At 37.2% G+C, this 121,995-nt stretch overlaps 2 protein-coding genes across 4 annotated transcripts; one reads left to right on the top strand and one right to left on the bottom strand.

The window, feature by feature from the left end:
- Positions 1–857: 857 nt before the first annotated feature.
- LOC309586445 (UPF0669 protein C6orf120 homolog) lies at positions 858–3,484 on the bottom strand (the record flags this gene model as incomplete). 3 transcript variants are annotated; one of them, XM_082303327.1, is made up of 3 exons in its annotated part: positions 3,153–3,484; positions 1,880–1,987; positions 858–1,459 (listed from the first exon to the last, which is right to left on the bottom strand). In XM_082303327.1, exon 3 carries the CDS (start codon positions 1,413–1,415, stop codon positions 858–860), a length of 558 nt encoding a protein of 185 aa, XP_082159453.1. In that variant the 5' UTR covers positions 1,416–1,459; positions 1,880–1,987; positions 3,153–3,484. The 3 variants fall into 3 exon arrangements, with proteins under 3 accessions (XP_082159453.1, XP_082159452.1, XP_082159451.1); XM_082303326.1 differs by lacking the exon at positions 1,880–1,987; XM_082303325.1 differs by lacking the exons at positions 1,880–1,987; positions 3,153–3,484 and adding an exon at positions 2,637–3,136.
- A 4,244-nt stretch (positions 3,485–7,728) lies between these two features.
- On the top strand, positions 7,729–100,920 carry WDR27 (WD repeat domain 27; the record flags this gene model as incomplete). The annotated part of the gene is made up of 24 exons (XM_082276738.1): positions 7,729–7,911; positions 8,758–8,899; positions 11,152–11,276; positions 11,725–11,838; positions 12,560–12,611; positions 13,104–13,174; positions 14,092–14,206; positions 15,526–15,661; positions 18,675–18,778; positions 19,215–19,282; positions 20,206–20,339; positions 21,742–21,818; positions 23,404–23,482; positions 24,010–24,081; positions 25,250–25,353; positions 26,472–26,561; positions 29,430–29,551; positions 30,136–30,269; positions 34,149–34,246; positions 34,547–34,668; positions 38,589–38,686; positions 47,865–47,967; positions 59,926–60,024; positions 100,618–100,920. The coding sequence occupies 24 exons, from the start codon at positions 7,729–7,731 to the stop codon at positions 100,663–100,665; spliced, it is 2,490 nt and encodes an 829-aa protein (XP_082132864.1). The 3' UTR covers positions 100,666–100,920.
- Positions 100,921–121,995: the final 21,075 nt, after the last annotated feature.

The raw sequence follows: 121,995 nt of genomic DNA, 5'->3' as shown, positions 1-121,995 counted from the left end.
GCAAATCCCTTTCAGCAGAAATTTTCCTTGCAAGCTAATGACTTATTCATAAATATGTGCTTGAAAAAAAATATCAATCACAAAAAGCTATCAAGGGAAGTGTAAGAAAGCCCCTCTCAAGTTCGAGATACCTATATGCTGTGTTGTTTTTAATCAGAGATGAAAATGTCATACTGACAAGTACCAACAGCTGAAGGCTCCCTCTCCCTGCAGTAATAGCAAAGCAGCAACATGCACTTGATTCAGGTCATGGATTTGTAGTGATTATGAGTGACTGGACCAACCTGTTTGACAGATGGCTGATGTGATGTAGAGCACATGCAGTCAAAATACAGACCATCTATTCCCTTAGTTGATTGATTGTTTTCTCCTTCCTTCACCCTAAGCTCCTCAACTTCATGAATACACTCAAACACGTTGCTAATCAGTTTTACTGGAGATACTTGCTCAGAAAAGAAGCAGGTTTTATTTTTAAATATGATCTAAATTGAGAGGGGGACTGAAGTGCAGTAGTTTATTAATTTTTCTTTATAAAATACAATAGAAAATACTGAATTGGAATTGATTCTCCTAAGCACCTATTTTAAATGAATTTAACAAGATCCCAACTATACATTCATTTTTAAGCCCTGATCTCTGAAGAGCACTGCAAATACTGTGCTGGCTGCTCATTTTACCTATTGGGGAGGATTTACAATATAAAATTAAGTATGGCTTTTTCTCCCCAATTCCTTTCTGGTTTAGGAAATGTAACCTGATTATCTCTTCAGGAAACATAATGAGTATTAAATATTACAGCAAGTCATTCATACCAATTCCACAGGATGAAGTGTGACTTAAGTCCAGTGTGTATCAATTTAAAAAAGAATTTCAAGTATTAATTTCAAGATTCCAATAAGTATAGTCCAGAAAACAGACTCCTCATCCTGAGGTTCATCTTCTGTAGACTGTGAGTATTTCTGGTTTGCCTCCATCTCCTCAGGGTTATAAGAAGCCTCGCCAAATGGGTACTGTACAACTGTTCGATCGTAGTACACCTTCATTTCAAACTCGCTCTCCAGGTGAGAGGGATGGCCATAAATCCCTATTCCCACAGGGCGGCGGAAGTGTGCAGGCACATAGACGATGTCTTGGCCACAAGTTACAGACTGTAACTCGTACTCGTCAAAGCTGGGGTGAAGTGTCACATCAGATACGTACAAGTCTGCGTCACCTTTTAAACTCCGCATCTGCAGAACTATCTTTCCCTCGTGATTTAGTCTCAAATAGCTGTAGTTTCCTGCTCCAATCTGACCTTGGACAACATGAAGAAGAATCCATTCCTCCGGTATGTCCTCTTCCTCAAAGGCATTTACCACCAATAGTACTTGAGCCGTCACAAATACTGTCAGGAGTCTTCTCCAGTGTGTTGCCATGGTCTTAAGCTGTATTTGGATTCTTCCTGTGTCCCGTGTGCTACCTTGTGAATACAAAACACAATTCAGATTTTAATATATTCCCTTCTTGGAAGTAATCTATTACTTTTTTTTAAATTTGGTAATTTTTATAAATCCTCTCTAACCCATACAAAGTTAACTTCAATTAGGTGTGTTACATTAACTTGTATTTTTTAATAGTCACAGAAACCAGTGCTAAGATTCAGAACTTTGTCAGAATAAAATGGCTTAAGTTTCCAAAAGTTAAACAGAAATTAATCTAGCCAGTGTTCTTGCAACAGAACTGACATAGAGACTCTAGTTTCATTCTACCCGCATGCATGCCAGACTTGACAGATACCCAGAAGGGATGAAACCTAATAATGATTTTAGCTTCAGTTTAACAAACAAACAAAACAACAGTTAAGGAAAGGAAGGCTTTTGCATGCTTGAAGATGCTTAACTTTATATGAGGTACTCTAGGGCATCCTATTTGTTCTCCCATCCTCTCAACTTCAAAAGACAATAAAGGTGCAGATCTGGATGTGGATTTGAAGCAGTAGGCATTCCAGCTTGCATGGAGATGGAGTTAGAAATAAAAATAAATTATCTAATGAGGTAATACATTAATTTATGACCCTGATGTGTGGCTTGTTTCTAGGACCAAATCTGGCATATTTTCCCTGAAAAAAAATGCATACTTTCAAGAAGATTTTGTTAAAAATGCTCAGCTCTTTACAGCATTTGCATACAAAAGATAAGGCTGGAGGTATCAGGACAAGGGGAAGATGGAAAGGACTGCTGCAAGATCAAGGTTCTTACAGCCTATTCCCTCCTTGCTGCACACTCCCAGTCAAGACAGCCTGAGTGTGCCTGCCACACTCCAGCACTCTAAACAGCTGCACTAAGTCTCTGTGCAAAGCAGCAGCTTCTAAACCTTGATGAAGGCTTCCAAAGTATACCGCTGACTGAATTTGACATGCAAATCACAGAAGCCACAAGCCTGAACACCTTCATGTTTAAGAGGAAGATTTTCATCCCCTCATTCCTTCCAGAAGGACACTGCAATTATGTGAAACCAGAAAGCTGCCTGTAAGTCGTTTTGTACCCTGCTAGCATCAAAACAAACTGCATTACTTCCACTGAGATGTCACTTAAGCATTAGAAGTTCTACAATTGAATGGATCCAGGGGAGAAAAAAAACAGAAAAAAATGCCCAACTGTTTCTGTAGTTCGACGTTTTCTGCTCCAGATGCCTCTCTACTGCAGGGCCACAATTCTGCAAAGACAGCATAAAAGAACAAGGTGCAGCATTCGCTGAACCTGCCAGACTGACAAAACTCCCTCAACGGCTACAGGAAAAAACAGTCTTTTGTTTCCGCCGCATCAGGGAGGTGACTCTCTGTCACTTGTACATCGAAGTAGTGACGAAAAAGCCGAGCGGAGGCACAGGAGGATCTCCACATCTGACCAGAAAATAATTAAAGTTATCTAGCAAAGAACGAAAGCATGCTGGCGCTGGCGCAGCGCTCGGGAGGAGAAGCGATTCCAAGAAACCTTGGACAGAGCCACGAACGAGCAGCTCTGCCCGCCCCGGCTCGCCCCCGCCTCCCCGCGGGCGGGACGGCAGCTCCGGGGGACGCGGGCGGCTCCGCGCCGCTCCCGCCGGGCGGCCCCGACAGGCCCGGCGTAGGGCCCGGCGTTACCCCGCCGGCCGGGGGCTGGGGCACGGCTCACCTCCGACCTGCCGCGGGGCTCCGGCTCCGGCGAGGCCGCAGCCACGGCGAGGAAGAGCAGCGGCGACTCCGCGGACGTGCGGCAGCGCAGCGCGGCCGGGGCCCCGCGGGAAAGCCCCTCCCCGGGGCGGGCCCCGGGACAGCGCGGCGGCCGAGAGGAGGCCGGCGCTGAGGAGCCGACGGGGAGGGCCGGACACCGCTCTCCCTGCGTGCCCCGCGAGCCGCTCCGGTGCCTGGCCGAGCCCGGCCCGCAGCGGCGCGGGCGGGGTCGCTTGGGGGCGGTGGAGCCGCCGCACCCTCCCCGAACGCCGCCAGTGCCGCCGGGCGCTCCCGCCCCGCCCCGGGCATGGCCGCGCCCCCGGTATCGCGAGAGCGTGCGGCGGGGGCGGGGCGCGCGGCGGGGGCGGGCGGCGGGCGGGGCGCGGGCGGACGGCTGAGGGGCGGGCCTGGAGAGGCAGCGGGGCACGGATCGGGGACGCTTTGGTGCGCCGGGTGAAGTGTTCTTCACCGCGGAAGCCTAAAGTTAGAGAAGCCTTCCTTCAGCTGCACTGAAATTGGATGTAAGATGTTTGCTGGAGGATAGGCGTCCCTCCCTTAGTTAGCGGCAGTTTATCTGAATGTCGGCATAAGCCTGATCTGAGGTCACAGATCAGAAAAATAGTGTGACAGCAACAAAACCCCCAACACTGCTTTTGAATATCCATTGATTTCAACAATTACCTGGGTTTGGCTGAGCTGCTTAAAATCATAAACAAGAGTGAAAGATTGAAATGGAAAAAAAAAGTCTTTATGGAGTGCATTGTGTTCTAAGAGATTTAAGAGAGCCTGTGTACATACCCCAAGGGCCCTGTATTAACTGAGCTAATGTTCTATCTTCCAAGCCTTCTGGTTTCATAATGCTCATGTAACTTGTTCTCTTCATTCCTAGCTCAAACTAACTGGCTACATAAAACTGCCAAATGCAGAGTCTGATAAATTTTAGCTTTTTTGAAATCAGTTTTGTTCCTATAAAGACTGTTATTCTGCTTAAACCATAGAAATATTAAAATTGCTAGACCTCATTTTTAAAGTTCTTCTTATGACTGAGTATTGAGACCACTAGAAATATACTGTTGGACACAAAAGCATGATACGGTAAGGCACTGTTGTTTTCAGCAGTCTTTCATGTTCCACGTGGATGTCAGTTTCACTGGAGGTGCTGCAGTGGGTCCAGAGAAGGGCAATGAAGCTGGTGAAGGGTCTGGAGCACGTCCCATAGGGGGCAGCTGAGGGAGTTGGGGGTGTTTACCCTGGAGAAGAGGAGGCTCAGGGGAGACCTTATCACTCTCTACAACCATCTGAAAGGAGGCTGTAGCCAGGTGGGGGTTGGTCCCAGGCAACAAATGGGCAGACAAGAGGAAATGGCTTTAAGATGTGCCATGGGAGGTTTAGGTTGGACACTAGGAAAAATTCTTCACAGAAAGGGTGATTAGACACTGGAACGGGCTGCCCAGGAAGGTGGTGGAGTCACTGTCCCTTGAGGTGTGTAAGGAAAGGCTGGATGTGGCACTTAATGCCATGGTCTATTGGACATGGTGGTGTTCAGTCATAGGCTGGACTCAATAATTTCAAAGTCTTTTCCAACATAATTGGTTCTCTGATTCTGTGATTTGTCATAGGTGGGTACCCAAGGTGAGGGAGTGTGTGAAGCCAAGGTCTTTTAGCATTGTGTTGCATAGAAACAGAGGTGTTTCATAGGGGTGTGATGAGGTAAAAAATTCTCCCTGCACACGTACACGTCACTAATACACTATACAGTCAAGAAATCAGTTCAAGATCTGTGATACTTCCTTGGATTGCTGCTAGTTCCCTAGTTGTTATGGACAGTAAGTTGTTGAAAGTATTGAAGGTACAAACATTGAAAGATGAAAATAAAGCAAGGTGAAAATTTTAAATAGGGGTATTGCTTAACTGCCTAGAAGCTGATACAGAGACACAACATGTTTCAGAACAAGTTCTTTAAGACTCCCAGGAGTCGTTTGCCTGTCAGAACAACTCCTTTTTGGCTGTGTCAGCGTTTATTTTTCTTTACCGATGACAAAACTGTCGTAACATATTCATGACTGTATCGCTCATGAAAATTGTCATCAGCATATTAACAACAAAATTTTCCCAGCCATGAGTCACAGTTCAGAAAAACAGTGTCATGTGCAGAGCACTGGATTGCCTCTGTGCAGCTAGTGCTCAATACAGTGGCTTTATCCACATTCACATACACACACAAAAGAGAATTTTGACTGGTGCTTTCTCCAGGCAAAACTAACATAGACAGGGAGACTATGTTGTCAGTGATAACATATATCAGATGCTTATATAAAGAAAAAATGCTTGTAGTGTTAATTACAGATGGACACAATAAAGACATTCCAATAGAAAATACCTGTTTGAAATGCAGTTGAGGTTGGTATTGACTGATCTGCATCAAAATGGTTTAAGTTGGTACAGACCAAAAACTTGATCATAAAACCATAAACTGGGTTGAAAGGGACTTCCAGACTCCCCCAATACACCTTCCTGTTCAAAACAGTTCTAATTAAATTAGGTTGCTCAGGGCCATGTCCATTTGACTCCTGGACAACACCAGATATAGAGATCTACAACCTCTCTTCAGAAACTTGTTCTGATATTCAACTACTGTCATGATATTTTAAAAAAATTAAATACTAATTGGATGTAACTGTAATTGGGTTTTCCCAGGTTCCAGCTTATCACTGAGTGCCTCTGAGAAAAGTATCTCTGTCTTTCTTGTATCCTCTAATTATGTTGTTGTAGGCAACAATAAAGTCTCAGCTGTCTCATCTCCAGGCTGAAGAGGCACAGTTCTCTCAGACTCTCTGTGTACATCATTTTCTCCAGCTCCCTGACCATTTTTCTTGCTCTCTACTAGAATTGCTCCAGTACTTCAGGATCTTTCTTGTACCAAAAACATACATACATAGCACTGCAGGTGTGGCCTTACAGGTGCCAAATAGAGAGGAAGGATAATTCCCACAATTTGCTGGCTACTCTCTATTACAGACACAGCCCAAGATGCAGTTGGCTGCCTCTGCTGCAAGGGCACTGTGGTGGCTCATATTCATCTTGTCCAGCAGGATGTATGGATCCTTTTCTGGGGAGCCCCTTCCCAGAGAGCCACCCTTCAGCATTTCATCTTGCATGGAGTTACTCTGTGTCAGATGTGGGATTCCACTTATTCTTACAGGACTCCACGCAATTCTCATCAGCTTGTTTCTGACTGCTCCCCCCCCAGTTTGGCATCATCCACCAACTTGGGGAAAGTAGAAGATTTGTTTTCCTTGTTGGCGATGCTGCTTCATGTGCTGTCTGTGCTGTGTTCTCTGCATCACAAAACCACAGATGGTTTGGGTTGGGAAGTACATTTAACAATCACTTAGTCCAACCCCCCCTGCTGGGGGCAGAGGCACCTCCATCCTGGCCTTTAACGCTTCCAGTGGCAGGGGATCTACAGCTTCTCTGGGCACCCTGTTCCAGTGCCTCACCACCTGCATTGTAAAAAATATGCTCCCTCTGTCCAATCCAAGTCAACTCCCTCTTAGTTTAATGTCTTTGCCCCTTGTCCTGACACTAAAGACCTCTGTAAAAAGTTTCTCTCTGTCTTTCTTATATGCTTGCTTTATATATTCACAGGGTACTATAGGGTGTCCCTGGAGCCTTCTCTTTTCCAGGCTGAAAAAGTTCCACCTGCGTATGAGGAAGAACCGTGGAGGTGACCATCCACTGGAACAGATTGCCCAGAGAAGTTGTAGAGTCTCTCTCAAGAGAGGGGTATGGGGATATTGAAGAACTGTCTAGGTGCAATCCTGTGCCATGTGCTTTAGGATGACCCTGCTTGAGCAGGGAGGTTGACATAGATGACCCACCATGGTCTGTTCCAACATGACCCATTCTGGCTGAATGGTCCGGCCAGACCAAATCTCTTTGCCTGTCTTTACAGGCGATCTGTTCACGTCTGTCCTTAAGGTCCCGTTCCAATAGGTCTCTGCTTGTGTCGTGCTGGGTCCCCAGCGCTGGGTGCAGTGCTCCAGCTGGCGTCCCACGAGTGGGACACGAGTGGGGCAGACGTCTTCCTGGGCCGTCTGGCCGTGCTGCTTTCTGTGCAGCCCAGGACGCCGCTATGGAGCGGCAGGAAGCGGCCCCGGGCGGCTGTCGCCGGCCGCGGGGCCCGTTGCCGGGGTGAGGGACAGCGGCTGCTGCCGCGGGCCCGCCGCGCTCCGCGGGCGAGCGAGGGCTGTGCTGTGCTGTGCCGCCCGGCCTCCCGTCAGCCGCGGCGCTGCCCTGGTTACGGCCCGGGCTGGGCGCGCCGGGGCCGGGGCTCTCCGCGGGCCGGGGCCGGGGCTCTCCGCGGGCCGGGGCCGGGGGCTCTCCGCGGGCCGGGGCCGGGGCCCTCCGCCTCCCAGCGGGAGGGAGCTCCGAGCGGGGCTGTGACAGCCCTCGAGCCCCCGCGGTCAGCACGCAGCCGGCGGTGGAGGGCGGCCCCAGTGGTCCGGCTCTGCCGCGGGGCCGTTCGCAGCCGCAGGATGGAGAGCGCCGGGGCCCGCCGTGCCTCTGGAGGAAGCCGCAATCCTGACGTTGTCTGCGAAAAACACTTGTTTAAAGGCAAACTGCCAGAGCCCCTCTTTCAGCTGGCATGCAGTCACCACCTCTGTGCTTTCCCTGTGAATCTCAATGAATTATGCGTCTGGAACGCAGCCACTGCTCAGGTAAAGCTAGAATAGAGCCTTTTGTAGGCTGCTACTTTAAACTAAGCCATAAATAAAATATTTGAGATAGAAATGTTAGGTTTCACTTTAATGCTGGAAAGATACTAGCATTTGTTATGGACTTTGTTATTGTGATAAGAATAAAATAAGCTGTTGTGGTGGGTTGGCCCTGGCTGGCATCTAAAGCCTCACTCAGTCTCCTGCTCACTCCTTCCCAGCAGGGTAGGGGAGAACATAGGATGCACAAAAGTGAGAAGTCACAGGTAGAGACAAAGGTAGTTTAATGAGTGATGGGAAGAAAAAGAAAAAAGCTATATGAAGGCAGTCACCACCTCCTACTAGCAGACCAATCCCAGTACAGGCTTTGAGCAACAGCCGCCTTAGAATCAATCTCCCAGGCCCTCAACACCTTCTTGCATGCAATACCCCAGTTTTATTGCTGGGCACAATATCACATGGTAGGGAATGTCCCTTTGCCAGTTCAGCAAATTGAAAAATTAGTTCTAGCTGTGTCCCCTCCCATCCTCTTGTGGATCTTCAGCCTATTATTGGGATGGGGAAACTGAGAAAAAGTAGGAAAAAAGAGAAGTGCCTTGATGCTGTGCAAAGAGTAGTTGGCAACAGCCAAAACATTGCTGTGTTATCATCACTATTTTTGTCACAAAATCCAAAGCACTGTGCCATGCAGCCAAACCCATCCCAGCCAAACCCAGTACAGCTACATTGTAAATAAAAATTAGTTATCATTGTGTTGATTTCATGTACATTATCCATTTTTAGTTTTGTATTAGTCATAATCTTTGTTTGAAGTGATTCATTTAACTCTTCTTTATCTACATTTGTCAGCCATTATATTTGTCGGGGCATCATTACTCAATTTCTGCAGTGTCATTTGGAAGTAAAATCGATCCACTTCTTGTCTGCTCTGCCTCACATGAACGTGTGATAGTGTGGAATCTTGATGAATGTACACAGAAAGTGCAAGAAGGTACAGTATTGTTTATATAATTTATATATCATGTATATAAACAAAGAAGTGATTCAAAAGCAATCATTCACCACCACTGACTCAGACCAATGTCCAGCCAGTTTCTGAGCAGCAGCCACCTTGGAAGGCCACCCCCAACACCTCCTTTTCTCCCATTGCTCCTTCTATAACAAGATCGTTATTTCTGAGAAGCACACCTCAGCCACTCAGATTCAGCAGCACGAACAGCCACATTAATGCTTTATTTCTCTGTCGCTCTTCTTCGGCAATGCCGACTTGAACCAGGCCGGTAGCGCAGCCTGTCCTGTCATTGTACCTTCTTTGGAGATGCTGCGTTCAGCGGCGATGCTGAGCTGCGTCGGGAGCTGGCCGAGGTGCTGTGCGGGAGCGAGCGCCTGCTGGCAACCTCGGGGCAAACACAGAGAAACAGTGCAGAGGCAGTGACGTTCTGCCATTGTGGAGTAAAATGGACAGAAGAAAAGTTAGTCATAGCAGTACTGCATAATTAAATATGCAACGCCAAAATACTACCTTTTCTGGAATACTTGTGGAACCAGTATTTTGCATCTTGGTTTGCCTCTCCTTCTGTCTCTGGAACACTGTTTTCATGTGTGTGTGAGAGAGAGACCAATGCAAGTATCTGATTTGGGAGAAGAGTGCATGAGTGAAAGCATTGTGGTGACATAACACACAGAGAACAGGAGTTTTAGTATCCTGACCACCGTCTTGGTTTGGAGCTTCAACCAATGAAATTAGATTCTAGGGAGCAGTGCTAACCTCTCTGCAAACTTAAATTAATTGATTCATTGGAAAGTAGAAGAACGATGAAAGGAAAAAAAAAAAAAGGGCAAAATCCCCAGAATCATGATTCACTGGATTCCCAGTGGCAGTCTGTCCCCCTTTGGTGTCAACATTTAAAGTTGCATGGTATTGCCCCACACTACTAAAAGTTTCCTCCTTGTTACCTATAGTTAGAGATTTGCTGATGACTTAATGTGAGGGAGTTTGCTTGTACTCTGTTCCACTTTGAATTTACATATATATATATACATATATATAAATATATATACTATGAAAACTAATGTTGTAAAGAAAAGTTTAACAAAATCAGTGATTTTTATAAAAAAAGGTCAGTATTAAATTTTAATCTGTGTAAGAGTAACATAGAGAATCAAAGGATGCTTCAGGAACTGGGAATAAAATAGGACTATGAATTTGGAGGAAATAAAACTGGAAAATAGGAATAGAAAGTAGCAGACAGAAAAAGAGTATGTGTAGTTTTGATACAAAGACATCTGACATCCAGATTGTCTGCTGCTGGATTTTTTCATTTTCTCTCCATCTACAGGCTCTTCAGCAGATGCTGTAAAGTCTTTGTCTCCCCAGACTGTCCTCTGCACGTTCTTGGCATGTTTTCTCGTACTATTTCTTATAAACTGTGTCAAAGTAGTTAAGGAATTCTTTGTCGGATCTTGACCTGTTAATCAATTGTAAAAAGACTCCGCATCATCTAAGATGAAAGCCTGAAAGGACACCTGTTATTGTGTTTGTATTCTAGCTAATTTGTTCTCTATGAAACCCTAGAATATCCAAACTGTCATCACATTAAAGGCAGCATTATAAAATAGGGATCTGCAGAAACCAGTCTGCTTGAACCAGTGAGATGACCAGAATGAAATAATGAAGATAGGAGTGAAACATGACCTATTCTCAGAGCTAGTCTTATCTGACTCTGTAATGATATTTAGTCTTGTACTTCCTCTTTCAGTTTTTTCCCACAGAAAAATTAAAACCAGAGGAGGAAAATTCTCCTTACTTGTTGGCTGAGTGGCTGGCATATTCTCCCAGAAGAAGTATTTTTCAAAGCCCTGTTATGCTGTGCTTCAGTTAGGATTTCTTTCCTCCAAAGTGAATATGGCACTAGTGGGCACATCACCCTACTCCAAAAACCCTTTCCCTGGCAATCTTCAATGGAAGCATGAAAACATGATTTAATGGCAATTATTAATATCTCAAAGAGCACCAGATCATGTCTAGGTGACAGGGCAGATGGAGGAATTCTGGTGCTGCTTAGTTCTATACTTTTCTTTCTAATACCCTGGTGTAATTAAACAGTGTGTTTGTCTGTACATCTTCCTAACAGAAACTGGGACAGCTCTGTGGTTAGTAACTGCTATGCAAAACTTCTAAGGATCTCACTGCACCAGATTTTTGTATTTCATTGAGTCTCATTAACAATACAATTGCTGCAGGGTTTACACCTCGAGGAATTGTTATAGGAACTCTTTTGGGAATGGTGCTTCATGTAAGATTTAGCCCAGATGATCAACAAGTGGCAGTATGTGCTGGAAATCAGATCTACGTGTTAAGTGCAAAGGTGAGATACCATACTTTGTAGCCATGGTACTGATAATTCTTTTACTTATTTGCTTTCAAATAAAATCATGATACAGAAATGTTAGTCAAATGAAGCAAAAACATTCATTTTGTGTCATAAAATAAGTAGAATTGATTCTTGATAATGCATCATATATCAGATAGAAGACTAGGTTTAAGGAATTGAAATGAAATAGTACCTCAATAACTTAGAAGTAGAAAATATTCTTAGGTCATTGAAAATTATTCCTATATCATTCAGTCTGAAGAAGCAAATGTAATGTGTAGTGGCTTTGCCAGCAGGATGTATACAGGGCTTCAGTTTCAATCAGAAAAATCTTACTGAATTTTACTTTGAAAACAAATCTGACAATGATTAGCAACAGTTGTTGATTATTAAAACACTTATTAGTCAATTTTATGTTGAAGTCTATTCTGTTTAATCACAGAATGAAGCTATACTAGCTGAATTGGACGCCCACTTGGCTCCGGTAACTGCTGCTGAATTTTGCACATGGGAGAAAAATATGCTCGTATCAGTGTCAGAAGACAGAACCTTTAAGGCAAGGAAACTGTAGAGATGAACTTAAAAAAGAATAGTGAATATGTGAAGTAGTCTTATTTATTCCCCATTAAATATGTTTTGAAGATTAAATAAAGAACATCTTTGACTTTACGGAGATAAGGACATTGTTCTTAGAATTTCTTGGGAAATTGTAGTAAAAATTAATAACTCTTTTTTAAAAGAACAATGCAGGTTTTGTATATTCAAATCTTTCCATGGTTAAGTATTAATTTCAGTGATTATTATCATCTGGAAAATAGAAATAAAATATTTTGATCAGTTTGGCTGCAACTGAAGTGTTTCAGATATGCTGAACTGAAGGAAAACATTTCCCTTTGAGTCTGCTGACATTGATCTGAATTTTACCTTTTGGGAATATTGGATTGGGTTATTGTATGCAATGCACCCCTCCCCTCTTTTCTTTTCCATGTATACCTTTTCATAAATTTAGCTAAAATCACTGAGAGGTCAACCTAAGCAAAGATGATACTTTGTGTATCCATATCATGTGACTTCCACCCTTTTCACCAGGGATGCTTATCATAGCTGGAAACAGGTGCTGAAAAAAATTCTTTCCTAAGAACATCCCTTTCAGTGGCTGCATTTCTCTGTTTTCACCACGTGATGGCTGTTAAAAGTTGTATTTTCTGTAGGCATCTAAGTAGGTACCTATCTTTATATTTTCTTTATATCTTTTTTTTTTTTTTTTTAATCTAAAGGTGTGGGACTATTCTACCAGCCAGTTAATATATCAGTCAGGAATAATAACAGGTAAGTTTTCTATTTTTAAATGTATTTTTTCACAGCAAAAACCTCCTATCTCTAAACAATAATCTATGATTATTATAGAAGTTTTAGGTTGATTTAGTGAAAATAATTCTAGTGGACTAGGTAGCAGTAAACATATTATCCTTTAAAGCCAACAGTAAATATTTTTTCCTTAAAGTCTGCTTCTCAGTGGATAGTTTTAGTGTACTTTCATAAACAAGTCTGAAAACCATGCCACAGCAGCTTGGGTGACAGGTGCAGGAAAGCCCTGCCATGGCAGCTTGGGTGACAGGAAGCTCAGAGACCTGCAAACAGAAAGCCCTCAGCAGCACAAAGGCCAAGGCACACAAAGCACTGTGCAGCCAATAGAGTGCAGTAAGGGCTTTACCCGCCTGTCTTTATGAATAGGAAGATGCAATTTTTAATCATATATTTTAATTAAGTATCTGATTTGTGTCTACTCTAGAAATGCTTTTATCTTTCTTTTTTGAGCAGCATTTCCTTTGCTAAGTCTGCTAATTGATGAAGAAAGCAAACAGATTATCACTGGATGTGCTGAGGGACAGGTAAGGATTGTCCATTAAACTCAGTCTCTGTGTCAAGAGTCAACTATTATTAATGTTTCTGTCTATAAAGAAGGTTCACAAACTACCTAAGTGTTTTGAACTGCTAAAAGAGTTATTTTAGTAAGCACAATTCAGTGTTTTGAGTGCAAACCATAAATGGTACATAAGACCTCTATTACAAAACAGAAACTTTTTCCTGAAAACCAGGAAAATTTTTAAGAGCACAATCAGTGATTATGTAAGAAGAGTACACTGAGAGGCGATAAATATATCTGTTAAAAAAAACCAAAATAGGTGAAAAACAGGATTCTCCTATTTTGGTCAAAAAAAAAAAAAAAAAAAAAAAAGAAATGCATGACAATAAATGGAAGAGGCTATGATTTCAGCATTTTGGAATTCTAATTAAAATGTGGTAAATGTGAATATCCATTTCACCTCTTCCTTAATAGTAAGAATATATTTACGTGATATTTTCCAGCTGTTTTTCTTCAGTGTTACTATTTAGTAATTCTGAAGAAAATTAAAGCTTTAACTATAGTGGTGTCTAAAATGAGAAAAGTATAAATGAAATCCATGTACATGACCCAGTGAGCAATTACATGCATGTTACCTGTGATTTTTAATTGTGGCAAATAGTCTATAAGGAGCTTTTTTCAAACACATAACCTGTGGGAATTAGTTGTGCAGTTCAAACTGATCATTGCTGCTTTTGCTGCTTTTGAATACATTTCCTTTAATTATCTTTAATAATCTTAGAAATACATATAATTGAAGTTCTTGTCCAAGGTGAGATGCCATACAGTAAAGTTCACTAATTACCTCCACGGTTTTAAATGTTAGATCTTTAGTTTGTATTCATGTAAGCTTTATATTTAGTGTCAAAATGTTATTGCAATTGCTTTTTCTTTTTCTTGCAGCTTTGGATCTTCAGTTTAATCAGTGATCATAATTACCGTTGCATAGCACATATCGACTTAAAGAAAGAACAAGAGAAATTCTGTAATAAAATGTGGAAATCTGGCAAAGAAATAGGTAGCACAGTGTTCCTAGAATGCTGTTGATGGTATAGTGTAGTTGTTACTGGCTACTGAGTGTGTGCTTTTTATACCATGATAATTTATTGTAAGTGATAGACTTATGAGTCTTAGACTGTGGCATGGAATTCTTTCTGAAGCTGATACGTAGTTGGGTATTGGTGTATCTGGAAGGAGTTACTCACCTATGTATATAATAAATTCTTGGCCAATGCATTTGTTCATAAGACATTGCATCATGTGCACTATTATGTTTTTTATTGAATTAACTGTCCAAGGCTTCAGAGACAACAGAATCACTGCCTAAAAATTAGTCTAAATGGAGTACCATTTCTCAGTTACCTTTGAAGTTTCTAGGAATCTCTTTATTTTTTTGTTTTTTCTTAGATATTTTTTAATCCATACCAGTGCCTTCATGAAACGATATTTTTATGACTGTGATATTTCTAGTGGTATAACATGGAGTACATATGAGTTTTTAAAGACTGCCCTGGTAACCCCAGCAGGGTGATTCTCTGATACCACACTGGTTTGATAGTTCTCTTGTTCTGCCTCGGGATCACCATGAGCAGGTGACAGCCTTGGTACAACAGGAGGTCACCCTCTCCCTGGTGTGGTGCCATGTAAATGTCCATCCCCTCAGCACTGCTGTGGCTTTCTTAGGGAAAGGGAAATCTCATTTGCCTCGCTTCCTCTGTTTCTGGATCAATGACTGTTGTGTTCTTTCCTGCCTAGTGGTCCTGCTTCCATAATCCTAAAGCCCTAACCTAAGGAGAAAGACTGCTACATTTCTTGTTATTATTTAAAATCTGTGGATCTCACTTTCATGTTTGAAAGAGAGTGATGTAATGTCTGTGCCTAATGCTGAATTTAATGCTAATAATTCTTAAGTGTGAATTACACATGCAGAATGGATTGGAGACTCCTTGGGAACAGGGAATTGAGGTGGATTTTCATCTTGCTTTTGGATTATGTTGTAACTTTAGTGTCCAGGGAATTTTCAGGCTAGTGGAAAGATACCCATCATGTTTAAGGATTGTTGGAATATGGCTTTCGGTGTCACTTCTTGAGGTGAAAACCCCTAAAATCTGCAAACTCCTTTTCAGTCCATAAGTAGACTCTTTGGATTTTGTCTCTAGGTATTTGAAAAAACCCACATAATAACAAGGAAAGCTGGCTCTTAGGATTTATCTGTCTTTTGAAATAGAAGTTTCTTGAGTGTGGTCTTAGTTTTTCATCACTGCTACAAATTCTCTCTTGAATCCTATTTCCCTTGTTTCTTAGTTTTTTGATAGCTGGTATTGTTGACTTTCTTAGGTGATGGGCAAAATAATTCCAAGCTTTGCAAAACAGACAATAAAACGAGACCAGAAGGATCAGTGGAAACATCATTGCCTATCCTCTTAATTGAACATTGTGACTTTTTTGTATGTTTCCATAATGAAGAAAACACGTAAGTCCTTTTAAATACCACCTAGTATTTAGCTTGAATTTATTTCTAGGAGCTCCTATTGGTTCTTGAATTATTTTCACTGCAACTTACTATTTTTTGAAAAATGCAATAGAAAAATCAAATAATGTTTTTAGTGATCTGCAAGTTTTGGTGGCCCACACTTGGGAGGATAATGTACACAAGCTGATACAAAGTTAAAACTGGTTTTTATTCTGAAAAAATAATTTTATGAAAATGTCATTGAGAATATACTTTAGCATCTACTGAAACCAGATGATGAGGGAAGATGAGTTAAAATGTAATTAATAAATCAAACTTATTTTGAGTTTTCTGTCCTAAAAATGTTTGCTGCAGCCACTGTGTGACTGTGTCAGTATGCCTTCCAAATTTAAATAATTTCTGAACTACATAACCTGCTCCAGTCAAACTTCTGTCACGACTCTTTCAGAACATGATGCTTTTACCCCTTCCCATGGAATTGGTTAGCCAGGTAGAATTACCCTTATATTGCATTTCTTTCCTGAAGAAAAGTTGAAACATATTATCAGGTACCTGGAGATCTGTTCAGCATACTCCCACAGGAAGTCTCAAAGAACAACCTGTTTGTGTTGTAATTTATGACTGTCACTTGGATAAATTTCTCAGCCACACCATGTTTTAGAAAACTTGTCCAAACTTTTGCTCTGTGGGGGGTTATTCAGACAGAACTGATTAATCTCTGGTTAGATATACAAACAACTTTTGATAAACAAAGAAGAAAAATATCCAGCAGTGTTGGATGATTTTGATTGTCTCTACGTCAAATTTAAGTACTCATTAATGGTTATTTTCATGATGCCTGCATATTTAGAAGTACCACCATTGAGAGGAAGGAAGTGGTGATTTTTAAGATGCACATCTCATACTTTAATGCAGTGACAGCACTTGAAGGCCAGATGATGAATTATTACAGTCTGTCTTATTGCTTGTGTAATATCACTCTCAAATTTTCATAACTTTGTCTTCATCACAACTATAGGTTTGATTTGAACTTTTAAAGATGACACGTTTTCTGCTGATAAAGAACCCGCCCTGTCCCTAGTGAGGTTGCTCTAGGAACTGACTCATTCAATTTTACTTCTAGTCTGAATTACTCTCTTTTCATATACAGGCTTTTAGTATGTTTTTTACTCTGATAGTCCAGTGCTAGCCACTATCAAGTTCTCTCCTTGGACAGCAAATTACAGCTCATTAACAAGTTACCTCTGCACTTCTGGATAAAACAGTTTGCCCCTTGTATAAGGCATGTTTTGTGTAATGTTTTTAGCATTTGCTCTTGAAATTTTCTGAGACTCAATGTCATTTATTTTTCAGTCCCCTTTTGGGACATGGTTGCCTGAAATGGATACACAGTAATACATTATTTGAAATAATTTTCTGAATTGAGATAACATCACTTTCCCATACCCACATGTTACTGCTTCACATTGTACATCTAAGGTCTATTTGTTCTTTCAGCTCTCACATTGCAGTTGAAGGTTTTGTTCTGCTTATAAACAACCATGGCCATTAAATTCTTACTATTAATTCAGTTCCGTTATCTTTTGGGTTGACAGTTTTGTATTTAAAAATATTTTTTTCTATTTATTTTTTAAATAGAGTGTGTTGGTTTCAGCAGCTGGTTCAGATTTGCCTGAACAATTGAGAAATCCCTGATATACTGCTTTTCCTGCCTGCAGTGAAAAGCAACAATGAAACATTTTTGGAACACTGATGTCCAAAATTGGGCATCTCACACTTTCCTAAGCTTTTTGACATTGAGCAATCTCATCACAACGGGTTTTATTATTGTAAAGTGGGAGTGAGGTAAACTTCCTGGATATATCACTTTATGTTGTTCATAATAACTTGATAGTGACACTTCTTTATGAATAATTCAAAGAATTTGCAAATTAAATCAGTCTGTTACAGCCGTAATGAATGTAGTGCAAGCCACAAATAAAACTATTCGTATCAAGTAAAAGTATCAAAAACCAAAACTGAAACTTGTCTATTCCAGTCTGCTTCTTAACATATTTGACTGTATATATTTGGAGAGGTTTTTCTGGTTGGCTTTTTTTGTTTGTTTGTTTTGTTTTGTTTTTAATAAAAATAGTACTAAGCCACTGTGGTGAGTTTTTTCATACCAAGTTACAGCTTCCTATTTTTCCATATCCTTACTTCAACTCCTGTGGTCTGGTTTTACAAATAAAACTGATAAGTCTACTGACTCCTATTTGGAAAATTTATTAAAATGTTGATGTCAATTTTTATTTATTGGGGCATCAAAACAGTTTTAGTTTTTTGAGAATGACAACTGTTATTTTGTTGCAATTATCTTATGCTTGATAATATATTTCTTCTGTTAGGGTGTTGACTGAAATTGTAACCAGTTGGTTTACTTTGTGGTGCTTGCAGAAGCTGGATTTCATTACCTGACTGCAATAGTGCTGCCAGTAAACACAGGCTGAGACACACATTCCAGACTTGCCTGGGGGTTTTCCCCCTTAGTTTGTGCTGGCTTTTCTCTTGTACTTTATGTAAAAACATACATTGAATTTCACTGCTTTTTGCGTGTTCATATAAGAGTGGCAAAAGTAAACTATGAGTGGATTTGCCTCTTGGTTTGAATTTTCTCTTTGTATGTGCAGTGCTTTTACAGGATCTCCCATCTCTTACAAACCACAGTGATTTTTGAAGAAAAGTATTTCCTGTGCAGTTTTAGATGTGCTACGAAGCACATACATGAAATCAAGGATTGCATTCTGCTCTTAGTTTTAAAAATTTCACCAGTTTTGCTTGAAACTTTGAACTACAGATTTGAAAAAAAAAAAAGTTTTAAATTTAATGTATTTTTTTTGTGTGTGTCTGCTTTATTATTGTTGTACTGGGACTGGGTAACGAGTATTAAAAAACCCAATTGCTGTTTGTTGTATGGTAACAAGAAAAGCTTCTTCATCCTACTAAGAGGTATTTTTTCTCCTTGTTTTAATAGATATTCTTCCCTGAATACTAGCTATTTTTGGATAGGAACCTCTACTGGCTTGTTAATAATTAATTTGGCAAACTTTGAATTAGAAGCTTTTTTATCTTACAGAGGTATGTTTATAAGCTAGCTGATTACACCATAGCGTGATTGCTTTTGTTATTTGACATAAATAGTGTAAGAATTAGGTTGTGAAATAGCATAATACAATAGAAATCAAATTTTTCCTAATAGTTTTTTTCCTAATAGTTTTTGTATGTTTTCCTGGACCTAGTGACTTTTCTCAGAAGACATATTGGCACTAGATCTGTGCAGTGGCTAGCAATGAATTTTTATTCAATTTTGCACGTCATGAATATTAAATACAAGGAATGTTACTGTACTCCATTATAATTTGAGGGTAAGCTAGAAGTATGTACTTTGAAGAGAGTGGATTAGGGTCATGTCAAATTAGTATGAGTAATTTTTTTGTGTGTGTCTTAGAGATGATAGGTTTTTTCTTTGGAAATGCAGATATTATTTTATAGCACGATGTTCTTGTTGGTAAAGATTACAGTGACCTCAGCATTCGGATTGCCCGATCATGTGCCTTAACAAGGAAGGCAGCTAATCAAAAGGTGAGTATGCAATAAACATTGCTTTAATAATTTTACCAGCTCCAGTTATTTTCAATAAATATTAATTAGACATTTTGCTGACAGATTAATGTACAGATTTGCTTTATTTAATGTGAATTACACAGAAATGTCTTTGAAGAGGGCTGATTCTTCATTATGGAATCTGCTAGTTTGAAGCTCTCACAGCTCATATACAGTCTAAAGTGATTAATAAGAAAAAGGTGAATTTTTACAGTGTTCAGGGTGTACCTTGAATGTCTAGAATGACCATTGGAGAAGCAGAGGAAATCTTTTAGGGAAAAAAAAGATATAAATATTGTTATACCTTGTTTCTCAAACAAATGTTAGGGTGCATTAGTTCTGAATTCTTCTAAAGGATCTGTCAAAACTATATGGGTTTTGAGAAAATTTCTGTTGAAAGTCCCTAAAAATTATATTAATAAAATGGACAGTATTCTTGTCTGTATACTCCACTTTTGATGTTGTAGTTTTCCTACAGATGTAAGCTCAATCTAGGCTAGATATTTAACATTGAAGTCCTAGGCTTTAGAGAACAATTTTGTTTAAATTCCGTACTTAGCATGTTCTTATCATGTTGCTGAAGCCAATCTTTCTTCCATGTGTATTTCTTTTCTCTCAACTCTTTCTGCAAAACTGTCTCTAGTGTTGGAGGTGTTGGAATTTCTGTCACTGTTATGTATGTAAGTTTTTTAAAACACGTTTAAGCAACATAGGTGTATTTTTGAAGGATAGCTTTAATCATTTTTACAACTTAATGCTCCTCAGGACTAAATCCATGGATATTTTTGACTAATTTTTACAAATTTCAGAAATTGATTTCATTATTCATTATAAATGTGTTATTGTTTTGTACTTAAATTATGAAGTAAATGGAGTGTTAATTTATGGTATAATTGCTGCAGGTTTTGTGTTTGATCACCTCGATGTTTGAAGATATGATTGCTGTGTTGGAAGTTAACCTTGCTGCATTGGTGAGAACTCAGCACAGTGATTTTGTCCCATGTGGAAATGAGAAAAGTCTGTCAGTTTTTGCCAGGTACAGAATTAAATTTTTTCCTCCATGTTGGATTATGGATTTGTTTATCTGGCACTAAAGTGTGTCATATGGTTTTCTGCAGTACTATTTGTTGACGTGGTTTGATTTTACTTCTTTTCCTATCCTGCTTTAGTTGTATAGAGAGGGAGCAATCACAGAATCACAGAATGGTTGAGTTTGGAAGGACCTCTTCAGGTCATCCATCTTGTCCAACCACCCTGCTCAAGCAGAGCCACTTGGAGTTGTTTGCCCACCACAATGTCCAAACAACTTTTGAATATCTCCATGAAGGGAGAAGCCACAACCTCTCTGGGCAGCCTGTGCCAATGCTCAGTAGAACGTGTTTGCTAGTGTTCAGAGAGAACCTCCTGTGTTTCAGGTTATGTGCATGGCCTCTTGTCCTGGCACTGGGCACTGGGCACAGAGCCTGGCTCTGGAGTCTGCCTTACAGCCTATGCTGCTGCATAGGCTTGTTCCTCCTCTGCTGCAGGACTTTGCTTTCACCTTGTTGAACTTCTCAAGGTTGCTGTCTGCCCGTTTATCCAGACAGTAAATGTCTCCCTGGATGACAACACAACCTTCTGCTCTTTAAGACACTCCTCTCAGTTTTGAGTCATCAGCAAACATGGTGAGGGTACACTCTGCTCCCTCATCCAGTTTATTAATGCAAATGTTTAATGAAATTATAGTCATGGAATTATGTGGAATGGTGTTATAATCTCTGGGTTACTCCACTAGCTCCTGCTTTCCAACTAGACTTTGAGCCACTGATCATCACAGTCTGGGCCTGGTTTTTCATCTGGTTTCCAATCCACCTCACTGTGTGCTCATCCAGACCATAGTTCGTCAGCTTCTCTGTGAGGTTCTTATGGGAGACAGTGTGGAAAGTCATAGTGAGATCCAAGTAGACAATATCCACTGCTCTTCTCTCATCTGCCAAACCACTCATTTTATCACAGAAGTTTATCAAATTGATCAAGCATGACTTCCCCATGGTGAATCCCTTCTGGTTATTACTTTCTTGTCCTTTATGTCCCTATAAATGATTTATGAGAAAATGCTGGCATCTTGAAGATGACAAAACCCCTGCAATATACCCTGAAGTGCAGATTTCAGTGCTTATAATAAAATCATCAGTTAATATGCACAAAACTGGGATCTAACATATAAAAGCTATGGTCTGTGAATCGAGTCAGGGCCAAGGCTTGTCTGTGCTGATGAGTATCTGAGCTGATAACTAATCCACTATGCCTAACTTGTTTTCATTAAAATCTCATTGCTACTGCACATGTATACACACATATGCAGACAAATAACTAAAAAGGAGTTTTGGCACCTTTTCTAATCTGACATTTTTGTCCATTGCGTTGGTCAATTTTTTGTGCTTGGTTTTATAACTTAGGTGTACTTTATTGGCAAATTCTCCATTGTGTAAAGGTTTAAAGAAAAACATGAAAGGACCTTCTAGTAAAATACCTGGTAAGTATAAACCAATCCTGAAATAAATTAATAAAGTTATATTTTGAATAACAGTAACAGACTTCCAGCTGTCTTGTGCCTAATACAATCCGTGCGTTAATTTTTTAAAAAATATGTATTGCATTATATTTTTACTTCAATAGGAAGAATTTTACATTTCTATTAGTATTTCATATCATACATGTTATCATTCATGTAATTCATATCATGTATGATAATTTCATATCATACATGTACATAATTCATGTAATTGTAGTTGAAAATTATGGTTATAAGTAGTTTTCTTCTTTTAAAACCCACTGTCTGAGAACTTTCTGTGGATTTTAAAAGTGTTAGAGTGTAGAATTCACATTTTCATAAGTCATTCTTTTTCCATAGCATGTTGTAAATTTTTGTGTATAATTTGTCATTTCTTTCTTAACTTTGGTTATTAAATATACCAAAGAGATGTTCTGATATATTTTATTGTTCTGAATAATCTTTTGCCAATTCTGGATGTTTAGGAAGTTAATTTTTGCCTCAATATTCTACTTCTTAAAAAAAGAGAAGATCTGACTTCCAATTGCCATTGAAGTGCTTGTAGCTTTTTTTGGTTAGAAAAAATAAAGTCCAAAAAATATTAAAAAAAATGTTTTCATCATCACCAATTGCACTTATTGTGCCCATTAGAATGTCAAAGGTTATATCTCCAGGGGTTTATGGTATCTTCAGAACACATCTACATCATTTTAGCTAGAATTCCAGGCTGCCTTGGACACCCATCACTCACAACTGTGCTGCCTTTGTTGACATCTCATGATCAGATCGAAAAGTGCTGTAATGAAATCCTTTGGTCCCTGAAGGCATGTGGTACTGGGAGCTTCTCAGGAAGGACCTTTTTGTGCCTCATTGCTGCATAGAGAAAGGATAGTTAGTGACATTTGAAGGGACTTCTACCCTCAGCATAGGTAAATGTGTCCCAATGCATCTGAGTTTTTTCCCTGGGAATATCAACCAGATACAACATTTATTTGTAGACGCTTCCAATGTCTATTTGTTTAGTTTGTTTCTGCTGATATGAAATACTCGTATTCAGTTTGGAGCTGAGGGGTGCCCCCCGGGTTTCCTAGTACAGCACTGGGCGTGCAGACATTACCCATGACTTGAGCTGTGTAGGAACACAGATACGTATAAGTTCCCACCAGTCAGCTTGTTAGTGATCTTTAGATGCATTCCTTATTTCCTTATTCCAAATATAGGGTGTGAATACATTATGACTAATGCATACAAAGTCTAAGCAGAGGCAGTTAGAAAACACATTTGTGAACGAATGGTGAAAAAGTGATTCAGAACAGTATTCTTGCTACTTCAAAGTTTAAAGAGGTTCCTCCTCATTCATATTATTGGAGGAAGGTTGTAATACAATGTAACAGTTCATATTTCTTTCCTTTTCTCACAAATCGTAATTTTAGAGTGATTGGTCATAAACGTGTTTTATAATATAAGGAAGCATCAAATATTTATATTGTGCAAGCCTGTCTACCTTAACTGTAAAAATATAATATCAAAAAACCATTTTAATGTAAATTAAATTATTTTGCTACAGGAGTGAAGGGCACAATGAAAGATAAACCAGTGGTTTTCCATAATAAAATTAAGTCATCAGGATATACAGCAGCACCACGGTGAGTAGAAATATTACTATTTTCCCTTCTTTATTGATGTGTGATATTTTTTCACATAACATAACTATGTGGTCTCATGACTTTGAAATTAACCACCTGTGAAAAACAGTTATGATGTTATCAAAGAAAAGAATTAAAAAAAAATATTGTAAACCAAAATTTTCACAGCTTCTGGTTATTGGTCAACTTCTTTTTGAAATCCATATTAAGTGTCCTGATTCTTTCATCTGAATAGACTCTTGTTTCTTCAGCTTGCAGAAAGAATTGTCTGGGAACTTTATTTTTATGGATTCTGACCTTCAGAATGCACTTTTCAACAAATGACTCATAGAAATGAAGGTGCAAACTCAGGCATAAGAATATTAGACATTTATATTGTCATCAAAGTCTACATTCTGTTGTCTACTGACATTACCCATAGATGTAAATAGTAAGAAAGAAGTAGGATTGCTTTTGTTTGAAACGATCTGTTTCTCCCATGCAATGTGTAATGTTTCATATAAGAGAGTCTGTTTTCTCTCTCATAGAATGACCATGTTTTCTCCAAATACTAACCTGAAAAAAAAAGAGGTATCAAAGTGGAAGACCAGTTGTAAATGGTAGGTAATCTAACAACTCCGTTAGAGGAGGAACAAATTAAAACAAGGGTTATTACAGTTCTATTGAAAATATGGTTTGTCTCTGCTTCTCTCATTGGAACTTTTTAGTAAGGGTTGTCAACAGAACTAAAAGGCTTTGTAAATTTGATATAAAATTTATCACTGCAGCAAGTGATTTGGTTTATCAGACTTTGAATTAAATTGGAGTGCTTCATATAAAAGAAAATATGCATATCTATTTTCCTAGATTTTTGTTGGTAGGAAGAAAGGTGCTAAATATGGTTGGAAGCTAAGCCCCAACACATTCTTAAGCTGCAGTTCTAGTCAAAAAAATAACTGGATGTGGCACAGGGAGAAGTGATTTCAGATCATGTCCCTCATTCACCCCTAAAATATTGTTACTTTAAGTTGATGCAAACTTACTCCAATGGATTTAAACAGAGTATGTGTAATAGTACAAGTTGACCAGTGCAATCTTTATCACTGGTCACAAAGAGCAAATGTTTTTCTAAAGCTGGCATATTCATGTTAATTTGTGTGGAATGTTAAATGGGGATATTGCACACATTTTTTCTCTTCACTATTATTAAAGTATTTGCTTTATGTAATACAAACATGAAGGTAAAGAATGATTGATGCCATCATTTCTCTCATTTTAAAAGAGCTGTTAAAGTGTTAAGAAACCCACTTAATAGCTCAAGACTAAGTTTTTGTAAACCTTGCACCCATAGGAACCCTTACATGAGTACTTCAGATAATTTCAACTTTGGTTTAGCACTGTTTTATATCAGTTAAGCTACTTAGTATTTTAAGTTTTGTGGGGGTTTTTTAGTTAAATTGTTTTTTCTAGTTAATATTGAATTTTTTCACAAGGTCTTTGTAAACAAGGTAGAGTTTACATTCTTTAAATACTTTTGTTAGCTATGTGACTTAAGAAACTTAATTTTTTTGCAAGACTGTTAATTTTTGATCTCATGAATTCACAACTCTCAGTGATAGGAGTAGTTTAAATATGACAATTTAAAATTAATTTGGCTCTTACCTTGGATTTGATCTATTTTTTCCAGCAAATATTTATATAAAGATGTTTAGAATAGTTCCTAAAGCACATTTATTTCATAACTGAAATGAAGATGTACTGGTTTCTTTCCTTTTTCCTTCTTTGAAGTAAAAATAAAGAATATCCATTGGAAAGTTATCCTCCAATCAAATATGAGAAAGAGATATCTCTTACTTGTAAACCGACCCCAGTTTTTTGTATTCAATATTCTGGTAAGTACAGGCTTTATAAAAAATGCAGTTGTGTCAGTGTGCAGAAACAAATCCAAATTTGTGTGGCATAGTTTCTAAAAATTGTGGATTTAATGTGGATAAATTCACAGAAAACTTTCTGGTAATATCACATACTGTTTTGTCACAATTTTTTCTTGCAAAACCATGCAAGCTGTTACTACATATGCAAAAGGATTCTATTTCTGACTTTATGTCTTATTTCCTTTTGAGTTTAACTTTCCCACTACTACTTGAAAATTAAGAGTTCTTTCACTAAGGAATTTATTTTCTGGCGTATTTACTTAGAGTCATTAGGGTGTATTAAAAACTGACGTTTTGTTTCAAAATACTCAGAATACTCCTATTTCTTACATAAATATTATTCAATTTTTATAAATTAAAATATTAAAAAGGAAATTTTTCTGTGTGATCCAAAGAGAGGCATTTTTCTTAACTGCTTTGGATAAATGACTCTTGCGATTGGTTTAGTCAGTTCCTATGTAAATATGATTAAGCAGAAAGCACTTCCTAGATTAGCAATCAAGCATTCTACCTGGTATATAATTATGTCAATGTACACCCTGCAAGCCAAAATATTTTCAAAATATTTTAAAAATTAAATCTTTGTAAGTATTTTGAGGACAAGAACAACTTTCACTGTCAGGAAATAAAAGCAATTAGATGCAATCAGTAACTTTGTTAAAATATATTCCAGCCATCTCTCTGTTCTGCTAGTACATTTTAAGTATAAACTGTTTTTCAGTTTGAGGAAGAAACATCTTTCTCTCTTTTTCTCTTTGTCTCTTGCACATCCATGCATGCACACACAGGCTTAAATAATCACAGTTTAGCAAAAATTTCAGAGGGTTCTTTGTTTGAGTTAAAAAATGTTGTTATTTAGAGAATATGTCAGGACAAGAAATGAATTGCCTACAAAATCATAACAAATTCTGCAACACTAATTTGTGATGTTCATACAAAATCTGTGTTAAACATAGTATATGAATATCTGGTTTTTGTTCTGTTTTAGTGACATACGTGTTTTTTATGATTAAAGAAGCAGCATATTGGCTTCTTTTTGCTTTCAAATGTAAATCATTAGATGCTCTTCTTTATAGGGGATGGAGAGCTGCTGGCTTGTGGCCTGGCTGACAAAACTGTGCTGATATTCAATTCCAATCTCACTGATGTGCATAATGTTTTTTCAGGTAAATTTATGAGTTATATTATTGAAGATATAGCATATGATTGAATTTGATCTAAATTGGCACAGATTCCACTCACATCACCTTGAGAACAAGAGAGAGGGAGTACTGATGATTCAAGATGTAAAATTTATTTTTCTGATTGCTTAATTTTGTCCTAGAATTAAACAGACTACCAGGTGTTCCCATTTCTCAATTTTTTGTGAGGTAAGAAGCAATCTATGATGATATATATTGAAATCTTCATCATGATTTATATTACAATATTAAAGAGAAACAATAAAGGCAATATATTGCAATAATAAGGCATGTATATATTGTAGTAGTATATTCTTATAGTTTATTAGCCAGAAATTGGTTGTGATGACTTGGCAAAAGATGTGTTTGCTTTGCAACTCCAGACTTCTAAAGAATAACCATCTAAAAAAAAAGGGACTGTTCCTATGAAGAAATCCACAACTACAAAAGTGTATGTATGTGTAAACATGTAGACTTTTAAATGAATCTTAAACACCAGATTATGTCTAAATTTCTATAGGAACAATCTGTTAAATTTTTAATAACAGTAAATGTTATGACTTTAAATCAGTCCTGCTAAATGAATTTTCTGTGAGAGCTCATAATGGAAAATGAATGGTTTTTACTAGCTGACCGTAACAAGTATTAAAACCGGACTACTTACAGATATTTTAGAGAATTATTTCTAAGTAAATAACTCTGACAACTGATTTGTGAAAACAGTTTTCTTTTTGAGTAATTTTCATTATATTTAGTGGAAGAAGCTCTGACATTAAGGAGGCAACATTACTGATATTCTCCTTCTTGTGTGAGGAAATTGATGCAAATATGCCATGTGGACAGAGTAGTGGCGTCTTTTTCTTCTACAATAGCAAGTTCTTAAGTTTTTCACTGATTTATTTGATTGATACCTTTAATCCTTTGTGTCTTTTTTTTAATGATGCACAAGTCTGAAAAATAATGTAAACCACATTCTATTGTGCATGTAGTTCTTTGCAAAAGCAACATAAATGTTGAACTGCCAGATAAAGTAGTGCAAGGGAGTAGGAACTGCAAACCATTAGTTGCCTGCTTGTTTCATTCACATTGTTTTTCTGTGCAGTTCAGATTACCACGTAATCACCTGCTTACCTTCTACTTTTGACGCTCGTGTTTTAGATGTGTCATAATATATGTGTTTTCATGAAAAACCATGATGCATTATTATTACTCAGAGCTGCAATCAATGGCAATGTAAAATTTTCTCTTCTTCAAGAAATGAAAATTGTATCTATTCCGCTAAAAAATTTCAATTTCAAGGCAGCATTAGCATCTGAATATTGCTGGTTATCAAAAGTCATGGTTTTATAAGGCAGCATCAGAGGAGTGGTATAACAACAGTTTTGCTGTAAGCCTAATTTATTCAGTCTTGTTTCCTGAAGGGTTCAGTTACAGTTTTAAGTAGTTCTGCATTCTTCTTCAGTGGTGGCTCTTCAGGTGTCTGTGTCCTGTAGTGAAGTGCAGGTAATGTTGAACAGCTGTAAAGAGTTACAGCCAGCATGGCCTTTTTGAAGAAGTCTTTTCACAAAACCAGCTGCTATTCTCAATTTGCTCCAGGACTGGGGAACCCTGAGTAATTCCTGTTTTGAATCTTACTGGGCTCTTTCAAGCCAGCTGGCATCTCCTTCAGTGTGCTTTGGGACTGAGGGGCCTGGAGTGCAGAGATTCTTAAGCTTTTTGTGTGGCTCTTCCAATTTTCCAAACCTCAGATTTTCCTAAAGTTTCTCAGGTTCCTTACTACTTTGGAAAACTGTTTTGTATATTCTGTTGTGGTTTTCTTTTTTTTGGTTTGTTTATTTGATTGGTTTTGTGGTTTGGTTTTTAGAAAATCGAAGCCTTTAAATAAAGCTTTGTGTTGTGAACAAAACAAGAATAATACTCACATGTGTATTTATGCAGTACCTGTGCAGTTTTCTGGTGAAAATTTTGCAGCTGTTTGGTAACTGGGAATGAAAATATCTCATTTATAAGAGTTTTTGTAGACATATGTCTACCAAATGAAATATCTCAATTGCTGAGATAAATTTAATAGCCCTCCTGTAATTTAAAGCAAACTATTTTTTAATATAAAACTTCAGTTGACTAAAGATAAAATGTGCACAAGAGGGCAGCATAAGAACTTTGAATGTTTTAAGGCTAGATGAAATTTGTCAGACTTTATCTCACAAATTGCAATAACATGCATCAAAGTTTTTAAAATTTGATTGACGTTATTTTTTGATCTTTTTGATCAGCTTCAATATAATGTTATATCACATTAATATTTTAGCTTTTGAATATTGTTTCTGGCTTTTAAAGTTCTTTCTTTGTAAGTTTACATTCTTGTTTTTAACAAGCCATTGAAGTGGCATACTCATTTTTTTTTGACAAAAATAGCTAGCTCACTAATAAAAGGTTAATAAATAAAATAAAGTATTTCAACTATTTTCAATCTCTTAAGGGATTTCCAGATCATGTTTGATATAAAATTTCATTATAATATAATACTCAAAATCTTTTTTCAATACTGAATCTTTGCTTAAGTTTAATTTCAAGCATATTTCTTGAAAGTGCTCTTCCAATAACTTTGAAAAGTTAAAGTTGGAATTATCTTTGTCTGTTTATTAATGAGAGATATTTTTCTGTGTTTTTTGGTGGAAGAAAATTTCAATAGCTGGTTTACTGTTACCAGTTGTAATCCAACCATTTGAAACCTGTACTTAGAATGTATTTTAATATTGTGCATAATTGTATTAAAACAATACAATTAACTCCAGAGAAATTAATGAATGCAAGAAATAAGCTTTATGATATTTCCATTAATATTTTTATTAGGTCATGATGGTGCAGTTAACTCTGTTGGCTGGAGTCATGACAAGAAGTGGTTAGTTTCTGCATCAGAAGACCGAACTTTAAGGGTCTGGTCAGTCTGCAATAAGGAGCCTGCCCTAATTCTGGTAATTGGAAGCTTCCATTGGTTTGGACACAGAGAACACTGTTTTGCACTTTCATCTACTTCCATTTTAAAAGCTCTGTAGAAAGAACCAATTTCTAGAACTACTGAATGGTGACTCCAGCTGATATAACAATCTGGGTGATCTCCATCGAATTCAAATTAGGTTTTCCTCATGATAATTTAGGAAAAGAAAAAATCAAGCTTGTTAAGTAAAACCTAGTGGGCATGTCTGGAAATTTTGGTTTTATTGGCTGGTCTGTACATTTTATTTTCATTGGCTCAGCTCTGCTTGGCTTTAGTTTACTCCCCAATTCAAAAAGAAGTTCTAAGTATGAAGATAGATTGTACCAGATTCAATTGACTACAGATACAATTAAATTTACTTCCAGCTAATTTAAGCAGAATGAAATCTTTATTTTGAGAGTAATAGATGTCAAAAATAGGAAGGGCCACTACATAGTAGTTTAACCTCCTGGCCTATGATCAGCATTACATGAGGGAGGCTCTGCTTTAACACCAGGAATCTCAGAGCAAAAATATTTGTTATGTTTGAATCCATTCTTAATAGATTCCTTTATTTTTCAGGGTAAAGAGAACTTCCATAAGAATGTACGCTTTGCACAGTTTTACTTTATGGATACATTTATATTGCTGTGTTGTGGAGCTGAATTTCATCTATTAAGTTTCCATCTAGACACAACCAAGGATGACCTAAAACGGTGAGTTCATTTCTCATTAACAGACCAGTGAAAGTACTCGTACAGTTTGATCTGGGATATTGTCAGTGGTGAGGTGAGCTGAGGGGGCAAAAATATTACAGAAGATAAGAAACTGAACAAATGGTAAAAGCTACTTGCAAAATATCTTTGAGTGGAAGGACAAAAAGAATTAGGGCTACAACACTGAAGTCTTAGTTGATATTGTGAATGGAATGTCCTGTCTGCTGACAATATTAAAACAGTACTGAGCTGCATCCTTAGATGGGAAAAACTGGTCTATTTCCTTGGTAGTTTTGCTGCTGCACAGAAAAACATACTAAGTACAAGCTTAAATATGTTTAGGAATAGGAGTGCTTTCCTGAATTGAGGCATGGCCCTGGTATGTGGAACTTCACTGAAACGCTAAATGGTCAGACAGAATTATGTAATAGCTTTCTTCCATAATCTGATTACATACCTTCTGTTTTACTCATTAATTCTTAGTTTATGGAGATAGTCATAAAATAAAAAGAGAACCCAAATTGCTACATAAACTTCAATTTCTAACAGATAAGAACGAATGTACAATGTCCAGCTCAGTGTGTCCACAATGGCTGCCTGAATTTTAAATGACTTGCACTTTGAATTGAACATGTATAGGACGTGTAGCAAATGCACTGTGTCAAAAAAAAAAAAAAATCTTAAATATACTAAATTTCCTCTTTTTTAAAAATAATGGGTACTCTTCTATTTTCCCTCCTCTGTTGTTTTCCTTCCTCCTCAGTTTTCTCATAACTTATATTTGATGAATCCCAGTTTACTCTTGGTTGATTTGCTTTCTATGTGAAATTCTACCTGGGCAATGCCCTGTGAGGTATTTGTGTAGCAGTCTGCAGTGTAGAAACAAGGTACTTCAGCTAACTCAAACAATTGTTCTTGCATTTGGGAGCAACTTAGCTGTTTCAATCAGCCTCTCTTAGCAGGGTAAATTGGACCAAAAGAAGCTTCATACCGCCTTCATTAGATTGTACCTATTATCTCAGTCAGCTTATTTAAAGTTAGCTTGGGTAGGTTTACCCAAAAATAGAGATAAATCATTTGCTCTTTGTTGTGGGTTTGATGCTGGCTAAAAGCACCAGGCGCCCACAAGAATTGTAACAAAGGGTTCATGAGTTGAGATAAGGATTAAGGGAAAAAAACACTCTAAGGCAAAGCAGGTTCAAAACTTAAACAGTTTTGAAAAAGATGAGAATTTATTATTAAGAGAATTAAAAGTAAAAGGGTAATGAGAATGAAAATAAACCTTTAGAACACTTATTTTCTTCCCAGCCCCTCCCTCTTTCCCACCGACCACGCAAGGAGACATAGCGTGGGATTTTGGTCAGTCTTTCACTTTCTAAAAATATTTCTTCAGTATGCTTAGGGAAAGGAGTTTCTTTCTTCTTCTGTGCCATGGGATCCTTCCCACAGGAGATAGTTTTCTGTGAATTTCTTAGCATGGTCTTAATTTTCATGAAGAGTTGTCCCGCCCGACCTGCTGTAATGGGAGTTCCTCCCACAGGTGTAGCAGTCTTCCCAAAACTGCATAGCATGGGTCAGTTTAGTTCATGGGGTTTAGTCTTTTAAGGAGAAGCTGTTCTAGTTCAGAAGCAAGGGCTCTCTGTCTCTGGAGGCAAGGGTCTTCTCTCTTTGTTCAAGTTTCTCACTAGATTACAGCTTTTCAGCATCCACACACTCCAGTATGAGCACTTTTCCTCATGGGCTGTGAGTGGATCTCGGAATCTCCCCATGCACTTAATGAATTACAGGGAAACTGTTGTATTATAGTCTTCACCATGGCTTGTAGAAAAAATTTCAGCTCCAACGCCCCAGGCACCTCCTCCCTCTCCTTCTTTTCGCTGACCTCAGTGCTGCCATGTTGGTTCTCGTCATGTGTCTTCACTTTTTTTTCTTCTCTGACTTGGAAGAAAATTGTTGTCCGTAGGTATTATTGTTCTCGGGGTCTATCAACTGAAAAGTTCTTACAGAGCTTTGCAGCGCTGAAAAGGTTGATCTCGTCTGTGCTCCGTGTCGGGGAATTGTTTGCCATGTTTTCGTCACTGGCCATGTGGTCCCTGCTGGCATCACACAGGAGGTCCTGGCATGCCAGGCCTGGGGCTTCTTGGAGTCGGGTTCCCAAAGCGAGTGGTAAACTCCATCTAAGGCTAAATACTGGCACGAGACCAATAGCAAACAAGTACCGTAAGGGAAAGTTGGAAAGAACTTTGAAGAGAGAGTTCAAGCCTTGTGATTGAGGCAGCAGCCCTCGGATGGTGTGAGGCCAGTAGTGGCCCCCACCCTGCCAGGATGGGCCCGGGTGTCCGCCTCATCACCCCTTGGAAGAAAAAACCCTGCGTATTTTTCCCTTCAATATGTCATCACAGAGGTGCTACGAACTTCTCTAATTGGGCCAGCAACCTGCCTATCCTCAGTGCCTTCAGTGATTGGCTCTGTGCCGGACATAGTATAAACTTTGAGTAGTTTCATCTCTCAGAAGCTGCCCCTGTCGCTTCCTCTGCCCATTAAGAAAACTAGACTGTTTTAAACTAACACACTCTTGAAGTCTAGTGCAGTTTATTTTTTCATTTATTTGAATAAAGTACTTGTGGAAACTACAAAATATTCTTGGATTAAATTGCAAAACACTGTATACGTCTGCTGCTAAAGTAGCTCTGATGTCTATCTGAAAAGATCAGCAGACCATTGTTTGAGAATGACAACTAAAGGAAAAAGCAAATCATTAAACATTTTTCTTTTGAACAGATCTGGCTGATAATCATGTTGCTCTTGTCAAATGATCTCAGTTTTGCAAACTTTTAGCATTGTTGGAAAGAAACAGTGATGATTCCTACAAGCATGTCATGCATGGACTTTCGTACTTCCATTAGACAGACGTGCTAAAAAGCAAGTATAATATTGGCTGTTACACAGGAACTATTTTAACACTGTGCAGACAGTGTCCAGCAATGGCTAAAATCCTGGTGTGTTATCAAGGCGGTTTTGATCACGTCTGAAACACAGCATCGTACAAGCCACTATGAAGAAAATTAGCTCCACCCCGACCAGACCCAGTACAGTTGTTAACTCTCTATTCCTTAGGTGACTTCTCTGAAAATCACCTTCTTCTTGCCTCACATATCCGTATCCATATCCATATCCATATCCATATCCATATCCATATCCATATCCATATCCATGGAGTTATGTTTTCTGTTTAAGAACAGATCCATGTTGCCTATGTGGATATATTTCAGTAAAGAGAGAGTTCTAATCAGATTGAATAGCAACACAGTCTTGTGTAATATAAAAAAGTCTGAAGCCATTTTAGAGGTTTTGGCATGTTTTCCACATCTGCATGGAGCTGACAGGTAACCCACGGGACCTTAAAGGGTTTTGTGTATGTTGGGTAACAAAATTTCTTTGGTAGTGTGTGATCAGCCCCTTATTCCCCTAAGTGGAAATTATTCTTTCCTCACTATTTTCTCTTCATTTTCTTCCTGATTGCCCTATCATCAGCACATTAAATGGTACACTGAAACCAGCGACATATCTGCTTTTTCGAACATAGGTACATTACAGACTTCTTTTCAACATTTTCAATATACATACAGGATTATTTTAGTGTTTCATGTTGATGGAAGATCAGTCTTCTGTATATGAATATCATGTTTGCTTTCATCCAAATGAGTTTTGTTACCAAGTTCTTTAATAGAGTTCAGCAATAAGCCAAAAAATCTGTGGCTTTAATTTTTCATAATGAAAGCATTTTGATTTGCTTTGTGATTCCAATGGGAGTTTACTGGTGACTACAAATCATAACTTATTTCATTAACACTAGCATTCATTTGATATTGTTTGCAGATACAAACAGAGGAGTGTTTGCAAATTGGTACAGAAATTTCCCATGACATCAACAATGGAGATTACCAGCCTTTCAGCAATAAATGAGTTCTATTCTTGTATCCTTTGTATGTATTTTCTTTGCAGTTCTTTGGGCTTAATGACATGGACATCAGTTAAAGTAAGTAGCATTTGATTATTTACAACTCCTTTTCTATTAGAGTAAAACACTTGTAATTTTTTTGATGTTGAACTTCATCCTTAGATATAAATTTTTAGTGCTGTAAGATTTTTGGTGTTGCTCATAGAGGATTAACTACAACAGAGTTAATATATATATTTATTTATCTGTATTTTTATCTGTCTGTATATTTTTGTTCCTTTAGATAAGTTTAACTTTAACCCAGAGAACTGTACAGATATTGTACTTACAGCTGGCAGCAACAGAGCATTGGAAGTTTTTGACCTCAATGCAGGCTGCAGCACAGCAGTGATACCGGAAGCTCATGTTAGATCAGTCCATCAGATCTGCCAAAATAAGGTATATACTTTAGTGAATTTTATTTGTAGTACCACTACAACACCATCAACAAAGAAATCGGAGGCTAAAAATAGAATTGCTAGCAATCAATAAGTTTTTATGTATTGGGGAGGATGGGCAAGAACATGAGTCTCTGTGATAGAGTCATACAGATTTCATTTGTTCTCTAGTGTAAAGGAGGGAGTAGTGAGACTGACCGAATGATCTTGCTATTAGAGAAGTGTTTATTACCCTTTGCCTTACTTGCACTAGACTTTAATACTGTAGTTCAGCAGGAATTTTTCCTTATGTAATTGTTCTCTTCTGAAGCTCAATCTGACACTGTGTGATTTTTTCTGAAACTTTGGAAACAGCAACCAAAAAGAAATTTCTCAGTACTGCAATAGAATAGATGACCCCTCATCTTTTGCTCTTTTTTTTCCCTTGAAGACTGATTTGAGTGTTTGTAGTTTTTATGGTACCATATGTTCTGGAATGCCTGCTGTGTTAGGTCTGGTTGAATGTGGTGCTTCATTCCCAGTTGGAAAGTCCTTGCTTCTGTGGGTTTAAAACAGTTCCTTATTATTACTGTTGTAGATCTCTTTGTGGGTTTTCCTTATAGATGTGATCTGGTAAAACACTTAAAATTGTGCTAACTGTTTCAGTACTGTTTGTAACACATATAGGCTTAAAGTTCTGGCTTTTCTTTTTGCTGGGTCAGCTTAGTGCCTTCAGGTTATTTAATCAAGAAAAACTTTAAAGATGTGGGCAAGTATTCACTTGGGAAAAAAACCTGGAGGTATGTGGTATAGCAAGGAAAACTGACCATTTTGGGGGAAAATGATACATCAAGGTTCTCTGCTTTTTTCAGTTATATAAAATTAATACTTTAGATAAGTCAATAGGAAAATTACACATCGACTATTTTTATTACATTGGGTAGTTTAAAGTTATTAGAGAAAATATAACTGCTTTTTCTTTAAGATGATATGCTAAAATATTTTATAGACTTACAAAAATTTGCAGAATGCTGTGTGCAAAGTACGTCCTGTTTTAAGTATAGAACACCTTGGAATCTGAGGTTAGCTAGTGCTAAGACATGATTCAATGGAAGCAAATCTGTGGAGTGAAACAGTTGATGCTGAAGATCCAGTGCCTACACCTCAAAATTTAGGAAGGCTTTCCTTTGGACTATTCCTAGTCACATTGTGTACACTGAATACTCATTTGTGATTGCAGTATGTATATATTCTTGAAGTGCATTTTCTACTTTAGATTCGTGAAAATCAGTTCTCATGTTCCAAGACTGTTTTGTGATTCTACCTGGACAGTAGTAAGTGGGCATAATCATAAAATTTACTCTTTAAATGAATAAAAAAGAAAATAATTTTTGTAGGTCTTGTGGGACAATAGGGAAAGTATGTTCCAATTAAATGTGGGAGAAACCTGTTAGCAAATTATTAAATACATAGGATATCCTACAAACCTAGATGATCAGCATGACATTCTCTTATTTTTGGTTTTAGACAGAAGCAGCTGTAAGCAAATATATATAATTTGCCATGTAATGACTTTGATTTTAAATTGTTCTTTTGATCTGTTCTAGAGATTGTTTGCAATTGCCAGTGCATGAAATTCATCTCAGCCTGCAGTGTGTTGATTCAGCTTATTACAACAGTCCATTGCTTTTTATATGCACTTTTAAGAGACATAGTAAAATGAATTGATTGAAATATCAAAATCATGTTCCTGTTATAGAGTTTAGGAACATCTGAGATACTGAAATAGATGGCAATTTGAGATCAGACCACAAAGATTGAGAGCTTTAGTATTAATAATATGTTTTTTCTGCTGCAAAACATATTCTTTGAACAGGAATCTGTCATTTTGAGCCACAAATATTTGGATGGTATATGTTCTGCTAGCACAGTTAGGGAGTACACTCATTTTCACAGAAACAGCAAAGTTTTCAGTTTTCTTTTCAGACCTTTTTGTTTCAAAATTCATTGGTTCATTAGTTAGGAAGTCTACTTGCTGTGAAGACTGAAAAATGTAGTAGGTAACTCCAAACTTTCAGTCAGTTAACTTTTCCCTAAGCATAGTTTCAATGTTGGTGAAAGTATAAGATCACCTGGAGATATGGAGTGCTTTCTGATATGTCTATTGATCAATGCCTTTAGCATAAGCCAGCTGCACTGTTTGGATGACATAAATGGTGCTCGCATGGAATTAGTGAAAGAAAGGGAGATTCTGTAGAACCATGACTTCCCTGAGGCCAAATTTTATGTGAAGGTTGCAATGTAGTTTGTCTAGAGAGAGGCTGAGGAGGGATTACAGTGGTGGATGAAGAGGTGCATGGGGCAGAGGGAAGAGATTTGTCTATCAGAATGCAGGGATAGTTTCAAGAGTGTGTGGGACTGTGCTACTTTTTGCATTAGATTCTCATAAATAATAGATTATCATAAATTGCTGGACTATAAAAACACAAAGTGATAAATAAAATTCAGCTTGCACATTACCCCAACTAGTATGTATTTTCTTGTCTTCCGTATCAATATTCAGTAGCAAATGTAGTTTGAAGATACAAGTATATGTATTAATAAAGTATATTGCTGACAAAATTTCAGGGCAGACAAGGAACAAATAGATTGCACTTCTTCCTTAGTTTATTAGTTAGTGTATGCTGTGCGTTCTATAATAAAGAGTAATGCACAAGGTAAATGTGTATGTGTCTGTATAACCTTTTATTCTGGACTCTGTGACCAGTGCTGACTGAAGCAAGGGATGGTGAGCAAACATTTCAAAGGCACAAAAAAGGGTGCTCTGTAACTTTTAATGAATACTGCCCTTTGGACTGCAACTGTCTTTGTCTTTTGCATTACTCTTTTTTTTATATAGTTGTACACAGCTAATGTGAGAATGTGTAGACTTTTCTGGGAAATCTGTTGCACAGTGCATTTTAATTCATCTCTTAGGGCAAGCTTTCATAATGAATAGAAGATTCCTGGCAATCAAATACTGATTGCAGGAAATTACCTTGAGGTTTCTGTGATGTATTCAGCCAAATCAAGAAAGTGAATGGTAAGGAAAGAAAATGTTTTAACTGTTTCAGTTTGGTTTCCTGGAGAAAGAAATTTGTAGCCAGCAAAAAGGCCAATGTGGATGTTAAAAAATCAGAGGTTTTAAACTGGATTTAATTATTTAAAGGTATGAAGCCAAAATTAGTCTTGTTATGAATGAATGCAGTTGCTACTGGAGTCAATGGAAATTGTACACTTAGCCTGGGGCTAAACATGTCTTATAATTCATCATTGAACTAATCTTTGCTCCCTCCCTTTCACTGCCCTTATTTTCTTCCCTGAACATCTCGTAATGTCTTGTGCAATTACAAAAAGATCCTCCTCTGCTTCACATGATGGATCCATGCCCTGGTATTTAGTATTCCCCATCTGTCTGTGAGATGACCCAGATAGCCTGTCTCACTGACCATCCTGGTGTGTCACCCCTGGACCAAAGGGCTCATGGCTGTCCTGGGACAGCACTGAGAGGAGTTGAGGCCATGCTCAGTTTCTCTGAATGGGTTATGGGACTTCTTCTGCATGCCAGCTTTCCTCTTCACTCCTTTGTGTGTGGCAGACAAGCTTTTTTTCACATAACCTAGCAAATATTTACTGTTTATTTCTTAGATGGACTAAAGTCTCCCCTGAGAAGGTGGTTGGTCACTGGACCAGATTCCCCAGGGAAGTGGTCCCAGCACCAAGTTTGTCAGAGCTCAAGGAGTGTCTGAACGATGCTCTTAATCATATGGCATAATTCTGCAAGGAGCAGGGAGTTGGACTCAATGATCCCTATGGATATGTTACATCTCAAGATATTCTATGATTCTATAAATAATTAATACCATGAGAATTGTTACTTGAAACTGATTTACTGTTTTACAGGGATCGTCCTTCAGCACTCAGCAACCTGAAGCTTACAACCTTTTCATGACCACAGCTGCAGGTGATGGCATCAAACTGTGGGATTTAAGAACACTGAGGTATGAATGAATTAGGTACCTTGGAATAAAAAGACATGCTTTATTCAGAATTGTCATGCTTGCTCTCATATATCAGTAGAAATTTAGATGTGGAATCTGAACTACAGGCTAATTGAAGTTTACTAGTTTTTATAGATCAAAAAATGCTCATTCCTCAATTATAGTCAGGTATGTGGAAGCCATTAAATATTTAAGATTTATCACCCGTGTTCACCCACCTTTGTAGATCTAATTGTACATATGTAATAGTGTACTGAACAGAATGCTAATGGTATTTCTTAAACAGCATGCCATTACTGCAAAATAAATAAAATCTATGATCTATCTTTTAAAATATAAGCCAATTACAACAACATTTTTATAAACCATGTATGTAGTGCTATAAATTTGCATAATACATTACCATAAACTCAGAATTAAATGCTACACTGTTTCTAAACACCTTTCAGTGTTATACTTGGGTAAACCTCAGGACAAAGGAATAGCATATCAAGGAGGGAACATTGATCAGGAGAATTAATACCTGGGGCAAGCTCTGTTGTGCAGGCCAAAAGAATTATGTTTGAAATAAAAGCGGTTTGGGCAGGAGGATGTTTAAGCTTTAAAGAATAATTTCCTATTTGCTTTCTGTGTATGTAAACATATCTATGGAAAGATGTAATATAATTTTTCTAGTACTGAATTTTCTATTTGGGCAGTGCTTAATGAGCCTTTCATTTATTTCCATCTTTCTGTGGTAAGAATACATTAAATCTATAGGGGGCATGTATGTTCTTCCCAAAATCATTGCTGTATAACCTTCACTCAATGCCAGAAAGTAATGAAACTGGAGCCTGCTGGGGTTGGAATATGTTACCTTCTTATGTTTTTCTAATAAGCTGCTCAAACTGTGTTGCTGAAGAGTAATGAAAAAGTAGAAAGCTTTTCACAGATCACTTATCTGTCTCTTTGTTTCTAAATACTAACATAGGTAAAGTCGATGAATGGTAAAATAGTTAAAGAGTAAAATCTGGGCAGTCAATTAAATAAACGTGTCTTGAGAAGAAGGGACTAATTTATGTATGTTCTTGCTGTATATTTAATTTGGCTAGGTCAGTGTATTCTAGTGTCCACTGAGTTCTATTAGCCAAGCTTCAAAAAAGTAATTCAGGTCCTTAATGACAGATATTTTAAGGGCGCTTGTGAGGTACTATGCATATGTGTGTGTTTGTTGCACATTACACAGTGATCAATGGTATTAACTCTTGTGGAGAAGAAACATAAAAAAATAAATCATTGTTTTTCACTTGCTAGCAATTTTCAAGGAAAAAAGAAAAACAAACCAAATTTTTTAAAATGAAATTTTCTGCCATTGCTCAGTCCAGAGACCAAATCTGTTCTTGAGTTCTCAAAAGGAGTAAAACTGTTCAATTTTTCCTATGTGTTCACCAGGTGTTTTTCACATAAATAAATTTAAAATGTCTGAGTTTGGAAAGCTCTGCTTGAACTTGGAACAAGTCTCTGCTGAAGTGTTAGGTCTACTATAGTTACACAGACTGTACACTTTTGCTTATTTTTTTGTTCATAGGTCTTGTCCAATCAAATCCAGTCCATTCCTTGCACTGTTGAGTACTTACAGGAGAGATTAGTTCCTAAACAATATTATGGTGGGCCAGTACTTTTAATCCCTTAAAGCTGTTAATTTGCAAAGTTGGTGCATGAGCAACTGTTTCCAATCCCTCTGGACTGATCTCTCTTTGTTTCTGCTTTGGGTTTGCCAGAATAGGGTTTGTTTAGTGAAATCTTTGTCCAGTGTTCTTGAAATATAGCAAAGGTAAGTCTGCCTTCTCATTTATACTCTTTGCAGTGTTGTGGATAGTAACACTAACTGCAAGATCTCCACTTTACTGTTTGTTGATTTTGTTCTAAGTATATTCCCTAGACATCCACAGCGAAAATTGTTTTGCTTTTCTTTAATCTAGTTGTTGCCCTTGAGAATCTATCCATTGTTACTTTATTTAAAAATACTTAAAGTACAAAATTTTGATTAAATAAGGGAAAAAAATCCCTCCAGCACAGTGCTCTTCAAAGCTGCTGTTGAAAGCACGGGAAATAATTTACAGAATAACTCTGCACAATTTCCTTAGGACTCTTATGGGTTTTTTTATTCAGTTTCTTTGATGATGGTTCCTTTTCTTATGACATGCATTTCTTTTCTCACAATTGACTGAGGAATCATAGCAGGATTCTTTTCTCAGGTTCTTTTTTGATCTGCTTAGATTAAATCTTCAAACAGGTTAACCTGGCCTACAGCTTTATAAGTTTTGAATATATTGATATTTTTGCTCTGAGTTCTATAAGAATTTTGCTATCCAACATGTGTTATCAAACTACATTTTTTTTCCCCAGTGAAAATTCATTTAACTTTTCTTATGTTCTTGAATTCAGTGAAAGTATTTTGCAACTTCAGTTTTCATCATCTTTTCTGGGTAAAGCTGTGAGTTTGTCTGTCTCTTTGACTATTGATGATCGGGAGGCATTCCAGGATTTCTTCAGAGAGTGCCAGAAAGTCTCATGGGTTCCTCTGAAGGTGGTACAAGAAAAGACACTTTAACTTTCTGATGTTGTCAGCCAACCTCACACAGCCAGGTCATCTTGCCAATAAATGAGGGAATCTTGGACACTGCTAGTGGTTTTTGGATTTACTCAGACTCCTGCTTCATTTGCTTTGAAATGCATGGATTTGTAAAGTTTCATCTGAAGATTTTGAATATTTTTATACTTTTCCTGCATTCTCCTCATTTATAACTAAAGCTAAGAAAAGCTCTAGACTATCTACAAAACAGACTTAGGAATAAAGAAGCAAGGAAAATAGTTTTTCTTGGAAGAAGAAAACTATGCTTGCTTTTCTTCCAGATTAGGATAACGAACTATGAGACCTTATGAATACATGCTTTAGAGTAAGATAATGACTTTTGACCAGCTTCCAAGACATTTTGAAGAACAATTTAAGTCTACATTGTCTAAAAGAATGACTACTTGGAGAACAAGTAAAATTGCTTTCTCTTGTGTCCAAGGTGAAAGCAGTGAACACAGGGGTTAGGCTGTGGAAATCTGAATGAGAAGACCATTATTGTCACCAGCTTCAGGATACCCAAAAAAGACTCAGAAAAAACATTTAATGATCAGGAGGTAGAAAAAGTTAATGCATTCTTACATTTTTGAAGGAGTTTAAGTGTTTTTTGTGATGAAACCTTGTAGACTCTCATTTGTCCGTAAGACATAAGAAACTTTACCATTCTTTCTCATACTGCTGTGTGTATTGAATGCATTTTGGAGACATTGCTACTCTTTCTGAAGTCAGGAATCTAGCATTTATTCATACTCACCTGTATCTGTTCTCTCCACCATTTAAATTTAATATCTCAGAAAAGTCTGAATTGGAATACCACAAGTTGCTTTAGACTACAAAGGCTAGATATATCAGAAAATTCCAGTACACTAAGCCTCCTTGTCTGCCAGTCCTGCCTGTGTTTAGTGGCTATGCTCATGAGCAGTGAGATGTACTTTGGCATCCCAGTGCTGTAAAACCAATGCATAGAAAGAATGTAGAAACTTAGGAATTAATGGACATTCCGTTCCCTTACACAGTAAACACATAACAATACAAAGTATCAGACTAGACTAAATACCAGCTGCTTTAATACGTTCATTTATCACTTAAACTTCATATGACAGTTTTAAATTCTGCTTTACCAGTCTAGATCCTTTCAATTTCTCACTTCCTCCCACTTGTAGATTAGATAATTCTGTGCTTTAAATGTCCAGAGGAAAGATTTCTTTTCATTCATTCTGTTAGGAGGAACACTATGAATTCATAGTGTTGCCCTCTTCACTTTGTTTAATGCATTTAGAATATTGAATAAACACTTAGTAGCACCAGCTCACATTCACTAGCAAAGTTACATGAATACAGATATCTTCATGACTGGCTGATAATGAGAAATATTGTGTGTCCTGTTTTCTGCAGCTTCCCTAGGATGGTTAGTTCCAGGGAGTCCGTTTCCTAAAGAGAGGTTTTAGAATGTGAAGTAGTGTAACTTTTCTTCTCCAAGGCAGATTTCAGACCTCTTGTAGCGCTTTTAGGCACTGATGTGGACCTTCCTTTCTCATCAATAAATTATGGCTAAACCCATAATACAATAAAGTTTCATTCTTCTTTGTGTCAGTAATTGTGGCCTGGCTTGACCTCAGATTTTCAGGTGTACCTTTACTCAATTTATGAGCTGTGCTGTGAGGATGCTCTCTGTGCTACTGGGCCTTAATTGCCCTGACCCTGCTCTGCTCCTTGCTCCAGGCTGTAGAAGTCTGTAGAAATGAACAAACAGAAGCCTTCATCAAGGGGGAGTGCAAGTCTACTTGGCACCAAATGCAACCCCCAGGCACCAATATATGCTGAGGGGGGCAACTAGATGGAAAATAGCTTTGCAGAAAAGGACACCAAGAAGAACATGAGCCAGAAATGTGCCCTTGAGGCAAAGAAGGCTTATGATGTCCTGGGCTGTATCAGGAAGAGAGTTGCCAGCAGGTTGTGGGAGGTGATACCTCCCCTCTGTTTAGCATTGGTGAAGCCACCCTGGCTCTATGTAAGCAGTGAGTTTGGATAAAATGGCCTCCAGAGCTGCCTAACAATCTCAACTACCATGTCACTTTGTGATTCTATGAAAATAACATTTGTTCTTAACTTGCCACAGAAATGGGAAGGGTATGGGAAGCTGGGGGAGCTGATGTAATATTGACTAAGAGAGCAAGATGTACAGTAACAGCTGAAATTGAAAATTAATTTAGAAGGCAGGAAAGGGAGAGTTGTGCTATGCTGTCAGACGTGCTGTGCTTATTATCTACCCAGAGATGAGGAGAGCGGGGAAGAGTTAGTACAGCCCAATTTGGAACTCAGGGATGCTACTGTGGTAGTGTGAAGAGGTAGATGTGGTAGGTGCTAGATTACTGTTGCAGGTAATAAGAATAGCAGGACAAGGTGTTAGGAAGACCTCCTAACACCAAACACCTATGGTGGCAGGAGCTGCCTGCCTCTGACTCACACTCTGATCTGTTGAGAAATGGAAGTTCAGCTGTTGAACTATGCTGTTTGCTGCTGAAATAGCCATTTTTCATCTCCTTCTGAAAAAACAAAAAATGCGCTGGGCGCTTATCAGACCACAGTGAAGACTTGAGGAATACTGAGCTACTTGCACATAATGAATTGCTTCAGCAAAATACTCAGCTGCATGATAATGCTTTGATGTATGATCCCAGAGAAAATCAGTTTCACCTTCTTTCAGTCTCTGAAAGAATTTTCCAATTATATGAAGATAGTATTAGACATTAGGGCAAAGTCTCCAACTAGTGCTATGATGCTGTGCAGCTAGATCATAAACTCCTCTGGCAACATATTTTAGCAGAATTCCGGCAGCCACAGGGAACTCATTCATTTTCTGACAACTGCACTTTGAGACCTTAGGGTCAGACATGCAGTTTGAATTTTGAGATACTTTTCAGTTTGCATCTCCACTGTGACCTAGCTGCTTGACATCATCCTAAGCAAGATACAAATATACACATACTCAGAATTTGATTGCTTCTTGGTTTCTTCAGAACATGAGGATCCCATGATTTGTCTTTTTTTTTTTTTTTTTTTTCCTCCTTGGAGCTTTTGAGTCTCGTTATTCAGATTCTGAGAGATAAAAGACTGGTTGGAGTTCCTCCAAGTTTGGGACTGGAGATGCATGGAAGTATAGAGGATGAGGAACACAGGGATGTGGTCCCTGCTGAATGCTGTGGTGAAAACATGCTGAGCTCCTGTGTGAAGGGTTTGGTGTTTCAATGAAATGAGACCCATGTGTACAGTACATCTAAGGTAGCTACTACTACTGTCAAATTATACTTGCATTTTGCAGAGCCTCAATAGATCTGCTGGTACTGAAGAGTCTCTGAATAAATATCAGAGCACTGGCACAAAGTAAAAGAATACAAATGAAAGTGGTTTAAAAAAAAGAAAAGAAAATTTTTGTTTGCAGTTAATTTTTTTTAATGCATCAAGTATAATGAAATAGACTCCTTCATGAGAATATTGTCTTACTTATAAAGACACACATTCCAGTATCTTTCTCTTCCAAAGACAGAAAACACGGTACACTTTTTTCTAATATTCTTCAAGTTTTTTTCCAACATAAAAAGATACATATTTTGGAATGTAGACTAAAAGATGTACAATAGAGAACATAAGCTGTTTTCTGTCCCATGCAATTACCAGATGTTTGTCATGGTAACCCCCAAAAAGCTCTGACCAGAAAAGCATTCTTAGGAGGCTGGAGAGCATGCCAGCTGGCCACGTAAAGCCTGCAATATCCAAAATAATTTGGATCACCACCTGTTGCTACTTAAAAAAAATAGAATAAAAAAAACAAAGCCTGAAAGAAGACAATCCCTAAAATAAGCTAAAATCATGCACATAGTATCTACTATTAATTATTGGATTTTTTGCCCACTTTTTTTTCCATTGCTGTGATACCTGTGGGTATCTGGAGTTAATAGACTGCATAACAAAATTTCTACTTAAGTCTGTGGAAAGTTTAATTGGAATCAGTTTGGTTTTTTTAAAACGTGTTTTTCGAGCAGGATTTTGAGGGGTTGGGGAAGTAGTTAAACTTGTAATGGAACATATATCCTGATATAATGGAAAAGTTGAACAAGAAAACAATTATGAAAATAGTATCCAGGATGCTGGTTATTACTGTGGCTGTACTAGCACAAGGAAAAGGACACTGTCCTATGACTGGGACATTGCTTTATATTGCTGTGGTGTAGCAGAGAAAAGATCAGTCGAAGCCTTGGGACCCTTTTAGTTCTTATGTATCTATTTATATGTGAAGTATTCGAGTTATTGGTCACAAATACAGAGGAGTCAAATTCTTTGGAAAGGAAGTTTTTTGCATTATTTTATTAAGAGACTCATCTGTGAAGAAGACCCCATTGAGGAAATTATCTTTTACAGGCTCTGATAATGAGATCTTAAACACTTAGAAGTAGTCCTGATGACCAGTGCTCTACTTAAGGAAGAATGGTGAACCTGAAGATACCTTCAGGAGGGACAATGGTTATGAATGTTATTTATTTTTCTCATGACGAAATTTCTTTCATGTGATGCTGATGAATCTTACAAGTATAAGATTAAAAAGAAATTTTTTCCTCAAATTCTCTATCAAAAGGCACTCAGAAGGGAAAAAAAATCTCCCTGAAATTTGCAAAGAGTGCAACTGGGACTCGAGGCTAAATTGTGGGAGAAGTTTACGCTACACAATGAATAATGTTTGGTGGAAGCCTAACTGAGGAGGAAAATACTGTGGAGACTGAGGTATTCTTCTTTGCTGTCAATAGGAAGCTCTAACAGAGGCAGGTTATTCAATAGGCCAAATGTGGCTATTGGTTACTAAAAGTCTCTGAAGATTCATGCAAAAAACCTGAAGTTGAAAAATATTTTTACATCTTAGTCACAATAATTGGCTCTCTTCATATGTTGCTTCTCTTGAACTGTAGTGTTCCCTTAAATTGGGTTATTTTAGCAGTTTTAGGATAGAACTCATCTGAGGTGAAGTGTCTGGTTACTGTATCCCCAAAATGTCTGTTAATATCAGTAGTTTTGTTATACAGAATACAGTAAAGTTCAGAGTTAGGCTCTATAAAATGATGTATTTTCATGCATTCAAAAGTGTCTCTTTTATGCTTTAATAAGTGATAGCAATTAGATCAGTCATGAAGCCATGTTTTTGTTTAAGTATGTCTGTTTCACCTGGGTGAATGAAACCAGCTTGGCATTTAGTGCATTCTTACACATACATGCGTATCTGCAACAGAACATGGTATAAAAATTTAAAGCTTTCTGCACATGGGTTCAGTCGATTGCATTTAAATAGCTCCTGTGATTTCACTGGCCAGGAAAAAGTGTATATCACAGGAGTTGGCAGGAGATTTTACTATTTCAAATTTGTTCCTGGACCTAGCATACATTAAAAAAAAAAAAAAAAAAAAAAGAGAAAAAGAAAAAGAGTATATGACAGCTGCGTTATGGTGAAGTATGTGAATTTGTTTTGTAAGAAGGGTAGGTTGACAGCATTCATAATAAAGGCAAAAGAAGAATATAGGTTATTATAAGTCTGTTTTACAATAATACCTCAAAGGTATAAATATAAACTTCTGAAATGAGGCATGCGTATGTAAATGACAGCTCTGAATGGTGTTGAAACTTGTATTAAAATGTCTTTTAATACTGAGGAAACTCTAAATGATATTTTTTTAACATTAGTTTTGTGGTGACTGCAAACATATCATGGTTCTTTACAACCATGTGGTGCTTTTTAGGTGGATATTAATCTCCATCTCATTAAAAACATTATTATTTTTAAATGGCCCAAGTGTGCTCAGCTATTTAAAACTTACTCTACAATGCTTCTTGCAATATTAACATGAAAAGTAGGAAATTAATTCCTTGCATTAATTTTAAATCCATTCCTTCCTTTAGACTGTATTAACACAGATAGGTAAGAAATTATCAACAGCTATAGGACAGAGAGACAGAGATTTCTCACCTTGGATGTTGTTTGGATATTGTCTTTCTTGGTTTACCATATACAATAAATTAGTGTATGGAGTAGAAATGTAAATAGGCAACAGGGTTTAAGTATTCAGATTTGGGTGTGAGAAAAGCAAGCAATAATTATTAATGTTATGATTCCACATACTGCATCTTGATTTGATATAAATAACTTGAGGAAGATTTATAAATCTTCATGGAGCAGAGTTTCACACCACCTTCCCCTTAGATGCCAGGCATCACAGCTCCTCATTCCTAATTATTAATGATGTTTCTATCCCTGTAAACTAAACAAGGCCAAAGCATGGGTTTGGTCACTGTCCTGGGGCAGTTTTTTCTGCTCATTTTATTTTTAGTCATTAATTTTCAAAATTTTCAGTTTTGACAAAATCGTAGTTGTAGAGATATTTAAAACTTAGTTTGTGGATTTGCCTTAGTGAATTTGCAGACTAAGAGAAACAGATGAGACTTCAGCAGGATTTCATGAAAATGGCAGTAAAAGAGATAGTTTTTAGTTGGTAGTAATAGCATTGAAATTCCTCTGTGTAGGTGTGAGCGTCGTTTTGAAGGGCACAGTAGCCGCTGCCATCCATGTGGAATTGCAGTGTCTCCCTGTGGACGCTTCATAGCCAGTGGATCAGATGACAAATATGTAAGTAATGTTTTTGCTTATTTTCTTCCTAAACTATAGGAACTACTCATATTGTACAAAAAAGAGTCTTTGCAAGCATGTTTCTAGGATTCATCTTAATGTGCATTATTTGGGTCTATAATACTTTCATATAGTTCATTCACATGTAGCAGTTACATATGATTCATGATTATTCTGTCTGAAAAATCCCAGAGCAGCTAAATTTTAGTGCTTAAAGTAATTGTTAAAAGCTTGTTTCTATGGGTTTCTATAATATTTGACTCTGAATTGTCATGTGCCATCAAAGATGAGGAGAATAGTGTTCCTTGTAGCACAGCTTTATGTGTTATGTACATATCTGACCATGAGGAACTCTGTAGCAAATACACATTAATTTACTTAAGCTCCCAAATACAGGATGATGAACCTTTCATTTTGGCTCTCTTATGAACCAATCAGCTGAATAAAATGACTGGAATGACTGGAATCAGAACTTTCCACACCCTTTGTGTGTGTGTTTTCTCCCCAGACAGGTTCTCTTCTGTATCAATGTCAACCATATTTAAATTATTTAGAAATTAATCCTTAGTACACGTGTATTGCTACCTTTTTGAGTTTCCACCTAAATTTAATTCAGTAATGTCTGCATTGTTGGCAGATGTTTTTCTTGCTGTTTGTGAAGAGATGGATGATTGCTAACTTGTACTATAGGCCTTTGAATCTGGACTGGGTTTGGGTTTATTGCAAACACATCCTTTCAAAACAGCTGGGTAGGAAAGCTGTTTAAATTTATTTTAGGTATTTCTAGGTTAATCATCAGAACATGACACAGAGTTTCTGGTCAGCTTCAAATTCAGAACAAGAGGAATTTACTCTTGTGGCTAGTTTTGAAATACTGGCTCAAAACATGTGAAGGTTAGAGATTTTATTGGCAAATTGCTGGAGGTTTGGCAATAGGTATTGTGTTCTTGACATTTTCAGGTTAAACATATTTTTCAAGTTTCTGGTAAATAGCATTTCAAAATGTAGATTGCAATACACAAGAAGGGCTTTTTGGTTTATCTGTGAAAAAATGCATCTAATATTCATCTCAGGTCATGATTTATATGATATACTAATATATTTATTTGAGGTTACTGATTAAAGTTGCTCTTGAGTTGTATAAAAAGAGGTGCAATCACAAGACCGTTTATCTTCTCTTTTGCATTAAAGTATTTGTTTGTAATTAGTGCTGATACAAGAAAAGAAAGACAGCATGATTTTGTCCTTAATCCAAATTCTTGGCACATGGTGGGTCATCAGAGGAAGCTGAATAGCTGGCATGCATCCTGCTCCAGTTGGCATGTGGTCCCTGGTGGGCACAGTGCCAGTCAATACTTTTTAGTGTGGCTCTTAGGTTGGAATTTTGCATAATTTGTGTCCTATGTCTGTAGAGAACTTTCATTGTTCTTCTTGTCCCCTCAGGAAAACTGAGTCAAATTTTGGACTCTTGCTTATACTGTACTGTTAGGACAAAGTGCAGTTTTGGGGCATTTTTTAGGAACCTTCCCTTTGAAATGTTGAGACTGGATATAATTTTGTGCTTCCTTTTTAAACAGGAAATTGAACGTGGTACTGAATAGTCCATTCATATTTTTCAACTAATAACATCCTGACAGATGGCTTAATGTGCACCTGGGACAGTTTTTATAGTACCAAGAAGTCACATATTTCTGAAGATTGTATGAATGAATGTCTACTGGAATAAGCTGCATAAAATCAGTAGTGTAGATACAATGCATTATCTTCAAAAAGAGCATTCTGGGAATAAATTATGAAACTTTCAACTGAGAAGCAACTGCATCTTCAGTCATCTTGGAGTTTACTTTATCAAGTGCAATTCTTGCACTATGTGGTTGACAAATGTGATTGATTTTAAAGCCAAAAGAGGCATAATTGGAATATATTTGAGAGGTGTTGACCTTAAACTGCCTTTTGTATTTCACAATATCTGAAGTATTTGACAGAGAGGAATATATTGTCTACACTGATTAGCAGCAAAATCACATTCCTACAGGGCATAGAAACAGCAAACCAAAATATGTTATTGTAAAAAAAAGAGATGAAAATTCTGTCTGCTTTTTTCTCTACTTAGAGGGTATATGACCTGTTTTGTATAAACCTGTTTTTATAAAAAAAAGAGCTAATTTTCTTTCTGTGACATGTAGTTCTATTTAGCTGTTTTAATTTATGTCTAATTAGGCACTTAACTTTTGTCTTTGGAGACCTCAGGGCTCTCTCAATAAATTTCAAGTTTCCAGAAATGAAGTAGGGAATGCAGAAATAAATAATTGTCTCTGTAATTGTTTTCAGATTCATTCTTGCTGGCTCTCTTTGAACTGTAGACTCTAAGAGGCACATTTTGACCCTAGTGCTGAAATTGGATTTTCTAACATAAAACTCTCTGTCTATGCCAAATCTCAAAGCCTGTGTTTGTAGTTCACATGGATTGACCCATATCACAAACCCAGAAGTTTTTCAGCATAGCAGGTTGCTACATGAATAACAAAAATACATGGGTAGTGTACGACATTCTCTTCCCTTTTATTTACACTTTTCAATGAAATCTAGGATTTTGCTCACAACAGTGACTTTGAAACACATTCTAAATCCAAGATTAAATTTATGCCTTCCAACTGTGAAGGCACCAAATCTTGAGAGAGTAGTCCAGAGGGCAGCATCATCGAAAGGAGTAGAAGGAGACAAGATAAAGCAATTTGATGCTTATAGGTAACATCAGTCTAATAACCAGTTGTGAATCCCTGAATATTAACCTTCATGCAAAATTGGTTTCAGAGTAAATTCTCATTTTGCAAGTGATGCTGGAAAGTGATGCTGGTCAGGGGACATGTCCAAAGAGTTCTGCGAATCTGTGAGGGGTGGCTGGATGCAAACCCAGACCTGATATTGTTTGCATACTCAGTTACTTTCAAATGCAAGATTCTGCATCAGGCATAATACAAACTGTAGAATTTGTTTATAGTTGACACCTTAATTTTAAGTAGCTAAAGAGATTGATATTCCAAATAAATATCAGTGCTGCTGAGCAATATACTCTGATGTTTTACTACCAGAAAAGTACATTTCGAGGTTGGGCTGCCACCACTCTTTTGTTCTGTACATCGGCTCCTCTTGCACTGCACTGCTTCCTAATGTAATCATTGCCATAGAAGATTATGATATATTTCTCGACCCCCATAAATATATTATTAGTCACATTAGTCTTGCTATGGCTCAGTTCTGATTTATAAAGTGGCGATTAGCAATGGTATCTTTCTTCTCTCCTCTTGTCTTTAAAAGAAGAGTTTAGATGAGACCTATCTCAGTTTGTTATTGTTGTGATCAGATGTTCCGATCTTATTTACATGAAATACTTCCATCCTCGTGTGTCTGTGGTGTGATAAACTTTAAAATTGCATCTGATTAGGTTTAAAACTTGCATAAAATGATCTAGAGATCAAAGAAGAAACACCCCAGGAAACCCCAAATGTGAATGATAAATATGTGGTTGATTGGTCTCCCTAAGACCCCAGTTCACTAGAACATTTTGGTACTAATAATGGTAGGTAAAAGACTACAAATGAGGGAGTTAGCGAAGATATTAAGATATAGGTGTGTGTAAACGGAAGAGATAGGACTAGTTAATAGTTTAGAATGCTTTGTTTCATATCTCTTGGGAGTGTATCTTGGAGGCATCACTGAGGTTTAAATTAGCTATCTTTGATATATGATAAAGTATGCTTTAATACTTTATTTGGAGAAAATAGAAGGCTATTTTCTTTACTGGAAAATTACTTTTAGAAATGTATGATATATATATATACTGTTGTATAATATTTGTTGTCTTGGTCTACACTTCATTCCAGAGGGCTTGCAGAACAGAATGTATTATATGAAGTAGTGGTAGCAGCTATCTGAAGTATTTTAGTTTTCAGTGTGATTGGTATTCCAACTATATATTGCTCAGGCTTTATCTTATGTGTCCATACTGTTTAACTAAGATAGACTTTAACAGGAAACATCTGGAGAAAACAGCTTTAGTAATGTTTACTGGGGAAAAGGCAGAACTGACATTGCTTGGCAGAACAAAATCCATAGCAGAGAATGAATGACAGGCTCTGACAGCCTCTCTGCCAGCTATTGATGGAGAAAATGTATCCCTTTCCAAAGAAAAACACAGTTTGGTTTTACTCTCGAACCTGAGTTTCTTGGATTCCTTGGTAGCATGGTTGGCTGTTAGGCCGCTTATCCTAGCAATGAACAGATAAATGTTGCCTTCTTAATCATACAGTCATGACTTTGAGTATGCTGTTGCTTCCCTGTCTCTTTGGGTATATCTTTGCAGATGACTGAAAATCTTGGCCTTGGTAGATTATTTTATGAACCATGGAGTTATAGGAGTATGAGCACATTAATTGTTCTCGTGTGCTTTTTGGTCAGTTCAGGCTGTTGCTTATCTAGGCCACTACACTTCAGATCTGACCACCACAAAACCAGATTGGCAGGTGAGAGAGGTGGAGGATTTTCTGCTGGGTATAGATGTATTGTTAATTAATTACTACAGAACACTTTTTTTAAAATCAAACTGAATTTTATGAGTCTGTAATTTGTTACTGTGTTAACACTGAATTTTGGTAATGTTTTTGAGAGATAGGTGGAAGCGTGAGAAATTAGCCTTTTTGCTAAAGAAAGCTAATCTTATAAAAAATACCCTGTGTTCAACTGTAGGCAAAAAGGGAAGTCGAAGTAGATATGAATACCCAATATTCATTTTGGAATGCATACAGTGGAATCATACTTTTAACAGTGAGGTGATAAAAGTGGATATATATAGTTTTATATCCACAGGGCTTGTGTTTTCTATATGTGTAGCTCTTGGGTTCAATTCTTGACAGTAGCTGAATTTTGGGTATCATTGGTACATCTGGTACAAAAATCTGATTAAAGGTCCTTTGCAGCATCTGCATCTTTCAGTTTTTCAGTCAAACAGTCAACACCACCACACAAAAAGGAAATGTAATTATTTGTATAGTTGATACAGAGGAGAATCTTAGCAGCAGTCAGCAAAGAGCCAAAGTGGGTGTGATACAACCATGCTGCTTCATAGTGAGAGATGAGGAAAATTTTCTTAGAATAAAATCTTCAACTAATAATTCTGTACTCTGACAACACTACGTGTGTTATAAAGGCAACCTAAATTCAGTCGTGTGTGCTGCTACATAAATTTCATATGAAGACAACTGAAAACAATCACATACATGAGGCCTTGAAATTAGGTAATGAAATAGAAAGTGAATTGGCAAAAACTACAATTTGGAAGCTTCATAGAAACGTGGTTTAGAGAGGGAAATCTGAGATATGGTTTATGTAAACTTTTTTAGTGAGGAAAATTCATATGTGTTAGCTGTAACTGCCAGAAGACTGATACATTTGAAAAATACCCCCTGCATCTTGAAAGAATTCTGATTTGTATAATATTAACTATTTTAATAATAATAACTAGTTTAATAATAACTAATTTAATAACTAATTTAATAATAAAATATTTTAATAATAAAGAACATTATAAACATTCACTGTCACTCATTTTTTAGTTATGTCAAAGGAAATCATATGGAGACTGGGATCTTAGAGTAGTGGGAAGTTTCCTGTGACTACGAGAAAGACAGCCTCTATAAGTGTCACTAAAAGGGAAAGGGACTCTCAGAGGGTGTACTGTACTCAACATTTTGGTGCCAGGCTTGATTAGACTTTCCATGCTACCATGTGGTAAGTGTATAAGATATCTTGGGACTGAAGAGCATTAATCAGTGCTTAGGATACTTGTGAAATCTGTTTTATTATGTGTGGATTTGGCACTGATACCTATAGTTAAGGTAGTCTAACACTTTCCACTATAATTCTGTTTTCAGTTGCTTGTAAGTGAGAACATTTTGGGCTGGAACTTTCCATGCTCAGTGTCTGCTTCAGGTTAATTGTTATTTTTCTTTAGCATAAGTAGTTCAGGAGCTTTTTCAGCTTGAGATTGAGGAAAGAATACATGGTACTATGGGATATGTGTCTCAGTATAAATAGGGAGTGATGGAGTGCAGGTCAAACACTTATATCATGTACTGTGGGATTATGCATCAAGTTTGATGGCACTGATGCGTTATTAATAACTGGAGATATCGTTTATAAAAACATGTTAGATTTTTTATTTATTTTTCTATCAGGGGGCTTTAACATTTCTATCTTCTGTAGCTCATTTGACTTATTAGGAAAAATAGTCACAGAAAAGTGATGACATTGGCTAATCCATGCAAAACATGTGAAGAAAACATCTCTATTTGTGTAAGACCAAATTAGGTATCTTAGATATCAATGTCTTTTTGTTTGTTTGTTAGTTGTGTTCTTTTCCTGTGATCTGTTTGTAAAATGCACACTTCCGCTTAAAGCCACAGCAGCAACAAAATCAGTTTCCTTGAAACTGGTGTTGCTTTTCTGATCTCTGTGCAAAAGCTGATAACAAGGAGAATCTGTCTGGTACTCTTCAAGTGTTTATGATTTGCTTCCCCCTCTTTCCTATCCCAAGAGGAGTGTAAGGAGTTTGACACAAATCTATATGGCCATGGGTTAGACTAGGAGGCAATGGGAACAGATGAGAACAAGTTTCCTTTGAAGTTAGAGTGTGAGAAAGCAGAGGAAAGAATTTACAGTGAAACTCTGCAGATAAAGTGTCAATTTAGCTAGCACACTCTGTCTACCAATTCAGTAGAATTAAATAATTTTCCGTTTGGATACAAATTCCTCCACTCAAGGAAGGGCCTTCACCCTTATTCCCTGTCTCTTGGTACAAATCTAGAGAAGAAAGCAGAAGCTTATGTATACTTGTAAGGTGCTACACTGTCACACTCTGGTTTACTGAAACCTGACTACTCTAAATTTTCTTCAAATATCAAGTGAAAGGAAATTCTAGTAAGTATGTGGTTATGGGTCCAGGAAACTTCTTTGGAAGCTATTGGTACAGGTAAATTATTTTTACTTTTGGCTGACCCTCAGCAAGAAATGGTAAGGAAATACCAATATCTACTGGATCAGTATTTTTATTAGACAAAATTAGTCTTAATATAAAAAAGGGGGATTGACTTTGGCTAAAGTCTAAGACATTATATGCACATATGCATTTTGGGCATTGCTGAGTGCTTCCTAGACTGTTTTGTTTTCTTTTTCATGACATTTGTTTTGCTGAAAATCTGTTCTTCCTCTGTCATTGATTTCAAAGTTTCAAGCTTTTTTTAAATTCTTCTGTGGCTAGTGTTATGGTATCATTTACAATTCAGTTACTGTTCTTTTATTTTTTTTCTAAAATGATCTAGTAAGTATAGAATAGAAAAACCATTTGGATGACATCAGAAAATACAGCAAAACTAAAATGATGGCTGACTATAGTGGAAGAATGTTTATACTGGAGTTATTCCTCTTCTTATGAGTGTTAGTTCTGTTAAAATACAATTCTCTTTGGGGTTTATGTTTTGTTTTGAAACTTTTGAAGTTAAAAATAAATGTACTTTCAATATTTAACTTTTATTCTCAGAATTTAGACTTTCACTGGCTAGTTTAAATATCTGTGGCTAGAGCTACTGAAACAGAAGCTGGTTTTATACACTTTTATATGATGATGTTTTTCTTTTAATCAGATTTTATTGTGTTAAATGTCAAAATTACTCAAAAAATTACTATTAGTTTTCCTTAAATCAGTTATTGGAAGTGAAGCTGCCACAATGTAGTAAACTATGTAGCTGGAGTCTCTGCCCATTTTTCTGTTGAAGTTGAACCATAATACCTAAATATTTCAGATTTATGGGACTAGAAATACAAATTCAGAAAGATGTTTAGCAGTGGTTCCACTAGGATAGATTTTTTAGAGTGGAGTGCAATGGGCAGGTTGTGTTCCCAGCAACATTCTGTGTGTTTTGTCTAGCAGCTGTTCAATATGAGCATACTCTTTGTAGGAAAGGTCAGAGGAAAGGGCTTTCCCATGTCTGGTCTTTCCCATGTCTTCCAGTGCTTCAGTGGTTAGCTACAGGTGGGCTTCTACCAGTAGCTGCTTGTCATTACTTCCTCTGATCCACTGAATCTTGTTATATAGTGTGACAATTTGGTAAAGTGCTGCATCCCAGCCCAATCTCTAGCTCAGGTCTAAGAATCATTTCTTGAAAGGTGGGGGGTAAGGGTTTGAATACTTTTTAGGCTGAGAAGTGTGACTACAGCACCAAATACACACTTGCTAGATTATAATGAAGCTGCATGACTGCTTCACAGCATTTTTTTGAAAGAACGGTATGAGATAAATGGTCGATTTAGAAACTGTGTGAAGAGCATAAATTACTAAAATACCTGGGTTTAACAAACCTTGGATTCTTGTTCAAAAAAAAAAAATGAACTATTATCACATCTATTTTACAGAGTGGAACGGGGACATAAAGATTAAGCCAAAAATGAACATAGTCCTTCCCAAATTAAACTGAGAACCTGGAATGGAAAGTTAATTTTTATTGGATAATTTTGGCAAAGTGCTGTAAGCCATAGATTCTGATGGAAAAATTTCAGCTTCACTAACCATGTCTCTCTGTGATATATTCTCTTGGTTAAAAAATGGAGCATGTTTCTTTGTGAATCAGAACATTTTGTGCTTTTGATTCTTGCTGTCATTGACTTTGCCTCTTTTTTGTTCCTCCTTCCATTAAAGAGAAGGAGAGTAGGCTTGGAGAAGTGAGAGGAAAGCAACCTGTTTTATTAGATCCTCATGTGTCAGTTAAGCAGAGTCCAGATTGTGTGTATCAAACACATGCATTTTGATTTCATTATCTACAGTAGAGTTCTATTCTGTTTAAGTTCTTATTTCTAACAAAGTTCTGTAGTATATTAAAAACCACAACATATTTGTCCTGTTTTGGTCATTCCCACAGTTCCAAAGGGGATAGATATTTTTCAATAGCTATGAGTAATAGGATTTGATTTTATGATGCAAATACTTTAAACTGTCATGACATTACTGAATATTTTGATACTGTTGAACCATTTTGACAAGATGTCCTTGGGATTTAAGAGGGCCCTTTGGTAAGAATGACTTCTCCCTGTTTTCACTTATACTCTTTCTTTAGTTAGATGTGTAGGAGCATCCTGTTCTGGAAAGGGCAGTGCAGCTTGTAATGCTTTGTGCTCACCTCTCACTCAGTGTACTCCTTTCCTTTCTGGAGTTTCCCTGGAATATGGACTTCTACAGCATTTTATCTCTAATTTTCTTGGGACTTGCATGTTCCAATTAATTGTGTGAGCACAACTGCTGTAGTTTGTTCTGGAACTGTGGTTGTGGTGCTGAAGTACAACCTGACTGCAGTCTCTACACCTGATCCTTGCTGAAGTACAAAGGTAATTTCCAGCACTCTGTTCATGGAAGGAAGACCTGTTGAAAGTCTGGACAGTAGGATTGTGCAATATAGAGTGTGACAAAGCTTGGTATGAAGGAGAGAGCACAATATTACAGGTACTGAGATATCACATAAATGTGAGCATCTGATAATTTTGGTACTAGTTTGGTTGGGGTATGATAGCATCAGAATTAAAAATGGAAAGCCACTGCAGAGGGAGGAGAATGGATGAATGTGGATGTGGTTACACCCTGTAAAATAAGGGAAGGATACTATTGCGTTAGAACTCTGACACCTTCTCTGTTTAAGCCTAATAGCTTGGCAATATTGTAATCTGTTTAGGATGTGAGGTAAGTAACCAATAGTGCCTCTTAATTCTTTTATGTCGATAAAACAACTAGAGGTATTTACAAGGAGCTTTTTTCCCTTTCCTGTATGATAACAGCAAAAAACTTGAGCTGTCCTGTGTATAGACTGATTTTACTAATACATGGTCTTGTATTTTTCTTTAGAGGAAATAATTTCATGTCTACAGATGCATCAGAATGCTTTCCTTTGCGTCATATCACTTTTATCTTGTTTGGGCTCCACTTACTGTTCTTTTCTGTTGTGAGATGATCGTGTCCCAAGTGGTGAAAGTCACAGTAGCGATGTTATGGCCATATATTTTAAAACAAGCAAATGAAAATTGCTGCTTTTAAAGCACTAGCAATGACTACTCATTATTATTACAGGTTTCCTAAATTATTTTAGAATAAGGTTTCCTGAGATATTTTAGAATAGGGAGAAAGGTCTTACTTTTTAAAGAAGGATTTTTAATTAACAAGCATTTGCTTTTAGGAAGGAGACAATGATTTTAGCACATTGCCAAAGACTCTGCTACTTTCTCAGTATGCCAGTATCTGTGTGTAATGCTACAAAAATCCAGAGTTTAAAAATGGATACCTACATTTCTGTCTGTTTTCAGGTACTCCATTTACACCAGTAGATGGTTTCAATTCCATATCTAGGACTGCGTCTGGGTTATGAGAGGTTTATAAACTTGCTCCAATTAAGTAGATTTACATTTAGCTTCTTTTTTTGACTCCCAGTGGATATGGCCATGAATGGAATATTTGACACTGAGAATAATCCAATGATTTTTCAGTGCTGGTTAGGACTAGACAATCTTTGGTGTTGCATGCTAAGATTTGTTTTCTGAGTGGAGCATTAAACTTTTTTCAGGACTGGAATTGGTCCATGAATATTTTCATAAATTGGGAAGACTGTCAGTTGAGTCCACACATTTTTGGGACACATATCTTGTAGCTATTCGCTGTCTGATCGGGGAAGTTCAGCTGTCTTGAGTCTGAATGACTAAACTTATTTTAGGGCACTATCAGCAAAAAACTTAAGTCACAGTGTAATACACTTCTGTAATAGAGTCTCTACACAGTTTGGTTTGGTTCAGTTTATGTCAGATTGTGTTCTAAATTCCATGTTCATTAATGTCAGAGATTTAGTAAAGATGGCAGAACTTTAATTTTTTTATTGAAACTTTAGAGTTTGGATTATCATCTTTGACTATTTTTTGCATGCTTTACAATCTGTTCTATCTTTTGAGATACAAATTTTATTTATAATATACCAAATAAGACTACATACTATGTGTCTGTTTTAATATGCCTTGCATATGCATAGTCTATCCTACAAATAGTTATGATTTTACTATATAAAGAATAGTCTAAAACAATCCTGTGTGTCTGCACGTGACTGTCACAAGTGTTTATTGTGTGGAAAATCTATAATACAGGATTTATTTCAAAACCTTTTTTTTTTTAATGTAAAATAATGCTGATTTAATATCACAGTAATTCCATTTTCATAGTATCAGTATGCCTATGACTTTCACTGAATTTTGGGATGGTTTCCTGATGCAGTTTTTTTGTTATTTGAGGCTGTACCAGTAAAATTTTAATTTTCTCCTTGGAAAACACTTTTCCCTTTTTCTTTTGAGAAAAAAAGTCAGGCAATATACTTTTTCTCATTGATGATACCTGCAGCACTTGTAATATTATTGAATTGTTGTTGAATTCTATGCTGTTCAATTAAAAATTGCAAAGAACTGTGTAGAAACTGAAAAAATTTACCTTAACATTGGAGTGATCAAATTTAGAAAGGTATTAGATTCCACTTAAAAGAAAGGATTTAAATTCCAAAGAAAACAATTTAAAATATATTTTAAAAGGGTAATTTTTTTACCTGCTTCTTGAAGTACACCTAATGTTTAGTTATTTATGGGGAAAAGAGTGCATTACTCTTTCTAAATACTTTAAAAAAAAATTGAGTTAATTTAAGCATTTGCTAAATTATCCCAAATGATAGAAATCAATTCTAAGACATTGATGACTTTTATATTTGTTTAGCTATGATTAAAATTTTCTAACTTCTCTGTAGGCTGAATATTTAATGTTCTATACTATATCTTAATGCTTCTAGAATGTGATTATTTTTCTTATAGTGAAAATATCAACTCACTGTTTTTTAGGCTTACATATATGAAATGCGTTCAAGCACTTTTTTACATAAACTGAGGAGACACACAGAATCTGTCATCAATGTCAGTTTTAGTCCCTCATCTCCACAGGTAAGCCATTGCTTTTTTCCTCTTTATAATTAAAACCTGTAAAATAACTATAATTTTATCATTTTAAAGCTACAAAATTACAAAAAAGCACCCTCTCTGTGGTCTTGCTCTTTATTCTGTAGTCTGCTCTTTTATTTACATGTGCCAATGTGCTGTGCATCTGTAGGGCTATTCATCTACTTCCCACTGTAGTGAGGTTATTGTGCCAATTACAAACTCATGCAAAATTCCACATGCTACAGTGACAAATGCCCTGATTAAGGGCCTGCAAAGAAGAATTCTGGCCTGGGAACTCTTATGAACCTGTACATGTTGAATGTTGGGAAAAGGAACATACATGTCTAATTACCAGAATAGACTGCTAATTCAGGGTATGTAAGGGAGAAATAAGTAGGGGCAGGGAAATGACAAGGGCCTCAGGCTTGCTGTCATTATTCAAAGGCCTGAAAGATTTAAAAAGCAACATTATTTTAAGTTTGCTGTCTCAGAATAAATATTGAAATATCTTTATCACAATATTTTGAAAAACTTACTGTTGTGCTTTGAGTGTTTTTGATATCTATAGGTAAAAAGTACTCCCAAGAAGTTAGGCATTATGCAGTTACAGTTTCTATTATTTTAGTGAACATTATACTATGCTAACAGCATTCTATTTCAATGTAATGGTTTAATTATAGTGCAGCAATATATACGAAGAAGTTTGTTTTCTAAGTTTTATTTTGACACCCAAGCTTCCCTGCAGCTATTTTATCACGTGAGTTCTTTGTATACTGGTTTTATTCCTAAAGATGTACCTTCTTTGTTTTCATGTTGAATTTGCACTGAAGCCTTACACTTTCCACTTTTTTCCTTACTCTAAAGACACAACAATGGTCACTATATATATTTAAGTAAGAGTGCACAGTAGCTTCTGTTCACTTCACTACCTCCTCACCACTGGCTATACTTGTTACTATTAATATTTATGGAGTAAATAGAATTCTTTTACTTGTAGGAGTATTGGACCGTTTACATATCTCCTTCCATTTGTAAATAAAGATGCTAGCACTTCTGTGATTTTAGAATTTCTGGAAGTTTTATTCCTTATGTGTATATTTCTTGAACTGAGAAATAGTTGATTGCTGTCTTATGGTGAATATTATGTGTTTCTGGTCTTTGGATTCAGCAATGTTATATTCAACCAAATGGTATGGTTTCTTAAATGTTGCAGCCAAATTAAGAGCAATGCAAGGTTTAGCACTGAACACACTTCTGCAAAAAAGATATTATATACCATAGGAATGGAGCTGACTATAATCTTGCAGCATCCTGATCTATGGTCCAGCTGTTGGAATGCATTTTGGTGGAAAATGTCTGATTAGGAGTTTAACTGTTGAAAGTCTAGAAGTTCAATTGTAGTAATACTATGAATCAAGACTTGGAAAGAACCAAGTTCAGGAAAATCAGTTATTGATCAAGGGGGCAGAATCTATAAATGGTGTAAAATAAATTTTGGCTGTGGCTCCGAGCCAGACGGGTATGAGAGAGACTGTGCCTTGGGGCACAAACCCTTCAATAGTGAATTTTATGAAACATCACACAGTCAATTAAGTATTATGGTTAAGAGCCTAATCTGAAGCTCAAGAGCCAGAAACCCTTTTCTTGAAGAGCTCTTTCCTGAGAAGCAAAGCCTGTGGACTTGAACCAGCTGATGAATCTCCCCACAGATATGGTTCTGGGGAAAGATTTTGATGTTATCAGGAACACATTAAAAAGCAAGGAATGTGTAAAACTGCTGCTTTGAAGGATTACAAATGAAATGCAAATTTAATTAACCAAGTAATTCTGCATAATAAGCACTTCAAAATGCTTTCTAAGTAAGTATTTTTGGGGGAGTTAGAGAACCACAAAAACCAAATCAAACCAAAAAAACCTACCTGGGCTTTCCAACACAGAGTTTAGCAAGACGTTACATTCCAAGGCACTAGGAGAAGCTGCTGAGCAATGCAATGATAAGCTTGTAGAGTAGAAAAGAAGAAAACCACAAATTAATCAGAAAAAGAATAATCTCATACCTTGAAAGAAAGACTTTGTATTAGGCAGTCAGAGTTTCCAGTACTGGAAGATTTTTGTACCTATTGTTACCACTGGGTTAGGGATTTAAAATTGGCTCTATTCTTGTTTCATCCGATGTTTGAATGAATATAATTGAGATTTATTTTGGGTTCTGAACAGCCACTGAACAGCATAAAGCCCCATTGCATTCAATGGAAAACACTGGCAGGGGAAAGAGAAATGGGTGAAAAAAGAAAGTGGCTGATGAGTGAAATTCAGACATTATAGCTAAGCTTTCTGCTGTGGAAACATCCAGCCAAAAGTGAGGTGTTCTGTCAGTGCTGCAGTTCAGTTGTTGCTTGCCCAGCACCTGTCCATGAGGTGGCTTATTCCAACCATTCTTATAACTCTCCTTTGCATAAGTGTTCTTCCAGAAAAGAGGGGAAAACCCTGGGTGGATATAATATTATTATAGGGGGCATTGTTGCTTTTATCATATGGTAATCTGCAATGATTTATAAAATGATTGATATGAAGGCTGGAGAAGGAGAATAAGTTAGAGCCTTTGCAGTCATCTTAATTTTCAAGATGATTTCTCAGTTTTAGCTCCTTATTGTCACTTCCTGGTTTTCACTCATTGTTCAAAACTTATATAGGGATAAATATTTATCTTACCAAAATCGTTAATAACATTTCAATCTATTTTAGGGAATATACATTAAGGGTTATTATACTGTTTAACTATAACTGCAGTTACTAACTATAACACATTTGAGTCAGTCTAAGTTAAAAAAGGTGAGAGTCTTCCAAATATGGGAACAATAGATAATTTCTGAAATGTTTTTGAAGCAGGATAAAAGCAAATGGGGACACTATTGTCATCTTCTGTTTTTTGTGAAGTTGAGTATTGGTATATGCTGTGATGGAAGTTATTTTTTCCTGGCAGAATCATGACTTTGAAATCGGTGTGCGTTGCTACCACCCTATTGATACACTGAGAGGTAGTTTCATGCTTTTGGTGAGCTCAGGCTGCACTTGAAGTTGGTCAGCTGGCCTGGCTGAGAACCTTCTGATGCAGACTATGATTAAAATTGAGTGACAAATCAGAGATGATCAAGAACGAGAGAGACTATTTAATTTTTTTCCGATTTAATGAGAAGCCAGCATGTTCTCGTGTGTCTTGATATTAGTTCTTAAACTCTTTGCTCATTTCACAAACCTGTTCTCTTTCCTTAAATATTCCTTGTACAGTTTAAGAGCAATGCAGTCTTTGTATGAAGATTGTCTTTGCCGAAGATTGTCTTTGCCAAATATTGTACTGCAGTTTATGTCTGGTAAGAAGATATTTCCTTTACCAACATCCAGCCAAAAGAGGCAGCTGCATTAAAAAAAAAAAAAAAGCCTCCTGCTGACCTCATCTACAAGATTTCTGAGGTTGAATGTATTTCTGTCTTTGTCTTCTTGAACTTTTAGCTAAATCTGTGTACTCACATTTGGTTAATCTCAGTGAGTTGAATGAGAATATAGAGTGGAAATTTCCTAAATTTAATGAACATACCGGTTTAATTTTTCTACCCAAATTACTGAAATATCAGTCTGATTAAATTTTATTAATATTTTATTTTTATTCACCATCATGTTCAATATCCTTCTCTTTTTCATCCTCAAATGTACAGATTTATTATGATGGTATTAATAAAAAAAAGAAGGCATGGCAGTTAATGCAATTTGTCCTAATCTTTCATGGGTTGTTCCAGATCAACTTGTAAATGTTACCAAAACATTCATGCAAAGCAGTCCAAGGCAGCTGCATCTGCCCTTTCTTATTCTGAGAGACTCTAAGACATATGAGGGGGAGAAATTGGGGTAAAAAGATCTCTTCAAAAGGTAACAGCACCTGGAGTACTGTTGAGCAAACAAATCACTGTGACATGAATTAAACTTTGGGTTTTTTTATGTAAAACGGTGCTTTTATAAAAAGTCGTTAGCAGTCATTGACTGATACAACTGTGTAGCATGCAAGCCTGCAATGTTAAAAGTCTTGATAGTCTTCAGGTTTGGAGAACTGCATAACTGTTCAGCTTTCAAACTTCCAACAGTTAAATGGATTTAGAAATCGAGCTGAAGCAGGGAAGTGCTAGTCAAAGTAACTCAAGGGAAAAGAGGATCTTCAAGTCTATCCACCTCTGGAAATCCTCAAAGTGGTCTTGGCTTCCTACAGTGCCTTGTTTGGCTGCTGTCTTTAAGCCACTGGTTATGTTTGCAGATCTTGGCCCTTGCTGCCTTAAAAACTGCCTTGACAGAAAAGAATGTAGAGCTTTGGGCTGTCCCACACTCCTGCTACAAGGGTAGTTGAACCTGTGGAGAACCTACTAGAGTGACACAGCAGATAGTCCTACTGAGTTTATTCCAATCCCTGAGAATCCAGAATTAAGAATTCATCACTGAACATGTGTCTCTGTTTATAGCAGAAAGATAATTTCTTTTGCAGTTTCTAACAAACTCCAATAATATTGTGTATGAATATAGCAAAATATGAATTGATGTTGTTTAGTGCAAAAAATCGTTTGTACCAAAAAATTCTTGCGAGTACATTTGAAAACACATGAAGAAAGATGGCAGATTTTAAAAGAGAAAGAAAGATCCTTCTATAAGCTAGAAAGAACAATATAATTCAGTTTAATCATTGAATACTCCATCCATTTTAAGTGTGTTGCCAGCAAACAGCAGCTGTACACCACATGATTTTAAATATGCTTGCAGAGGTAAGCTTCTCAATTCATAGCACATTTGTCATATAATCTTTATGGTACTTCTTACAAGGGTAGATACTTTATTGAATGGCACTGTGAAGTTGAAAGGGCTGGTATGAAACAAGTGGTTACTCAGCTGTTCAATGTGAATTTTGTTTACCAAGTACCTAGACAAGGCTCCCTGTGGACTGGAAAGAAAGAGAATTGGCTGGGAGTGGGAAGGAAAGGCACTAAGTGTAGCCATAGAGATAATGTGGAGAACAGACAGCTTCTTGGAAACTGTCAGATAGACAGTGAAGAGAGAATGGTGGAGACTAAAAACTGGCGGGAAAGAACATATATATGGAGTGAAGTGATGATGTTGGAGAGATAAAGAGAGTGTCTAGAGGGAGGGAACGAAAGCCCTGAGTAAGAGGTGGTAGCTGCAAGGTTAAGATTTATATTTTCTGCACTTCTAGTTAAGCCTTCTTTTTGAAAAAGATAGGAAGAGTGAGATGCCTGTCATTTGGTTTTCAGAGATGCTGAGAACCAGAGGTTGCTCTTTACTTAACAGTTCTGAAAATTGGTGTGTTCAATGCCTAAGAAAAACCCAAGCTTTTCAAAGGACATAAAGGGAAGCTTCCAGATGAGATAAACCTCACTTGCTCCCTTCACACACTACACAACTGTCTTGTAGGAGCCAATAATACAGTATTGAAAGGGATAAGCAAGTGAGAATCTGCTTTTCATGCTCCATGAAGGGGCATGTAGAAAAGTATTTTGTGAAGTGTACTTTGAATACAGTCTCCTCCTCTGTCCAGAGGAGGTGAAGTAAGGAAGTTTTGCCAAACAGGAGGAATTAAAGGACTAATGATTAGGAGTTTGTTCAGCTAAAATTTTTATAGAGAAGTAGGAATTACAATTTAATTATCTTATGTAGCACTTAAGGAAGCTGTCAAGGTACCTTATTTCTCTTTCTTGAAAAGTGTTGCATTTAACTCGCTCAACAGATAGTATTCATAGAATGCAGTTAAACATTTGCTGATACACTAGAAACCATTCTGGAGGAAGCTCCAGTTCTAAAATTTCTGGGCTTTTCATGTAGAACATGAAAAAATTTCTGGGCTTTTCATGTAGAACATGAAAAAATTTCTGGGCTTTTCATGTAGCTTCGTCCTCCATTTCAATTAAAATTCAAGCATTTGCATTCCAAGAAGATTCTCCCTTCCTGGGAGAAGAGTCTTTGAGAAATTTAAAGCCAATTTAATTGGCAGTCATGATACAAATGTATAGTGAATGTACAACAAATCAGAGCTCAGCCATTAAAAATATATTTATATGAAATACAAGCAAAATGAAGTGTGGAATAAGCTGCATTCTAAATGAGCTTTTGGAAAAGGGAAAGCTAAGTCTTAGCTAACAGATTAAATATGAAAAGAAAAACAGACTCAACTTCTGTCTTAAATTAAAATAGCAACATAAAATGATTCCAGCTGACTGATGGAGTATGATATAGCCACACCAAACATCTTGGCCCAGCTCCTGGCTGTATCTGAACTGTGTTCAGCATAAAGGGGAAAGGCGGGAAGCAGAAATTCTTTAAAGTTGCCTTTTGTGCGTCTTTTCTTCCAGTCCACTGCGTAAAGTACAGCAGTCTCAGAAGGGATTGATTCTGCACTCCCTAACAAGTTTTCCTTGTGAGCTGATCTGGCAACTGAGGGGACTTTTGCTTTGCCTTCTTGCTTTCAGGGCTGTGATGTGTGCTGGAGTAGGCAGGGAAAAGTACACGCTGATAAGGGGATCCTGTGCCCTTTTTTCCTATCTTATAGAAATATTCAACATCTGCAATCACCACTGTTCCTTGCTGCTGTGCTTCTGAAGACTGGTGTTTGAAATGTTTAAAAATTATGGTAATACATGCATTAAAATGCTGATATTGACACCTGAAGGGACTGGTTAATCTATGCTTTTTCATAAATCATTCAGAATGTATCTGTCTGGAATATTGTAGTTGCTGAGACACTGTGACATGTTTCTTTTACAAAACTATAGCTGTATTTTATCCAGCTAGTTATTAACTCATGTAAGAAAATTTCTTGAAAGAAATAGATAACTTCTCTGCTGATATATCCTGCCATGTCATGCCATACCATATCGTACCACACCAGAAACAAACACAAATATGGGACTTATTCCAGCATTTAATACCTTCATTTCTGCTCCTCTGCTAACATCTGGAGAGAATCACACTGCCACTGCCTTTTTCTTTGGTAACCAGGTAATGAGTGACCAACACTGTTCATTGCAGAGAGAAGCTAGATTGGGAGAAAGAAGAATGGCAATTATGAAGGCTCTTTTAAAATGTCAACGTGATATGTGTGTCGTTCTTAAACCTGAATCATAGAATGTCTTGGGGTGGAAGGGACATTAAATACAATCTATTTCAAATCACTCTGCCATGGACAGAGTTGCCACCCATTACACCTGGTTGCTCAGGGCCCCATCCAACTTGGTCTTTAACTCTTCCAGGGATGGGGCATCCACAACCTTCCTGGGCAATCTGTGCCACTGCTTCACTACTCTCTGAGTAAAGTATTTTTTCCAAACATCTAATCTAAATCTCTCTTTTAATTTAAAAACATTTCCCTATGTGCTATAGCTATCTGCCTGTGCAAAGGGTCGCTCTCCTTTTCTGTAAAACACTTTTAAGTACTGAAAGTCCACAGTAAGATATTCCTGGAGCTGCCTCTTCTCCAGGATGAACAACTCTATCTCTCCCAGCTTGTCTTAGGAGATGTGCTCCACTCCTCTGATCATTTTGTGGACATACTCCAACAGGTCCACATCTTTCTTGTGTTGAGGACCCCAGAGCTGGACACATTATCTCAGGTTAGGTCTCCTTGAGAGCGCAGTGAAGGTGGAGAATCATATCCCTTGACCTGGTGGCCATGGTTCTTAAGCATAGCCCAGGATGTGGCTGGCCTTCTGGGCTGTGAGTGCACATTCTTGCCTCATGTTCAGCTGAAGATCCACATGAACCCTCAAGTCCTCCTCTGCAGGGCTGCTCTCAATTAGTTCTCGCAGTCTCATGGCTGGGATTGCTCTGACCCAGGTGCAGCACCTTGCACTTGGAACTTACTGAACCTCATGAGGTTCTCACAGGCCCACTTCTCAAGTTTGTCCAGGTCCCCCTGGATGGCATCCCTTCCTTCTGTTGTGTTAATGGCACCACTCAGCTTCAGGTCATCTTACAGACTTGCTGAGGGTGCAGTCAATCCCACTGTCTTTTGAATGACAAAGATATTAGAGACCACCAGTCCCAAGATGGAGCCCTGAGGGACAGCTGTCATTACTGCCCACCACCATAGACCTACAAGAGTCTGGCTGTGCCCATCCAGCCAGTTCCTTATCCAACCTTCAAATCCACCCTTCAAATCCATGTCTCTGTAGTTGGGAGATAAGGATGTCATGTGGGCCCTTGTCAAAGGCCTTCACACAAGTCTAGGTAGATGACAACAGTCAGTTTTCCCTTGTGGACCATTGTAGTCACTCCATCATAGCAGGCCTTCAAATCATTTGAGGAGCAGCTAAGGACCTTGAGCTTGTCTAGTTTGGAGAAAAGAGGCTGAGCAGTGACCTCATTGTTCTCTACAGCTTCATGAGGAAGCAACATGAAAAGTGCTGACCTCTTTTCCCTAGTGTCCAGTGACAGGCCATGTGGGAATGGCTCAAAGATACGTCCATTAGAGGAGGTTTAGAGTTGATGTGATGAAACATTATTTTACAGAGAGGATGGTGAAACATCATGTGGAACAGGCTTCCTGGTCAATGTACCATGCTTTAATACCATGCTTTAATTTTTGGTCAGCCCTGAAATGATCAGGGAGTTGGATTAGATGATCCTTGTAGGCCTCTTCCAGTTGAATTCTATCCCATTCTATTTAATTGTAATTCTAATTCAATTTATAATCCAAATTCAAATCTGAATTTTGTTCTTTCTATCTCCTCCTTTCCCTAGCAGTACGTGTTGAGGAAATCTCTCAGATTTCTTCCCAGCCCCGCATTAGTAGAAGGGACTGAATGACTAATCATGTTCCAGCCTAGGTGTTGGCTGTGCCCCTTTGTGGGAAGAAGGCATGTACCTTCTGATGGGTGTGAGAGTTGTGGACCATCTTATGATGATTTGAATAACTGAACAAATTTTCAAAAAGCATGTGTGAAGTGTTTTTTCTTAAAGTCTGCGTTCATCAAGTTCAGCTGGGTTTCCAAAGGATGTCAAACTCCTTCATCTCTGACACTCGCAAGGCTCAGAGTGCTCAGTCTGAAGCAGGGTGTGCTCCTGAACTAAATGGTTGCAAATGTTTTTGCTGTGAGCAATACCTGTTCATTTCCCTGTGGATTTTTTTTTCTCCTTGTAAACAATTTTGGAAATGCCTGACCTGTTTTCTGTGGAAAAAAATGCTAAAACAAGAGAGCTTGAGAACAGCAGTGCTCATCAGAGCAAAGGTCCATTGGCCCAATACTCTTCTTCAAAGTGGTCACCCATCGTTGTCTAAAGGAAAGCTTATGAGTTGTGCAGGTCTGCTCCTGCCAGGGTCCTGGGAGTGCAGGCCTTTTATGGCTGGGACCAGCATTCCCTGGAGCCTCAAACCACATGGTCTCCTGCCAAGGACCCAGGGGATGTGTCTCAGCTCAGCCTGGGACCTTCAGTCCCATCTGAGCTGTGTCCACTTCTGACCTGGTTTTCTTAGTGGGCCTGGGACCTGCGCACTGCAGACAGCTGCTCTATGTACCCCTCAAACTAGGTCATAACTTCTTAGGCATAATGCCAGGCATAATGTAGCATAATTATTCTATTTTATTCTATTTCCTGTGATCACCATGAGTTGAATAAAGATGAGACTGTCATTTGCCTGAAATGCCAGGGGTTTTCAGCTCCAAAACCACTTTCAAGGACAGGTCACAAAGATTACAAGTGGAAACAGGATTTTTATTTCTTTCCTTTTGTCTTTCTAAATCTGTTTCAGAGCCAATGCTCACAAGAATTAAAACTGTCTCACAGTCTTCAGATTATTCAAGCTTATTTACAGCTAATGCAGACATGTCAAATCTTATCATTTAGTGGTCTTTTCTGAATCACAATAATGTGTTGAAATCTATTTTTTCATTATGTATTACTGAGTACAAATTTATTTAAGATAAAAATTATTTTACAAGCCAGTTTTTCTCTTGGCATGACTCTATAGACTGCTCTCATGAGGCCCCTATCATGGCTTTCTAAAGTGAAGGGATTTTTTTTGTATCAAAAATGCTTAAAGAAGAAAGGGCTATGTTTTTATCTAGAATTTTTTTGGACAAAGTGAAGCCTTTTGCTTATTAACAAGTTGGAACTCTAGTGTCCATTTAGAAAATTACTGAACTTGCTCAAGGGATGTACAATTGCTGTGATGCAGAGACTTTGAGAAACAAGGATAGCTAAATCCTAAAGAAATATCTGGAATTGTTCTCTACCCATATTTGTCTGAATAGGTGCATATATTTATCATCTATGTGTACCATATCCATTATCCCTAGACACATTAAAAATGCACTTAAAACTAATGAAAGAAGCACTTTGCTGATAAAATGTGAAAGCTGTGAAATTCTACATTGAATTGATAGTGCCAGAAAAACTTTTTTAAAAAAATTGGCTTTTTTACTTCTACAGATATTTGATTGGAGAGAACAGTTTTTTATTAATACATTTATAATATGTTGTTTACTTTCAAATTTAACAATTTAATTAAATATGAAATTTTGAAACAAGTGGAAAATATAATTACTTTGTTGTGCAACTTTTACTAACACAGGTCTTAAAAATTGACTAGTGAAATATGAATCTTGTTTCTCACTGTTATGCCAAGATAAATTTCTGGGAAAGGCTTTTTATTAGTGTATCCAAAAGCAGATAGAGTGCTCATAGTTTTAAATCTCAAATTATAAATTTGTATATTCAGCTGAAATAGAGGTTTTTTTTCTCCCTTGCTTACAGTCAAGACAGAATCATCTATGGTCTCACAATATATATTCATAACTCATGGCCATAAATTCAGCAGTATTTTTTAGGAATAGACCTTGCATTGTAATTAGGTGATAGGAAGTTTTGTGAGTTGTAGCACAAGTCTGTCAAGTATGCCTTTCTCAGACATAAACTCTGTGGATCATCTAAAGATTTAAGGAACCTCCTTCTCTGAATTCCATTTTGCAGTTCTTTTTTCACTCATCTCTGAGTGTTTTTTCAGTTTGTGTTTTGGGTTTTCTCCCCTTTTAAGCACTGGAAAAAATAAAAAAGAGGGACCTTTCAGAATGCTGAAATTTTCTGGAGATATTTTAGCATTCAGAAACTTCATGGGTAAGGTGAAAATTAGTAGATCTACTATCAATATGAAAATGTTCTTCACTGGAAAAAATGTTAAAAGAAAAATTATTGATATGCTGACAGCATATTTCCCAGGATGAGTGATGGAATCCATAGGGAGAATTATTCCTGAATATCTGTGTCAGTTTAGAAGTTTTGAAAGCCAGCCTTTCCATACTGTTTTTCCCCCTAGTTCTATATGGTCTGGCATATAGAAAGCAATGAAAAATTATATATAATATTAAACCTTTTATTTTAGGCAAGGGATTCCTTGTACAAATGCTGGTCAGGTGTAGGCAGTTTGAGTCCATTAGCCTTTATTAGCTCTGTCTCAGCAGTGGGCCTGCAAAGTCAAGTGAAGTTGGTCTTCACTCGTTTAAAATACATCACGCTGAAATGTAACACGTGCCATTGCAAAATGAGATTATGGTTTTCACAATTAAAATTCTAGGTTTGAGATAGGATGATGAGTGTAGTATAGGAGCCTTTGTAGAGCAGAGTAATTGAAATTTAATCACCCACTTTGAATTTGGACAGAACACTGAGGGTGAGAAGTCTGTAACAGTTAAAAGCAACATCTGATTCCAGTTATCAGATTTTAGCTAACCTTCCTATATTAAAGAATTTTTTAAATAAGTGCATGTTGCCAAATATAATAAATAGTATCATAATAAAAAAAGGGAAACAGAAATTGTAGAGCTATCATTCTAAGAAAAGGCATATAGCAAGATTAAAGTTTAAACAAAGAGTATGACATAAATGCTGCCCTTTCAAGGGTACATATTTAGAAATCCTTAGGAGTAATACACATAGAACCATCAGACAAATCTTGAGGACTTCCAAGAAGATGTACCGTAAACTAAAAGTCACACTATACATGGCAGCATTTTATTGTATCTGGAGCACGTAGCATTTTCTCCTGTGATTCTAATTAGAAGTTGAATTCCTTCCATTCTATTTTCAGGACTGTTTTAATATGAAGTTTGATACAAAATTGAGAAATTTTTTTGTTTTCCTTGAGAAGCAGTCCAAAAGTCTATAGGAATACACCAGTTATAACAATAGATTCCCATAAATGCCTGTCATGCCAAGAAATAATAGTTACAAAAAAGTGCTGTTTTAGAAAAATCATTTTTTAATTGGGCTGTTTTAGAGAAATCTTTAGTACTCATCTTAAGGTTAAAAAAGTACCTAATGAGGGACACCCTAGCTGAGGTTCATTACAGAATTCATAAGGATTTCTGAAATCCCTTCTTTGCCTTGCAGAATACTGTTTTTTTAGTGTGAAATATGAACACGGACTATGAATTTGCTTCTAATCTAGATGTGATCTGAATGTTTTGAATAGGTTCCAGCTAGCACCTGAAATGTTGGCATTGCCTCTGAAATGAAACTTTTGAGGTTTTTCCATCAATAATTTATGTAAGCAGTTATGGTACTTACTGGGAGAAGTGTTTTTCACTTCAAGTGCCTTCTCTTTCCAAACTTCAGACTTACTCTATATTTGAAGGTTGGAACAAGTTCTGTCTATGGATGACTCAACTTCAAAATGTTTTGTTTGCACTGCAGAATATGATACGCTCTCCATTGGGAAGCTGCTAGTCTGGCATGTTTAGCTAGTTTTCCTGCTGACTTACCAAGTGTTATGCAAGCATTGCTATCCCATGACTTGAACAGCTCCTGTTACTTTTACTTTAAATATGGACACAGAGCTTTAAAACATCTTATAAATAATAAGGTCCTTCATGAAAGGGAAATGCAATATTTCAAGATACAAAGGTCCGTATGAAATAAATATGATTCCACTTTTTCTTTAAGCGTGATTTATGTGCCTTTATTATTTTTGAACAGAATATCCTTTTCTCTTGAAAATATTTAAATATGCAATATGTAATTTGAGACCATGGTTTATCTTTAGGATTTGCTATCTGACAAATATTTTCCATAAAAAGGTGGATAACCCAGCAATAAAATGAACTTTCTTTCTGTAGGCATATAGATATAGGGTGGAATAATTAATGACCAAAATATATTTTGAGTCCCAGGCTATATCACCCAGGCACATTGAGACATTGCAAATCTCTCAGCCACAGAGGATGAGTACCACCCAGAGCAAAACAGAACCTTTAGGAAATGGAAGCAATGCTGAATTAATAAAACCCCTTGTTACCTAGGTCAGGGTGTGTATTATGGAACTGTGGTGTGTGTTAGAATGGCAGAAATCTTTCACATATGTTATTTTAAAAGGAAAAATCATTATTAAACTTCCGGGAAAATATACTTAATATGTAACCAATATATTAAAATTGACCAGTGTGATGGAGTTTTGTACAGAGAAATGAGTCATATTAACTCCTGTTTGCGTGTAAGGAGAGGTAATACAATTAGCTAGAGCTAGCATTTCTGGCCTCTTTAAAAAGGAAATGCAAACAAAAGAGAATGTGATGGAGTCTGAAGGGAAAGAGACTGTTCTCCAGGAGCAAGTTAAAGAAAACAAATGTTAATATATTTGCTAAATTGCATAGTTAAGACTTATGCTGGAAGAGGTTTTTTGTTAACGTATTACGCTACATGGGAAACTCTGAAGAAGCCAGAGATTTTTATTTATTTCAATGAAGAGTTTTGTAAATAAACTGTATGATATCAGATCTGAAATCCATTTGACTGACATCAAATGTCAAGTACAGCTGTCCAGCCTGTCACAGTGCTTACATGTGAAGTGAAAAACTGTCATAGTTTTAAAAGTCCCACTTCTGTAAACACTTCCTGTTCCACTGAGTTATTTTGGGAGTTTTAATGTGCAGTGGTTTAAAAGAGGTGGTGCCAATGAGTAGAATATAAAAACAGTATTGAAAATCACTTACTTTAACTTAGTAGGAAATTATATGTTAGATGGCAAAGTGCCTTTCAACTTAGCCTTTATTTCTGACATTTGATTTATTAAATGTTTGCTGCTTTGTGCCTGATGGACACAAAGTATAGTCTTACAGTTCAAAAGGAGAAAAATTGAGAGGGTCTTTCAGATTTATAGTCTAGATGTAGAATGAAGGGCTTCCTAAGAGCTAAATTTAAGTTACAGGTCATTAATAGACAATATTCAAACCACGTCCAATGTTCATCCTTTCATTTTCATTTCTACCATGCTTCTAAGTTACAAATTTCTAGATTTAAAAATTGGAAAGATTTGAAAGTAAAAATAAATTCTGCTACAGTTAAAACTAAGAGAACAGCAAGATGACTGAGATTTATACAGTAGTTGGTGGGAACAATATTCTGTTGGAGTGTAGGTGGATTATACGGCAATGTTCATGACCAAGATGCTCACAAGACAACAGTGGCTCTTTATTAATAGTGATATTGGAGTCTGGAAATATAAGTAGATTGCAAAAACAGGCAGCCCATGTTAATGAATCAGAAGGTTTTGTACTTTTCCAGGCTTTTATACATAAGAGTGTAAGGTATCTGCTACAGATGTTGGCTTATGGACTAAATAGCAGGATATAAAAACACTCAAGTGATTTAGGCTTCTAGCTTACAGATCCTTTTTGAAGATGGAATTGGAAGCTGCTCTTGAGTCAGTTATTTAGTTATCATTTATTCATTTGTTAGATCTTATATTAAGTATTTGAGCTTTTAGTCATTTAACTCAACTCATGGAGACTCTTACTGTTGCTGTCGAATGGCCTGAGTTCCATTCCTCAAGCAAACCCATAATGGGTGGTCATAATATGTTGGCAGTCTGGGACACTCCACCAATAACAAACAGCTCCTAAATAGGATGTGTAGGTGGCCCAAGAGTTTCCTGGGAGGGACAGTTTCAGGAAGACACTATGGCTTGAAGGAGTGTAATGCTCTCTATTTATAGATGTGTTCTTTGTTTAACTCTGCTAAGCATGGCTAAGCTTGTGACAGCTGCTCATAGGGGAGGGAGACACTATAGAAAAAGGTGATACTGCATACATAATAACTCCACATGAAACGGTCTCACAGGTCACAGTCTCATTTTTAGGCATACTTTGGTAAACGGGCTTGTTCTATGTCAGTGAAGAAAATCAGAGTTTACAACTCAGTTTATAATTATGGAGGAAGTTATGGCTCCTGGATTGTGGTAGTGAGAGATCAGAATATTTCATTATACATCTTGCAATATCTTTAAAAATAAGTAAACTCTTTACATTAATTGATATAGTTGCATTCTTCTCAAAGAACACAGTTTTACTTCACAATACTGTATACAGTTGCACCCTTGTGCTGCTCTATTGCCAAACCACAGAATTTTTCCAAACTTTGAAGTTGAAAGAAATTTGTGTGCCAAATTGCTGTGGGGTAATGTTGATCTGAATTATGTTTTCCTAGTATGGAAGTGAATCACTTCAGTTACTTTCTTATTAGAGCAGTTTCTTTTTGTTGTCTCTTTCTTAAGAATGATACTACTTCCAGTAGTACAGCTCCTTTGTTTAAAAATATCTTCTGTTGATTTCAATGCCTTCTATATATTCCTCACATGCCAATGCACTTATCAATTCTTAGTGGTTTATATTAATATATTTATGTCAGACGTGGCAAATTGAAATTTAGCCATGAAAACCCAGCAAAGTAGCCTTTTTTTTTCCATTAATCTGGTTACTATATATTTATTGTCCATTGAATGCAGTCTAATATCTTTCTTTTTATAAAACGCAAATCCTGCAATAGCAAAAACAATTGTTTTAATTGGAAACAAATGCAGAAAAAACAGAAAAAGCATGTTGCTATAAACAACTATTAGGGTTGAATCATACTAGAGTTTTGTGGATGTTTTCATTTTAGAGTGTCATTTGTTTACTAATTTCTGACTTTTTTTTTATTTTTGGACAAATTATTAACACATGTTTTCTCAGCTGCCAAGAAAAAATGTTTTCATATTTTTAAAGTAAAAGGTGAGCAAAAGTATTCTTTGCACTTTTTGTGTGCTTGCTCTTGTCTCTCTTGAAAAATATTACAGTGTCATGAAATAGCTGCTAACCATAGCATGGATATAGTGTTTTCATGAAGTATCTTTCATTGGTTTATGAGAAAACACTTTTGCAGTTCTCTGCATTATGTTGTATATTTTCAGTAAACCTGACAAGAGTCTACACTGCTCAATTTTTTTTTTTTGGGGGGGGAGGGGAGGGCATCACAAAGAAAGAAACAAGAAAGTACACTGCATTAGTATTGGTTAATTCTGACACACAAAGTGGCCTTAAGGGCAGCTAGGAGAGAGCTATTAGTAATTTTATGGTTATTTATGCAAGCATATAAACCAGTCCATTTCGTTATTGAAATCTTTAACACGTCTTCATTTTTTCGTATACCCCTACTTCCCTAACAATATGAGAATAGAGACAGACTAGTGAAGCCTTTTAGCTGAAATTAGTGTTCTCTTATTTTTTTTTTTTTGGTTTTTTTTGGTCATTTGCTGTTTAGAAAACCATAGTTGATGAGGCTACAAAACTGAAAGGTTGTTTCTAGATCAACGTTGATCATTGAATTGCAAGCTAAAATTTGACAGTGTATTTGAATTTATTGCAAGTTTGCTTGATAAAGAATTCAGAAAAATCAGCTCTTGGTTTCATTTATTTCCAAAATTCATAATGTGAATCTGAAACCAACTATTACCTCGCAGGAGGTTGATTTCACAATTGATTTCTTGGATGGTATGGTCACTCTTCTGTATATTAGTGTTGATGAGAGAGTAAATTATCCCCTTTTGATTTTGAATTCACATCACTGTTGTGTGGTACATGAATAAGTGAGACTTTCTATATGTACACATACTTGCAGAGATCATCAGAAAATCTATAATTTGCCATCTTATTCTGAAGAAATCTTCAGGTCTAACTAGTATTCAGTACCTTGAACCATTGTGCCATTATAGTCTACTTATAACTGTGATGCTATAAACATTGTCACTTGTCATTGAAGACATTTATTCCCTCATACTATTAAAGAAATACAGATATTTTATAAAATTTAATTAATTCTTTGAGCAAAATGAAAACATTTTTTCTGATGGATAATGGCAAAGAAGTCTTTTGTGGGATTGAAGTAAATGAAAGCAAATTAATGATATTTTTGTGCTTTTACATGCTTGAATATTTCTAAATGCGAGTAAAATTAAGCAGCAATCTTTTCCTCTCAGTACAGCTGAAAAAATATTTTTTGCACAGCTAGATTTGATACCATGTGTGGATAATTAAATCTTGTGGAACTGTTGACAGCACTTTTTGATTTCCATGTGTCCTTATCCAAGCTGCCCCACTGTAATTTCAAGGAATCTTGTATGGGAGGTGGCTCAGCTGGGCAGTACCTAATACTACTTTGCTTTGGAAATTCAGCAGTGATGATATGCCATTTCTGGCTTACTTTTGTAAGTCCATGCAAATGCTCCCACATACAGTTTGAAAAGAAAGTCTGTAATGGCTTAGTTAACCATACAGCTCCTGATTATAACTGTCCATATTGAAAATCACTTGCCAGTGATACAAAGGTGAAATAGTGTAACTGCTTCAGGGACTGTTAATGAAAACTATCAGCTCAGTAGTAGGTTTTAAAAAGATGTCCTGCAAATGAATGTTTCAGAAAGTGTAATATTTGCAGAATAGCTCGTGTCTTTGTCTCATATTAATGGACTGTGGATGCTGAAGATGACTTCTGAGTGGTAGCCTGATGTTATCAACACTCTCTAATTTTGTTCTTTGCCTTATATCAAGTAAGAGAACAAGATCAGTCATAAAAGTATTTGCAGCAAAACCAAACTGTTACTTCCATCTTTGCTGGTTTGTTTTTTAATGATTTTCTATGAAAAAAAAAGAAAATGGAAAACTTTCAGGTTGCCAGCTTTCTTAAGAAATTGTTATTTGTCAAGTGTTGCATGCTTGTCAAAATTATTGACAGGGCAGTGGTGTTGCCAGAAGTACAGTCACCATCTAGGCTTCTACATATCTTTGGATCTGCAAGGAAACTGTGCATAGAAACTGCTTTGGAAACTGCATAGGTGCCAAGTCAGAAGTGGAGTGGTTTGGAAGTGGGATGGAAAGATAACATTAATTATCTGTACATTAATTAAATCTGTAACATTAATTAAATGTAGGTAAGAAAGGTGTAGCAAGGGAAAGAAAACACAGGAAGCCATAGGGAAAAGAAAGTGGACAGAATTACCTATTTGGTCTGAATTCTAGACATTTTTTAAGGATGTATGTCTTTTGCACAAACACTAGCACATTTACTAAACCTCCAACAGATGAGCCAGAGAGTTTGCAACAAGGTAAGAACATATATATTTTTTAAAAAATTACTTCATGAGCATTCATTGTGTGTTTGCTTGTCACAGCATTCAGAGATTGCTTACCCTCACTTGTTACAGATTGTCTTGTGGAAAAATTCTATGGTCAATATGTGGGCAGTTGTGAGTGGTGGAATTTCATGTAAGTCCTGCATTCAGCATACCCAAAGCTAAATCTTCCATATTCCAAAGAAACTTAATCTGTGTTTGGTATTAGCAATTTTTATTGAACGTCCATTTTGAGCTGTTTTTTGAAGACATGCAAGTAATATTATTATTGCTGATGTAACACGGTCCTTTTTTTAACTGGGAGGTTATATAAAGGCTATGTTATGTATAGCTATATATGAAATGTTTTGAAAATATTAAATATTTTCAATTTTAAGAATTGAGATATTAAAGAATAATACCTGTCTCTTTGAATTTTTAAGTCACAGTTATTTTCTCCACTTGCCTGTGAGTCTTCTTTATGCTGCTCAGAGTAAACATGTAAGGATTTCTCTGTCTGTAAGTCTGTATGGAGTCTTCGGTCGTTCTGTGAAAAAAACTCCATTAAACATGGACATTTGCTCTTAATGACCTTCAAGATTTAATACTTTGGAAGACTAACAGTATACCCTACATTCTCTTATTTTATACTACCCTGACAGGAAACCCCAAAGATTATTACAATTATGTTTATAAACTTCTTAGAAGTAATTTTTTTTTGACACTCAAGCATCATCTTTTTGGTTTTCCCATGCTACCTATCAATATAGTTTTGAATTTCAAATTTCATTCCATGCAAGTAAAAATACATTGATGTAGTACTAATTAACACTTTGCAGCGTTCCACAACTCTTTGGTTCTTTTGAATGTTAGGGCAGGCTAAGGAATTATTTGTTGCACTTATGTCTGACACAGGAACTGTGCTCCTGTAAGCAAGATGCTCAAAGCTTGATGCAGGAGCAAACTTTGGAAATTTGATAGTGAAAATTATTAGCTTAGGTCTGATGCAGTGAACAAAAGAAAGGAAAGGTGGTGTATAGTCACAGTTTTGTTTTGAATTAAGGGGTGACAGTGATGAAAGAAAGGAAGGATAAAAGCAACTAACCAGCTGAGGTAAAAAGACATGGTTGCAATGAGCCCTAGACCTAGATAAATGTTTTAGCTGTTTAAATTAATGTGGAAGACCATATGCTTGAGATCTTAAGCAGAAAATTTTTTAGGACTAGCACATAACCTAGAGGTGACAATGTAGAAGGAAACTGAAGTTGCAGATAATCTCCAATTTACCTGTCCCAGTGACAAGTTACTGACTACTATAATGGAGAAGGTTTGAGCAAAAATTACAGTGAAAGAGATATAAGGATCCTTGTTCTAATCTTGTTGGAGTTGAAATAATGGTGAATCACTAGCCTGGTATGGAGATTGGTCTGGAAGAGAGGTTTAACTGTGAGTCATGCTTAGAGAAAAAGTAGCTTGACATTATCTAAAGTTAATGTGTAAGTGGGGGGAAAGAAAAGTAAGGACAAACTTCTGTGAAATGTTGTTGAGAGCTGACTGGGATATAAGAATGCTCTTCTGAGGGACTTATAAAAGATAATCAGGACACAGAAGAAGCATGGAATCCAAGAGAGATCTAAAATCCAGAAAAAGCATTATCAGCTGTATTGAAGGCGGCTTGATAAATGGAAGCAAGTACGGATGAAACGTTTATTGTCAGTTATGTCTAGGAACAGATCAATGGAAAGAATGTCAGGAATTTTTCATGGGCAAATTCAGGGGCAAAAGGTATGATAGACAAGAGGACTGCAAAAAAAAACTTTACCAAACCTGACTGCAAACAGTGCATGCTTTGTTATTAAGTAAATGAGAGGTGATCTGTAACTGGAGAAAGAAATGCAGACAGCAGCAGGCCTTTCAAGGACACAGAAACTGAGGAGTGTTTACACTGGAAGGAGGAAGAGTCAGATGACATTGATATGTTAATAAGTAATGGAGAGAATAAAGGAAAGAAGTTAATGTGTGGGACTGGGCCTCTGAGGCAAAGGAAGGAGAACAGAAGAGGAATATCTCAACTGACAAGGAAGCACTGAGGTAGGTGAAAAGAAAAAGAAGACAAATGTAGAAAATACTTTGGAGAAATAAAGGTGATAAGGAAAGAAACTGTAGGGATTACAGACATGAAATTTTGTGCTAGAAAAGAAGCATTATTTAGCCAAGGTAGTAATCTCACCAAAAGCAGAGAAAGAAGAATCTCAGATTTTGTATTGAAACTCATGCTGACCATTCCTATAGGTAAACCTTTTCGGTTCATCTGCTCAGCTGAAGCATCACAGTTAGCCAGGTCACTCCTTCACCCACGTACATAATAAACAAACCTAGTCTGTCATTAGGGCAAGGGTCTGCTGGGTACTTCAATTGCCATTCCTGGTAACCTATGTTTTATCTTCAGTAGAACTGGTCTCTGAGATCTGTACTCATAAATGTATAAAAGATAACCTTTCATGGAAAATGCAGATAGATCTTTACAAAGGCTTTTTATTTAATCTCTTTGGGTATTACATATCTTCATGCAAAGTGCTGTGAAACTCATGCTTTTGGGGAAAAGGATAGAACAGAATTGTCTTCTTTAAAAGTCTTTAGAATTCTTTCTTCTCAATTTTAACATACATCAGTCTGAGTCTCTTAAAAAAAGTTTCTTTATTAGCTGTGTAGGGCAATATAATATTCCTTGTGGACTAAATTTTATAGGAGGGATGGCAGCTCAAGCATATGCTGTTTCAAAGTGACCCATCAGTCTTACAACTCCTTTAGGTTCTGACTTTTTCAAATGAAACAAGAACCAAGGCAAAGGATTTGCTTTATGGATACAATTCTTACTTGTGTGAGCTTATGCCATTAGTGTCTAGGTATTTACATGCCAAAATAGTTATACTTTATGTTCTCCCATGTGCAATACTAGATTCTCAGAAGGCTAATTGCACCATCCTACCCTATGTTTATATATGGAACATGTTATTAATCTGGTTGCTTATGTTTATTCAAAAGGTACCTTTGGAAGGTGACACATTAGCACTGAGCATGTCTGTCAAACCTTGGCAGCTGAATGGCTTTGGCTTTGTACTGGCACTTGGAAAAAAGAAGAGGAGAAAAGATTACTTGTTTCTGTTTGAAAAGTCTTTTGTTCCTGAAGGAAATACATCTACTAGGTAAAAATGTAAAAAGGTTTCTCCCTATTTCTGATCTGTCTATGACCTAAAGGAGAAATCTTACTCAGGCACTACAGAGAAAAAAATACCAAGATCAAAAGCTTGTTCTTTGGAATATACTTGACAGTGATTTGAGTAAAAATTAATCTTCAAAAGAAGTAGTAGCAATTTATCTCGCCAGAGTACTAAACCATTATGTAAAATAGTTATATACAATTAAACTCACCAAACAAAACAAAAAAAGAAAAAGAAGAAGAACAGAATCCAGAAGAAAAGAAAAAAAAAAAAAACAAAAAAAATTGAGTATTCACACACAATTTTAGTGGAAAGATTTAAAGTTGCAGGAAAGGGTAGAATGAACATTTATTTTTATAAGATGGAAAATTCTTAAAACAAGAAAGGATAATAAAAAAGTACTAAAAACCACCAGTAAATACAAGGTGAATAAAAAAGAGATACGCCTTGTACTTGCAAAATAATGACCCTAGAAATGTAATACATTTCCCCAAGAATTAGATATAATAATTAATTAAAAATTAAATATTAAATTTATAATAATAATGACATAAAAGAAAAAATAGCAAAATTAATTAAACAGAAAAAGGATTTGCTCTGATTGCTATATGGGAGAAAAATTTTTTTATGCAGCAGTGGCTTCTCATGTTGTTTGTTTTCATGTAAGATACAAAGGATTTTCTTGATCACTGCACTTAAGAATGGACTAATAGTAGTTGTAGTGTCACACATACTTTTGTGAGTGGATGCAGTTTTCCAGACTTATAAAAATATATTTTTAAGTCCCAGTGTTCTGGGAAGGAAATTGTTTAAGTAAGTATTTTATTTTTAAAAGATACAGCATATTATTAATTTATACCAGAGCCATTTTCAAATACCTGTTAAAATTTAGAGAAAAACTGGAAAATAGTTAATTATAAAAAGAATCTCAGTCCTTTATGATATAAAATATAGTCACAGGGTTGAAAACTCTGGGTTTGAAAATTTTTCATGAAATGTTTGTAACAGATCCCCAGTGCTATTTTATTTGGCTGCGGAGTCTGCTTTTCAGGCCAAGAACTTGGGGTTTGATTGGCCTAACTAGGACCTTATGCAGTATGTATGGTGAAAAATATTGATATTTGGAGACAGGATCTATTTCTAAATACAGAACTTTGTTTAAAGGTTAGTCATTGTAGTTATACTTAATTTGACAGTGATTTTAAAATATAAGCAAGTGTGGTTTTGTGTGCTCAAAGTACTGGATCAAAACAGTGGACCTTGCTCTGACATTAGTGGAAACAGCTATCTGTTTTATTTGGAGCAGTGTTGTGACTGGAGGCTGCCATGAAATGATAACAAATAGTAGCATAGCCTACTGGAGTAATACCTAGAGCCACAGTCAGGATGTTATATAACATATTAAATGGGGAACCCAAAAACACTAACACAGCTTCTTGTGGAAAGGTGCATGTACAATAGGGTTTCTCTCAGAACCTAGTCAAGAAAATGTTGACATCTTGAAAGTCTGAAGAAAGATTTTTGTAGTTATTTTCTCTGTAAATATTTCACAGAGGTGAATAGAACTGACTTTCGTAAGTTTTCATGCACATCTCTGTATCTGCCAATTAACTTGACAGGTTTAGGTGTGTAAGGTTAAAATTAGGAACTTAGCTGCAAACTTTGGCAGCAAACAAAACCCCAGGATTTTCTAGCCTCTGAAATACAACAGGACATGTTCCTAATTTTCCACTGTTTACTTTTTGAAACTCTTAGAGAACGTACCACCTCTCTTCTTAGCTATCCAGCAGAGGTAAAGTTCTTTTGATGTAGTGTTTTATTTATATTCTGCATGTTCATCTTCCACATTAATTGCTGGGTGTCTTGATTATGCTGCCTGTCTTGACATTTCACTGTTGACCTCCTATTGTCCCCTAAATGAATGGACTGAGCTTCACCTGTGCTTCTGGTTTGGGAGCCCAGTTCCACCCTTTAAAGAAGGAACACATACAGCTAAGCATTTGGGTATCCAAACCCTGAATCAGGCAGGAGTATCAGGAAAAACTGACATTCTCTCCACTGTTTGGCTCTTTAGGAGCTCATGTATGTTCATCTTTGGATTATTATTTAGTTACTGAGAAAAATGTGGGTGTTTTTATTAGAGAATTTGGTTTTAGATTTCAAGGGTTAGTTGGTCCAGGCATCCTCACCTTCTGCATGGCTGCTCAGGAAGCTCTTAATAACTTGGATCAAACCCTGGTGCTTATGTATGTGTTAATCATTCAGGGGAGTATAAAGGAAAGGAAAAGTACAAAGCTCTTCTTCCCCTGAAACAGCTGATGCCAGGAGCCTCTGCTGCTAGCCATGGCTTCAACCATAATCAGCCTTTTCCCATTTTTCCTCTATTGCTATCTCTTCTGCCAACAGGACCACCTATAGGAAGATGCCAACTTTTCTTCTCCAGGACCAGTTTAGGGTTCCCTGCTGGATCTTTTGTCTTTATCTGAAGCTCTAATACAGTCCTTTTGTTTCTGCTTTTTCAAGCTGTTTTCCTTTGGTAAATACAGAGAAAAGCAAGGCAGCATGTTTTCCAGAAAATTAGCTGACATGCATGGTAGAGATGTCATGATTTCAGGACTGCTTATCAGCCCAGACTTGTTTAATGGATTGAAATGAATCTTTGGTGCAAACTTCATAAATCTGCTCCAAGGAATATTCTATGACTCTGAGGGTTAATGCAAGTTTAGTTGGCACATAATTAATAATGTAAAGGAAACTAAAAATACGTAGTAAAGAGGACTGGCATTCCAATGCTGAATGTAATCAGATGCATTTCAATCCCAGAAGACCCATTTCTTCCCCGTTTGACATGAGGAATTCTGTGAACTGTGTGAAGATGCACTTAGCATCAGTGTCTGCTCAGTGCTCTTGTGGAAGATTATTTAATTTTTCCATACACTGACATCTGTAAGTTTGAGCAATTGGTATTTTTGCCCTCTAGAGACCATATCACAGAAAGGGGTATCAGCTTGCTGTGAAACTTTCTGTCTATAGTCTGGTATCTTCTTTTAATAACAGTGGCCTTTTGGTAATCACTGTCTTTCCTGGAAAAATATAAAGATTCAGTCTTTTTAAAAGGAACTGCTGCGTATTATTTGCTTTTCCTGATATGATTACTCCTGAGGCTTTCACTAAATTCCTCTCCAAAATAGTGTCAGCTTTGTGCATATCTGCTGTGAAGGTCCTGGAGAGAATTTTCGGCAGCAAGATGTCAGCTCAATGTGAAGGGACTCCCAAGAAAATTCTGGAAATGTCTCTAAGCTAGTGATGTGCATACTTACTGTCTGAAGATTGACCCATGCTTTTACAGCAAATTATGCCACTGCTAAAGTGAATGTGTTCTTCTAGTATCTCTGAATTTGTCTAATTTATTAGGCTAGGAATTATATGGCCTGGGGCCATCCAGAGGACGAGTATGCAGTGATAATCACCTGGGAGAAAAGATGATTTCCTCAAAAACCAGAGGGATGGTGGGGGGGAAATTCTTAGTAAATTGTTATTTGTATTCACAGCTGCTTTCCTTCTCTTTGGCTCTTTTTGAAAGGGAGAAGTTGGGTTTGTAATCAAAAAGGTGGGGCCCTTTCTTCATCTTTTCTTTCAGGTTCAGGTAGTAAGACAGGGAAATCTTATGGATATCCCTAGTCTTAGATGCTTGATTGCACATGGGTGCACAGACTATGAATGTCTGTGCAGACTACTCCACTTTAACATTACTGACACGTGCTCTAGGATGACCCTGCTTGAGCAGGGAAGTTGGACCAGATGATCCCATGTGGTCCCTTCCAAACGGACCCATTCTGGGAATCTGTGGTTCTGTGATATTTACATAGGTGTGCATGAAGGATCTAGCCTTGTTTTAGTCACACCAGACTTAAACTCATCAGTGGAGTTCTAACGAGCCAGTTTGTGGTCTGGGGCAGTTAAACTGTTTTATTCCAGCACTGTAAATGAGCTAATGCCTCTTGTCAGCCTTACTAACTCTCTGGAAGGTCACACCAAACTAACATGGCTTCACTGCTCGTGAGCTCGCATAAGTAAGACTGTGTGGCTCTATGCTAAACCGTATGGACATACTGCCTTGTTTCTCTGTTGACTGAAGAACAACCACACCATGGTCCATTTCACAGCACAGGCATGCCCTAAATTTCATGCCTTCAAGTTCTTCATTTTTGTTTCTATGATGATATAAATAGCAGACTTCTCCTTATAAGACTTACAGTTGTTTTAAAACTTGGGTTGAATTTAATGGATGCAGTCTAACCACCCTGAGTTACTTAAATCAAATGTTTTTAAAGGTATAGTTGAATGAATATGAACGACCTTGTTACTTGACTTGCTACATTTAAAGTTCTCATTTGGCTGTACAAATCATGCACTTAGGAAAAGCACGTTTTAAGAAAGCTATTAATCTAGTTTCTCTAGTGTTTTTCCTTTGTGAGCTAAGAAATTCCAGGAAACTAATTCTGGTTCTACTACTGTTAGTGTTCTGAGTGTTTTGTGAGTGTATATTATTTTAGTAATTGGTTTTGTTCCAAATTGCAATGTGGCATTGCATTTTTTCCTGCAGAATATTTCTCCATATTTGCAATTTTGAAAAGTTAACAGAAATTGGTAAATACTCAGTGCTCTGAAAATCAGATTATTGAAAATGTGTGTTCTCTGTGTGACTTGCTAGCTAGAGGGGATATTTATAATGGTGCATATTTAGGGCCCTTCATATTTTATAGGATTTTAGTCCAAAACATAAATAGAAATCAGCATGCTTGCCAGTGGCATAATAGAAAATAAATTAAAGCATGATTTAAAAAAAAATTTTGCATTTTTACAAAAATATTTTCATTTCAACTTTCTATTGTGATACATTTATGCTATATTTACTGTCCAAAAGATATCAGGTTAATGAGGAAATGACAAACAGCAAAGTTTATCACTTGTAGGAACTTCAGCTATAGTCCTTATTTCCCAAATGGCAGCAAGCAACATTAAATAATTTGTGTATAAATAATCTTCATATTATGAAAGAAATAATTCCACATGTAGAGCCTACTGTTGCATTATAAAATTGCAATGGTGAGGAATCTTGAAATTGCACCTTTGATGAGTTTATTTCAGATTTCAGCTACCAGAAAGATTAAACTTCAAACTTAATGAAGTTAAAATGGAAAGTGAAAAACTAAATCAGTTCACATTTTCTTTCTGTTGTTACTTGCTTTTGTGGGTGGAGAAGTGAAGAGTATTCCAGATGTGATGACCTATTCTTTGTAAAAGCGTAAGGTTACATGTAAAAAAATACGTACACCCTCATCAAATATTTTGCACAGGAATAGGAAACTACTGAAGAGGCATATTTAAGTACCATTAAGACTTAGAATGTGGATTTAAAAGATTTACAGGTGAATCTGCACAGGATTTCAATCATCTTAAAAACTTCTTTATAAAACTAAATATGATCACAACAGGACTAGAGGTTTTTTTCATATTCTGTATTATATTATGTAGCTCAGAATATATTTGTAAGTTGAAGAAAACAATACTTTTAGGAATATCTTAGCTGTATAACACATGTAAATTCTCCCTCTTTCTCTCTTGTGATATCCTGAGTGGTATACCAGGTCTTTGATTCTCTTTGAGAAGTTTGACTTAGCGAGAGTCATTTACTTTAATATGTCCACAGTTGTGCCCTATTTTCCATTAGAAGTTTGCATCTTGGCACACTTCTTGTAATTACAGATGTCAACAATTATAATCTCAAAATATTAAGACTATTTGAAAAATTTTAGAATAACCATCTGTTGAATGGCAAAATTGAAATGAGTGATGGCCTTCTCCCTCAAGATGATTTTACATACTGTGGTGATCATGAATGGAAAATTCATGCTGTGCAGCTGATCCTGCTGCACAGACTTGTAGATGCCTTTTAGCTGCTTGCACTGTAAAAAACCATCTTCCACTTTTTGACAAGAGGGCTTTCCCATTTTAAGGCAGGAGAGCCCTCCGATTTAGGACTTATCCATGCTTTTTATGTGTTGGATTCCAAGTGACAGTAGCCCATGTCTCTCAGAATACAGCCTGTGGAGGCTGTAAAGGCACACTCACACAGCTGCTAATGAGTCACCTGGACTCTTTCATGTACAGACAGTTGTAATTTGTCACTAAGGAGTGGGAAGATACTTTTTTCAGGTGGTGACATCTCATTATGTTTTATGGTTTTTGACTGCCAACACCTGTACTTCATTTTATATGGAAAACACATTTGGCTTCTCCTTTTCTTCAAAGTTCATCTTAAGAATTACTTTCAGTAGTTGCTTCCAGAAGTATTTTTAACAAAGTGGAATCTGTTTCATCCTTTGGGAAATAATAATATAATATAATATAATATAATATAATATAATAATATAATACTAGTGCAATGATTTTTTATGAAATTACATTCTATTATCGTGGTTAGGAAGGTACAATCCTGCAGTCCATGTATCAGGTTGAATTTTAATTGCAGGTTAAACTTTGTTTCATCAATATGTATATGGATGATGCAAATACAAATTTCATTGTTTTCTACCATTTTAGATGAGATTAATAGACATTTGGAATTATTTTTATTTAATGATTGTACTTTTGCTTTAATACATTTCAGAATACATGTCCTAAAGGTCATTAGTAAATGTTAAGAGGCTTTAGAAAATTTAACTTACATAGAAAGATCATACTGTATTTTGTAGGGTAGGCCAGAGCTGAGGGTTTTTTATCATTTCCATTAATTTAAAGTTCTTTAAAAATTACATTGGTTGTATTTAAAAAAAGTGTTCAAATAAACTCAGTACATCTCAGTAGTAAATTTTTTGGTATAAGCATATAAGAAGATTAGTAACTATTAATTGTTTATTTTCTTTATTTAAATTGTTAACCCAGAACTAAACTAAAATTTAGTTTACTTCTACTACTTTTAGTTTACTTCTACTTTTACCCAGCAAAATTTAGGATGCCTCCAGCCACTGAGGTTATTGCAAAATGTTTTAATGATCTGTCTGCTTTTATACCCTTTCTTTTAGGCAACTAATCTGATACATTTTATTTCAAAATCTTTTAAACTATGGTGACAATTTGAACTGCATATGTAGGTACACTGAAGAAATACATCCACCTGCAGTTACTGTCAGTTGGGTCTAGGTCTTCCAGGCACAAATGACTTCATTATGCTGCTTTGGGCCTCTGTGATCAGTACTTAACACCTAATTTAAAAAAAAAAGAAAAAAGTTGCTCTTGCTCAAAGCTTTTGTAAGACAGACTTTATGCCACTTGGAGAAATTTTGTAAATACCATATGGGGATAAAAACAACACTATTCAGGATGAATCATACTGAGAATTTCCTTTTACTCCTGCTCTTTGTTTTGAAAATGTTGAATGCAAGAAGTAATAGAAATACCTTCATACAGAAGGTTTACTCTTTTGATAATTTTCTGTCTTTTGTGATACACTATTTCATAATGAAGAGACTATTTTAAATATGGAAATTGAATGAGAATATCTGGGTTTTGGTAAAAAAACCCCACACTATACTCTGAGTAAACATGTTCAGTCATCTGAATGTGGAATAATAAAAGAAGAAATGTGAGGTTGTTAAATTCTGATACAAGCTTCAGTTTTAGAAAGAAAGATCCATTCATCTGGTGTTTCAAGGATAATTAGGGGTGTAAAGCTACTTCTTTGAGGAGGAAAGCCTGATTATGCTTGTGTGGCTAGGTTTGCGTGAAAGAATTTTGGTTTTTTACTGTATTTTTCCTGTGAGATAATGTCCAGATTTTGAAGTGGAATTTGAAATTATACACCTGAGTAGGATGCTAGTAAAAACTCTTTTTCATGTTTTCCTCAGTTTATTTAGTTACTGAGTGAAGAGACAGGATTGTAATGACAATGATGTCATGCAAACATTAGTAGCCTCAGAGATTATGGCAGGCTTTTGAAGAATGTATGATATTACATTTAAGTTGTTTCAAACCCATCATTAAAACAAATGATCTGGAAAACAGTCCTGATCATTTGTCCAGCCATGTGAGTTCCAAGTGTATTTTGCAGACTTTGAAAAAATTACTATTGTAAGACTATCATAAAAGTGTTTTCTACATTAAAAATGTATTACAAGTGCCACTAATTTTACATTTTATATTTTTATTTAATTGGATTTTGCTTTATTCTATGCAAGTTTGACTAGTCTTAGCACTTTATTTCTCATATGATAGTGATTGAGCCAAATAACTACATTGTGCTCTTTGTTTTTTTTTCATCATGAAGTATCTTCAGATTCCTGCTTCACCAATCTAATATCACAGAGTCACAGAAAGGTTGAGGTTGAAAGAGACTGCTGGAGGTCATCCAGTCCAACACTTATGCTCAGTCTGGGCTACCTGCAGCAGGTTGTTCAGATCCATGTCCAGTCAGCTTTTGGATATCTTCCAGAATGGAGGCTCCACAATCTCTCTGGGCAAATGGACAGCAATCTGACTGCAAGATGGCCTTCAGTAGGCTGCAATCATGACAACCCCTCTATTACAGTGACCCACATTAAAAGTGGATATGTATCTGAGAAAATCAGCAGCCAGATAAGCAACTGTCTTCTGATAGTGCAAACTTCTGTCTGCTACACTGAACTTGAGATAGGGAGCTATGGAGAACAGAGAATTGCCTGAATTACTGATATAATGGGGAATTCTTAGTAGAATTCTCTATTTCATCCATGAAACTTTCAAAAAGTATTTCTGAGAAACAAAAATCGTGGAAAAACTTAAAATCTTTTTCTTAGTTTCCTGCCTAGTAATCAAATGAATGAGGACCTGGAACAGACTTCTAGTTGGAAGTTTAGGGATAGAAAGACTTTTAATTGCAGAATAGATCTTGATCATATATGAAACAGATAAATGTTCCTTGATCTAGAATATTCTTTTCATTCCATGTCCTATACTTAGTTCATGGTGAAATGTCAGTGCAGGCTATTATTTAGTTCATCTGGAAATGAATGACACTGCCAACTCCTGCACATAACTGCAGCCACATGCCATAACATATCCTGGAGGTTCTCATCCTAGTGTCAGCTCCTCTTGTGTGCATCAGTTCTTTGGTAGTACCCAAAACCATGCAGGTCCTGGTCTAAAAGTGTTAGCTGTTTGAAGTATGTAAACATACACACACACATATACATATGTATATATAAATTGAATATTAAATAGAGTATTCAGAAACTAAAGAAAAAAAGATCCCACATAAATTGCAGAAATCAGCCAATAGTTACAGCAATACAGGCCACAAAAAACCATTTCCAGGAACATGTTCTAGACCGTGAATCCTGAGTGAAATGAACTTCCCACTGCCTCGTGGGAAAGGATGGAAGCAAGGACAATTCTGTGACATCGTTGTTCCTCTGTTGTCTCTGCTGGCAAACATCTTCCTACTCTGTGTGCTGCTCTGGATTCCTTTCTGAGCTGCTTACTTATTCTGTTTTATGGAGAGCTGACGTGGCCATCTAAAGAATGAATTCCATGGTCAAATTTTTTGGTAGAAGGACCATTTGCAGCTGCGATGTAACTGACTAGGATATGAGTCAAAGCAATGAAAAAGCGGAGTTACAACAACAAAACCAGTAGAATTATCCAGTTTAAATCTGGACAGGAATGAGAATCTGCTTCTGGGTCTTTCTTTATTGTTACAGTTGGAAATATTTTTGTGGGATTCCTATTCCACATCTCAATCTCCACAAGATTTTAAAACTCTGTGAGTCTCTTTTATGATAAAAAAACAGATGAAGCAGTCAATATGAATACCTAAAGCAGAAGTGGTAATCTTTGTTGGTGGTATAAACCACAAACCCCAAGAAATTATTTCCAGCCCTTTGTAGTTGCTGGTGACTTTCCTCTCAATTCCAATGGGAGCACAGCTTCATCCAGGAACATGGAAACTCTTCGGCATTTTTATCAGAAAGCAAGGAAGTGCTGACTCTGAGTATGAACTCTCAAAGGAAATTCCAGATACAAATGCTTACAGGCTGTTTAGATACCATAAATTTAGAACAAATTGGAAAAGTTTAGGTTGGGTTAGTCTAACAATGGATAGGTTTATTCCTTCTACTGTTTTTATGTACATGAACCAGTGAAGTAAAAGACATTTTAAGTTTCCTCAATGTAATATCCTGAGGCTAGCCAGCTGTTTGTTGTGTTGGGTGTTTTTTTATGTTAATTGATGTGTATTTATAAAGACACAGTAATATTAACACAGCACTCTTTTGGGTTCAGTAAGAAAGCCTCAGAGGTATTCTTTATCTGAAATACAACCAGTTCTTTATCTGAAACACGACCAATACATAACAAACTTTTAAAGTTTGAAGAAAGTAACAATAAACTCTATGTATGTGTATGGATATGAACTCATGCATAAATGCCCATATAAACTTGCATTGTTGATTTATGGCGTGATTTTACCAACAAGGGGAGTAAAGCAGAGTATAGTAGAAGAGGAAATGTTCATGGTATGTTTTTAATTTCTTATTGATGTTGTAATAGAAAATGGAAGCCAAAGAAGAATTAACAGTGGTAATGAGACATAGGAATGGAAATTATTTTATCTGTGACAGAAATAAAATTGAAATAGCTTCAGGTGATTATCATGGTACCTCTATTTAAGGTAAATTAGAAACCCATTTCTTGGAATACAGGCATAATTGGCACATTAAGTCATACTGTCAGTTGCCAAGTTTTGCACTAAGTGCATTGAATGAGGGATGGCAACACATGAATGTGAGACATCAAACAATTTTTGTAGTTTATCCAATCTACATCAGTGCTGTTGAGTCACCACGTGGAACACTGTAGCAAGTTTTGAACATTACATTTCAAGAAATGCTCCACTGGCCTCAAGAAATGGTATCTATTATTGACTCCAATAGGCTTGATGCAAGCACAATTTAGCCTTTGACAAGGAAAGCCAAACTTCTGTGTACAAGGCAGCCAAGAACCATATTTGGCAATTTGAGAAATAATATGTGAAGAGTAATATGTCACAAATTGCATCACTTATGAGTAAAACCTCAAAATCACTCGTCAATTCTTATGCTATGAGGGAAACAGTTTTGATTCTTATGTTGTCTGCAGCAACTGTGTCTCAAGCATTGGTAATAGTATGCTACTTTCTCTGTGGCTCTTCAGAAGCCCTAACTCTAGGCTAAGTTTTTCCCTTGTCCATGAATGAGCTGTGTGTGTGAATTCCCACAGCAGGAAGTATTGCTGTGTTGCTGTGCTACAGTCAGACACATTGACATTTGACTTCTGATGTAAGAACCAGTCTGCATTATTGTGTAATTTGGGACTGGGCATAAGACAGGGTATCCCACCATCTCATTGAAGAGGGTTTGGGTTCCCAAGGTGTGGGGGCTTTATGGAATGCTGGATTAATGCAGAAACTAGAAATGTTCTTGCTGTAAGATTTTGGTGTCTGAGATGTGTTTCCCTTTGTATTCTGAACCCACATAAGCTCTGCTTTTCAAACAAGTCAAAATACCTCAAAACTCTTAATTTGATAGGAAACTTGCAAATTAACTTACTGGAAGTATAATTAAGTAATCTGAAGTAAGGGTCAGCTTTCTGTACGTCTGTAATCTGGCAAGGGAAGTCAGAACAACTGATGAAGTGGCTTACATACACATACTGTAAATTAAAGATCTTAATTACAGCCCTGGCCCCCAAGAAGTCAACTGGAGTTTTGCCAAGGGATAAAATCCCTACCTTAGATATGGGGGCCTGTTTATTATTTTAAATAAAGCTGAATGCATTGTAAAACAGTTACAGTTTGCCTGAACCTCAGATGTGAGCAGGAATTCAATATAAATGGCTCAGTTTGGTTTTGAAATTTCTTTTCCTTTTTAACTTGAATACTTTTATCAATATTGATGTGTTTTATTCCTCTTCTCTGTTCCTTAGCCTAGGAAAAGGTTACATAAGTTATTCCATGTTAATAGGTTTTGATCTTTTCAATTCTAGTTCTTTCTTATGAACTTTCAAATCTGTAGTTTCTTAATTTTAGACCTGAGACATGCAGTAAGACATTTGCCATGATTGCCTTTTGAACAAATGTTTGGCAGGCAACTCAGTTTGTCTACTAGAAGGAAAAAAATACTTTGCTGGAAATTTTTTTCCTAGTTATTTAGGTTGAGAAAAAAATAATAGGGAGGAAATCTAGGGTACATAGGAATTGATAGAAGACAAAAAAGAACCCCAGCCAAACTCAGTATTTCCAGATTTGTGAACATAATTGGAAATGGATCTTACATAAATGTAATGAAGAATCCAAGAACAAGTTGATAAGTAATTTTGACACATCAAAAGAATTATTGTGAGTTACTAGTTTTACTTGCCTATCAAAATGTCATGTTAAATTAAATAGATGAAAATTCTGCTTTTACTGAACACTTAAATAATATTTATTAAATGCTGACAGCAAAGAAATGTAGGTGCTGAAGTAGGTAGTGCATTTAAAAGTATTATGCATTAGAGAAGCCTCCCAGGAGGCTCCAGGAACATCTGTCCAGAAGAGATAAACTTAATCTGAGTCATAAGGAAAGTCAAAAAGTTTTAAAACCAAAGACATATGATGGGAAAACAGAGTGGACAGCACTGAGGGAAGGTGGCCCTGGGTGATCTGATAGGCTTATGAAATATTTGGTGGAAGAAGGATAATCAGTGGAGGCACTCCAGTATAAGGCTACAAAGTGTATAGGGAACACAGACTGCACCTTGCTGGCAGTGGACTCAAGCTTTGCATAGAAGAGAGGCAAATTAATAAACCTCAACAATAATGAGTCCTGAAGAGGCTGAAATTCCAGTCCAGTATGGGAAGAATAGAATATTTTTATACCTGGTTATCTTTAAATGTATCTGTTCATTTGTTTATGCGACTAGTGAAAATACTGGATATGGTGGATCTGTTACATTTTCATAATTTTTCTGATGGCATTCTGCACATATAGGTGGTCTGGAAAAATGTTTTTAATCCTTGGCCTCTCTACAGCTGCAGCTTACTAACTTTGAGACATTGTTTGGCTCTTACAACTTCAATCTATTGAATAATTTGGCTTTCTATACAATTATCCTTCCTATCAATTCTAGAAAAAACTTTCTCCTCCTTAAGGCCAAAAGCCTACCTAGAGCATCTATACATAAACATCACCAGTGGGTCCTTTAACAGCTGTTTAATGTCTCATTCATGGTGGTCCCTGAACTTGAGTCCCTCTGAATAGGCAAGCCATCTCTGATATGCAAAGCATATCAAATACAGGCATTAGAGACACTAAAATCCATCTACCCTATCCATGCATAATGGGAGGAAAAATGTGATCATGTATAGCATACAAGTACTATAAAAACTGAAGTTCTCAGCTCGAGTGATGCTACGGGTACTTGCCCCTAGATGGTTATGTGTGTATGATACACCTCAAGGAATTATGGCTAAAAGCTCTTAACCTGTTTTTTATATTTTCTCCTCAATTCTCATTTCTGCAATAGGAGAGCTATCTTAATATAAACTTCTGTCTTCTGTTTGCAAAAAAACCCATGTGGCTTTGAGCTAACTGAATGCTTAAGAGTGCAGCTGTCAAATTAAACACTCATGCAGCTGTCAAATTAAACACTCGTCTTTCAAGAGAACAAATCTTTCCAAAGTGCTGCTTACATGTCTTCTGTTCTTGGCTTAAACCACAAAATCAGAGTTGGTAAAGCCTTCATGCACTATAGATCATCAGGATTAAAGGTGATGAATTCTGCGTTGCTTTGGACCCTACTTTCTGAACAAGAAAAATGTAGTAAAATCCAATTCCATAATGCCTCCTTTTCCTGTTGCTCTTGCTTGTTGCTAGTTCTGAAACAAATGCAAAATTCAAGAACATTGGTTCTACCTGTGGCCTCTTATTTTCATAGAAAAGTTTGAATAATGAAAGCTGAAAATACTAACCCCCTAAAAACTACATTCCCATCTGCTCTGCTTAGATACTGGACTTTTGGCAAGATGGTACTTTTTGCTGTGCAGCTAGTGGACATTTTCAAAATTTGTGTCTCCACTTGCATATTACACATACTTATACTAACTAAAAGAAAGCAAAACCATATTATGTACCTGTAATGTGATACCAGATGAAATTGCTTTGATTCTTGTTATTTCCTGAAGTACAGTATGTCTTGAAGCCTGCCCTCTATACAAATATATATACACACGTGTGTTGTGTGAAATATTAAAACAGAATATTAGTTTGATGCATTTTTATACAAATTCAACCATTTGTGTTTGTAGCTTAAAAAAATCCAGTCTCTAATTTGCAGCATGGTTTTTGGTTTTTTTTTTTTGTGTGATATCACTACAGAAACATATTTCCCTCCAACCAAAGATAATTCTAGAAAAATATATATACTATGTTAATATAAAAGGTAATGCAGTAGACAGTGTCTTGAAAATCATGCTGCTAGTTAACTGATAGCCTTCCAACACTGCATGTCACTGGTTTAGCTTAAATAACCAATAAACTTTTCTATGTTGTGCAGATCATGAAGTAGAGGAGAGCTGTGTTCAAGAACTTGTTCTCCTCCCCATTCTGGTGTCAAATATCATAGGTACTTTCTAAAGCTTGAATTTTTTGTAAGAAGCTCTAAAATGCACAGAACTTCAATCTTCTTCCCCACCCTGCTTGAAGGTTTTTTCTTTGCTCATATATCCATTGATATAAAAAATAGTCCACAATTTCATAATATTCCACAATATTCTAGTGTTTGTCCCATAGGAAACCTTTACATAGGTGGCAAATTATTCACAGAACTGATGCCAAGATATGAATATGTAATAGTAAGACATAATTAGTTTGGGCGTTTGGTTTGTTTGGGTTTTTTTCTTTTTCAATCTTAAGTAGTATATTGATTTAACTACTATAGAGATTTCAAACCTAATGTAAAACACAGTTTTGGAGTAGCACGTTTGGGAGCTGAGGGGTTTGAATGAAGTAACATACTTTCATTATTTGGAGATGTAATATCATCATAAGTCAAATATTTAAAAAAAATCTTATTGAGATTTCTATAGATTCTAAATATAGTTGAGGACATTATTAATGAATTTTAATAGCTCTTAAGTGTGATAAATCAGGAATTTAAAGGGTCCTAAAGGTCAGATTTTTAGTAGCTCTTATTATCTATATTAATACAAATTGCAATTAGCTTTATACTGTTATTATACTGCTATTACACTATTAACCAAAATTTCTATAGTGCCTGAAATATAACACAGTCTAAAACTATTGTTATGGATGTTGTGAATTTATCTTCAGTCCCTTCATAAAAGAAGAGAAGGGGAGACTGAGGGGAGACCACATTTCAGTTACAACTTCTTCATGAGCAGGAGGCGGGGGGGCAGGCAGGCATTAATATCTCTCTGTGGTGACCAGAGACAGGACCCGAGGGAATGGCCTGAAGTTGTGTCAGGGGAGGTTTAGGCTGGATATTAGCAAAAGTTTCCTAAAGGTTCACACCCCAAAGCGTGGCTGGGCACTGGAACAGGCTCCCCAGGGCAGTGGTCACAGCACCAGCCTGACAGAGTGCCAGAGGCATTTGGACAATGCTCTCAGGCACATGGTGTGACTCTTGGGATAGTGCAGGACCAGAAGCTGGACTCAATTATCCTTGTGGGACCCTTCCAACTCGGCATATTCCGTGGTTCTATATAGTATGCCACTTACATAAGTGAATATGCTTTTTCAGCAGTCAGGCATAGGAATTTATACTAACATCTGAAGGCTGAGCTGGGCTCCCTGTAAGTGTGTATTAGCAATTTAGTTTGGATCAGAAATCTGCTTTTGAATCTCCCAGTTGTCCCTACTTATCCCACTTCACTTCTCTTTGCTGTACACTTAATGAGGATGCATTTTAGGCTTGTCTCTGACAAAGTCAAACCAGAAAATGGACTCAGTATGCTAACAGACTTTCAGTCCATTGAACCAGAGCAGAGCTAGTTTACATTAACCCATGTAATGTCTAAATGTATAACCCAAGAAAAACATTCTAAGGAGGAAAATCACCATTAACACTGAAAGAACTCAGGATGCTAATGACTAATTGACCCCATCAAACCCTCTATTTTTTATGAAATATTTTTAAATAATTAGGCATTTTTTGTATTATGAGTGTTAACTGTCCAATAATTAGGTTATTTTTGTTAGGCTTTTAAAACATTGGTTGGGCTAAATAAAAACTATTGGCTCTGTATATAGGGTATATTCCTTTTGTTCATGGCAAGATACTGAGTGTAACACTTCTCAGGAGAATGGTGCAGCCAAAGGCCAACCTCATTTTATCAACTGCCAAGGAAAACAGGTGGAAAAAGTAAAAGAGAGGGAAAAGGAAGGAGAAGGACTTGAGGGACAGCAGTTTAGAGCACATAACCAACAAGGAGAGATCTTAAAGCCAGAAGGTGGGCGTTTTTAGTTCAGCTAACCATTCAGCGATTGGTTTGATGTTGCCAAAATGTGGAGGTGGTTAGTTGGAGTAGAAAGATAATTTTTTATGGTTAATGAAAACAGAAGGTCCCTGGAAGCAGAATGTAATAGCAGTGTAGCGAATACATTTAGCAGGTGGAAGCCAAGCTGTGTTTCAGTACTGTCAGAGGATATCACAGGAGGATTGACCACACATTGCAGTTTTTGAGGTTCAGGTTGGACATTAGGGAAAAAAATAGAAAGACACTAAGAAGGCAGTTAAACACTGGAATTTGTGAAATTTCCTTGAAATTTTTCAAGATTTAGCCAGAGAAAGCCATAGCTAAGCTTATCTAATGTTTTCTGTTGCACCTGGAGCAGGATGATGGACAAGATGACATCCTTAGGTCTTGTAAAATTTCAGTTTATTTAAAATTATTTTGTTTTAAATTGAAAGCTAAATAAGATTTCTATATTATCTCCTGTAATAGAATAGAATTAATCTCTGATTTCTCAGGTTAGGTCAGTTTTCTTTTGATAACATGAAATAATAATAAATTAATAAAATAATTATTTTTTTCCCTCCGCACATGATAAATGGCTACAGAAATTTAGAAAGGACACATTACTTAGGCATTTTATAGATACATTGTCTTTCCAATATGTCCTGGTTTTGGCAGGGATAGAGTTAATTTTCTTCCTAGTAGCTGATGTGTTTTGGATTTAGTATGAGAATAATGTTGATAACACACTGATGTTTTAGCTTTTGCTAAGCAGCTTTTATACCAAGTCAAGGATTTTTCAGCTTCTCCTGCTCTGCCAGCAAGAAGGCTGGAAGGGCACAGGAAGTTGTGAGGGACACAGCCAGGACAGATGACTCAAACTGGCCAAAGGGATATTCTATACCATATGATATCATGCTCAGGGTATCTAAACTGAGGGGAAAGCTGGCTTAGTGCATCTGCTTGCAAAGTGTCTAGCCATCAGTCAGCGAGTGGTTACTGTTGTGCATCACTTGTTTTGTATATTATAACTCTTTCATCATTATTGTTATCATTAGCATCATTGTTATTTTCTTCCTTTTGTGTCCCATTAAACGGTCTTTATCTCAACCTGTAAACTTTCTCACTTTTATTCTTCTGATTCTCTGCCCCATCCCCCTTGGGGTGGAGCGAGTGAGTAAGCAAGCAGCTGTGGGGTGCTTAGTTGCTGTCTGGGGTTAAATAACAACACAATAATAAGGTGCAGAGGTAGATAAAAACCATATTAGAAGTCTTTGGGAGTATGTAGTAATCTTGGATAGCTGTAAAAAGTAGAGTTGGAGAAATTAGATTGGACAATTATTTCAGGTTATGTAAGTGAAAGTAAGAAAAAGAAAATAAGAGAATATAAGTCACTGTCTTGAGAGATAACACTTATGAGAAATTAGAAGAATCAATCATTGGAGATATTGAAGGAGGGAATACAAACCCAAGAGCATAATTCATTGATCACACAGTTCCTTTCACCAAAGGAGGAAAGCAAATGAGACAAAGTGTCAAAGAAAGAACAGATCAAGAAAAATGAGGATGCAAAAAGTTAACCAAATGAACTGGTTAGAGCATGAGATGCCTGTTTGGTTCCAGCCCTTCAGATTTTTTATCACTGGTGTGAAATAACTGCAAATCCTAATATGCAAGGAGTAAACACTTTGAATTTTTAATTACTAATGAGTGGTGTCATTTGTAGATTGTCCCTTTCTGAGGTACAGCAGGTTTTCAAGTGCTTGTTTGTGGGGGTAAGTGCAGAAAATAGTGTTGCCTCTTATTTTATAGTTAAGATCTTCTGACACTGGTGAAAGAAAGCTCATGCAACTGAAGGCTCTTTATGCACGTCTTCAAGACTTGCCTCTTCGTAAAATTTTTCAACATACTTTCTTACAAAGGAAATTCTTACTCTACACTTTACACCAATAAAAATCAGAAAACTGTATTTGTTGGTATGCCTGATTTAATTCACAGTATTTTCCATCCTCATTTATTCCAGCTTGTTCTTATTTCTTCCATATTCCCTTCTTGAGTCATACACAGTGAAGTCTGTTTGACTTTCTATGTGGTTTTAACATATGCTTCAGTTTTACAGACTGTTGATGTGTTAGCGGATGTTGACACAAATTTGAAAATAGTTAGAAAATAAAAGTCTAAGTGAAATGGAATTCTCAGATTATCTTGGTTGAGAGGAGTCTATGGGTTTGTTTTTTTTTTTTAAATGAATCCCGGACCTTTTAACATAGAAGTAATTTAAATATCATCTTAATGATCTTCACTCGGTTTGTTGCTCTAAAGTAAACTGTGCTTACTGGAAAGATCTTCATTAAAGCCATATGTTCTTTTCTTTTGAACTGCAGCTCACCACAGCCACCTTGGATGGCAAACTCCAATTGTTCCTACCCTGACACTTGCCAGCCTGGGGAGCTTTGGCCGTGTTACTCTGAGAATAATGACTTGCTGAGAGAAAGGAGACTGGTAACTAGCCATAAGCAAGTGGCATAATATTCCCTTTTAAACTACAGTTTTCTTCTGAGTTTATTTTCTGGAAGTTCCTCAAGCTGTTCTCAAAGTTTCTCTGTTGTACAATCTGTTACCTTTATTGCAAAAATACAGGCGACAGATCAAGAAAAGAAGGAGACTGCTCAATCTGACTTCATTCTAGCAAATCACCTCAGAATTGGCTTTCAAAGGACTTCTTGGGTGCTTATAGTTAGATGCATTCTGTAGTGCTTTTCTAGACTGGGACCACTTTAGTCTAGACTGAAAATACAAGGAAAATAACAAGTGTTCCACTTTTAAACTTGATCTGTTTGTGACAAATTTTTAAATTATTCTGAAAGAAAGAAGGATTGTATGTCTCTCTGAAATGCCATGAGAGTCCTTCTGTTATACTTCTTTGGGCTTACTGGAGTCAGCACGGATGTTTGAAGGCAGAATTTTTTTGGTTTACTATTCATGCTACATTCTGTGAATTTCTTAGGGAATATGTGACAAATGTATTCTCTTCAAAAGAAATGATATCTGTCTTTTAAATAACTGTTAAATAGTTTCAAAAATGTTAAAGTAATGTGAAAATAAAATTATCAGAAAAAAATGTTCGTTCTTGTGTTCTTCTTAGTTTACTTGATCTTAGAAAAGAGTTTTTAGACGGTTTTGTTTTTTAGACTAGACATTCTCACCGTTCATTGACTTTAGCTAAGAGCAGAGAGCATGTATGTGACTGGTGAAAGCAGATGGAGTTTTTCTTTTGCTGTCTTTTCACTTAAATTTGCCAAAGCAGAATTTTTAAATCGGATTACTTAAAAAAACCCTGAAAAATTGGAGTTACTATCCCCACTTTAACACCAATCAGTAAAGCCAGATCACTTTCAGTACTGTAAAGAATGTTGTATTTTAATAGATGTCCCTAATTTATGCATGTAATATTTAGTATAAATAGATCAAGTTGTTTCTATAATTTAGGGTTTTTTTATGTTTAGTTTTTTTTATGTTTAGGTTTTTTTGTTTGTTTGTTTGTTTTTGTTTTTTGTTTTTTATTATGTTTAGTTTCCATAACAAACATTCCTTTGTAAAGGATTTAGCAGTGTTTTGCTGAGCAAAATCATACAATGGTAGGATATGCTGTATCATGTCCAGGTATTCTCTAGAACACGGTGGTCTCATCAATGGCTATAGAAGTGTAGTGCAGCCAGATCATGCTCAGCAGAACTCTGAATATCAGAATCAGGTTTTGTATGATCAAAGCAAATGTGGAATAACCCACTTCATTGCTTTTAAACACTTTTTCAGTTCAAAATCAGATTAACCAAGAAATCATTTTCTATGCAGGGCCTACACCCTGGTATGCTACACTCACAAATTATTGGCAAGATTTAAATTTTAATTTCCACCACAGGGATCCTCTGGATGGTCTTCTTCAAGCTTAATTTAGCAAATGTTCTCATCTGCATGCTCTGAACTACACATCAAGAGTCACTACCAAATACAGAATATAGCCCATCGCTGTATCAGCAAGTGTTTCTGAGCCATGGGTTGCAACTTAGTAGTGACTGACTCTTCAGGGAGGTTGCAACATCTGCTGAGGAGGTGTAAACTGTAATTATTACTTATTTTTTTAAAGCACGACATATTTTACACAGAAGAATGTTATTCTCAGGCTTAAGGCAGAAGACACACTTAGAAAAACTATGAATTCTTGCTGCAAGCATGGATGTTGTCACAATCCCCACTCGCTGAAATAAAAGGGAAATACTTCAATTTTCTGGATCTCCTACCTTCTAGGACTAACTGCTGTTATTACCCAGTCAGACAGTGTGCATCCCCCAAACCCCTCTTAATCTTGAGCGAGTTTGATCTCTGAAGGAGAAACTCTTCTTCCAAACCTAATGTATCTCTCTTTCCTTAAAGTGGGACTCAGCTGTGTGCTGCTTTCTGGTTACTTTTATCAAGGCCTTTTTCTGGATAGAAAAGCCCTTTGGGGCTTTTTGGCTGTGACCACAGCATCATCAATCCATGCTGAATAGAGACATTCATCTGTTCAGCCCTCGCAGCTGTGCAGCTCTTCCATAGCCCAAGAATTTATTAACCCCTTTTTCCCTTGGGGGAGAGAGAGAATCTGCCCTACGACACAGGCACTAGAACTTTTCAAATGGAAATTCACTATAATTTTTTTCCATTTGAAAAAAAGTCCCCCCTGGACTCCTCATAAATGCTTGAATGCTTGTGGTTTTGAGAATGGAAAACTTTAGCTGACACACTTCAAGTTTGGCAAAGTTAAGTGCTTGAAAGATTTTCTAATGGCTAATAGGAGGAAAAAACTGTTGTGGATGGTGTTACCATCCTGCAATATTGTATTTAGAATTTTCATAATCACTAGTTTTTCCCTCTGAGATCTCTTTGATAGAAGGACACAGAAGGGCATACTTAATTACCAAAGAGTCAAAGTCATAAAAGATTAATCTTCAACAGAAGAGTGTATCCACAGAAGCACCATCTATACCTTTGTGTTTTTAACAGGCAAACCAAAGAGTTTATATGTTCAGTTTCTCTTCTAAAGGCAAGACTATTTGAAATTAGAAAGTCCCAAAAGCAGATAGGAAATGTTCCTAGTTAGCTAAGGTGGATAGCATGTTTCATCTATAAAAAATTGAAACAAACAGCTGCAAGTGTAAATATTTAATAGGTCTTTTCAAGGAATTTTGAGTATGCTTTGAGACTGCTTTTAGGGAAAAAAAGTGATTATAATATAACTCCCAAATAGCTTAAGAAAAGTAAAAGTCTTGCTTTGAAGGAATATGTAGCAATATGTGAGGAAAACAGCTGGCACAAGAATAGTCTAGTTTCATTAAATATTTGCCGTGTCATCTGTCCTTGAGTGTCCTGTATGCTGGGGAGAGGAGTGGTGTTTTTGTGACTTTCTGTGTGCTGTTATGTGGGGGACTTTCCCAGCTGAACATCTACCAAATGCCACAGAATTCTTAAAATGGATTTACACAGCAGATTTTTCTGGTGCTGTAAAGGTCAGAAAGCACAGCAGGGTGGCCAGCACTGTTCTTGTTTACAGCAGATACTGTAAAAAACTGTTTGGGATTAAGTGGTTTGCAAAATATCAGGTACTACCCACTCTTCCGATTAGAATCCAATATACGGGCAAGCTTGGGTTGCACCGTTGGGGGGAGGGGAAGAGCAAGCCCACGAAGGAATTCTGCTTTCCCTTGGCCTTTTCTATTTTATTAATTCACCATGAAATAAGTGCTTTTTGGATGCATTCTCCAAAAATCTTTTGCTTTCCATTATACATGATTGCATTTAGATACAAAGTTATATAATCCTGGAATATCTGGAGGTAGTCAGCAGTACTTACTATTTTCTTTCTTCCATTATTTTTTCATTTAATCATACCAAATTATCTTTTCAGAACAGTGTTGTGACTTGTATTTTCCCTTTTAAGAAATGAATAGATCTATTTGTCTCATGGTACTTTATTGCAGAAAGAGAAAATATCAATAAAAATACATAAAACCGTTTAAAAAAAATTGGCATATGCCTAATAAAAAAAAATGAAGTGGTAGGGAATTTCTGTTAAAATGTAATTTAGTACGCCTTGCTTCAATTCATGATTGGCAGTCCGAAAACAAGGAGCAACAGAAATTAAAGACTAAAATAGGATCTTCCCTGAAATCCTTGCAGGCCTGAAAGTGACATCTTTTTTAAGGACAATGTAAGATGTTGTTCTGGAAGATACTGCTTTTTATTTTATTGTCTGCATGGAGCTTCTACCCACCAACATTCCCATGATCACTTAAGCCAAATTGTGCTCTTCAGAATTCTGCATTTAATTAAAACCAGAGTAATTCTGCTTATTTTTGTGAACAAGCTGCTGCCAGGAGTGGACTCTGTCTCTGGCATTTTAATAACTTTGAAGGGGGAACAGTATACTTGTGTTAATGACAAATTTTTGGTGACAAAACGGTATAGGGTCTGAAAGCTGGATACACCTGGGAAGGCCTACAGAAGTCACTGATGATAAGCTAGTCCTATGTCTACTGGTTTATGTTAAATCTTTATTTTTGATGTGAATATAGCATCTTAAACTAAAAAAAAAAACAACACCTTCATTCAAAAACTAGTGTTAAACTGAAGGGTTTATATATTTTCATGGAAACTGAATGTTGCTAGCAGAAGATACTGGACCAAACAGAGTAAGTGATGTGGCATAAATCAGATTTATAGCTATCATGAATTTGATTTAACAAAGCAATATACATTCCATTCCCAGATAAGAACCTTCCAGATTAGTTTTATTTTGTGTCTGAAATGAAATGAACGACAATGAAATATTTCCACTGTCTTAGTTAATGTAAACAAATGAACTCATGACTTTCCTTCTGTCCAAACCAGAGAGAGTTTGTGATTTCTTGGGTTTAGTTTTGGTGGATGAAAATACATTCTAAGTACAAAGGTATTGTAAAATATTGTGCCAATTAGCTTGATTCTGTCATCCAGTCACAGACGAACCCTTGGGAAGTCATCTCCAAAGATCAGCCCACCAGCCCAAAGCATTTACTTCTAAATCATTCATGATAGATGTTTGTCTAAACTGCTCCTCAAAACCTCTGGTGACAGAGATTCCACAGCCTCCCCAGGTGGGAAATCCCCTTGGTGCAATTTAAACCTGTTATTCTCTGTCTTAATCCATTAGGTACAGAGGATAATTCATTGCCTTCTTGTACCAACCCTCTACACACTTGACAGTTATCATGTCTCCCCTCAGAATTCTCTTTTCTACTTTAAACAAAACCAAGTCATTCAATCTGTTTTCATATGTTGTGTGTTCTAGACCTCTGTAAATTTTTGCTGCATTCTGAACTTCCTCTAGTTCCATGTTTCTCTTTCTGGCTCTCAAAGGTTACACCCCTGCATGGTTAACACCCAGTGCTGTGAAGGTTGAAGGCATGGCTTGGTGCCTCTTAAATATGGCACTCATAATTTAGCATTCCACTGTGGTATTGAGTTTGTCTACAGATATGTGGCATTGCTGACTCATGTTCATCTCCTAGGTTTGCTGGATCCTGCATTTCAGCTCATTTTTCCAACTGGCTACCATCGTACTGAATTCTGATCCTGGTCTCCAAATTGCCTCCAGCCCTTCCATCATCATCGTCATCATCATCATCATCAACATCATTATTATTATTATTATTTTTTTTTTTTCTGTAAATCAGATAGGTAATTATTCCAGAGGCTAGAGAAAGTAGATTGCCTGATGATTTGGCTCCTAGGTTATATATTCACTGCCAGAGAAGGTGGTCTTTTTTTTTCATTTACTTTACATGGGGCTGGTGGAAGAAGACATTCAGCAGATAATTACATGAAATTACTGCCCCTAGTGAAGGCAGGGCACTTCAGCTTTTACTGATGTTGCTGAGGTCAACAACATATGTCATTGTTACCTTACTGCGTCACATTGCAAATTTCCTATTCCTTCTGGGCTTTGTGTAGAAGCATTAGTCCTCTGCTGTAAAAAACAATCATGCACACATTTATGTGCACACATTTTAGTTTTATCTGAAGGCATGGACTTTGAAACACTGTTGGTCTGACTCTCCTATTAGATTCACGGAGGTTCATACAAATCACAGAATTGTTTGTGTCGAAGGGGACTTTAAAGATCACCTAGACCAGCCCTCCTACCATGAGCAAGAACTTCTTCAACTATTATGAGGCTGGTCAGAGCCTCACCCAGCCTAATCTTGGGTATTTCCAGGGTTGAGGTATTAATCAGCTCTCTGGGTGACCAGTTCCAGTGTTCCTACCGTGAGAAAGGCAACTGGTGCTAGGACCACCTGTGTTGGCCACAATGACTTGATGATTGTTTTACACTGAATCTCTGCAATAATTTTCAAAGAGCGATGCCTCAATTTCACTGATAGAATTATGGTGAGTTAAATCTCTACTCCCCTCCAAAGTCATTGTGGTGAGGTAGCACTAAATGCTTCTGCTTGGCTGTGTTGCTTCAGCCTCAGAGAATTGTCTTCTTTTAGAAGGGATAGGAAAAAAAACCTAAAACAACTATTATTTTTCTCATCTTAAAGACAGCATTTTCTGATGTTTTATGCAGCTTTCTTGTAAAGGCTACATTGTGCCATTGCAGGAACCTACTGGAGCTACTGGAGGTTCCTGGCTGCTGTTTCTCATTAGCTGCATTAGCTGTGTCAAGGACAGGGAGCTTGGATATTATTGCGTAATATGTCTCTGAGCAGTTGAATTAAGAGAAAAAAAAGAATTATGCAATTTCCTTGAAGCCAGAGAAAAAAATGAAACCTATGTGAGGTAAGCAATTTCCCCATTGTTTCAGGCTCTTCATGTGATAATTAATAGGAATAAAAGCAAAGCATAAAAGTTAACCTGATTTTGCTGTGCCTTGTTTTAATTTAAAAACAGGACAGGAATTCAAATTTCTGAGTCTCATTAGCCTTAAAGCTCTAATCCAACTTTTTTTTAACCTCTACATGAAAGAAGGCTTCTAATCATCCACCAGTATCACCCAGTGTCTTTCTGCTAGGGGCCTGTGATGTGGGCAATTACAGGGAGTAAGCTTGCTCATGGCCAGATCTTCATGATACATTCCACTATTTTAAGCTGCAGGGAAACAGTAAATAGGAAGAGGCAGCTATATCTTAAATAAAGGCTCAGACTAAGGGTTCACTGGAATATTGTTTAAGTACTTCCCATTTGTCTGTGGGGTCTGTAAGGGCAAACTTATCCCAGAGCCGTCTTGTAACGTGAGCTGTGAAGAGTAATGACACATAGTAATGTCGTTGTGGTTCTGCTTTCATGCTGTCACTCAGACATCTGCCAAAATGCCTGGATGAACTGCTTTTTGCTTTCCCAGGGCAACACCTGCCCCTAAATTTACTATTTAAGCTCTCATTTTGGAAGAGAGAGATGTCTATGTATAGTTTAGTCTCCCACAACGCCCAGAGGTGTCTCGTTTTGCCAGTTTGTAGATGGGGCTCACAGGCAGCTGCCAGTCCCTGGGTAGAAAGCATTGCCTCACGTCTGTGCATGGTGGTTAGGCAATCCCAAAGCCAGGCCTTGGGGGAGGATGCTGGTTTCAGGTAGCAATGATCCCAGAAAGAAGGAGACCAGAGGCTGAAATTGTTCCTGGCCCAAAGCCACGCACTTGGCTAGGGTTACACCGGGGGCGAACTTGACCTAATGAATATAAAATGCACTCTCCACAATCATAGATAAAAAGACATCTTGAGGAAAGGAATAGAAGCTGAAAAAAGGAATGAAATGCCTTCCACCCTGTGTGATCCTGGGCTGTGAAAAATACAGTTGCAAAGAGCTTTTTTCCCTTTTCTAGTTAAAACCATTGTGATCAGGGGTCTGACATAGTGGAACATTTCCTTTTGCCTATTATTCCTTTTTTGTTACCATCCATGAAGTCATAACAGTGAATATATATTCAAGTGAAGCATGATGTGTAGCTATGGTATTCAATAAATGGAAATTACCTTTTTAGTTATCTCCTCCAAAGGCTTTTTCCTTCACTGTGTTTTTTGTTTGTCTGTTTTTTAATAACAGGATAGTAAGCTGCACTGAAAGGAAACAATATTGTGTAACAAGATGGCGGTAAAAAAAAATTTCAGGTTTCATTTAAGAGACTTATCAATATGCTTTTATTATTCTTCTTTAGAAATATTTATGTATTTGCACTTTCCAGGTTGCCAGTTGATATCTTAATACAAACAATCTTCTTCATCTCACTTTTAAGCACCTACTAAAATGGTTTGCATGCTGTGAAAGGGCAGAATAATCTAATATCCAGTGATTAAAATAAAGACTGTAAGGATGATGTGAAAGCAACATAGTTTGGGTGGAGGAGACTGGAGATTTAAGACATTTTTCTTCCAAGTGTGGACATCCACTAAGGATAATGAAGTTGCACACCCATTATATATGTCATAATACACACACACCATCATCATCCTTCACAGTCTTTTGGCAGACAGACTGGAAAAACATTTTGAAGTTAATAAATGACAACAGTAACTAACACCTAGCAACATCCCTATGAATTTCATATTAATTGTGTAGTTAGTACATTACTTAAGAAGACACCTATGAAATATAATTAGGAAGGGAAATAACTTTCTCCCAAAGGAAAACCTGTAAGAAGGGTTTGGTTTCCTCCTGTAGTGCTTTTTCCAAATTCCTTTCCAGTAGGTTGCTGAATTATGTGAAAAATACAAGAGCTTCAATTCCCAACCTTCTCTAAGATTCCCTAGGGAATAAACTTCCTGTATTTTCTCTAAATGGAGAAGAAGAAACGATATTCAGAAAAAAACCTGGTTAAGTGACTAATTTTATGTATTTTGACCTATGGCGTTATCCAGGCCAAATGTGATAGCAAAAGCTATAGCCAAAACAGGAAGGATTTTTTGCTGATAACACTGACTCCAGGCTCATGGGACCCTGACATCAGGTAACCCACTGAAGAGTTCTCCCCATAAAACTGGCTTTCAGTGTGAGAGAAAAGAAATATATCAAAAAATAATTTTAAAAAATTAAATTAGTTATTACAGCCACTTCTTCCCTATCATAACTCATTGTTAGTTGGAAAACTTCTTAACATAGAAGTCTGGATTCAAACGTAATGTCAGAAAAAGACATTCTGAGCTTTCCTTGATCTCTTGACTCTTGACAAGCCAGATGCTTGTCTGCCTCTGCTTTTGCAATCTGCCATTCACTGAAAAAAGGACACTTCTAGAGTCCTTTATTTTGAGTAAAAAAAGACTCAAATGAAATGCCTGAGGCTCCAGAACTTATCCTTGGAATTTTTTCCTTAAGGAATAGAGCTCTGCAGAAATTCAAAGCTCCAGTCACATTTAGCTCCTGTTTCCCTTGCCCTTCCTTCGTGTGCACGCGTCAGAGGGAGAGGGAATGTGTCTCTGACTCCCATCTGAAACTGAATTAACAAATAGCCCCATCTGTGGTGCTGACAAAATGAGAATCTCTTCCCAGGAAATGTTGTTGTATTATTAAAATGGCTTTGTTCTAAATGAGGACAAAATGTCAAAGGGCAGACTTTGGGGTTTATTTCCCAACATGGTGGGATTTCCAGGAAATTCTACTTCATGAAAGAAAAAATGAAGTTTTGCTCTCCTTTGCTGCTCCTGTCTGGTTTGCAGGCAGACAGGCTGCCTGCCTCCATATTCTTGCCGTTCAAAAGAGGAGGATCATAGGAAGATGGTTAGTTGACAGGACAGATACCTGAGAAGGGGACACCTAAAGTTCCAGGTGAAATCTAGGAGAGAATGGATAGCTGCTCCTGTTCCCAAGCAGTGCAAGGAACAGCAGAGCCTGGAATTCTGAAAATCAGAATTACTGGATGGGCAGGGAGCTCACCATGGAGTCCACTGTTTAGCCCTGGGGCCGGCCCTTATGGTCAGGGAAAAGAGCTTGGAGACCTGGTGAGGCTGCTTACTCACCTTGGAGTAGCCTCTGACACCTGCAAAAACCAAAGGCCTCCAGATCCCTGGCATCTACTTGGAGAGCCTGAGAAGAAAGAGAGAGCTGAAGACCTCAAACAGGTCCTTCGCCAGGATGTGTACAGAGAAATCAGGAGTCCAAAGAATAGCTGGGCTGACATGACAAATAAGGAGCCAGTCCTCTTTGTTTTCTCATGGGAAATTGTCTCCACGAAAAATTCTGCCAGAGCTAGTTAACCATCCTGTATCGGCAAACTCCAGAAATGTACAGGATTTGAAGGGCTAGGAAGTAGAGTGCTCATATGCTCTGACAGGATGTGTTTACAAATCCAGCCTAGAAAAATGTCTTGCTACTCCACCCTTTCAGAGGATAAAAATCTGCTGGTCCATATGCAGTTTAAAAAAAAAAAAAAAGTTAATTGCTTGTCTTTCTCCCAGTGTTTTTATTAGATGGTCTGGAACCCTGAATTTCCAGGCTGGGAATAAACTATGCTCATCAACTTATTCTCACTTCCAGTGTGTATTTGCAGAAGAACAAGAGATTGTGTTTTTTGTATTTTTGTCCCATAAATAATTTTCTGTTAAGCCATTTATCATTTTGATGAAGATTTAAATTAGAAGATGAGGTTATGACTAGACTGACTGGCAAAATCCCAGTGAAACTAGTAAATTCAGGATGCATCTTAATGCACAGCAACTGCATGGGGTCTCCAGGCTATGAGAAGTATAATTTCTCAGTGAAACCCCCTGGACAGCTGCTTGACCTGGCAAATCACTTTTTGTTTGAGTGGCCTAAATTCAGTAGCAGAACCACAGTTTCAAACTGTATTGACCTCGTTTTGCTGAACAAAGCAGGAAGTGGGAGAGGCTTTTCTTGAGCCCAGCTGCAGTTTTAAAGTCAGTTGCTTGCAATTCAAAACCTGTTACTTATGTTATTCCAGAATCCACTCCCTGGTTTCTCCCGGGAGATCACAGACCACCAGGGATTCACAGGGCTTGCCCAGCCCATTGCCATGCTCCATGCACCAGAGAGCCAAAGTCTTTGGGAAATGTCAGCCATAGCACTGACACATTGCCCTGGTGCTCTGCAGGGTCTCTGCCTGCCATGTTACTGGTGATGTGGCTGTGACAGATTTGTGGGATGTCTGTTGGATGTCCCAGGTCCAGGTAGGTCACGTGAGATTTGCCCCAAAGTACAGGCAAAACACAATGGATTGGTGTTGCTCTCTGGAAGTTCTTGTGTTGTTCCTTGCTGGAACAGTGGGGCTCTGCTCCCTCTGCTTGGGAGAATATCTTGTTTCTCAAGACTCTGTCCTCAAAGGCTGATGAGAGGAGACCCTCCTAAATTTTTTTGCCATGACTTTCTGTGTGAAGATTTAAATACAAAATGCCAAAAAAGCAATGCATGAAAAAAAAGAATGTAACTTCCAGTTCCAAATGCAAAGGGTGATAATGAAGTTCACGTAACATATGGGAAACAGTACTGCTCTGTTTAGCCACTTGGCTTGAAATGTAGACTCCATGGTGCTTGCTATGCAAACAATGCTCAGTTGATCCATCAAAACAAAATCATGGCCATATATAATACTAATGATTAAATACTTATTCTCCATGATCACATAACATATGGCTTTGTGCTAGAACGTACACAGTCCCAAAGGACATTATGTGAATACGAAAGATTATTGACTCACGATGCCCCGGTTTTGTTCTCTGGCAACATCTCTTCAAGAACAGAGAGACACATATATAAATATGAGGACTCTAATGGGATTTTTTTCCCCTTCAGCTTAAGTCATTACTGCCAGCTGTGTTTAGGATCTTTATTAGCAAAATTACATGTATTGGTAACTTTGAACTCCATGTTGCATTGATGATCTAAGAAGCCAGATAGAAGGATGAAATAATGACATATTGCAGCAATGCTGAAAATGAATTTTTTTCATCCTGTTTCCATGATGCCTTTCTTCTAATATTTAATTCCTTCATAACATAATAAATAAAGGATGGGGCAAGAATAGCTTGCCTTGTTTCATACAAATCCTCAGAAATACTGTTGATGTTAGACACAGACTTTTCGAACCTGCATCCTCTTACTGTTTTGGCTTCTTCTCAAGGACTTTTTTATTTCACTTTTCTTGGACTCTCCTCTCTTCTTACTACCTTTGTTTTATGTCATGCATTTCTTTTTTATAATTCCTGATAGACCTGCTTGGCAACTAGGAAACCTTTAATTTGCTGAGCTGTGGAAGGATGCGGATGGTTCCCACAGTTCTCTTTCTGTGCTTCCTCTTCCTTTGGCAGCTCTTTAGGGGTCTGGACCCTGGCACAGATGTGTGGGCTCTGTTGATTTCCACCAGAGTGGAGGAGCACAGAGGTAGGAGGGATATGATTGGTACAGGAGTCTAGGCAGGTCCTCTGAGGTCCTTGGGGCAGAGAAGGAGAAATATCTCTCCTGCATGGGAATGATGGCAGCAAGGGTGCGACAAACATGCTGTTAGTAAGCGCGCAAAGGTACTGAAATCTCCTACCAAGAGGGACCAGTGTGCCAAGCCAAGTGTGCAGGAGTCACTGCCTGGATGGTTATACCAGAGTCCTGGCTGCAGAGCACTGCACCCAAAACCTGGAGTCACCTTTCTCCTTCCTGTAGCAGGTTGCCATCTCTCCAGGCATTTTTAACACCTGAAGCAGTGTGAAAACATTGCTGCATTTTTTCAAATTAAAGTTGGATTAGCAGGATTTGCTCAATAATTTGTACACAAGTCTTATCTCCGTTTTGTTAACTGTTCATTCTGAAGTATTTTTATCTAAATATAGGCATTGTAATAGGTTTTTTCTTTTTTGCACCTCTTATTTGTGTAAATAAACAGTATGTTTGAATATGTGAATAGTACAGATCACTTATAAACTGAGCCACCTGCAGCTATTTCAATCCTTAGATTGGATGAAAAATTAAATTTCAGTAAATTTAATTCTTTCAGCACAAGCAGTAAATACTTCTGTCTTAGAGGTCTTCCTGTCTGATTTACATATGGATTTTAGCAGGAATAAATAAGCACCTGTTTCCATGTTAGTCTGTTGCTAACTGTACAGGAAGAAACATAGGTGTCATAAAATAAAAATCCCAAAGTTTACAAAAATATTATTTTAATGCTCAACAGTTTCTGATTAAGGCATTATTTTTTTCAAATCTTTTTCTTATGCTCTAAGTATGTTCCTGTTAATCTGTCTAATCTGATGCTTTCAGTTACTGGCCTTCAGAATGCTCTGGAGAGTTAAACTAAGTCCTTTACTTTCCCTCACTACCTTCCTCCACAGAGGTGTAAGTGGAGGTGCAGAGCTATTTCATTTGCACAACAAACCTGTAGTAGAGGCTGGGGGAGAATCTTAGATTCATTATTCTCCCTCCAGCCAACTCACGAGCTGCTCAGTGCTATCTCAGCTGCAGGGCTGTGAGTTGGCCATGTCACTGGGAAAACAACCCTGATGGTTTGTCCAGGAATTAAAAATCCCATGCTCCACAGCTGTTGATATTTTGTTTCTTGAGCCAGATTTAGGCAACGTATCAGTAGTTTATAAAGAAAATCTTTTATCTTTCCTGCCTCTGTTCAGCTAAAGCTGTAAACAGGACACGTTGTGTAATTTTTCTAAGCTGAGCTTGGCTGAATGTGGCTGCAGCTGTTAATCAAACTGAGTAAATGTAAACATTTGATTGTCTGAAAAGTACTGAAAGGTTTGCTTTGCTCTCAGTTGAAATCAGTCATGCTGACCCACAGGAGCATTGCAATATCTCTTCTGTGCTATCATCTGAATTAAGAGCTATCAGATAGACAGAAACCCAGCTCAGAGTTTTGGCTCTGACAGTAAAAGCAAGGCTGCAGGTGAGGCAGTGGATCAATTTGCCCAGAACTTTCCAGCTCACTGGGTAAAATCTCATCTCAGTGTAAAATGTTCTACTGCTAAGACAGAAAGCTGTGTATGAAGTGCAGACATCTAGCTGGCAGGCTGCAGTGATGTGCTGGCCAGGTCAGAGATTTATACTAGCCTGCACCATGATTAGGTCACTGGCAACCTGTGGAGACAAAGCAGGTTGTACTACAAAGTAAAGGAGCTGCTTTCCAGGTCCTGAGGAGAAGGCTTACTTTTGCCAAAACATTCAGAAGTATCATAAACAGCCAAATGGAGACTGACATAAGTTCTTTATCTGAGACGTTTTATCTTGTCTGCCAAGTCCTTAGCTCCTGAAACAAAGAAACTTTGTCTTTGCTCATGCAGAGCATCTACAGCCAAAAGCTAGAGGTGAGTGACTCTGTCCTGTCAAGCTGCTCTCTGTGCCTACCAGGTCCTTCCCAGAGCCATGGTCCTGGCACAGGCTCAGAGCCAGGGCAAGCCTAAGAGAAAGGAAGGGGCCACTGACCTGCAGTGATACCAGAGATGATGGAGGGGGTGAAGGTGTCACCCCCACTGGTCTCCAGGCACTGCTTTCCTAGAAGACAGGCCAATTCTGCTTGGGATGTGCAAGAACAGGAGTGGGAATTGTGAGCAGAAATCCAAGGGGACCCAAAGAGAGGCAAAAGTGCCAAGGGAGACAGAGAAATGTTGGTCTTTTGCAAAGCATAGAACAGGCAGCCATGGGTGGTGGAGGGCTTTTGAGCCCATATGACTCCCAAGAGAGCTGAGTAAGAGCTGTGAAGGTACACTTTGGGCTTTGTTTTGCCACTATATTAAATTAAGCAGACCTGCACTGGTTACTGGCTACTTAATCCAGAGGTTGAATTTTGCAGATCATTGGTCACACCCAAGTTACATGTAGAGATATGCATTTACATTAAGTACAGCTTGTTTTGGAGCTAGAAGAAGAAGGCATCAGTTTTCTTCACAGCTGAGTGGGACCATTCCAGGGTCAAATGGAGACACTCAAGGGAAAGGGCATCAGGGACCCCTTTAGTATGACATATGCCCTTTACTGGGGTAATCACCACGCTCACCATTCTGCATTGCAAATGATGTTCTGAATTACAGCAGTTTACAGTGTGAAAAATTTCCCCCCATCTTTTATCACTTTTTCATCATGGTTATTATTTTGTCTTTATTGGTTTCCTTGCTGCATTTTTTGAATGCTTCCAGACAGGTTTGTTGCCCAGCACCCTCGGCACACATGCTGTTGTATTCCCTTGGAGCAGCTAGCTGTTTCCTTAGAGGGACACAGTGCTGATTAGTGGATTACTCTATAACAGACATTTAAGAGGATTCCCTCCTCTTTGGAGATTTTCTTTCCATTCTGAGACATCTTTCTCCTTATGCTGACAGTCAGTTGAAAATGCTTGTTTGCCTTCAGAAGGAGGTTGGGTTTTATTTTTTCCCTTAATGACTGAAGGCATAAGCAGATCTCACAAGGTGAGTCCTGTATGGAGCAGCATTTAAGTTAACAAAAGAATATTGATAAAAATTATGATTTTTAGATGTCTGAATTATGAATCAAGTTCTATTTAATGGATACTCTTGGGTGAGCCATACTATATAAACCAACAACAAATTAGGTTTAAACCCAGACTGATGTTGCTTAAAATCTTACATTGCATTTAAAACCATAAAGGAAAACATAAATAAAATAACTAGACTGCGACTCTGATCCTCAGAGCCATTCTTTCCTATCAATATTAGACTAAGAATTTCAGAGCTTGAAAGAACTGATCCTCCTTTCTATAAAGCCCTCAACAAAAATAGGTCAACCAGGTGAATACCAGACCTGCAGTGGGTGAGCAACTCATATTAAACATATATCTCATCTGGGCCATGATGAAGACTTGTACAAACACTTATGTACAAAAAGGTTCAATGTTAACAGAGCAAGAATTAAAAATGCAACTTTTCCATCCTGAAGCCCTTAACTTTGAACAGGTAAATATACCCTTAACGTCATGAAAACAATGGAACATTCTCGGTGAGGTTGTTAAGTCCTGTACACAGCTCCCCTAGGGGGTGAACTCAGTGTTGCTGAGCAGGAGGGTACTTTTAGAAATGAAATGTAGTCCCTGGAGAGATTTGTGTTGACTACTGACTTACTTGCCCTGTCAGAAAAGAAAGGATGTCTCTGGCTTAAACCCATGGTAGCAAACTCACAGAACCAATTAAAGAGGAAAAAGATGATCAACGGAAATTGTAAGAGGAGAAAATAGAAAGAAGTCAGGATATTTTTATTGCATTCTTGTAGCATCAGACACAGCTAACTTCTGTCCTGAAATTCTGAAGCTGAGAATATCTTTGGCCTTCTGATAGTAATTTTAAATAAATCTTTGAAAACTGAGAACATTTCACAAAACTGAAGTTCTGCTGTTTGTTCTGAAGTTTCCTAATGTTCTGCCAATATTTAAGAAATGTACTATACAGTGTTCAGACAAACAAAATACTTGATCTGAATTAGGTCTTGGGTAAAATAATAGTCAAATTGTTACAGATATCAAATGATGAATGAAAAACAAAGCTATAAATTCTGATAGCATAATGGATGAAAAGTTATTGTTAAACAGAAGTTAAATATATCTTTGATGCAGTTTCTAATGACCAATGCAAAAGACCTGCATAATGGAGTGTATTTAGACTTTGTAAAGCATTTTGCTCAATGTGTGTTTGAAGTTAGCACTGAGCTGTAGAGACACATTTTAAATGAATTAAGGATTACAGATAGTGATTAACTTGCAATACAAAACTGGGACACATCTGAGGAGACCTAGAAGTGTAGCAGAGCGATTTTGCTTTGAACTCATCAGACACTGAAGATTCAATGCTGCTGTCAACCAGAAAAAGATAAAACAATTAGAGAGCTCATGTAAAAAAGAATACCAGAAAAAAATTGAAGAGATGGAGAAATCATTTATATGGCAGCATTTAAGCTGCCTCAACTGTTTAGATAATCAAAAAGATGGTTCTTGGTTGTTTTATTTGAACACCTTCATGTCTGGGGCAAAGCAAATATTGCATTTTTATTTAATCCATACAAGAAAAGATAACAAGAATCTGTAGCCATATATTTTTAGTAGTGCTTAAGGAAAATGAACAAAAATGATCAAGGGAAGTTGTGAGTTCGTCATGCCATGCAGTGACCAAACAGAGGTGCCTTTGACAGTACTGAGAATGAATGAAGTGACAAGAATGGGGGAAAAGGAGCTCCTCCACAACACAGCCATAGGACCTGAATCCTTTAAATCCAACATAACTCAGTGTTGATAGGAAAGGTGCTTGGCCATATTGCTTCACTCAGATCCTTTCTAGGAGGCAGTTAGTGAACTCTGGAAAAACCTTAAACAATGATCCCAAAGTCGTTCTTCATTTTTCTGTAAATTATAGTAAAAGTGGTAGATTAGTAACAAAGTTTGAAGCAAGAAACTTTTTGTCTGCTCCCACATCCTTGGCTCTCCAGCTGTTGGTTTTCATTAACAGAATGCAGTTATATTTGAGAAGACAAAGATCTGGGTGTTGGTGACATTCATCACCAACATTTAACTCCATGTCTGCAGAATAATCCAGCACAAGAGATAAGACAGACAATGGACTTGTGAGCCACCTGCATCTACTTTAATCTTTTTGTCATCCAGGAGAAGTTACAAGGCCACTGGCATCTTCTGCAACTCTGCATGACACCAGAAAAAGCTCCAGATGGTCCTTCCTTGCTCCCATTCAACATTCCCATCTTGGCTGGTGTGTCTAAAAACGTTAATTTAGGTGTAGAGGTGATCATTTCTTAAAGTGACAGAGTTGTGGGAACCAGCTAGATGCTCAGAAGCACAAAAAAATTTTGCTTGAGTTGAGTGCTAGCTAGTTTAAAACTCAGGAGGTGCCCTTGGGATGGGTATTTTGCAGTTGGCAGTCAATTGCCTCATAACTCACGTCAACTTATTCTTAAAAGTAAATCAAGCAGGAGAGTATTTATTGAGTGTTGGGTAATTGCTGAATAAGTGCTATTAGTTTCTTTTAAATAGAGAACCAGTTGCCAAAGTTGTGCCTGACAGCCAATTTAGACTTATGGGGAAATTGTAGGTCTGGACAAATTTCACCTGGACAAGCAATGTTAATTGGATTCAGGAGATGAATGCTAATAGAACTCCATTCTCATCACTAAGGTTGTGGTTATGTGGAAGGGTGAATTCAGAAGAAAGGGATTCAGAACCTCAGGGGAAGATAGAAAGGGTGTGTCTTTGGGATGGCCAATATTTCAAGCCCTTCAGAGGAGGTTGTGCACAGGTTTGAAGGTGAGCGTGCTGAGAGCCTGTGAGGCTGTGAAGCCCTGGGCCTGGGTTAGTTTCGTCTTGGTGCAAAGAACCTTTGAATATTCAAGTGTGTGTTTTGGAGTTGCTGTGAAACATATCCCTCTGGTGTTGAGGAAATGCAAACTTAAATTGGGTATTGCAATCCATGATGTCATGGGAACATTATATGGTGAGATCATATCTACTTTGGGGTCCTCTTTTGAGCAGAGCCCATCTTAGGAGGACAGTAAATTTTTGAAAAGTCCTTGTACTGGGATTTAATTGGGTTACTGTGGGATGCCAGACCTGTGCTCACAGTGTCTGCTCCTTTTTTTTCTAGCATGGGTGAGTCACTAATGCCATCTGCTTTATCCTTTTCTTATGTTGGGTACCTGAAAAGTAAATTTCACTTTTACAGCTTTCTTGACAACAGAAAAGGATCAGAGTTTTTAAAGCCACTTAAAATATGTTTTCATGAAGTGCTGTTATTTAAAAAAAAAAAATTTCTTAGTGTCAGCTGGCACTTTTTCTCCAGTTGTAACAACTTACAGGCTCTTCATGGGTTTTGGTCTCTGTGCAGCATGCCTACAGGGACATTTTTGGTCAGAACTGGGAATAAACACTGAGAACCAGACTGTGTTTGCCACCTCCTAATGGCAGGGTTATTTTAAAAAACTGTTAAGTACTAAGTACTTGCTGCTGGTTTTAGTTGTTTCTGTGAAAAATGAAGCTTGTCCTTGAGGAGTTTGTTCTGTTACTCAGAATTATGCTAGCAAAGATATGATTCACTCTTTTTCTGGCTGAGAATCTAGTTGTTCTCTGCAAAATGATCCTGAGATGTGTATCAATAACCTCAGATCTCAGCAGGGCTTTGCTTCTGTCCTGCAGATGACATAGCACAGAGAGCGTGCGGGTGGTCTGCCAGAGCTCATGTGCCAGCGTCAGGGAATGCTGCACATTGTGCAGTTTTCCAAGCAATAAATAAATAGACTTGTTGTGAAGCACAGATTATTTTACTGCCAATAAGATGCACACACCATTTTAAGGCAGTGTGCTGTGCCTGCAATTCACAGGGTCACTCCTGATGAAAGGAACAGTTCAACACTAACCCTCTATTCTGCACTCTGTGCCAAAACCCAACAGCAAACAACTACTGCACTAACTTGGCAACATATTTGGGGGCAATACGGAACTTTGGTCTCCACCCCACCTGCATTTCTGCTCTCTTTTCAGTGGGGTGAGAAAGTTGTCCAAGAGCACTCTGTTAGGTAATATCAGTTTTAGACAGGATGAAAAATGAGTGAGAATTGCAGTATCAGGGGGGAGCAAAGTCCGTACAGCAGAGGAGGAGTTAATTTCTGCCCAGAGCAAAGGTACTGAAATTGAAGTACACAAATTCATTTACTTTCTATAATTTCATAACAAAAAAATGAAGCCAGAGGTAATGCCATTTTGCCATTGATTCTCACCGAACTATGGCTCATTAGTTACTTTATGTTGCTTAGCATGGTCTGTTTACATCTACAGAAATTCAGCTAATTCAATGAGTCCCTTCTCTCCTCACAGACATCCCAGTATTCTTGCCTATCTGACCATGCCCTGTGGGTTTGCCATCCATGTGGTGTATGCAGAGCTGAGCACATATGCTTATTTTGAGGAAGAAAAAAATCCCCTGTTGAGATGCATTCCAGCTACACTGGCAATCATATGGGCTATTTCAGGCCAGGTCTGAAAGTATTTCACCATGATTCACTCTACCTTTTCTGTGTTTTTATGAGACCAGAGATCAGAATCATGGAACTCAGGTCCAGGACTCTTTGAAATGCCACATTTGAAGGGTACAGTTGAAATCTCTTTTTGTCTAAGCCATGGCTCTTTCAAACCCTTTATTCTGACACAGACTAAAATGACCTTTCCAAAACTTCTTACATGCATCATTCCCTATATGCCCCTAATACCATGCTCATATTGCACCCTTCTGCTGGACAATGGGTGATGGAGAACAGTGGGAGACCACTTTGTCAGTAAGGAGCCTTGGGGATGTTTCCTGCATGCTTTGAAGGGTCAGCAGAAGACCATGGGGTAGTTGACAATCAGATTGGAGCTGCTCATGAGCAGATTGGTATTTCCACTCTGACAGGGACCAAGGGTGCGCTGGGATCAGGACTGCAGCCCTCTGCTTGCTCTGCTGTGTAATGACTTCATGAGGTCCCAGAGACCCTTCCTTAGCTGATTTAAGGTTAATTACCAGCACTAATAAATGCCTGCTACACGTTTGTTCACGTTTTTCCTACAATCAAGTCTTTATTAATGCTGATGGCAGGAACTAGCCATGGTATTTCATAACACATTCTGTGTATCTGCAGCGAAGTGGTGCATTTATGATAACATAAGCATGCAGATAAATACAAATACCAGAACAGATGTTTGTCTAATCCTTTTTGGCTTTCAGTGAACTCAGGGTTTTGTTTAAGGAGACTTACTTATGATCCCCAAATGGTGTTCCACTGTTATTGCCTTCAGAGTTGATAATTTTCCCTTTGTTATGAGAATGAACCATAGAGACCAAAGCCACCCCAGGATTTAATCTTACCCAAACCAGCAGCTGGTATTATTTCCAGTATATAGTTCAAAGTACACAAATTACCAGTTTAAAACTATACTTTAAAACTCCATTCCAGGCACACTAAATATTATGTTCCCTTTACTCAAGATATATTTCCTCAGCAGCACAGGAGTACAGTCTTGACTTGGTCTCCCATTTCCATGAAATTCTTTGTTTAAGTCATTCCACAGTGAACTTTGTAGGTGAGGAGCCAAGTAAGTGAATGAATGAACTGCTAGCAAATTTTTGAGTGCATGGAATGGTTAATGATCCCAATTTTATTCCCATTTTTAGATATTTACATGATTTTTATGCAAACTGGAAGGATTGTTTAGAATGTCTCATCTTCACCTATACTCTCTTTATACACACACACACACACACATACACACACACACACATTTCCAGGATTTAAAGTCAATGTTTCAGCCAATGAAACTTCAAGGAGGCACGGCTTTTCATCTTAGGGGAAAAAACTGTGATGTGCCACTGGACTAATATTTAATACATGAAAATTCTAATCACAAAGCCACAGGTTTTTTCCTGAAACATTGAGGATCCCCATTCATGGCTTCCTTTCAAGGAAGCTGAAAATGCAACTGTTAAGACACACTAGACTGCTCAGCAAAAAGTCTTGCTCTCTTGGCACCAGAACACCCATCTCCCTCTCACCTTGCAGGTATTTGAATCACTATAGATTTGCCTTCTCACCTCGACTAAAATAACAAATTGGAAACCAAGCTGGAACAATAAATTTTTTCCCCTTTCTCCACAGTAAGTTTCTGCACATACAGGAATGAAGCACAGGCATGAATTAAAAGTAAGCTATTGGCAAATTAATTAATTGACATCCTGAGATAAACAACAAAGCTTTAAAGGAAACCA

This window comes from Coloeus monedula (assembly GCF_965178545.1).
Source record: "Coloeus monedula genome assembly, chromosome: 2".
NCBI lineage: Eukaryota > Metazoa > Chordata > Aves > Passeriformes > Corvidae > Coloeus > Coloeus monedula.
This window is presented reverse-complemented; position numbering and strand designations above follow the sequence as displayed.